The 131,581-nt window shown below is 33.9% G+C and overlaps 3 protein-coding genes and 2 pseudogenes across 7 annotated transcripts in view; 1 reads left to right on the forward strand and 4 right to left on the reverse strand.

Moving 5' to 3' along the window:
• Nucleotides 1–259, reverse strand: part of LOC120197514 (nuclear poly(A) polymerase 4-like) — an 8,600-nt gene extending 8,341 nt beyond the window's left edge. For all 5 annotated transcript variants that reach the window (XR_005523272.1, XR_005523273.1, XM_039199020.1 and 2 more), the window contains exon 1: nucleotides 1–259. This exon is cut by the window's left edge and continues 242 nt beyond it. The gene's annotated coding sequence lies outside the window, so the exon portion shown is untranslated.
• A 6,945-nt stretch (nucleotides 260–7,204) lies between these two features.
• LOC120197419 (early nodulin-93-like) lies at nucleotides 7,205–9,436 on the reverse strand. Its single transcript, XM_039198955.1, has 3 exons — nucleotides 9,172–9,436; nucleotides 8,675–8,736; nucleotides 7,205–7,357 (listed from the first exon to the last, which is right to left on the reverse strand). The coding sequence occupies exons 1-3, from the start codon at nucleotides 9,284–9,286 to the stop codon at nucleotides 7,205–7,207; spliced, it is 330 nt and encodes a 109-aa protein (XP_039054886.1). The 5' UTR covers nucleotides 9,287–9,436.
• A 14,134-nt stretch (nucleotides 9,437–23,570) lies between these two features.
• On the forward strand, nucleotides 23,571–63,481 carry LOC120197609 (annotated as a pseudogene).
• A 750-nt stretch (nucleotides 63,482–64,231) lies between these two features.
• Nucleotides 64,232–67,052, reverse strand: LOC120197456. Its single transcript, XM_039198981.1, has 5 exons — nucleotides 66,946–67,052; nucleotides 66,711–66,849; nucleotides 66,496–66,624; nucleotides 64,998–65,088; nucleotides 64,232–64,467 (listed from the first exon to the last, which is right to left on the reverse strand). Exons 1-5 carry the CDS (start codon nucleotides 67,032–67,034, stop codon nucleotides 64,322–64,324), a joined length of 594 nt encoding a protein of 197 aa, XP_039054912.1. The 5' UTR covers nucleotides 67,035–67,052; the 3' UTR covers nucleotides 64,232–64,321.
• A 24,224-nt stretch (nucleotides 67,053–91,276) lies between these two features.
• Nucleotides 91,277–97,172, reverse strand: LOC120197610 (annotated as a pseudogene).
• Nucleotides 97,173–131,581: the final 34,409 nt, after the last annotated feature.

The following is a 131,581-nucleotide window of genomic DNA, read 5'->3' on the forward strand; positions in this document are numbered from 1 at the left end:
AAGGAAATTAAATTCAGATTATAACATAAATCTGAAGCAAAGCCGAAAATAAAAAACAGATCGGAACCCTAATTTCTTCGAAGGTACGGAATATGCTCAGTGGAATCAACGAAGAAAGGTCAAACACGGAATCTGAAGAACAGTGAAAACAAAAGGGCGAGACGGCGAGGAAAGATCGAGAGAGGCGAAGGAAAAGAGAGGAGCTTTCGCCGTTACGGTGGCCAAAAGAAGCGTTTGGTATGATTTTTTTCTTTTGAAGGATGAATTTTTTTTCTATTTGATGGCTGACTAAAAATAATTAGTTCCAGATTTACGATATTTATTTTGATTATTTTAAGCTGTGGATCGGATCCGAATAAAAGATTGGGTAAATTACGTCCATTGTCATTAATAAGGGTGTACAAAATTCGATTAGATTAAAAAAATTGATTTTTTAGATTCGAATTGACTTCAAGTTTTAATTTCACAAATTAGACTAGACTAAAAAAAATTAAGTTCAAATTGAATTGTAAAATACAACTCGAATAATTCAAACAGTAACTCGAAACACTCGAAAATTTTAGTAATTAGTAGATCAATTTTTAAGTTTGAATCAAATCCCTTGATTATGTATGATATACTAATATCACATATAAAAAAAGTGTAAAAATGTAAAAATATATATGTATTGTATATGGTTATAAAAATCATTTAAATTAGAATCGAATAACTTCATAACAGGTATTATAAATGGCTAATGGATGTCCCTTTTTCCCATATATATATATATGAAGTAAGGGGGAGGTAAGATAATATGCTACCCCCAACACCAGGTTGAGAGCAGCTTCCATAAGAGACCTCCGAATTATGAAATGCCCTCCGTGGGACTCTATCCCACGACCTCAAGGTTAAGAACCTTGTGCTCTACCAAATCGAATTCTTTTGACTCAACTCGACTCAATCGAACGTTCACCCCCATTCACTAATTTATTATTATTTTGTGTTTGTTAAAAAATTTGTTCCTCGATAAAAATAAAAAAGAAGTAATAAATTAATGACTATTGGCGTAGTTATCCAAACAAATATACGGTGGCATGTAGCGATGACAATGGATCAGGGTTGGTTGAGTTTTTCGTTGATCCAACTCATCTTAACCCAAGAAACATACTCCCTCCACCCGAACTTGACCCGAATCGAGTTTAAGGAGGTTTCATATGATTCGAAACTCGACTTGAATTTTGAGTTAAAAATTACATCTGATCTAATTCGACCCAAATATATAAAAACTTATTTTTATTCAAAAAGACAGGGACATAATTGAAAAAAAATATAAAAATAATGACATTGTAGTATTTATCCTTCAATCTATAAAAAAAAATTATATTATTATTCGGATTGTATTAGGTCAAAAGTTTTTCGTTTTAAACTCGAACCCAATATTGCTTTTCACAAAACTTAACTCGAACTAAATATGATTTTTTTTTTAAAATTAAAACATATTTTACATATAAAACTGCTCAATTTTTATTATTAAAAAAACAACATTTTTATCCTCGAAATTACTCCTTAAATTATTATAAAAAAAATTATTGAAGAGGGGTGGGTGTGGTTGTCTGTTAATTGTTAGATTCTATCAAGTAACTCATCTGTCATATCTCGTTACTTTAAGCAGGAGGATTCTTCTCTTAATATTTTATTTAGGGACAATATCATAAATGTTTTATGTATTTTGTTTTTGGTTACAAATTTATATGTATTTTGATTGAAAATTTAATGCGATATTTTTAAATCATAATCATTTTATAAAATTTTAAAAGATCATAACTTGATATTTAAGTGTCTGATTGAGATAAAATTCATATAACATTTTTATATTAATGCGCTAACGAGCCATTGATGTTTTATCATTGTTTTCCGTCCCTAATTTCCCCCCCTTTTTGCCTCTCTCTCAGTCTCGCTTTCTCACTTCGACCGACCACTCATCCGATCCGTACTCCGTAATCACCTTGCCTCGTTCGTCTTCACTCTTCAATTACCTTTCCACCATCAGTCACAAACAGCCAACTCAGAGGTCCGTAATCAATCGTTCCATTTCCAGGCTCAATTTCTTCCGCCTTGCAGTTCGATCGGACCACCTTCCTCGTAGAGCAACGATTGCCTTCTTCAGCGGTTTAATTTCTGAATAAAAATTCTGGGTTTTCTCTTTTTCTTCTAATTTCATAAGATTTTGCATGCTAATTTCTTGATAGGTAAAGGTTTGATTTTGTGTTATAGCACGGTTTTTATCAGATTTTTATCTGAACAAAGGTTGTTAATTTCGCATCCACGAATTTTGATATATCCCTTTTAGCTGTCGTTGTTTTGCATATCCCTTGCATATTTTTGTACTTAATATTTCTTAATCTTGTTGTTGTTGGATCTGCTTTCTTTGACTTAGCTTCTTGCTGTTTTTCTCTTGTTTTTATACTGATCTTTTTTTTACCAGCTTTGGGTTTGATGTTTTTCAATTAGTTGAGTAGGATTTCATTACTCTTATATCTCGTGTTACAATTTTAATCCTTTTTTGCTTAGCTCGGATATTTATTAAACATTTTAAATTATAGTTTCTAGATATTGACCTATAGTTAAATAAGATAGTATTATTTTTTCTTAAAATCCTATTAAGTAACCAACTAGGATTTTTAGTACTCCTCAATTCTCTAGCGTTTTATTAGTGCATCTTCTGTCTTATTTGGATTCTTTTTTCATAGTTCCTCATAGCTTCGGTTACAGATGATTACTTGAGGTCATGTCATTCTTTTAGATCCCATGGGGCGTATAGGGGGAGGGCTCGACAGAGTGGTGACAAGGAGACTAGATTAAGAGTTTGCTCGCTGAATGTAGGCACATTAAATGCTAGGCTGCTGGAGCTGACCGACGTACTTAATAATAGAAAAATAGATTTTGCATGTATTCAGGAGACTAGGTGGAAAGGGTCTCGCGCAAGAGAGTGTAATGGGTACAAGTTGTGGTATTCAGGCGTAGATAACGCTAGAAATGGGTGGTATCTTGGCATCCTCTAGGCACAAGGAAAATGTAGTTGAAGTTTGCAGATACCGGGATAGGATCATGATGATTAAGGTTATTATAGAAGAGGAAGTAGTGAATGTCCTTTCAGTGTACGCCCCACACGTTGGCCTAGGGGAGGGGGAGAAACGTTGCTTCTGGGATCAGTTAGATGATATACTTAGGAGCATTCCGGAGGACCAAAGAGTTTCATAGGGGGAGACTTCAATGGCCATATAGGAAGTGCAACCGACGGGTATGACGTGTTCATGGGGGTTTCGGTTATGGTAGCAGGAACGATGGGGGCGTACGTTGCTTGATTTTGCTACTGCTCACGATTTGGTGATCACTAACTCCTTCTTTAATAAGAGATGCGAACTTGATTACGTTTCATAGCGGGGGACATTGTACCCAAATCGACTACATCTTGATTAGAAATCAGGAACGATGGGCTTGCATTGACTGTAAGGTGTTCCCTGAAGAGGCATGTGCATCACAACACAAATTGTTGGTTTTGGTGTATCGCGTACCCCACGGGCGGAGCACTCATAGGAGGGCTAAACTTGGTAAACCTAGGATCCTCTGGAAGAACTTACATGGAGCGACAACTGATGACTTTAGGAGTAAGGTTTTGTCTAATACAAGTTTTGAAACTACAAACTCAAAAATGCAGATATGTTATGGAAAAATATGGCAAATTCCATCAGAGATGTTGGCAAAATACCCTTGGGTTGTCGACGGGGAAGGCCAAGGAACATAAAGAATCGTGGTGGTGGAACGATGAAGTCCAAACTAAGGTGAAGACAAACAACTTGCTTCAAGGAGTTTCTACAATGCAATGACGACGAAGAAAGGTCGAGAGCTAAACAAAGATACCAGGAGGCAAAGCGGGAAGCCAAGAAAACGGTAGCTAAAGCAAAGGATAAGGCATACGAGGAAATGTACAAGAGATTAGACACCAAGGAAGGACAAAATGGCATCTTCAGACTTGCAAAATCTAGGGAGATTAGGAAAAATCTAGGTAACATTAGGTTTATTAAGGACAACAATGGTGTTCTTTTAGCGAAAGATCACGATATTAAGAGGTTTGGGGTAGTTACTTCTTTGGCTTATTTAATGACGGTGCCTCTCCATGTAGAGATAGTCGTTGATGGTTAGCCGACTATCATACTACGGCCAATGACTGCCCTACAAGTAGGATTGGGTTTGAGGAAGTCAAAATGGCTCTTAGAAAGATGGGAAGGGACAAAGCTGTCGGTCCTGATCAAATTCCTATCACTGTGTGGTTGGCCCTAGGAGAAGAGGGAGTTAAGTGGTTGACCAACATCTTTAATATTATTCTAGAGACTGCCAAGATGCCAGAGGAGTGGAGAGAGTCTACGGTGATACCAATCTATAAAAATAAAGGAGATCCCCATCGTTGTGGTAACTACAGAGGTATTAACTCCTCAGCCATACCATGAAGCTATGGGAAAGGGTGATAGAGGCTAGGTTGAGACAAGTTACTAGGGTTTCGGAAAACCAATTTGGCTTTATGCCAGGCAGTCTACCACGGAGGCGATTCATCTACTTCGACGGCTTATGGAGAAATATAGGGAAAAGTCTAGAGATCTTCACATGGCGTTCATTGACCTTGAGAAGGCTTATGATAGTGTTCCCCGCGATACGATCTGGAAGACTTTTGAAACGAGACGGATCCCAACTGCTTATATCCGGGCGATTCGTGATATGTACTGTAGATCTACTACTTACGTCAGGACTACAGTTGGCGACACCGAGGCATTCCCGGTGGAAATCGGACTCCACCAGGGGTCGGCTCTTAGCCCTTACATCTTCGCCTTGATCATGGACGACATCTATTGTGCGACACCAGACGGTGTACCATGGTGTATGCTTTCGCTGACGACATTGTCTTAGTTGCTGAAACAAAATCTGCGTGAATAGTAGACTGGCTACCTGGAAGACTGCTTTGGAAGAAAAAGGTTTAAGGATCAATATTGAAAAGACAGAGTATTTATGTTCAAACTTCAATGGGAACCAAAACGATGAAGATGTAGAAGTATGCATAGAAGGACATGTTCTCCCCTCAAAGGATTGTTTCAAGTACCTAGGGTCTATGATACATAAAGAGGGGGTGTAGATGATGACGTTACACACCGTATAAAGGCGGGATGGCTAAAGTGGAGCTACTGGAGTTCTGTGTGACAAGAAGGTCCCTCTAAAACTTAAGGGAAAATTTTATAGAATGGCAATAAGACCAGCGCTGTTGTATGGATCAGAATGTTGGGCAACCAAGAAGGATCACGTAAGGAGGATTGAGGCCGCAGAAATGAGAATGCTTCGATGGACATGTGGTAAGACTGAGGGATATGACGACAACTCTGCTATTATGATGTCCTTGGGGGTGGTGTTGTTTCTGAAAAATTGAGGGAGGGAAGACTACGGTGGTTTGGGCATGTCCTTAGGCGACTACCGTCGGATGCGGTAAGGAGGGTAGAGTCGATTACAGTCGACGGTGCCAGAAGAAAGGACGACCAAGGCGAAAGTGGGAAGACTGCTTGAGATCTGATTTGAGGGATTTAGCCCTTACCGAAGACATGACCTCTGATAGGAAAATATGGAGGCTAAAGACTAGTCGAGTAGTGTGGGTCACATCTATAGGGTGTATCATCTCTCTCTTTTAATGTCTTTGTAGTATTTCCATGACTTATACTTTTATACGTTTCTGTTATTGGTATTTATGAAGGATTAGAACTGGGCTTGCTAACGTTGCCTTCTGTGTGTCATTCTCTTCATGTTTCCTCTTTTAAATTTAGCCGGATCTTATCTTATGTTTATGTCTATATGCAGAGATTCTTTCGCAGGGATTATTATGCAGGGATTAATTCCCGTTACAGACGCACATATGATTTTAATGACTGCATAGAATACTGTTTAGCTATGTATTTATATTATTTATACATGCATTGCATTTTATCTAAATTTTTAATTTTCTGACTGCGGAGGTCTTCCACGGAAGTTACTCTCAACCTGGCGTTGGGGGTAGCCTACTACCCTACCTCCCCCTTACCCCATACATATGGGAATTGGGTTTTGTTGTTGTTGTTGTTGTGATGTTTTATCATTGTTTTCATCTCAAAAAATATCATTTTGACCTTTGGATTTTATTTTTTAGTTTTTTACTTCATTTTTTAATTGTTGGACTTAAAATTTCAAATTTTTATACATAAATATTCCATATCGTTATTTATAAGAGTTTAATATGTGTAATTTTAGGGTAAAAATGTGAAAATTTTATTATTAATCCTCATACTTTTAATTTAATTCCTGTGGTAGAAAACAAAATTACAACTAAATTAAACTTGTCAGCAAGGGTCATTCGAATTCCCACAATATCAACAGTAAGTTAAAAAGGGGCAGACATTAATTGTTATTATTTAAAGTAAAACCTATAATAATTAGTGGAATATTATTCCATTTATTAAACTAAGATGATTACAAAATAGTATCGGTTCTAAATATTCTTAGCCATTTGACAATGATCGTTCAATCATCCTGCTACAACTACTAGTGCTTAAACTCGTGACCTCTAGAAATAATAATGATTCCTTCGACAATTGAGATAAATTGGTTCGTGCATAATTGGTGAAATATTAAAAATTTCATTTTAGGCATTTGTAATTTTACTATTCCACTAATTATTATTATAGGTAAACGTCTAAATCATGGCACCAGCTATGCGGATGATTAAAAGAAAGGAAGTCAAAATTATAGCTTTTTTGTGTAATAGCATAAATGATAGAATAAATGTTGGAAGTTCTAACACATTTATTTATTTTAAATATCTCGTTGGAAGAAAATTGTAGATATTGTACTATGTGTATTATATATATATATATATATATATATATATATATTCCTATGACTGTCAATGTGCCTTTGGCATGACCGATGATGAGAATTAAAAGGCTTATTAAAAGATACGGAGTTTTGGCTAATAATAATAGAAAGTCCAACGAGAATAGATGGTCGAGTTATCGTTGCTTTGTGTCAATGTGATCGACGGTAACGGAGTTAATTTTTGGCCTTTTATCGTCGTCGTCGGCCGCTGCGACAAGTTCATTCGAAGACTAAATGAGGGGAGAGAAGAAAAACGGTATACAAATGAGCCAACACCGGATTAGCTGATTAATATATAGAAATCATGCCTTTCACAAGTTAAGACTGATAAATCTTGAGTATAGATTTCAAACATACCTCCACTTATGATAAGAGCTTGAGCAGTATGGTTGAGGTTTGCCTTCGCCCAAGGAACCTTCCGAACTGCAATCAACTGAAAACAAAACGGATGGTCGACAGTGGCAGTGATTCCGCATACTGATTAGAGGTTGATTATTAAATTATTCATACATGGGAAAGAACTGAGAACCAAAAGGCTTCATTAATGTAGATCATGAAACGGTAAGAACCGTTGTGATACATTATTCTCAACCACTTGTGCAGACAATCAGTTAATTGACTTTTAGTTCCATTACCACTTGTAACACCATATAACCTATGTTACCTAGATTTGCGTTTGAAGGATCATATTATGTTGGTGGATCTTTCCGGTTGCGTGGTCAAAACACTCAACAATTAGGTATGTATTTTCAGAATGTCACGGTCGTAGAATGCCTGAGATTTTGTCTCTCCTACCCTGTAACAGGTACAGGGGAGCACCTCGAAGGGGGAGAGCATGATCCGAAGATCATGTAGGGCATAGAGCACTTATTGTAACTTAGCTCTTGAATCTTGGCACTAAGACACCGCATGATAACCTAATTAAAGATGTAGGGAAGGCGGAGACTGAATTGAAGAGCCGGCGAAGCCTGGAGGTCCAATTGGTGTTGAATGGAACAATTGATGAAATGAGAAAGTAAAGTGGCCACGGGAGGAATAGAACCCGTGCCCTTTCAAAGGCAATGGCATATAAGCCATGGTACCAATAAAGGGATTGGTGTGAGTTCGATCCCCTTCAACGCCATATCGCTCTCCCATTTCGGCACTCTCCACCAAATGGTACTCCAAGCTTTTGTCAACTCTGCAATTCAGTCCCCATCACCAAGTCCTTTATCGGGTCATTGTGCAGTGTCTCGGCATCCAGAGATAAGTCACAATAAGTACACACTCTATGCCCTAGACAGTCTTCGGACTGTGCCCTTCCCGAGACCCATTACAGGGTAGGGAGACAAAATCCTGGACATTCTAAGACAATGTCGTCCCAAGAATATAATACCTAATTGTAGGGGGTTTGCAGGAATACTTAAAAAAAAAATGAGTCCACTTAACATAATAAATAACCGATACAAAGCCCGAAATTCAAGCTTTTAAATGATCACTCAATTGCTAATTCGGCAAAATGAAAATGATGAACCTGCATTAACACTATGGTCCTGGAAATTTCAGGATTCGTAACAGTTATCTCAGCACGCAGCACACAATTTCATTCAATGGAGGGGAATTGCAGGAAAATCGAAAGCATCAACCAGAGAGAAACATTAAAGTAGTTGCATATTTGAGAGGAAAACACGATACTTCTAAAGAATAAAACTTAGAAAGGAACATGACAAGGTATAAAAGAAAAAGCCATAGGAGAGCAAGGTTTACGTACTGTAGGCACAGCGCTAACAACGGCGGCAATGGCAGCAGCCTTGATACCGGCACGAATTCCCTCTGCAGTTCAAATAAGACATTAACAATTATATTGTTCCAACTTCTTATTTTGCAAAAATATTATCATATAATAAAGCCCCGGTCTTCTCTTCAAATGAAAAATCATTAAGCCTTTAGAAATCAAAGTCCAAATCATATATTGCATTAAATTTAACCATATGTTATCAACTACAGAGTTGTCAACAGGAACCAAAAGCAGGGCACCAGATCTCAAACTTTGAAGAATAGATGGATACAGTCATAATTAAACCTTCTCAAATTGAACAAAAAAATCGAATTGCAACCTAATTATATTGGAAGTCAGCTTTGATCACTGAGACAAACTGGGATTAAACTTAACGAGAAATTTCAAATTCTATTTATCTTAATTTTGCCCTTTTTTTGGTTAATTGCGTACGATTTTTTTAGGTGGAGAAGAAAGATAAAGAAGAAAACCTTGAGAGTAGTGGTCGGCCCTCAATTTCTTCTCGTCTTCAGCGGGAGAAGGAATTAGGAAGGAATCTGTTCTTCTCTGTACCCAAACATCCCTCATTTCCGACGTAATTCCCATGTTTCTAGCTCTGCAGTTTACACCAACAAAAGTGTGTTTTCAAAAATCTAGTATCCAAGCTTTGATTGAACAAAGATGATGATCCGAGAGACTTTTAATTAAGGTGAAGGGGGAGAGAACCGTGTTTTGATTGCCATCTATCCACCCCTTTTGACCTTTTAAATATATATATTCATACACCTCTTAGCAGCCGGACCTTAGGCGTTATTTTATATATATATATAACCCATTAATTAATTTTTTCTTTTGAAGATTTCCTCGTACCAGATTTATTAAAAAAAATATTTGTAAAATACACGTAGGATTAACTCGTTTCTTATTAAATACGAATTAATACTTTGCGTCCTAGCACGAGGTACATCCTACATGAAAAACTTTTTAGAGAGTTTAATTTAATATTAATATTAAATATTCGTGTTACTCAAAACGTAGAGTTCTCGAGATATCAACAAATTATCGTGATCGCAGAAGATTTAAAATTTAAAAAGATTCTTAATCTTCGTGCTTTATAAAACGCGATGTACTATTAACCTCATTTCGGGGTGATGCAATGACGGTTATAAATAGGACACAAAACCAAAATTCTCACACAATCCTTCAAAAAAATCTCTCACACATATTCTCTCTCTGATATTATTATGGCATGATTACTAAGGGTTGATCGTAGGCATGTATGCGATTATTAGAAAACAAATTCGGAGGTAATTTTTATTTACTTATTTATTTTGAATAAATTATTTATTTATTTAATTTGAATAATTTATTTATTTATTTGAGGTATGAACGTTCATTGACGTGTTATATCAACCGTTTCCCTAGCCCTCGTGCCGATATTATTCCATATTTGCACGAAGTCGGTTTCGGTTATGTTAGCAATATAATTGGTGGTACGAAGTTGGACCCTCAATTGATAAACACATTGCTAGAACAGTTGAGACTGGAGACACACACGTTTTATTTTCTTATTGGGAGGTGTTGAACTATATTTTGATATAACAATTTAAGGCAAAATGTTTTTGGACTTGAATTGAATTTATTCAAAGTTTTCAAAAATAATTCAAAGTCCTTAAAAGTTTGGAATTGAGCACAAAATAATTTTTTGTACAAGTAGTACCGATACGGTTCTTACAGTATCGATACCAATTGAACAAGTATTGATACTGTTTATATGGTACCGATACCAAAGATAAGGGAAGTATCGATACTCACTAGGTAGTAACGATATTACCAGCTTTGCTCAGATTCTAGAATGCAAAAATGGTACTGATACCCAAAGTGGTATCGATAATACTTTGTATAGTAGTATCGATACCAAAGGCATAGTATCGATACCATAAGGCCCCAACGACTAGTAACGGCTAGTTGATTTAAATATAACAAAGGTAGTACTGATACTCCCTTTAGGCAACTTTATTTTGCACGAAAATTGATCCCCAATGGCTCCAAGCAACCTCCAATGGCTAGAAACGGCCACAACAACATTTCAACACATTAATACAAGTTCAAGACACTTGAAGAAGGGTTAGAACAACTATCCAAACAATCAAACACAAGAGAAGAGTTTTTCATTCTTATTTTCAATTCTCTTGTAAATATTTGTGTTCTCGTGAGCTTTTAATTTGTAAACACCTTCTTTCTAGAGGTTTATTTGTTTACACTCTTTTTCCTTTGTAAAGGGTTTTGATTCTATCTTAGCCATTGAAAACATAGGGAGTTATAAAGGTTATCTCTTTGTCCTTGAAAAAGAAAGAACAAATTAGTGAATTTGTTAGAAAATCCTAAGTGAGGAGCTAAGGTAGTGGATGTAGACTTGTTTGATATATCGAACCACTTTAAATCATTGTGCCAAATTGTCTTATCTTTTTGTTCTCCTTACTCTCTAAATTCAATTAAATCAATTAAACCCCTTTGCACTTTTTCGGTTGTCAGTTTAAGCCTCTTCAATAATCCTAATAGGAGGTGACTATTATCCTTGAAGATGTCACATTCCATCTTGGGTTGCCTATTGACGGAAATCCTATTACCGGTATTTCCCATGGACATTGGAGCGGCTTGTGTACAGAACTACTCGTACATACTCCAACAAGTGACGATATGGATAAAGGGAAGATCTACATTAATGTAACACCCCCAACCCGTACCCGACCCGGATACGAATCCGAGGTGTCACATTAACTTTCCAAAACGTTTTTCTTTACAAATTAGCAAAAATTCAAATTCACATTTCAAGAAAAATGAATAATTTACATTAAAAGCAATTGGTTTTACAGAACATATCAGAGCATATTCAATTTAAATCTCTTAGTACATGACAACTACATTTAATATACCAAAATACATATGATTTAAAACTCCTTTCTGATCTAATCTTCGAAAAGGAGAGGCTGACCTGTCTTGCTCCTCTCTGCTCCTTAATCTTCTCGGAACCTATGTGTGAAACACTCACATGCTATGTCATTGGCTTAGTGAGGCATATAAAACATATAATGTAAATTCTAACTTATAAAAATGCATGAATAATTAATACTATCATATCATACAAAAGTATACATTCTTTCATGTAACAAATACCCATATGCACATATATCATCATCTACATTCTTAGCTTTATCAATCTTATTATAATTATCAATATTATTCTCATTAATTCCTCTTATCATCTAGTCTTGTACTTAACATTCATGCACATCATATAACACATAAATCATTTCACAAAGAAACATTTATAACATCATATCAAGTTTATTTATTTTATCTCTTTATTTGCCCATGTATACTTCTGAGAACTAAAGATATATGAGTACATAGAGGTTGTGCACATATGTTGTCACCACAGCTTGTATAAATTCCCACTAAGGGCATATAGAATTTGTCCCGAAGGACCGCGTAGAAATGTCCCGAATGACCACATATAACATAAATATCCTGAAGGACCACTCCTTAAGGACCACATACATATTCCAATGGACCAAATAGGTATACCGAAGTACCGCATATATGTTCCAAAGGATTACATCCCAAAGGACCACGTAGAACCCTCGAATCTTGGCATGCCAACTATACCCCTAGCTCTCACATCACATAACATGGGCATTATCATTTATGTTTGTCACACATTCACATATTCATATCACATAGGCATATAATCTCATAGATTCTTTCATATAGCTCATTGTCACATTTTCATATGATCACATAAGTCATATCTCATAGAGCTCATAACATTTATCGTGTAATCACTTATATCGTATCATATAACTTACAATTTGTTCTCCTATGTTCATATATATATCATATAATTCTTTAGGTAATAGCTTATATCACATGTTCATATCATTCCTTATGTCTATATTATATAACTTATATCATATTCTTATATAATCACATAGATCACTTATAATAGCTCACATGGCTTATCACACTAACATGTATTCACACAAATCATGTAACATATGCAATAACATATAACATATACACTCATATCAAAAACATGCTTACATTCATGAATTAATGTATTCTAATATAGGAAATAGACTCATCGCAAGTCTTATTTCCATTAAACATCATATACCAACTAATATGCACTCACCTGGGCCTCACTAACAATGCAACCACTTACGATTCTTGCACAACCTTATAGCTTCAACTCATCTTGGACTTATCTTCGATCGATATCTACACGAATATATAATCCAATAAATATCGGGATTCGAATTACTCGAAAAGATTCTTACGAATATAAACTAAACAAAGCACTACTTTCTTAATCCCAACTTAAGTAGTATCGGTACTACTGTTACAGTACTGATACCCCTCATGCTTGTAGTATCGATACCCTTCCACGGTATCAATACCCATTTTCGATTCTGTAATTTCATCTCAAGAATGGTACCGATACCTCCACATTGATATCTATACCCTTGGTACCGATACTATCACTTCAATATCGATACCCCATGAATATTTTACAGACGTTTGCCTTATGATATCGATACTGTTCATGCAACATCGATACCCAAACATAGATATCTGTAACACCCCAACCCGAATCCGAGTCCGAGGTATCACATCAATTTTCCAAAACTTTTACTTATGCAATATAATGAAAATTTCCCCTTAAAAGAAAACTTCATATTATTTCAAAATAAAAGTTTACAAACTTATCAGAGCATATACAATTCAAATCGTTTATCTTACATGCCAACAAACTTATCAGAGCATATACAATTCAAATCGTTTATCTTACATGCCAACTACATTTCAATAAAACAAAATACATATAATTCAAAATGCTTTTTTGATCTGATCTTTGGGAAGGAGAATATGACCTGTCTTGCTCCTCTTTGCTCCTTATTCTATCGAAATCTACGTGTGAAACATTCACAAGCTAAGTCTATGACTTAGTGAGGCATATAAAACATATAATATAAATTATAACTTCTAACAATAAATGCATGTTTCATGCTATCACATCATACAACCTCATATCCACTTCTATAAAATAAATACATATATACACATATATCATCATATCATTTATGAGTGTTTACTATTTCATATTCTTATAATCATTTATTTTACACCATTTACTTATACCACATTCTACTGTCATCATTTAAGTCGTTTTATTTACATATTTCCTACTCATATAATTCTTATCACAAATTCACATATCTTATCTCTTATTTCCATATGTTCTATTTAAAATTTAACCCATAAATTCTTGTTACATATTCTATATCATATTCTTGTATACTAATTTTTTATATTCTATTAATTCATTTGTCACATAATTTTGTTACGAAACATATATTTGCAAAACTTATTGTTATTTGATTCCCTTGATGTTTTCATATGCTTTCTTAGATCCTTATACTAAATTCCATATCACTTAAGAATTTAACAAGTTTAGATCACAATTCTATTTAAACGTATAAACCCTTCTATACAACTTATCTAATATACTCTTATACTTATTTATATACCTATTTCCTAGTTCATATATTATCTATTTTATCTCAATTCTCATTAATCATATAGTCCACCACCTCATTACATATATATATATACTTATAGAGTTCACTATATTTCTTATGTAATTACTTATAACATATCATATAAGTTTATTATATTCTCTTATATTCAAATATATCATACAAACATATTTCACATAGAAACTATAACATATGCAACAAATGCAACCCATATACTCATATCCAAGTGCTCAATCACATATAACAATCATATTAAGTTTATTTATATTATCTCTTTATTAGCCCATATACACTTTGGAGAACTAAAGATATATGAGTTCATTGAGGTTGTGCACTTATGCTGTCACCACAGCTCGTATAATTCCCACTAGGGGCACTTAACATTTGTCTCAAAGGACCACTATGTCCTGAAGGATCACATATCACATATGTCCCGAAGAACCACTCCTTAAGAACCATGTACATAATATAATGGACCAAATAAGTGTACCGAAGTACCACATATATGTTCCATGGAATTACATATATGTCCCAAAGAAACACGTAGAACCCTCGACTCTTGGCATGCCAACTATACGTCTAGCTCTCATAACATATAACATGGGCATTCTCTTTTATATCATTTCCCATATTCATATAGACATATGGTTCACTTTCACACATCACATATTCTTTTATTCTTGTATCTCATGGTTCTTTCACACAACTCATTATCACATTTTCATATCATATATCTTATAATAGATTCTTATATCATCACTTATATCATTTATACCCATTCACAATTACACTAATATGTACTCACACATATCATTTAACATATGCAATAATCAATAACACACATTTATCATGTCAAACATATGCTCATATTAATGAATTCATGCATTCTACTATAGGAAATAGACTTGTCACAAGTCTTCTTTCCATTACACATCATATAACTAATATGCACTCACTTGGCCTCACTAGTCAATACCGCTTTCTTATTTTATCTCGATGCCTATTTCTTGTCAACTTGTCCGGACGTTCCTCTCGATCGATATCTACACAATCATGTATAAATATCAACATTCCAAATACTATAATTCAATCCTTAATTTTTTAAGCTAGAAGAAAGAGTTAATCCAAATTTTCTCTTATAGTGGTATCAGTACCCCCCATAGGGTATCGATACTTTCCTAGCTGTGGTATCGATACCCATATTGAATTCAATAATTCTCGTTCAAAGATGGTATCGATACATTCCTAAAGGTATCGGTACCCTCGGTATCGATACTATTCTTCCCAGGTATCGATACCCTTTGAATGCCTTCTTATTTTTACTCTTGAGGTATCGGTACCTGATGAAGTAGTACCGATACCTATTGCTGAGATTTTCCTTTTTAAGCTCGAAAATCATACCAAACTCACTTAATTTTGCTTCTATAACCTCATTTTAACCCTTAAGACTTAACTATACTTATTCAAATAAACTTATATCAGTTTAATTCATCCTAATCTCCATTATCCTACATACACACTTGAATTCAATAATCAAGCCAATAAATCAACATGTTCTAAATTCATTTCTATCACTCTGAATTTCTTAGTTAGATCATTGACAAGTCAAATTTCACTTCAAAACTTATTTACTAACTCTATCTCAATAATTCATTTAAAAACTCTTTACCTTCAATCTTACATAACTTAATCCTCTTTGAGTTTTAAGCAATCTTAAGCTTTCCTTAAGCTTGTCTATCACTCTAAAAATTAAAACCAACTTTAAAACGAAAGAATTAACCACTTGAAACCAATTTACCTTAGCTATAGAGACACGAGAGAAGAAGAAAAAGCTTGCATTTCTCCAGACTTTTCCTTTTCATTTCCCATTTCCACGTGTTATATCCCTTAAAAAGAGAGAATAATAATATTCTCTTAGAAAAGACCATAATACCCTTATTACTTTCAAACTTTACTATTAAATCCAACATTAAAATTCTCTAATTAAGTCCCTAAACTTTTAACTTATTTCAAAATTGAACACAAAGCTTTCAAAATTCACATTTTAGTCACTAGCCCTGCTTTGGGATGTTACAATATCACTTAATATTGCCTTGTAGTATCGATACTTACTCAACCAGTATCGATACTACCAACCCATATTCTACTTCATTAACCTAAAAATTTTCATCACTTTGCCTAAACTCCACTTATAATACTCCCTTTATGCCATTAAACTCAATTACATATACTTAAACCATCTTTTAACACTATAACACATCATCATCTTCAATATCTCATTAAAATTCTTAAAACCAAGGATCTTACTAAATTTTTAATATGTTCTTAATTCACTTCTATTGCTTCCAACTTCTTAATTAGACCCTTGACAAGTCAAATTTCACTTCAAAACTTATTTACTAACTATTTCTCAATAATTCCCTTAAAAACTCTTTTTACTTAATTTCTCATAACTCGTCAATCTTTGAGTTTTAAGCCACATTAAGCATTCCTTAAGCTTTCTTAATCTTCCAAGAATCAAAACCCATCATAAAATTAAGGAATAATCAACTTGTAAGAAACTCACCTTTTTAACTGAGCTCACGGGAAGAAGAAGAAGCTAACTGAACCCAGCTCTCCAGACTTTTCTTTTCCTTTTCCCCCCATTCTCCACGTGGTTATATCCTTATAAAGGGAAGATAAAAATATTTCCTATCAAATGACCATTATACCCTTTCTACTTTCAAACTTTACTATTAACTCCAACACTAAAATTCTCCAATTAAGGCGCTGAACTTTTAATCTTTTTTGAAATTAATCACCAAATTTCAAAAAAATCTATTTTATTCACTAACTCGGTTTTTGGGATGTTACAGTTAAATTTTTGGACAATAATTTTTCGGAGCTACTTGTCAATGCTACTCGAGAAATTAAACAAGTCATTTTTGAAATATATGTTTATTTATTTTAATTTATTTATTTATAATATTAAAGTTTTATTTTTTTTAGTGTTATTGTATTTTTTATGATAAAATTTTAATTTATCCGCACCATTTTCATTTTACAATAATTTGCTCGTGCTTATATTTTACAAGTTATTGGAGGGATTTTGATGTCTGGTAAATCTCGAAGAAAAATAAATATGATGTGGTTGTATCGTTTAAATGCTTTTGTGAGACATTAAAAATATGAGTTGGGGATTGACAGTGTTGGCCTTTTTGTTCCCGGAGCTATGTAAAGTTGTTGACCCGACCAAACAAATAATTTGAGGCTGATTAATATTGTTACAATCGTGGGCTTGGTTTCGAATACCCTTTTTTACATCTGATTTTGACACAACCGTTCTCATTTGAATTTCCAGTGCTTCGGAGGTAATTAAAAATAAGCTATATTTATATATTTAAATTACTATATGTTTTTTAGTTTTACGAATAATTGTGTTTTATTATATAAATGATAGGTGAACTGTCACACTAACTCACACCCACCTACCAAGAACTCTACATGATTTTATATTGTCGATCGATAAGACGATGATGTATGGAAAGCTTCCCTTGATTGTGGATCTAGTGAATGAGCAAGTACATGCAAGAAGATAATAAGAAATGATATGAGTATAGCCGCGGAAGTAGCTTGGCGTGGTGATGGGCTTAATAATGAAATGGATAAGGTCTAGGATAGTATCTTGAACAACAAAGGAAGAAACTAGGCTATAAGAAGCCTAAAACCATACCTTAATAGTTAAACAATGGGTAATAAAAAAAGACTTTGACCTTTTTGATTTATGAAACCAAAATGACCAGAAATATCAATGAAATAGAGGTGTTGATGCCACAAGAACCAAAAGAACTTAATAAGTCAATAAAAGTTCAACATAACTTAAGATATATGAAACCCTCACAAATATATTTGATGTAATGAGAGTGATGCCTTACAAGAGCCAATGCTTAGCTTTATATAGAAAATGAAAGGGGATGGCCAAATAAACAAGTGATGATTCTTCTATGCTTGTGTCCCTATAAAGATACATAATTTAATTACAAATAATCATCCTATAGTGCTTGTGATGGTTCGTCTAACCCTTCATGTTGAAGTTGTCTCCCTTGGCTGAATAGTGTCGTTGGTTTAATTAACATAATTCAAATGAATAGTGTAGGATGCATAGGCCGAATAGGTGTGTTGCTCTTTATGCTTGGCGCCTAAACTTGTGGTGTAAGTTGCTTGCCGAATGGTTACAAACCCTTTGGAGTGGTGCCTTGTTTGAATTCAAAATGGAGGTACATACTTCTTTAATGAAAGTACAAGACCCTTGCTTGATGTGTTACTTCTCGCCTTGCCTTATGGTGTTCCCTCGATCACATGCTGCTCACATGGTTAGGTGCATGCTAGGATGTGACTTAGATAGTTAGCTAGGCTAGTAAGCTAACCAGAAGATTTGGTAGATAGCTAGGTAATATAGGTAGCTAGCTAGGTACCTAGTGTCACTCTAGCTGCCTTTAGTTGCTACAAGTCCTCAACTCAACTATTGTAGTCCTCCACTTTATTTATTTGATAAAACCAAAGGAATAACTAAACCAAATTACATTGCCTTCAGTTGCTCGATCTTGACATCAAAAGGTTATAATTTTTTAAATCAACATGTATAATTTATTTATTTGATATTCAGTTAATTTATATTTTGCCTCAATTGCTTTGACATCATTTTTTACACCAAACTTTTCAAGGCATTTTTCAAACAAGATATATTCTCTCAAAAATCTACTAAAGAGCTTGAAATGATATGGGGTATCTCTAGAATCCCTACTCTTCTCGCCTCCCGATGTACTTCCTAATCAAAGTCGAGCCTGAATAAGAAATGTCTCCATATTATGAAGATTGCCACCTGATAAGGTGCAAGGAGACCTTTCACTGAATATTGACATGTCAACTACGATGACGATACAACCAATTCTAATAGTTGATCGTCAATCAAAATACAAAAGAGCCTTAATCCCTTGAGTAAACTAAGGCCAAAAGAGCGCTTAAGAATCTCAAGAGTAAAGTTAATCCATGTAATCAAGAGTACAAGATCACTGGATTGAGTGAGCAAATATGCAAATATCATATATTTTCCATTAAACCGTCAGTGCTGGGATAAGATCAACACCAAGAAACATTAGAGAAGATCAAGACTGACAGGAGAAGATTGATACTTCTCTTTGAAAACAAGAATGCCAAAAATAATACATTTGAATTTTAGGAATATTTTAAGACTTTATATTTATGACATCATGCATACATATACATTTTTGCATGTTGTTTAAGTCAAGTTCAACTTCACGATGAAAGATATTGCACTCAAAGAATCTAGGATCGACTTAACTCGCGATGGAGGATTCGTCTACAACATAGTCCAAATCAATAATGAGGGGCTATTTTTCAACATAGGTCTTCAAGTCTAGAAAAATACCTCAATTTAACTACGATCTAACATAACTCAACGGTGATGAGCTAGTTTCCAATTGAAGTTTTCAAGTCCAATCTCTACTCCGCGACAGGGGATATCCAACGGATAGAATATCTCACTTGACTTTCCCGTGAAGGGGAGTCATCCAAAGCATCAAGACAGACTTAGACCCGCGAAGTGGAGTCATCTCGCTTGGCTTAAACCCATGAAGGGGAGCCACCCAAAGAATCTTTCACTTAGAGGAATCATTTATAGCATACCTTAAGTAGAGAAGATCTATCTGTTTCAGAGCGTATTGACCGCATAATAGTAGCGGGGAGTTATATTTCTATCAAAATTCAAACCAAGGTATTTTAGTCAAGAAGAAGACCCAAATTGGTTGTGATTTAGCAATAAAGAACTACTTTTCAACCCAGATTTCGATATAGCTCAAGTCGAGAAGAGCTATTTGTCAACCTAAAGCTTTCGAGTTCGATTCCACTCAACTCGAGAGCACATCGATCGCATTGTAGCAACAAGGAATTATCTTATGGTCAAAATTCAAACTAAGGTCTTCAAGTCTAGAAGAAGGCCAAAATCGACTGCGAATTAGCAATAAGGAACTACTTCCCAACTAAAATTTTGATATAGCTTAAGTCGAGAAGAGTTATCTGTCGCCAAAGCTTTCAGTTTTAGTTCCACTCAACTCGAGAGCGCATTAATTGTATGGTTGCAATGAGGAACTACCCTCTAGTCAAAATTCAAACTGAGGTCTTTAAGTCAATAAGGAGACCCCAAATGATTTATGATTTAGCAATGATGAACTACTTCCTAGCCCAGATTTTGACATAGCTTAAGTCGAGAAGAGCTATCTATCGACCAAAGCTTTCAAGTTCGATTCCACTCATCTCGAGATCGCATTGACCGCATGGTAGCAATGAGGAACTATATTCCAGTCAAAATTCAAATTAAGGTCTTCAAGTTTGGAAAAAAACCCAAATCGGATGTAATTTAGCAATAAAGAACTACTTCCCAGCCCAGTTTTCGACATAACTCAAGTCCATATCTGATTCCACTCAACTTGATAGTATATTGACCGTATGATGGCAACGAGGAACCACATGCTGGTCAAAATTCGAACCAAGGCCTTTAAGTTTAGAAGAAGGCCTAAGATTGGTTGTGATGTAGCAACAAGGAACTACTTCACAATCCAAAACCAACTCACGATAGAGAGGTCGCTGACAAGATAGCTTAAGTCGAGAAGGGTCATCTGTCAACCAAAGACAATTTTAACTCCGCGACAGACGATATCGAGTTCAAGGACTAAATCAATTGTAGTCTAGCAACTAGGAACTAGTCTCCAGTCATATATTCCCGAAGTTAGAAGATATCCAACCTAGAAAATGATCGTCCGATTCTTAAAGAAGAGAAAACGTCTCAACACTAGAAGATCGAGCTCGCCTTCAAAATCCATTTTACTTTGTGAATCGAACGAAAATCCGTGTCTTTTTTATCTTTGTCTTATTATCATTACACAAAAATAGACAAAGAGGGGCAGCTATAGACACCCATTTTCTTCCGGGATTTATGTTGTATTTTTCATATATATATATATATATAGTTTTGAAATAAATATTTTTTAAATATATATATATATAATTTTAAAAATATATGTTGTATATTTTTGAATATATATATATATATATATAGTTCTTAAATAAATACATATTATATATTTTGAAAACATATATTTCTTTGAAATATATATTAAATATATTTTAAAGTATATATGATTTTATTGAAAATATATATTATAAATTTTGAATATTTTATTATTATTATTTATTTTATTTATAGGTTTGGTTTAATCCAAATTAAATATTAGGGTTTGGTCCAGTTGATTTTAGTCTAGATGATGTCTAAAAGCCTAAACTGAGTAAACATGTCTGACCCAGCAAGCAAGCCTGGTTAGCAGTCCAGTAAGCCAAGTAAAAGTCTCAATTTGCCTGACCCAGAGAAGAGGCCCAGTCAAGCAAACCCAAGGTGCCTAACCCAGCACACTAGGGTTTCAATATTAGGATCAAGGGTCGCATCATGCGAGCGATTGGATTTGCATGACGATCCAACGACCGGGAAAGTCCTAGAACGTTTCAGAACACGGACGACCGTCAACAAACCAACGAACAATCCCATTTCTAGATTTCACGGCCGTAATTTTTGGGAAATTTTTGTAGAACACAAATGTCAAATTGAAACCAAATCAAGACAAAATCAACCAAGAATTCCACATATCGAACAAAATGGTAACCCAAAGAGAGAAAATGGCAAGAAATATCAGCAAGTCAACCCAAAACCGAAGAAGCATAAATATGCATGGCAGCAAATCAAGATGAAAAGTGGAAATGATTCAAAACAGAGCCAACGGAGGAAACAAATCCTCTGTCAAAGCAAGGAAAAGAATCAAATCCCCAAGTCACAGTGGTGCTGAGGTCTCAAATGAGAGGGTCATGAGCTTTATAAAAAGCCTTTCAAGAGAAGAGATAAGGGGATCGATTTTTTGAGTACATAAACCATAAAAAAAAGAGAAGTCAATGGGTCTCGTTGCTACTAGGAAGAGTTGAACACCATCGGGAGAACGAGAAGACGTGGGAAAACTGAACGGTCGTCGGAGAAAAGGTAAAGACAAGACCAGAACCGTGGCTGAGGCAGCGCGAACTACGCAACCGCGTAGGGCCCCCAAAAAAGTATATATATAGTGGCGTTTTTCCAATAAACGCCACTATAGATGGACTTATTATGACGTTTTTTCAAAAAAACACCACTATTATTGCGGCTTTATTGATAAAATGCCATTATAGATGGATCTATCGCGACGTTTGTAAAAGAAACGCCACTATTGTTGCCCCAAAATTGAATATATTTATAAAATAGGGGCCCCTTTATAAGAATTTATACAGGGCCCCCGAAAACCCAGCCATAGCCCTGGACAAGAATTTCAGTCTAAATCTACTCTAAGAGGGCTCGAATTCATGTTCATCGATAAAAGGGAAGATTTGGGGTAGTTTTAGGGTCTTTGATAACCGTGGGTAGTGGCCGGTACGACAGTGCGACAACGATTGCTCGTTGGGGAAGAGGGCCAGATTTCAGGATGGGTAGAGAGTTTGAGAGAGAATGGGGGAGAACTTTTTGGGTGGTTTGACACAAATAAAAGGGAAAATGAGCTTCTGAGGGATTTAAATACAAAGAAGGGTTTACAATTATGCAATAGTCTAATTACACGTGCCAACCCTCAACTTTTGAAGCATAATTCATTTTAGTCTTTTTATTTATTTATTTTGAATTTATTGTAATTTGGCTACTGGATTTTTAGTCAATGCAATTTGGTCTTTTGTTTATTTTTTTTTATTTTGATGCATTGACATTTTCTTTTGTGTTTTGCAGCATTTAAAAGGTTTTATTTCCTCAATTATTTATTTATTATTTTAATTTTTGGTTTTATTTCTAACATTGATTTAAACTTTCTTAAGGAGACTTATTGAATTCTCGACAGTCGTTAAAGATAAATAAATTTGAATCGATTTTTAAATTTTTATTTTAAAATTATTAATTTTTCGTGACTAAGACGTCACAGTAATCATGTGGTACCGAAAGGGCAACTTGGAGTGCTATCCTTCCCCGATTGTAATCGGCTCTTGAATCCGATAATTTTTCTGATAAGACTCAGACTCAGTAAATGGTAAATAGGTGTTCGATTTACCTAATTCGAAAAAAATTGATGACGAACTCATCGCGATTCCAAGTCGAAACGCAAACCTAGGGCCACTCGAAGGACAATTGCAACAATTACTTTCACCCAAAATCCAACACTTTCCGTTTTACTTTATCCATGGGAAATCCCACTGATACCCATTTCAAGTTAGTTCCTGTTAGAATATGTAGAGGGCGGTGCTTGCATGATGTGTTAAAAGCTCATGCACGTTGTTTGCTTGAAGGTGGGGCGTAGGCAATTTGTTATTTGTTTTGAAGGTTGTTTTTTCAGATGGCATGCTGTTAGGAGGGTGAGACGTCTTCTCATGCTTTATAAGTTGGTCTTTATTTGCTGAATAAAATATATGCTTTTCCTTGTATTTTGTGCTGTGCAGAAAACAAATAGAAAAACTTAAGGAAACAAACAGTTCCCGGAGCTGCCGGTTTCGTGCTCTAAGATATTCCTCACTTTGATTACCTTCATGATCTCCATGTACTCTTTCTTGCTTTATGATAGTAGCTTGATCAGCTTTGGGTTTCACTGTTTTGTTGAGTGCCGATGAACCCAGTTTTTTTGTGTGACAAAGATATCCCAACCCGTTACAAGATAACCCGGCTTATTCAGTTGTCAAGTGAGTAAACTAAACCAAAGTTTTCATCAGCTAATCAATGGTCTTGCATAATTATAGTTTTCTTTGACTTGTTTGAAGATGGTGATTTGGGTTTTTGTTTCACAGGCAATACTTTGTTGATGAGAATGACACTGTCCCTCAGAAGGTGAATCCTTGCCTTGGTGGCCGGTGGGGTTTATTATACTGGTACTCAACAGTGGTTGCGGTTGTGGTGTCATGCTTGCGGACCTTATGGCGTTATTTGTTTCCTAGAATAACAATGTTTTTAAATTTGCGGAAACGCTTGCTGCGATGTCGCCGTTACCTTGAAAAACGATAGGCGGCCACAATTTAGTACACGGGTTTATTGTTTTATGGGAAACTCATTTGAAGTTCGTATGGTACATATATATATATATATTTGATATAAACATAATCCTTGGTTTCCATTATATACTCTTGCTTTCTAAGGAAGCCACTGAATTTGATTGTTCTCATGTGATGGAATTGCAGTTATTAGATGCTCTGGTTTAACTGATGCTGTAATTTTATCATAGGTTGTTCACAAGGAAAGTCCGAGAGGGGTGCATTTTCGGCGTGCCGGACCTCACCAAAAGGTATACTTTTCATCTTATCTCGATGGTTTTCGGTTGAAGGTATGAACTGATAAGCTATGGATATTAGTTCACTGACTGGCATCTGTTATGCTCCTCGGGTACATTTTAAATCAGAAGATGTGAATGCATGCATTGTCACATGTGGTGGTCTATGCCCCAGGATCAACACGGTGATCAGGGAAATCGTGTGCGGCCTATATCACATGTACGGTGTCTGAAAAGTTCTCGGAATCAATGTAAGCAATTTCAATATTTAGGCATATTCAAATCCATAATAACTTGGTTTATTATCAGTAAGGGGAACACCATCATCTTGTAATCTCACCAGCACAGATACATGATCCAGTTTTAGGGAGAATATAGGGGTTTTTATGCCAAGAACACCGTTACCTTAACACCTAAGGCTGTCGATGATATTCATAAACGTGGTGATACGATTCTTGGGACGTTGAAAGGAGCTCACAATTCCTCAAAGACTGTTGACCGCATTCAGGATCGTGTAATCAATCAGGTGCTTTAAAAGGCACGAGAATAGAGGTGTAGACACCCGTTTTTATCCGGGTTTTAACTTATTATTATTATTATTATTTTATTAATAATATTTTTAATTTTTTTACAGATCCAACAAGGCCCAAACATGTCAAGACCCAGCTAATGGACCAATGACTAAGGCTTACAAACCCACAAACTCAGCCCAACCGAATTGAAACCTGCAAGGGAGCCCAAACCTGATTAGGGTTACACACTTTAGTCCAGCGTCGTCTCCTAATCTAAGCCGTCCGACCGGGTTGAAAATCAACGGTCCAAATCATCTAGAATCTAGGGTTTCACCCTAACAGATTTCACCAGCCGTCGCCGTCAGCAATGAGCAGACATCGACCGGCACCTGCGCTTCACCGTCCATCTCCCCAACCGCGTGAGCTACCACCGAAAGCTCCACGAGCCTCCGTCATTATCAACAGTGATAGAAAACTGCATCGAATCAGTCAAAAATCAAGTAAATCAGTCTAAAAACCCATAAAAAATAGGAACAAATCCAAATGAAATCCTGAGGAAAATCGGGGGTGTCAATCAAGCTAAAATAGGGCACTCAAACCCTATTTTCTTAGTAGCAGTAAAGCCATCATCAACTCTCACATGCAAGATAAAAGGAGAAAAGAAAAAGGACATTCGAGGAAGAAGATTAGAACATAGAAGAAAAAGAGAGAGAGAGAAAACCAGAGAGAAGAATTAGAAAAATAATAAGGGAAATAAACTAAAAAAGAGAGAGACAGAGAGAAAACCAAGAGGGAAGAGAGAAGTCTTACCTATCTCGACGCTCACCAGTCATCTTGAGGGTAACCGAAGTCAAGGAAACCGAAGAGATTTTCCTAGATCTATGTTTCTAGAGACCTTTTTTGGTTAGAAGAATCCTGAATTCGTAACCATGGTGAAGAGATGCTTCGAACCGTACTTTCTTCTCTCTTCCCCGACTCCAGCAGACAGTGGTTGTCGTCGGTCAACGGCGGTTGACGCGGCGGAGGTCAATCGGATTCTGGAATCCATGGCTTCAGGTTGAAACTCATGAGAGTTCTCTCTCTCTCTCTCTATCCTTCAGGCTAAGTGAAGAAGAAACAAAAGAGGATGGCTGATATTTTTGCCTGGTTTTTGGCCTTATATGGCATGCGTGAAACGACACCATTCCAAGGGGAGACTGCGCGCCTTGTCGAGGGTATAATCTCATCCGAAGTCCCTCGTAATGGTTGTAATCTGGTCACTTAATGAAATTTCATCCTTCCATTTTGAGCTTTTTATCTGTTTCATGTTTCATTTTAGTCCTATCTGTTTAAGTATTTAGATTTTGGTTGTTGATTTTGTGTAGTGTTCATTTTGGTCATCATTTAATGGTTTCTATTTGTTTCATTTTGGAATCAATATTTATTTCCATTTCGTTTTGATCACTATTTGTTCATTAATGTGTTTTGGGTAATTACTTTGTTTTGAGCCCTGATTTGTGATTTAGTTCATTATAGTCATTCTTTATATGCCTAAAAGATTATTATGTACTTTATGTTTAAGGTTTCAAATGTAGCTTTATGTCCATTTTAGTCATTATCTTAATGCTTAATGTTTGGGGCTTATTGTCCATTTAATCCTCACCATTCTATTTTTTTTTTAAAATTTTTTTAATCCTTGAGATTATTGCATGATATGTTTTGTGTTTTATTTTCTTTAGTACTATATATATATGCATGTGATTTATTTATTTGTGTACGAATGCTTTGTATCTTACATAGTTGTTTCCATACACAGTAGATATTAAGGTTACAATATATTAGTATATGTATATATTTAATGTCTTACAACCCTTATATATGTATATTTATATATATACACACATATATTTTGTTTCTTTAGATTTGATATTTTCCAAAGACTACAAGAGGCTCGTTTTATTTGCTATTTTTAGTGCCTTTTATACTCAAATTCACTTTCCAGAACACTTATTTTGTAGAATGGGCATGGAAAACATTGTTTGGTCGAAGTAGTGCGATCCGATACGACATTCGAACGAAATATGAACTTGAAATAAATCGAAGTTAGTTTTTTAAAGTACTAATTAATTATTTGTTATTCAAATGACGTAATACATGTTTTTTATAATTTATTTTATACAATTACCGATAGTCAATTTATTTTCGATTTGTGCTTTTGACAACACTGAGGAGGGGACATTTCTCATATAAAGGAGAAATAAATGGGATAGTCTTCCCATTAGAGGATGTGCAAATCTCGTGATATCTTCTTGAATTAAGGAATGTTCCCTAATAAATAATTCGAAACAAATTAATCAATGTTCAATAAATGGATCATAATTTAATTTTCTATTCGAATTTTAATTTCCACCATTAGGACAACGTGTAAGTAACTAAGTATCAATTTTGGGCGCTCTGGGGGTGCTAATCCTTCCCCACACGTAACCGACTCCCGGACCCGTTACGTCCAGTTTTTCTGGTAAACGCATACCAACTTTTGTCTAAAAACCGATTTTCCCCCCAAAATTTTTTAGATGATGTTTTTAGGTATTCGACCTACCTAGCCCAAAGGTCGATGGCGACTCAAATTCAAAATTTTCAAATTAATTCAAAATAGCCAATTTTTCAAATAAAGTCATAATTATTTTTTAACTTAATTGTTTTAAAAAAAATGGTTATGACAGCTTGTCGACTCCGTTGGAGACTTTTTTAAAGAGTCAGACTGTAAGTCGCTTACACATTGTCGTAGTGGTGGAAATTATAAGTTCGAGTCTATAATTAGCTTATGATCCATTTATTGAATTTTTTCTAATTTCTTTTTTTAAATTGTCATACTAATGCTTTAATTCATGTTTTCAGTTGTGTTAAAGTTTCTGGCAAGACTTTTCCATTTGTTTTTTTAGTTAAAGGTTTGTATGTTCCTCCTCACACACATCACGTGCATTTGCATGATATAAGCTATAGACCCGAGCTTTATTCCAATTAAGTAGGGGTGAATGCTTTACTCTTGTAAGAATTTATTCTTCGTATGAATTTTAGAAAAATAATCCTTGGGATACACATGCCTTATACATTCGTAGGGGTTTATTCCTCGTATGAGTATAAGGAATTGAATCCCCTCGAATTAAACTCAATCCGTTTACGCCTGTAATGGGTTATGATTAAGGGTTTGGTAGCCCAAGGGGGCACCGACATCAAGGACAATTCGAGTACCTTTTCCTCATAGTATCAAAACCATGCATATAGTGAACCGTAGAACCGTCACCCTAGGTATATCCATACCAAACCTTTGTTCGTCAATAGGTGCCAAAATAGGTGTACATGAAGGAGGAACAACTCTAAACCTTTACCTTTTACTTTAAGTTCGTAGAATATATTTATTATTTTCGAATAAAGGCATGCGAACTAGATACCATGCGGTTAGGATCAATTTCCTGAAAAATAAATCATTTTGCGTAGAAAGCATGTCCGGGTAGGATTGCTATCTAATGAAAGCATGATCGGGTAGATACAATAATTAGGTAAGTGTTATATTTAAATAACATCTTTTAATTATATCGACTATTTTACCTATACTAACTCATTTATTTTCTTTTTGTGTCATTTTTCATCTTGTTTTCACATTGCATCGTCATGACATAATGCAAAAGTGTTGATTCGCAAGGGGATATTCAAGTTAAAATTTTCACAAAGAGAGATAAAAGTTTTTTAATCAAGCAGTCGCGTACACAGACATGCACCGAGGGCTAAAAGAAGTTCATAGAGTAGAAGAATGAGACTTGCTCGAAAATCGTGCAACATTCAAGACTGGAAAGATGATCCATTGATCTGAGGAGTAATCCAACAATAGAGTCTTATCTACGATCATTTCATCGCTAGTCATCAAGGAGTGACATGTGACTTCAACACCACACGGGGCATTAACAGAGTTAGGTTACGGAGTGCTTGAGGGGCATCATTTTCAAGGATGAAGATCCGATACGAAGCGCTGACCCATTTTAGACTCAGCATCTAAGCGAAAGCATGTCTATAAAATGGACTATCTTGTTATGTGAAGGCTTTTATCTCTGATGAAAATTATTCTATGATATTCGTCATTGGGATCAATAATTTTTTGCATATGCATTTGCATATTTACATTCTGCATTGCATTTATTTAAACATTTTCATATGCATCATTCATGAAAACATGGGGATTATTTCATGGAGAATTCAATGGAAGTGGTCCAAATCACATGACACCACATTAAGAATAGAAGCAAGATTCAAATAAGTAAAAGAAGAAACTGAAATTAGTACGATGGAGCCTACTCATCTAGCCATAGGGCTGAGCCTTATAGGATGATCCGAGAAAAAAGTCAATTTGATCTAATTCTAGTGACCTATGAGGAATTACTTCCAATACATATTGAGAAGAATATTGTGACTCTCATTCAGTCCAAGCCAAAAGAGACCCCATATCCTGAGGCCTATGATATTGAGGCCGTATACATCTATCACATAGGAAGCTCATGACATTTCACTAAGAACCAGAATCTAATTGATTCGGGGGCATGGATATTTGAAGAATGATGGGCATTCTAATGCTAATCAAGAATAGATCTTTGCATCTACCATAAAACTTTCATGCAATTGCATTAAGAGCATTGTTTTGTTTGAACTCGTTTTAACGAGTTTTAATCTTGTAGTTCTTAGAATATCGAATGAATTACAAATTCTTTTAGTTCTTCAAGAATTATAGATTTTTGACATATGGTAAGATTAGACTTTCTTATCCCATCCAAAACCAAAAATAAAACATCCCAATTCTTTACCCGGAATAATTCATGGTCACTACCAAAGGACCAAATTTTGACATTACCTTTCTTTGAGACTTTGAAATATTGCCTTTTTCTTTTTCGAGACACAAAAAGTCATATTCATACCTTTTGTTGAGCCAATAAAGTCACACTATCATCTTCTTAGACGTAAAACTGACATTTTTTCTACCAGTAAAACCTGAAGGCATTGAGTACAAGATGTTCACTTGAACGGGAACGTTTTTACAAGAAGACACAATGTGGGGCATCTCGTATCAATTTTCTGGAGAGGAGCTTGAATAATTGAGACATGCTAGAAGCAAGAAGCAGAAAAAAGTAAATTAATTCAAAATAATTCTATAATACATTAATTACATTGTTTTCAGGGAAATAAAAGTTAATCCTGAAAATATATCCCCCCGGGATACCTCTTATGAAATAACTTATGTGTATGAAATGATGAACGACTTTCTTTCATTATCCTTTCACAAAAAGAGAAAATATATATCCCTTGTGTCCCCATTTGAGCCTGAATTATATTTTCTTCTGATTCAACCCTAACCAATGATCACCCTCCACACTGGGGGCAAGGTGAAGGAAATATTCTCGTATGAGTGAAGACCATCAATCCAGATAAGCTACCAAAAGTTAAACCAAATGTAGAGTGCAAAGATCAAAGCAAAGCAAAGAGAAAAAAGAAAAAAAATAGAGAGCAAAGAAAAACAAAGAGAAAAGAAAAACAAAGAGAAAAGAGAAAAAAAGAAAAGAAAAAAAAAGAGCAAAGATAAAAGAGAAAAGAAGTAAAGAAAAAAAAAACAAAGAGAAAAAAGAAGAAAGAAAAGAAAAAGAAGAAAGAAAATGTATCAAGTATTTCAAGATGAGTGAGTTTTTGAGCCTCAAGCCATAAGATTGATCAAGTACAACTGGTTCAAAAATCTAGAATCAATTCACCAGAAGTTCTTAGAACATCAAGAGAAAATAAAAGACACATACGAGCATACTCAAATCGAGCAAGGCAAGATTAAAGGCATCAGAATGAATTGATCATTGGTTCAATTATCCTTAAACACTTGTTTGAGCCAATTTATCCTTTTCTTTCGTAACTGTGAACCATAACCTACATTATGTGCCTTAAAATTTCCTTTTAATCATACATGGATTTCTAAACAAAAGAGATTATCTTCAGATTTCATCTCACCTATCAGAATTAATCTTTTATTTACAAAAGGTTTTCTAAAATTCTTAATGCATTATAGAGAAAAATAACAAAGGGGGGTTCAAGACGTAAATTTTGATTAACGTCTTGAAACCAAAGGAGGATTCGAGTTGAAAACCTAAAAATGCGGCTCGAATATAAAGATTGTTAAGCTGTTTTATATGAGGCGATCTAAAAAATCCCTTAATAAAGCATCGTACAACCCGAACGTGCTCAGAAGAGTTGAGAACCGGAGACCATTTTCAGTAGATGAGCATAAAATCTACTTCTACAGATCAGGGAACATCAAAGAAACTAAAATGACAAACCTTTGACCAAAGACAACAACCCAAGACACCTTATCCTTTCCTTATCTAACCCTACCTCAAAGTTAGCATTAATATTGACATTTGTCAAATAGCTATAAATTTTCTGAAGGATTAAAAGTGTAATTAATTCTTTGATATCAAATGAACTCTTGTTTTATGATTTGTTTTAATGGTGAAACATAGAAAGAGGTAATACTTTTTCAAAATTTTGATTAAACATTTTTTAAAATTCTTTTAATTAATATTTTTCAAAATTTTGAAAATAAGAAGAAGAAAAACATTTTGAAACAAGACAATCTCTTTGGAGTGAGTCTCAATAATTGACACTTGTCTCCCAAACACAGAAACTCATGCTTAGAATTAGTGCTGGAGCAAGAAAGGATAAATATAGAGGCATTTTTGAAGGATCATATCTTTCTGGAGTACAAGATCATTGAATTGAACAGAAAATCATTTTCAATGAGGCAGAAAGGCATGAAGACTGAAAAATAGCAAAGCAGAGATAGTGAAGCCAACTATATGATTATTTTGTTCATTGTCACAACATACAAGTTGGATTATTCTGGTGATTTACAATACATTAATTATGGCCAGCCAAAATGTCCCATTTATATTCCCAGTGAGCTTTGTTTTTTGATGCCCTTGAAACACTATACAAAATCTCTAAACTTCATACAAAGAGATTCCTTGGTTGAAAAATCTAGGCAGAAGCTACAAGAAAGGATGAATAAGTTGTCGAATGTTTTACGAACCAGTAACTATGGAACTGAACCAATGATTCAATCATATGGGGGTTTCTAGATCCCAATTTCACTCAAGTGGAAGGTCATGTTCTTCCTATCCCAAAGTTAAAAGGGACAAATTTTTCTTGCCGCAGAATAAGCAATGGAATTTTAACAGTAAGAAACTAGTGGATCCAATTAAACAATAAGTCGTTGTTAACTTATCAACATGATGTGATACAAATAACTCAGTTGGGATTCAATTCAGATAAATCCTCTATTCAAAAGAAGTCAAGAGCTCAATCAGAGCAAACTCTACTATCCTGTGGTAAGAATTTGAAAAGGTGATCAAAGAAACCCAACCTGAACTTCTTATAGTTTCGTAGTTTTTTTCTTGTCTTTTGCCTAAGAAAATTATGATTTTTGGGTTAATGAGAGAGTTAAGAACCCTACAGAGTTCGTCATAGTCACACAATGTATGGCTCTAACTAGGTTCAATGATCAACACCTTATGAATTTGATTTTAAAAATTAATGCAAAGCTTTGAGGACTGAATTCGATGTTAGCAATTGAGCAAACACCTTCAATTCCAATTGTTTCTAAGGTTTCAACTATCATCCTTGGCATAGATATGTCTCATGGTTTTCCGGGGTAGTCTGATATTCCATCAATTGCTGCGGTGGTTAGCTCCAGCAGTTGCCTTTGATTTCTCACTACAAGGCAACAACATGTACATAGTCTCCAAAGCTTGAAATGATGGATTCTCTTTTCAAAGCAAGACTGAAAGCTTTATCGAATTTCTGGACAAATTCAGGAAAATAAAGCCAATTTTTATCAGGGTCAAACTTTTCTAGGGCAAGAAGAAATTGACACGAGTTAAGAATTGAAAGAATGTACACTGGCACAAACAAAGTTTGAAGATAACCGAATCAGGGATAGAAGGAAGAGTGCACCAACATCCGTCCCTGACCATTGAATAAAAAAATATACAACAACATATACATATATGTTACATGAAATTTGCATCTTTGCATCATACATTCATTATCACATCGCAATAAAAAAGGTTCTCCGTTCTCATAAGGATGCCTTTATAATTGCTTTTGAGAAACTAATTTCATATTTCTCAAGATTGTTCGTCTACAAGACATCAATCTAGTCTTTCTTAAGATTGTTTTTCCTAAAATCCTTTTCATTTTCTCTCAAAGGCCATTTTTTATCCTCTCACGAGGACATCTTCTAATTTTCTCTTTATCATGATCATTTTCTCCTCTCACGAGGACAAATTCAAAAAGGTCATTTTTATCAAAATAAAAATCAAGTCAAATACATGAAATCAACTTCATCATAACATCCAAGATAGTCATTCATAAATGCATCATTTTTATATTGATCTTTAAGGAAATAAAATTTTGGTGATGACTAGATGTCCTCAACTGTTGGGACCGTCGGCGCACCCCATGGCGTAGTAGAAACAAAACTCGACGGTCTCACTAGCGATCCAAGTACGAAAAATTAAAATCAGGAGGAAGGGATGCGAATACTTACAGCGGGTTCCTTGAAAAACAACAAGGACAACAGTGAATATTGGTGGTGTAGATTGGTTCGAATCGTAAGCCTCCACGAAATCACGTCTCGGCCTCTACTCAGTTCACCTGATTGAGAGCAATATTTTTCTTCCCCAAAATAGTTTTGAGAGAAAAACGGCTGAAGGTTTTGTGTGTATGTTCTAAAACAGCTGCTAGACCTAACACACCATTTTATAGCCAAGTTACCCTAATCATATTAGGGTTTTATTATTTCAAATTAATTAAATCTATATTTAATTAATTGGAATTTAATAATCCTTTTATATCCAAGTTACCCTAATCATATTAGGGATTTTATTATTTCAAATTAATTAAATCGATATTTAACTCTAGATATATATTTTAGTAACGTACAACAAATTGTACATCTTTGCTCGTTTCAATCCTAGGGTGTGACCTTGTAGATTCTTGTAACGTTAGCAGTAATTATTAGAACAATTCTAATATTACATACAATTAGTGACATCTAGCAATATATCATTGTCACCTAAGTTACAAGAAAATATGATTCGACATATCATCTTGGTGATTAACTATTTTATGTATTACATCCTTATGTCCTTTATATCTAGAATAGGCACAAGTCTTGGAATAGCCACACTTGTATAACCCATCTATTGTTTCTTGATATCTAGAGTAGACTGTAATTAACGGATAGTTTATGATATCTCATATCAACTTATTCGAGCATGGCCATGCATTTCTAGTCTTACTCAATCAAGTGGCCTGTGATATATTTCCTATTATGTAGGAAGGACAAATACTATCTTAATCATACACACCCACTATATATATTGAGATATATTCAATAACAGTCTTTATAGAGCAACCAGTTACGAAGCTTGTTTAGCTGCATCAGAACATATAACAATATATGTTGATATAGTATTGATCTGAAGTCTGAGGATCATACATATAGTCATCACCATGAGCAATGTTATGACTGTCACATAATAATCCAAGACATATGCTCATGGTCGGTCAATCCAATACATTGTTCTCTAATAATATAATCATGTATCAATTCTGACATCTCTATGTCATTGACAACTCGTTGTCATCAATCAATAACATGTTAGTCTTAAGAGTATTATTATTGTCCATGCCCATAATAATACTTGACTAGGGATCTTTTAATAATAACAATTATGTCATTATATGGACTTTATTATCTTCCGGTTTATGTTAAACACATATATATAAATGAAAATAATAGCGGCAATGTCTTTATTCAATAAAATCGGTAAATAAAAGTATTATTACAATCATCATATGATTGGTCTTTGGGCATACTCTAACATCAACATGAAGGAACAATGTCATCCAAATATTTGCCATCATGAAGTGAACAATCAGATCTTCTAAAGGCAGCTAGATCTCCTCAACATGCAGGAGCAAACTGTTTGTCACCTTAGAGATTGTTTCTCTCGAAACAAATTTTGCCTCGCTTGAGACAATTTCTCTTGAAAAAAATTTTATCTCACTTGAGATTATTTTCTTAAAAACAAATTTTATCTCGCATGAGACAGTTTTTCTTAAAAACAAATTTCGTCTTGCCTGAGACAATTTTTCTTAAAAACAAATTTCGTCTCGCTTGAGACAATTTTTCTTAAAAATAAATTTCATCTCACTTGAGACAGTTTCCCCTAGAAATAAAACTTTTAAAATTGTTTCACTTGAAACAAAATTTATCTCACTTGAGATTATTCTCAAAACAAATTTCGTCTCACTTAAGACAATTTTCCCTGAAAACAAAAAAATTTGGAAATTGTTTCACTTGAAACAAAATTGATAAACCTTTGAGATTGTTTCTCTTGAAACAAATTTTGTCTCGCTTGAGACAGTTTCTCTTGAAACATAAACCTTTGAGATTGTTTCACTTGAAACAAACTTTGTCTCGCTTGAGACAGTTTCTCTTAAAACATAAACCTTTGAGATTGTTTCCCTTGAAAAAATTTTTGTCTCGCTTGAGACAGTTTCTCTTGAAACAAATTTTGCCTCACTTGAGACCGTTTCTCTTGAAAAATAAACCTTTGAGATTGTTTCTCTTGAAACAAATTTTATCTCACTTGAGACAGTTTCTCTTGAAATATAAACCTTTGAGATTGTTTCTCTTGAAACAAATTTTGTCTCGCTTGAGACAGTTTCTCTTGAAACATAAACCTTTGAGATTGTTTCCCTTGAAACATTTTTTCTCTTGCTTGAGACAGTTTCTTTTGAAACAAATTTTATCTCGCTTGAGACAGTTTCTCTTGAAACATAAACCTTTGAGATTGTTTCCCTTGAAACAATTTTTCTCTCGCTTGAGACAGTTTCTTTTGAAACAAATTTCATCTCACTTGAGATAATTTCTCTTGAAACAAAATTAACCTCACTTGAGATTGTTGTCTCCAAATTATCCCTAAATACGGCTAGATGTCCTCATCACATAGGAACAATGTCATCCACCAACCATATATTCTCAATGCGTAGGAGCTGCGTCATCCTCAGGTAATCATACTTCCTCATCACGTAGAAACCGTATTGTCTCCAAATTATCCCAAAAGAGGCTAGACGTCAACGTCACGTAGGAATAATGTCATCCACCGACCAGATCTCCTCAACACGTAGGAGCAATGTCATCCTCAGATAACCAGACTTCTTGATCACGTAGGAATCGTGTTGTCTCCAAAATCATCTACAGATTGACCTGATTTCCTCAACAAGAAGGAACAACGTCATCTTCAACAAATAATTTATCTGAAAAAGGCCATATATCTTCAACAAGGATGAGCAGTGTCATCCTTAACATCAAGCTTTAATGCGTAGAAGAAAATCGGATAAAAACTCGTTGTCTTATTGTCTTTGCCCTATTTTTGTTAACATAAGAATGTGCAAAGAGGGGCAGCTATAAATACCCGATTTTGTCTGGGGTTTAACTTATTATTATTATTTTATTAATAATATTTGTTTTATAGATCCAATAAGGCCCAAACAGGTCAGGACCCATCTAATAGCCCAATGACCAAGGCTTATAAACCCACTAACCCGACCCAACCGAATTGAAACTCGTATGGGATCCCAAACCCGGTTAGGGTTACATACTTTAGTCCAATGCCATCTCCTAATCTCAGCCGCCCGATCAGGTTGAAAATCAACAGTCCATATCGTCCAGAATCTAGGGTTTCACCCTAACAGATTTTACTAGCCGTCACCGTCAGCAATGAGCAGCCATCGACCGATGTGTACGCTTTACCGTCTATCACCCCAGCCACGTGAGCTACCACTGAAAGCTCCATGAGCCATCGTCATCATCAACAGTGATAGAAAATTGAACGAAATCAGTCAAAAATCAAGCAAATCAGTCTAAAAACCCATAAAAATATGAACAAATCCAAATGAAATCTTGAGGAAAATGAGGGTTTTTAATTAAGTTAAAATAGGGCACTCAAACCCTATATTATTGGTAACAGCAAAGCCATCATCAACTCTCACATGTAAGATAAAAGGAGAAAAGAAAAAAGAGATTCGAGGAAGAAGATTGGAACACATAAGAAAAAGATAGAGAGAGAAAACCAGAGAGAAGCATTCAAAAAAAATAATAAGGGAAATAAACTAAAAAAGAGAGAGAGAGAAAACCAAGAGGAAAGAGAGAAGGATTACCTATCTCGATGCTCACCGGTCATCTCGAAGGTAACCAGAGTCAAGAAAACCGAAGAGATTTTCCTAGATCTACGTTTCTAGGGACCTTTCTTTGGTTAAAAGAAGACTGAATTTGTAACCACGGTGAAGAGATGCTTTGAACCGTACTTTCTTCTCTCTTCTCCGACTCCGGAAAACGGTGGTTGTCGCAGATCAACAGCGTCCGACGCGGCAGAGGTCCATCGGATTCTGGAATCCCATGGCTTCCGGTTGAAACTCATGAGAGTTCTCTCTCTCTCTCTCTCTCTCTCTCTCTCTCTATCCTTCAGGCCAAGTGAAGAAGAAACAATGAGGATGACTGATATTTTTGCCTGTTTTCGGCCTTATATGGCACTCGTGAAATGACACCGTTCCAAGGGGAGACTACGCGCCTGGTTGAGGGTATAATCTCATCCGAAGTCCTTTGAGCTTTGTAATGGTTGGAATCTGGTCACTTAATGAAAATTTATCCTTCCATTTCGAGCTTTTTATCTGTTTCGTGTTTCATTTTAGTCCTATCTCTTAGTATTTTACTTGTTTAAGTATTTAAATTTTAGTTGTTGATTTTGTCTAGTGTTCATTTTGGTCATTATTTAATGGTTTCTGTTTGTTTCATTTTGGATTCAATATTTATTTCAATTTCATTTTGATCACTATTTGTTCATTAATGAGTTTTGGGAAAATACTTTGTTTTGAGCCATGATTTGTGATTTAGTTCATTCTAGTCATTCTTTATCTGCCTAAAAGATTATTATGTACTTTATGTTTTAGGTTTCAAATGTAGCTTTATGTCCATTTTAATCACTATCTTAATGCTTAATGTTTGGGGCTTATTATCCACTTAATCCTCACCGTTCTGTTTTTTCTTTATTTTTTTAATCCTTGAGATTATTGCATGATATGTTTTGTGTTTTATTTTCTTTAGTACTATATATATATATATATATATTATTTGTGTACAAATGCTTTGTATCTTACATAGTTGTTTCACAGTATATATTAAGGTTATAATATATTAGTATATGTATATATTTAATGTCTTACAACCCTTATATATATGTATATTTATATATATACACACGTATATTTTGTTTCCTTAGATTTGATATTTTCCAAAGATTACAAGAGGCTCGTTTTATTTGCTAATTTTTAGTTTTTTTATACTCGAATTCACTTTCAAGAACACTTATTTTGTATAATGGACGTGATAAACATTTCTTGGTCGAAGTAGTACGATCCGATATGATACGACATTCGAACGAAATGTGAACTTGAAATAAATCGAAGTTAATTTTTTAAAGTGCTAATTAATTCGTTTTTATTCAAATGACATAATACATGTTTTTTTTTTATAATTTATTTTATACATTTACCGATAGTGAATTTATTTTCGATTTGTGCTTTTGACAACACTGAGGAGGGGACATTTCTCGTATAAAGGAGAAATAAATGAGATAACATTCTCATTGAAAGATGTGCAAATCTCGTGATTTCTTCTTGAATTAAGGAGTGTTCCCTAATAAATAATTCGAAGCAAATTAATCAATATTCAACAAATGGATCATAATTTTATTTTCTATTCGGATTTTAATTTCCACTATTACGACAACGTGTAAGGGACTAAGTACCAATTTTAGGCACTCTGGGGTGCTAATCCTTCCCTACATATAACTGACTCTCGGACCCGTTACATCGAGTTTTTCTGGTAGACGCAGACCAACTTTTGTCTAAAAGATGATTTTTGCCTAAAATTGTTTTAAAAGACGTTTTAAGGTATTCGACCTACTGAGTCCAAAGGTCGATGGCTACTCCAATTCAAAATTTTCAAATTAATTAAAAATCTTCAATATTTCAAATAAAGTCATAATTATTTTTTTAACTTAATTGTTTAAAAAAAAATGGTTATGACAAGAGACTTTTGTCGAAGTCACCTCTGTCTGTTATTTGAATTTATACCTACACTTTCTTGGTTCTAATTGTATCCTTTATCGGTTCAGGTCTATATAATCGGAGGTGATGGGACACAAAAAGGATCAACAGAGATCTTTGAGGTATTTACAGTAGGTGTTTTTCTATAAATGTCAATCTATAATGTATCGTCTCTAATCATTGTCATTATGTTTTAGCATAAATGGTTCTGCTGTGGAAGGAAATTAGGCGACGTGGCCTCAAAATCTCTGTTGCTGGAATTCCCAAAACCATTGACAACGACATTCCGGTACTTCTCATCTCCGTGAACTGTCCTTGTTACTTGAAAGGCAAGTTAGTTAATCCGTGAATGGCATTGTGCTGGGTTGCTCATTTTGTTTTTAGGTTATTGAGAAATCATTTGGTTTCGATACTGCATTAGAGGAGACTCAACGTGCCACTAATGCAGCTCATGTTGAATCCAAAATTATCGAGAACGGCATTGGACTTGTAAAGCTAATAGGACGATACAGTGGTATGGAACCCTGACAAATTATTGTCGACATAACTTTTGTTTCCGATCATTCTTTATTTACCATGTTGAGCTTCTGCTGCAGGTTTCATCGCGATGCATGCTACTCTCGCTATTCATGACGTCGATTGTTGCTTGATTCCAGAGTCAGCATTCTATCTCAAAGGAAGAGGTGGATTTAATGAATATATAGAAAAACAACTCAGAGAAAATTTCGACTCGAGAAATTTTGTTTGCAGATCCTACATACATGATCCGGGCTATTCCTAGCATCGGTTCGGATAATTTCTATTGCAACCTACTTGCTCACGCAGCAGTTCATGGAGCAATGGTGGGGTATACAGGCTTTACCGTCGGTCCTGTCAATGGAATACATGCTTACATTCCATTTAGTGTACGTTCCATTGTACCTTTAATAACTTCTCTGTTTGCGAACACAGGTCGATGTTATAACTTGTAGTCCAAGTGTCCAATAGAAACCATTAACCTCAATCCGTGTCCGTTGAGCTTTTGTTCGGATTTACTTGAAATCGGATTACTTTTACTTACCAAATTTGCTTATCGGGACGATGTGTCTTGTAACACCCATATCTCACATATGATTCGTAATACGAGTCACAAATGTCACATTAATTAGATAAACATTTACTATGCATAAAAATTTAAAATCTCGTTTCTTTTTTAAAACTTTGACTGTTTTAACTTTTAAACTTTTATCTCATTTGTATAAAATCATAAAACAATATTTAATCACTGAAAAACAAATCAAATTTTAGTTTGTAAGTATGCAATTAAGAGTTTATCATAACTATATATATATATATATATATATATATATATATATATATATATATATATATATATCGCTGCCTAAATATTGTTGTAGTTACTCATTTTCGTTTGGGGTTCTATTTAATAAATACATAATATATAGTTTTGAAAACATTTCCAAAAATATATATAATATATAATTTTGAATTTTTTTTAAAAATATATATAATATATAATTTTGAAAACATTTTAAAAAATATATATAATATATAGTTTGAAAGCATTTTAAAAAATATAAATAATATATGGTTAAAAAAAGGTTTTTGAATATATATATATATATAATATAGTTTTGAAATCATTTTTTGAAAATATGTATAATATATAGTTTTAAGAGGTTTTTGGAAAATATATATAATATATTTTAGAAAACGTGTTTGGGTTTTGAAAATATTTTTTCGAAATATATATATACATTTTTGTTTATTTTATTTCTATTTATTTATTTATTTATTTCTATTTTTATTTTTATTTTTATTTCCATTTTAAGTTCAATAAAGTCCAGCAAGAAGCCCAATCGGGTAAGTCTGACCTAGTAGACTCGGATTAGGTGGGTCTGACTCAACCCAAAATCCTGAAATTAGGGTTTTATATTAAGCCAACGATGTCGCACGGGAGCACGTGTGGAATCATGCGCCCTAACATATCGAGCACCGACCGAATTTCTCGGCCCTTGAACAGGGAATTAGAACAGTAATCGACCGAAGATAAGGATTTAACCATCCCTAAAACCCCAGCCAACAACGCACAAAAAAATTGGAGCAAGTAACCCACGAACCCCTTCCCGATTGGGACTAAAAAACAACCCAAAATCAAGGCTATAAAAAGCCTCCGACGAGGCCAAGCAAAGGACAGGGAGCATACAAGAGAAATACCATCAAAAACCAACAGACAACAAGGAAATCGTTCCCAATCAACAACAACAGAAAAATCCACAACAACATCAAAGAAACCCGAGCAAAATACACCAAAAAGACCAAAACCCCAAAGCAAAAACACAGTTCAAAGTAGAAAAGCAAGGATATCATTGGTTGCAAGGGAAGAGTCATCGTCGAGGAAAGCAAACGGCAGCTTAAGAACCGAAGGGTCACCGGAGATAAAAGGTAAAACCGAATAGTTTCAGCTTAGATCTACGCCGAGGGGGTCTTATTTGATGATTTGATCGGTAGGGTTAGCTTGGGGTTAAAAGGGCTTTCGAACGGGCTAGGACAGGGTGCTTCGACCACAGGAGGTGGCGACCGGAGCGGCGGGTTTGGCACTGGCGAGTGGTCGTGTTTCGATCGGTTTAGGAAGAAGGGGAGAGAGTTAAAGATAAGGGAGAGAATGTTGAATGTGAGAAATGAGGAAAATGATAATTATTTTGGGTTTAAAGGGCTATTTATAGGGGACCTTTGTGTAATTACAAGATTTTTAAATTATTTTCGTCGTCCCTGAAGGTTTGATGTGTAATTCATTTTGGTCACTTACCTCAATTTTACCTCTGAATTTTTAATTAATTCGATTTAGTCATTGTTTATAATTTATATTTTTTTGCAATTTAACCCCTCTAACTCTTATTTTTTTTTATTGCAGCACGCCTTTAGCATTAATTAGGTCCCCAACTTTAATTTTGTTTCAATTTTATCCTTTCGTTTTATATTATTTTTTAAAAAAAACTTTTTATATTTATTTCACGATATAATAATTTGACTTTTTTAGGGGCACTTCTAATTGATCAAAGGTAAGTAATTTGAATTGAGTATTTAAATTTTAATTTTAATTTTCACAATTAAGACAACCGAGAAATTAAAATGGTACCGAAAGGGTGATTCAAAGGTGTTAATCCTTCATTGACTGTAACTGAGTCCCGAATCTGACGCATTTTCGGTAAAATGCAGATCAGGTAAGATGGTGTCCGATCAACCAAATTTTTCATAAAAAAATGATCAGTGGCGGCTCTAAAATTTTTATTCAAGTCGAAGCCTAATTTCGGACCCACTCGAAGGACGATTAAGACAGATTGGTGACTCTGTTGGGGGCAGGTAAGTGAGTCAGGCTAAAATTAATTTCCGGTTGTCTTCTTAAGCGAAAATTATAAGTTTAAATTTTAATTTATTTATTCGATCCTTATTATTTATCTTTGATTATTTTTTAAATAAATAGTTATACTGACATTTTTTCAATGATTTCATCTTTTTAAAAAAACTTATCTCAGGCTCTATACCCGAGCTACAAAGCCTTTTATAAGTGGAGGTGAAAGTGACGCCTTTGTGGGAATTTATTCTCCGTATAGGCCTAGCAAGTAACCTTTGGGATTCATATATCTTTTGTCTTCGTGTGAATTTATTCTCCGTATAGACATAAGGGAATGTGTCCTCTCGAGTTTAACTTAGTCCACATGAGCTTGCGATAGGCTTAGGACTGAGGGTCTGGCAAGCCCAAGGGGTCACCAGCAAGGAGAACTTAGGTACCTTTTTTTTTAGAACCTAAATCGGGAGACAAAGAATTAGAGCCCGCCCCAAAACTTCATTTCAAAACCTAGGATGCTTGAGTTATTTCCTACTTTATTTACTGTTCAAAGCATGCGAACAAGGAAAATATGCGGTTAGGACTTGCTCAAAATTAAATTAACATGCGGGATAGAAATCATGTATGGGTAAGAATTTAAGCATGCTAGTTAGATATCATGCGGGGTAGGATTGTTTTTTTACTTTCAGTATTATTTTGATTATTATTTTACTGACTTATTTTCCTTTCATCTTTTGTTTTCTTTTTATCTTATCATTTGCATCATAAAAAAAGGCGTTGACCAACAAAAAGTGTTTATTAAACACAAAGAATCCATATTAATGGAAAAAGGGGTTATAATGTAAGAGGTGAAAAATACAGAGGCCCGACTATGGTTAGAGAAGACTCAGAAAGAAAAGGGGGACAACTTGCAAGGCAGCTATGTGTCGGAATTTGTTGGTTATGCCTCTGTCAGCCTTAAGCAAAATGATGTTCAAGAATTACGAGGCATTTGGTACAGCTGGAAAGGTGACCAGAAACATAAATTCTGTCAGCGATATGGTGATATCACACTTCTACTCCATGTCAAGATTGATGAGCCCCTAATTTGAGCCTTAATGTAATTCTAGAATTCGGGGTACAATTATTTCTCATTTAAACAAGAGGACATGGTACCCACCATCGAAGAATATACTACTTTGCTGCATTGTGAAGGAACCGGGTCTACACCAAGTTCATCAAGAGTCAGCCTTTCAAGAATGGGTTAGTAAAGATTGTAGGGGTAGATGAAAAGTGGATAATTGACCAGATTCAACGCAAAGGTAAAGGAGAAGGAATTGCTTGGACCCACATCAAGTAATTAATGAAGAATCATCCTTTGATCTCTTCATACTGGGTATCTACGACTTAGTTATTTTCTCAAAAACTTTGGGATACATCGAGGCAATTGGGGTGTCAAGAACAAGTTCAAAACAATTCTAGTCTGAAAAGATCTTCCAAATACTGGAAAGGTGAAGCCAACAACTTGAAAAGGAAGTTCGAAAGATAAGATGGAAAAGAGACAATGAAAAAATAGCTAAAGACTTCTCAAAGGCGTTCGTTGGCCATCCAATACCAGAATAAACGACTGAAGACTAGGGTAGCTGATCTGGAGAGGTCTCTTCAAAGACAACAATAACAAGATGGCAAAATCATAACTGAGTTAGAGACCATTGTAGACGGTTTTAAAAACAAGCAAATAAGCTTCAGATAGTTACCTTTGATGGAGGATTTCAATGGCGTTTTCATTGGGAGGAGGCTCATGAAATGGTGAAAGCTAGAGATACAGTCATTTCTTGGAGCAAGTACAGAAAGTGACACATCACTTGCACGGTTTGGAAAGAGAAGCTGGAGTAGTCTGACAAGGTATTCAGCCGGTGGCAGATTAAGGAAAAAGACTCGTCAAGCTGTTAAAATCCGTTCGGGGCTAGAGGACTTAGTCAAAATGTACCTTTGAGATATTTTTAGTCTCCTAAGAAACACAAATTTTGTCCCAATAAAGATTATTTATAATAACAAGACACATTTTTGGATCAGTGCCTCAAACATTTCATGCATTTCTACATACTTTGCATTTGTTTTTTTTCTTCATTTCTTTACATTCACATTAACTAACAGAAAATGTCTCATCAAAAGGAACAAACACTGGACATACCACCCCAAGCATTGGACACACCTCATCCTCATAACACCCATTCAAAAAATAAGAAGATTGAAGTAAAGATAGCTCAACTCGAGGAGAACATGTTAAGGTTACAAAAGGAGCTGGAGGAGAAAATAAGTCAGAATAATCAAAACACTCTCGAGTCGATCACCAAAAGCCAAGAGTCCTTGGTTGACCAAATTATTGCAAAATTAGCTGGTCTGAATCAAGCAAGTACACTTGGGGCAGGGACATCTGAAGGGTAACTATGCCACCAACCCCACAAATGGTTGTTCTACCTGAAATCTTACCAGAACTTCAAAGGGACTCATCCGCTGCAAAACCAAAGGCCTCGTCTGCTGTAAAAGTATAGACTTCTATATCCCACCCTGAGAATAATCTGGGTGATTACCATATACCGGATTTTGATGAAGAAGACAGAGCAAAGAAAATGGAAGAGAAAATCAAGCAGTTGGAGGACCAAATGAAGGTGGTTAAAGGAGACCATGACTACTATGGAGTCGATTCCGTAGAACAAAGTTTAGTCCCAGATTTGGTTCTTCCTCCAAAATTCAAATCCCTAGAGTTTGAGAAGTTCGATGGGAACAGATGCCTGTCAGCCCATATTACCATGTTTTGTCGAAAGATGACAGGATACGTAGGAAACGACCAACTCTTGATTCATTGCTTCCAAGAGAGTTTGTCTGGTTCAGCCATCTGGTGGTACAACCAGCTGAACCGATCTCATATCAAGACTTTGAAGGATTTGTCCAAGTCATTCTTGAAACAATACAAACATGTAAATGATATAAGACCAGATCGAGTTATGCTACAAAGTATGAAGAAGAAGCACAACGAAAATTTCAGCCAATATTGAAGGCTCTTTACTTCGGGCACCTGGTTGCAATCACATCTGAAAATTTTTCTGACTTAGTTATAGTCGGGAAGATGATAGAAATGGCCATAAAACAAGGCAAGATTGAGGGAGGGGATACCAGTAAGAAACCTCCTATGAAGAAGAGGGATAGAGAGGTCAATAACATCAACAAAGGTGTTACATTCTCCAATCCAAAATCAACTACAGTTGTACCGTCAAGTACTTCTCGACAAGATTCAAGGAACCCATGAAAGAAAGAGAAAGGGAATATTTTGATACTATTCTCATGACTTACAAAGAACTTTACAAGCAACTCTTCGACACTCATATAGTGTCACCATATCCAGTGGAACCTATACCCAGGTGATATGATGAGAACGCACATTGCAAATATCATGGCGGTGTCCCAGGGCACACTATCGAGAACTGCCTCACATACAAGAGAATCGTACAGAGAATGTGAAACAATAATTGGATCCACTTCAACAACTCAGGGGCATCGAATGTTGCACAAAACCCTTTGCCTAACCACCAAGAAGACTGAGTTAATGCAATTGTTGAGGAAAGGAACAAGAGAGTCAAAACAAGTGTTGCTGAAATAATGTCTCCCCTAGCGTGGGTATGTAGACAGATGGTGAAAGCAAGGTTTCTTATACCGTATCCTAGCACATCAGATCGCAAAGGTGGAAGTCATTATTTTTATCACAACGAGGATTGACATGATGTACAAGAATGTGTTGAATTTAGAGCTTTGATCCATCTAAGGAATGACAGAAAAGAGTTGAAATTTTACGATAAGGATACTCCCAAAACGGATATTTTTGCAACTGGAGATGGATCTGAAAAGCCGCAATCAAGGAACATGATATCTTGGGATGAGGCAAGAAGATATCATCATTATTACCACATACTTGTGTTGTATGTGAAACAATGTCTTGTTTGAATTTATCTTTTATATGCTTGAACTTTTTAAAAAAAAAATGACATCTCTTTGAGTAATAGAGAATTGTTTGAAATTCAGTGAATATCAAGTATAATGAAATGCACATTTTGAGAAAGGTGGTTATAGCCTTTTGACATATGCCAAGATCAAACTCCTTTTGAAAAAAAACAATATCCCTATCTTTTACCCAAAAAAGAAAATGCTAGTTCACTCATACAAGTATGGAAGTAGACAAGATGGGACATCTTTGATGCATGACATTGCAAGACCAGTTTAGTTTGCATGTCTGCTAAGGACGTTCCGTGGCGATATACAATTTTCACAAATGGAATAGTGGAATAAACAAATTTGGCTTAGATCAGTTGCTTAGTAATTGAGCTATAAAGATGAAATTTTATGATTTTCACTAACAATCAGACTATAATAGATTCTTCTGGAAAAACTTAGGAAATCTTGAAATCAAAGAGTTAATGTGATATTAATGAACGATAATTTTAACAATGTTGGGGGCACTCTACTGAAAGTAGTAGGCTGTTAATCTTCGGAGGTAATGTCTGAAGCAGCTATGGTGGTAATGTCCAAGCTTTATGAAGTGAGTTTTGTTTGAGTTTGTCAAGTCGAAGACTTTCTGACACTTGAATCCTTTAACTAAGGGTATTCTGCTAAAGTAATGGGCAATGTTAAGTTCCCTAACTTTATGAATACGAGTACATTCAGATCATGACACTAGTCTCTATGTGTCGAGATTAATCTCCCAGCAAAATCTAAAGGAAGGGCATCAAGTTTAACAAAGTATAATTTAAAGGCGATAATTCCTGAAATAAATGTGGATTTGAAATTAAACTTCGATGAAAGATGGACTAAGAGAGTCAAGAAGCATCTGTTATAGTTGACTACATAAAAGCACTCAGGGGTTTTGCTTTTAGATCGATATTTCAACGCTATATCTGCTTAAGGAATCTGTAAACAAATGGAAGATTTCTGAGAACGGAAATAGAAATGCTCTCTAAAAGGGCCTTACAGGGGAATGCATCAGTTGCTCTATTTTGCTTACATCCTATTTAAAAATAATGAAAATCAAAACCAAATCGCATTGCTTTCCCATATCACCCATGGATCTATATACTTGTCAAAGGGCTATAACCTTTGAAAACAACTTGTGTGATTCATTTATTTGATATTTAGTGAACTAATACTTTGCTTCAATTGCTCTGACATCATTTTTATACCAAACCTTTTTTAAAAAGGGGAGATATATCTCAGACAAGACACTGTTCCTTGAAAAATTGGTTGAAGGATCTGAAATGATGTGGGGCATCTCCAGGTTTTCAATCTCTTCTCTTTCCACCACCTCCTGACGTGTTTCTTATCAAAACAGAGCTTGATTTTGCGAAGAAGAAGGTAGTGTTACAATCCACAGCCAGACGTGATACTGGATCACAAGGATAAAAATAATCATTCTAACCAATCATCTCAAAGTGAGTATGAGCAATACAGATGGTTGCTTCATCCAGCACAGTGTCTCTTTTTACTATGAAGATGGTCGCCCAGTAAGGTGCAAGCAACATATAACAATGAGTTGGTTGGAAAATGTTTAGCCCATGGTGATGAGAAATTCGGGCCCCTCCCGAAGCATGAGTTTATTGTTGCACTTGAGGATGCCATATCAAAGAGAAACAATGGGAACACAAGGCCTCATGATAATGACAGTCCAAATGAGCATGAAAGCGAGACTTTTATAACTCAATGTCATTTAGAGTAAAGATAAGCTTTGTTGCCAAGATTCACGTGCAAGAAATTCAAAGTACTCTACAAATACAAGAAGCTGAGAACTCACACGAAGCACTGAGGGTGTTTGATATAATTTCTAGACAACATGCCTTCTTGTTTGCCAGTCTTTTTCCATGACAATCAGAATAATTTTACAGATACTAGAAGAGACAACCTTGGCTGTAGAGGTTATTGTTTGAGCTTCAAAGCCATGTAAGGATGCCTTTCACTAAATATTGATGTGTCAACAACGATATTGATTCAACCAGTTCCAGTTATTGATTATCAACTGAAATGCAAAAGAGTCTTATTCCCTTGAGTAAACAAAGAGAAAACTTAAGAATCTCTTATCCATACAATCAGGAGTACAAGATCACTGGATTGAGCCAAAAAATGAGCAAATGTCAGAAATTTACCATGAAGCCATTAGTGCGGGAGCATGATCAATTCCAAGGACTGAACCAGTAGACAAAGAATGAGACTCTGTCCAAGAAATAAAGCAAGAACTAATTCATTGTGCATACATCTTAGACATACTTAAGAGCATCACATTTATCATTTTTCACATACATAATTTTTGCAGCTTTAGAGTCAAATTTCAACTTCCCAACGAAGGATACTCGATTCAAAGGTGTCTTCAAAAAATTGATGGTGGATGCTAAACTCAACAGCGAGGAGCTTCACCTCAACCAACTTGACCTATAGAAAGATCGATGGATCTTAGAATCAACTTCAAATCGGGTTCGACGAGTTCGGGAGCCAATTCAGAACAGATTCAGTTTAGCTTAACTCAATGGCGAGTGACTAGTTTCCAGTTAAAGTTTTCTCCACAACGGATTATATCCGGCTGACAGACTACCTCAATTGACTTTGTTGCAAAGAGGGGTCACCTGAAGAATATACTACATGGCTTTCCCTTTAAGGGGAGTCATTCATTTTTATGCGATTTAGTAGATATAGATAGTGATTCTTATATCGTATCAAAGGGTCTTTCCCTATTTTATTTCTTGTTTGTTTATCTTCTTTCATCACTATCGGAGACCTATATTTATATTTATTTGGTCCAATCAGAAAATATTTATCATTTCTGTATTCACAATTCAATATGGATGGGTATTCCATAACATATATATGCCACTCTGACTCTCAGTTTTCTCGATCAATTTGGTGGAATACTCGAACGGTCAATTCTTTTTTCATCTTAGCTTTTGCCTTTAAACTTTATGAATGAAATCAAAAGACAAAAGAAAGAAGTCTACCATTTTGAATGATCTGGATTTCATTTATATTTCAAATTCGAAGATAATTTAAATTTTTTAGTCTAAATATAGATAATTAGAATAAATATAACATATAATAAATTAATAGAATAAAATAGAATAGCAAAAAAAATATAACTAAGATATAAAAAAGATATTTAATATATAGATAAATAAGAAATATATAACTATTTTTATAATTATTTTCATTGTTTTTATTATTACAATTAGAATTCATTTTTATAACATCTCACCTGGTTCAAACCCGCGAAGGGGAACCACCCGAAGAATATACCACTTTCCTTTCCCGCTAAGGGGAGTCATCTAAGGAATTATGACTGGCATAGACCCGAGAAGGGGAGTCATCCTTCGCTTAGAGGAATCATTTTCAACATAGCTCAAGGCAAGAAGGTTTGTCTGTCAACAAAAACTTTTGAGTTCGATTCCATTCATCTCGAGGGTGTATCAACCGCATGGTAGTAGCGAGGAACTACTTATCGGTTGAACTTTAAACCGAGGTCTTTAAGTCAAGGAGAAGACCTAGGTTGGCTGCGACTTAGTAACAAAGAACTATCTCCTAGACTAATTTACATCATAGCTCAAGCCAAGAAGGGCTATCTGTCAACAAAAAACTTTCGAGTTCGATTCCATTTAGCTCGAAGGCATATCAAACGCATAGTAGCAACAAGGAACTACTTTCCGATCAAGTTTTCACACCGAGGTCTTTAAACCAAGAAGAAGACCAAGGTTAACTACGATTTGGCAACAAGAAGCCACTTTCGATTCAAATTTCGAACTACGATTTCAACTTCAAAACGAAGGATATCATGTTAAAAAACAACTCTAGAGTCACCCACAATATGGCTCAACAATAGGGAGTTATCATCTTCTTCGAATCTCAACTCCATAGCGGAGGGTAGTTGATAAAAATTCAATGAGAACCTTAAGTTGGATTTCAAGCTCAGAATTCAACAACTCTCATATGAGCATGCTTATTTCAAAACCCATATACACCGAACGAAAATTTGTGCCTTTGTGTCTTTTCCATATTTTCTTTACACGATAATGAGCAAAGAGGGGCAGTTGTAATCACTCATTTTCGTCAGGGGTTCTATTTAATATATATATATATATAATATAGTTTTGAAAACATTTTCAAATATATAAATATATATAATATAGTTTTGAAAACATTTTTGAAAATATATATAATATATAATTTTGAAAACATTTTAAAAAATATATATAATATATAGTTTTGAAAACGTTTTAAAAAATATAATATATGGTTAAAAAAACGTTTTTGAATATATATATATATATATATATATAATATAGTTTTGAAATCATTTTTTGAAAATATGTATAATATATAGTTTTAAGATATTTTTTTGAAAATATATATAATATATTTTAGAAAATGTGTTTGGGTTTTGAAAATATTTTTTTCGAAATATATATATACATTTTTATTTATTTTATTTCTATTTATTTATTTTTATTTTTATTTCCATTTTTAAGTCCAATGAAGTCCAGTAGGAAGCCCAATCGGGTAAGTCTGACCCAGTAGACCCAGATTAGGTGGGCTTGACCCAGTCTAGAATCCTGAAATTAGGGTTTCATATCAAGCCAACGACATCGCACGGGAGCACGCGTGGAGTCACGCGCCCAAACATATCGAGCACTGATTGAATTTCTCAGCCCTTGAATAGGGAATCAGAACAGTAATCGGTCGAAGCTAGGGACTAAACCATCCCTAAAACTCTGACCAACAACATACAAAAATATCGGAGAAAGTAACCCACAAATCCCCTCCCGATCGGGACTAAAAACAACCCAAAATTGAGGCTATAAAAATCCTCCTGTGAGGCCAAGCAAAGGACATGGAACATACAAGAGAAATACCATAAAACAAACCAGCAAACAACAAGGAAATCGTCCCCAATCAACAACAACAGAAAAATCCACAACAACATCGAAGGAACCCGAGCAAAATACACCACAAAGACTAAAACCCCAAAGTAAAAACATTATTCGAAGAAGAAAAGCAAGGATATCATCGGTTGCAAGGGAAGAGTCACCATCGAGGAAAGCAAACGGTCACTTAAGAAACAAAGGGGTGCCAGAGATAAAAGGTAAAACCGAATAGTTTCAGCTTTGATCTACGTCGAGGGGGATCTTATTTGATGATTTGATCGGTAGAATTAGCTTGGGGGTGAAAAGTGCTTTCGAATGGGCTAGGATAGGGTGATTCGGTCACCACGGTGGCAGTCGGAGCAGTAGTCCAAGCGATGAGTTTGGCACTGGCGGGTGGCCGGGTTTCAACCGGTTTAAAAAGGAGGGGAGAGAGTTAGAGAGAAGGGAGAGAATGTTGAATGTGAAAAATGAGGAAAATGATAATTATTTTGGGTTTAAAGGGCTATTTATAGGGGACCTTTGTGTAATTACAAGATCCCTGAAGGTTTGATACGTAATTCATTTTGGTCACTTACCTCAATTTTACCTCTAAATTTTCAATTAATTCGATTTAGTCATTGTTTATAATTTATATTTTTTTTTGCAATTTAACCCCTCTAACTCTTATTTTTTTTATTGTAGCACGTCTTTAGCATTAATTAGGTCCCTCAACTTTAATTTTATTTCAATTTTATCCTTTCATTTTATATTCTTTTTTTAAAAAAAACTTTTTATATTTATTTCATGATCTAATAATTTTTGACTTTTTAGGGGCACTTCTAATTGATCAGAGGTAAGTAATTCGAATCGAGTTTTAAATTTAAATTTTCACAATTAAGACAATCGAGAAATTAAAATGGTACCGAAAGGGCGGTTCAAGGGTGTTAATCCTTCCTTGACTGTAACCGACTCTCGAATCTGACGCATTTCCGGTAAAACGCAGATCATGTAAGATGGTGTCCGATCAACCAAATATTTCATAAAAAATGATCAGTGGAGGCTCTAACATTTTTATTCAAGTCGAAGCCCAATTCCAAACCCACCCGAAGGACGGTTAGACAACTACTTAATTTTTTAAAATATTTAAAATATAATATTTATATTATTCATTCATAAATATGATTAATACTAAAAATTAGCCAAAATTAAAGAAAATAATCCTAGTTACTAATACATGCATTTAAAAAAATGAATCTAATAAAGCAACTATACAAATATAATGTAAATGCCCACTAATAAGTCAAAGTTAGGATATCTTACTGAAATTGTCTATAGGTTTGATTTCCATAAGATGCTGGAAAGCTCTTTACTTTACGTCCTCTATTTTATTCGAACATATGCTTGAAAATCATCATGCGCTAAGTAAAACTTATTGAGGCAGAAATATAACTAAAGTGATATAAAACCATATATTTCATAAAATATAAGAAATAAATTGTAATTTAAATAAAAATATTAAACTTCAAACTCGGCTAGTCTAGCTGTTTTTCTTTCTGAAATCCTGAAAATCATCATCTCATGATTTTATCAAAAATCATGTAAGTCAACATCGAATATCATAAATAACTTTTGTTCTTTTCATTCGAACATATTTCAAAACTTTCTTTTCAATTATATGTTCCTTTCTTTCATATATTGTCATAACTTTCACATTTAATGTTATAGCCCAATGTATATGTAAGAGAATATAATGTACGTGAGTTTAAGGTGCGCACTAGGCACAACATGGTGCCGAATCATAACTGAAACTGCGATATGATGCACTTCAATGCAATCATAACCGAAACACCAATGGTCCTGAACATTGGTACACGAATGTACCAAAGTTGAACTAATAACTGAAAAGTAATCACTAAATGACATGCAAATGTACTTGTGACTCTCAATGCAACATACAATGGGCTTATATGTATCATCATAGAATCATTTATTAATATGTGTCTCATAATTGTAAAACATTTTCTATCTGTAAATATTTGATAACTGTAATCATCTGATATCTGTAAACATTTAGAATTCATCATCATAAATATCATACTTGGGCAGTTCATACCCAAAATCATTCATAAAACTTGATGAAAAATATTATAGAAATATTCCATACTAAAAATTTATAAATCCTACTGGAAAATAAATTGAGGTTGACTTACCGCAAGTCGTCATTAACAATAATAATGAAATAAATAGATTGCACTCACTTTAACACTTTATTTTTTAAATCAAAATATAATTCTTACTAAGCTTTAGATTTAAATCCTTTGCCTTCCACTACTTTCAATACACAATTTATCAAAATTCTATATTCTGGCAGTTTGCACTACCTTCAAACAATTATTATTTTGTACTAATTTATATACTGAAAAATTATTATGTTTGTATCAATAAAAACTATACTCGAATACGAATCTAACCATATAAGGAGATCCATCTATTTACACTAATACAATTTATAGTTGATTTTAAAAGTTAATTGACAGAAGTTGTTTCGGGCAGAATTTGCTGCCCTGTTTTCTTACCTATCACCGATTAAAAATTCATATATTTTTTTATACCCATCAAAATAAGTTTCCGTTTGTTCTAAACCAAACTAGACTAATATAAAAATCCAATGATATAATATTAATTCTTTAATTATTTCTTAGAATTTGTGGTGATTTTCTAAACTTTCTATTCAGAACATAATTTCTACGTAGATTTCACCAACTTGCATCCTTAACTTATTCACTATATCTATAAGGTTTCCAATTGAACATATAGGCTTCAAGTACACTTGTCATACACTAGTAGTCACTTCTTAACGTAACTCCGACACTGGCTCATCGCAAGTCAATGTTTATTTTGATAACATAAATACAAATTAAATACACTCACCTTTGCCTCATTATCGAACATTCTCAACGATAATCTTCTCAATCCCAAATCTTTTTCTTCCCCTTTGAGTTACTTGAATCACTAGATTTATATTGGTCTTTGGCTATTGGGGTTCGACAACTTGCTGGAAGAAAGAAGTTGGTTTCTTGAAAATTCTAAGCAATTGTCTCTAATTTTGACTTTTAAAAGCTAATTAAATTGAATTTTTAATTCAATTTAATCCAAAAGTCTAAATTACCCTTAATGAATCCTTATTTTTTACCTTCATGCCACTCCTTTAATTCTATTTTAATATTCTTAAATGGATGTAAAAATATCATCTCTCAATTTCCCTTTTTGACCATCAAAAGTTTCCAAAATTTTATTTTAGTCACTAAATTACACTATTCCACGTTATAATGCAATTTTCACCAAATTCCACCATTCCAACTTAAATTTCACTAATGAAAAATATCCATATAAATTTTCTAACCCAAAACTACATTCCTTCAAATTTTTGTAGACTTACGATTCTATCTGATTATCCGAATATAATTTCGATCTTTTTTCTTTAATAAACTTTTATACAAACTCCAAATCAAAATTCTGAAACCCACTAAAATAATTGTTTTGGGCTGAACTAATTATTTATAGACCCAAAATATAACTTTTAAAATTTACATTTTTGGTCCATGAACTGTTACACAATTTATACTTTAGTCACCAAACTTTTAAAATTTACATTTTAGTCACTAGTCAAAATTTACATTTTAGTATTACAATTCTTCCCCCTTAAAGAAAATTTGTTCTCAAATTTTCTATATGTATTTACATACCTGAAGTAAAGACATATGGAGACTATCTGTTCGTGTCTTTTCCTCATTCCCAATTAACTTCCTTAATTTTATGATTTCACTAAAGAACTTTTACCAATGTAATCGTCTTATTTCTCAGTTTTTTGTCTACATGTACCAAAATATTTACTATTTTCTCTTCATATAATAATTTTAAGTGAATCTCGATTTCCTCAGTATAATCACATGTAAAGTATTAAATCTATACTTTCAAAGCATCGATACATGAAATACATTATAAATCTTATTCATTTCTAGAGGTAATGCTAACTGATAAATTACCAGACCAACTCTCTTTACAATTTCATATAACTGAAAAAAATCCCAGACTTTATTTTCTTTTTTTTCTCGTTCCATCTCCTTTGCTTTAGATCCAATTCTTTTTGAATAAGAAAATACTTCAAACTTTTATGATCTATTCAAATATAACATCATTTACCATTGAGATAGTGGTGTCATATTTTCAAAGTAAACACCACAACCGCTAACTCTAAATTCTGAGTGGTATAATTATGTTCATGTATCTTTAGCTATCTCGATGTATAAATTACCACTTTACCTCCTTACATCAAGACACATTTTAAACTATTAAGGGACATATTACTGCAAATCACATAATTTATACCTGATTTTGGTTGCACTAAAATTGGTGCTTATGTCAAAATATTCTTAAGTATATCGAAATTTTCTTGTCATTTTTCATTCCAAACAATGGGTTCATCTTTTCTAAGCAGCTTTGTAAGAAAAGAAGAAATCATTGAGGAATTCTTCACAAAACTCTAATAATAACCAGCTAATCCCAAGAAATTACGAACTTTGAATTATTTTCAAAGCTTTCCAATCTACTATGATTTGTACTTTTTTTTTGGAATCTACTCCGATTCTTTCTACTGGAATCACATGGCTAGGAAAAGTAACTTACGAAAGCCAAAGTTCATATATTGATGACTTAGCATATAACTTTTTATTCTACACTTTTTAAAGTACAATGCGAAAATGTGTGTCGTGTTCCTTTTTGCTCTTAGAATAAACTGAATATTATCAATTAACACAACCACAAATTTATCCAAATAATATTGAAACGCACGATTCATCAAATCTATGAATGCTGAAGAGGTATTAATCAGTCCTTATGACATCACTGCATACTCATAGTGACCTTGTCGGGTTCTGAAAGTCGATTTTGAAACGTTTTCCTCTTTAATCATCAACTGATAATACTCAATTCAACGATCAATCTTCGATAATACTAAAATACCTTCAAGCTAATCAAATAGATCATCAGTCCTTAGAAAAAATATTTATTCTTCACCAACATTTTATTTAGCTGAGAGTAATCTATATGTAATTGTATAAATCTATCTTTCTTATTAACAAAGAGTATCGGTGCACCCTATGCAGATACGTTTGGTCTAATGAAATTCCAATCAAATAACTCATATAATTGTGCCTTTAACTTTTTGAGTTGGGTCAAAGCCATTGAGATAACCATTGCACCCAAAAAATATTCAATCATAAACTCTACTTCTTGATTAGGAGGTAATCCATGTAATTCATCAGGGATTACATCTAAAAATTCCCAAACTACCAGAATATTCTTCAATTTAACTTCAGATGTTCAACTGTCAATTACATTTACCAGAAAAATTGAATAACCTTTTTTACGTCAATTCTATTGCCATTACTACACATATCACATTAGACAATAATTTCACTTTTTCTCCGATTTCAATTATTTCGAAACCCTTCACATTTTTCTGAATTAATTTCTTCTTGCGAAAACCTACCTAACCATAATACAAAAATAACCAATCATTGTCCACAATAATCTCAGACTCATCAAATGGTAATTCCATAAGATTTGTCGAAAACATCACCTCTTGAACCTATATTAGACAATTTCTACTTATCTGTTTTACTCTAACACTAAAATCCAACAGTTTTGTTACTATAAATAAATTCTAAGAAAAATCCTATTTAAGGCAATTTTTTTATTAACACAACTTATTCATGAATTCTTCTCTTAACAATAAATTTCTACTTTACCACCTTAAATTATTCTATATATACTTTCACATTTTTATAACGTTACTCCAATTACCATAATCGTGAAACCCTTCATGTCCTTCGGATCAATAGCTACTCTATTTCAATCTCATTTTAAATTCTTTCAAAGGATAGCATAATTGCCATCTGATTCACTAAAACTTAACTTTCTTTAAACTTTAACATACACTTTATTTACCTATAAACATTCCAAAATCATCGATAAATTCAATAATATGTGGATCCTCATCAACCTTAACTTCTCTTTTAATCCTTTTAAACCTTCTGATAGATTCCTCTAATTCAGTAACCTCATTAAACGCTGAGGTTTTTCGTCCACATAATAGAAGAAAATCCCTTACAGCTCCCACTCTTCTAAGGTTAGATTCTAAAGTCCTAGATCCGTTTGGAACGATTTTAATAGCGATTCTCTTTCTAACATTATCTACTTTATTACCCTTGTTCTTAACTTCAGATATCTAATACATACATTTCAAAATTATGTTTTTAAGGAGCAGTATTATCAATAAAATCATCAAACAATATCATATCAGAAATTTTGACATCCTAGTGACATGTACATATTTCTAATATAACATAGGCTCAATTTAGACCAAGAATTGACAAAACATACAACTCTGATACCAATAAATATAACACTCATAGCCTATATATATCTCGTAATACGAGCCATATAAGTCACATCAATTAGATAAACATTTACTATGTATAAAGATTTAAAATCTCATTTTTTAAAAACTTTCAATGTTTTAACTTTTAAACTATTATCTTATTCGTATAAAATCATAAAATAATATTTAATCACTGAAAAACAAATCAAATTTTAGTCTGTAAGTAGGCAGTTCAGAGTAGGGGTGTAAATGAGCCGAGTCGAGTTCGAGTATTGCTGAACTCGACTCGAACTTGAAAACTGTAAAAGTAAGCTCGACTCGACTCGAAAACTCACGAGCTAAAAATTATCAAGCTCAGCTCAAACTCAAAATATATTATTGAAACTCGACTCAAACTCGAAAAGGCTCGAACTCAAAAAAATTTCAAGAGCTCGAGACTCAAGCTCGATTGAAGCTCGATTGAAGCTAGATTCAAGCTCGACTGATTAATTTTCATTTGCTGAAACCCATCCTCCTTTTATACACTCGACTTTACCCGTTATTCCCCAAGAACCACCGATGTGGGATATCAACTCACATGACCAACTTAAATTACAATGCATAATCTCTATATTCCAAGCTTCTTTTCACTCTCATCTTTGATCTCTGCTTCAAAAACAAAGCTTCCTCCCCTAGCTATGTTACTATATTTTTAATTCTTGTTGTTTTGGGTTTTACTCGGTAAACATGATGCTCTAATCTATTTTTTGTTGATTAATTTTATGATAGCAAAACTTGAAGAAAAATCTTAGTTTGGGTTTTGGTGCTTATGAGTTTGGGTACCTTTCACTAGTTTGGTAGTTTGAAGTTGGAGTTTGTAAATATGGATTTTAGGTGTATTACTGTGGAAGAGTGAAAAGAAGAAACAAAGGTCTGTGGGATACGTTTAGGCCTTTCTCGGTCGTCAGAGATGGTAGGTTAAGTGAATTACGCCACTGGTGGATGGTGGCCGACGTTTGTTTGGCCCTGTGGAGGGGCTCTCGGCTAGGAGAAAAAAGGGGGAGAGTTTGAGAACTCTAAAAATGGGGGTGGCTGTTTAGTTTTTAGGATTAGGCTGTCGACCGGGATAAAAACAATGGTAGATGGCTATCGGTGCCTAACACCAGCGGTGAGAGGTGAACGGCCACAGGGATCCTAGAGTGCACAACTGGTGAATATGGGTTTTTGGTTTTTAAACCCATGTGCAGAGGAAGAAGAAGATAAAGTGATGAAGAAATGAGATGAAAGAAAGAAGTGTACAACCAGTGAATATGGATTTTTTTATTATTTTAAAATTATCACCTCACGCATCTGTTAATGGATTAATTGAGGTTAACATTTGTGAGAGTTAAATATTGCATATCCTGCAACCATCTGTTATAGGTGTAGGATCATGATAGACGAAAATTGTATAAAATATTATTTTATCAATAATTAATATAATTTTTTTTAATTTTTTCCATCTAAATATATTAATTTTTACATTAAATATATTAATATTTTTATTAATATTCACATCGGTTGATTATTAATTCCATATAATATTTTTAAATTCATTTTTATCAAGTCATTGAAAAGATCATATGAAAATAATAGGGTAAATTATATAAATAGTCCCATGGCTATTAAAAGTTATAAAATAGTCCCACGACTATAGGATGTTATGTTGTTGAGTCCTTCAACCATTAAAAGTTATAAAATGGTCACTCGACTATTCATATGATTCGAACTCGCCATTTTTCATTAAAAAATTGGTGATTGTATGATATTGATGTTAACCTGTTGACTATGGTATGATAAAATATGATCCCATCGTTTTAGTTGTATTTGTACATCAAATCTCCGTTTACATTATTTCGTCGAGTCAGTTCTTGAAATATTATGTTGGTGAGTCAGTGCTTGAAAGCAATGATGGTGTCGATAGTCATCATTAAGATATGATAAAATCATGTCTCAATCAGCAAGTTGTGTATATTTATTTTGCATGTTGATATGTTTATGTATAAGTATGCGAATGATTTATTTAGGAGTCACATAACATCATTTTACATAATTTGTTTGTTACCTCCATGTGCATAACTTAACCCTTATCATATAATCAGATTAAGGGTTTAGGGCTTAGGGATTAGTGTTTAAGGTTTAGGGTTTAAAGTTTAAGATTCATTACAAATACATTAATTAATCAACTTGGTATTGATTTATGAGGTAAGTACAATATAGTATCTTGATATTAAATGCTGCTCACGACTTGATATTAATTAATCAATATAGTTTTTGAAATATTATGTTTTAGGGTTTAGGGCGTAGGGCTTAGGGTTCATTACAAAATTTTATAATTATCAATAATGTATTTTTAATAGTGTAATTTTAAAAAATCTAAAATTATAATATAACATTTTTCGAGTTGCTCATGAGCTTTTCAAGTTGAATATCAAGTAGCTCGTTTCGGCTCGTTAAGAACTCGAGTCGAGTCCATTCGATTCGAGTATTTATCGAACCTTGATCGAATCGATCTCGAGTAGCTCGCGATATGTCTCGTCTCATTTATAGCCCTAGTTCAGAGCTTATCATAACTATATATATATACACTACCTAAATACTGCTTAATTTTTAAAAACATTTAAAATATAATATTTACGCTATTTATTCATAAATACGATTAATACTAAAAATTAGCCAAAATTAAAAAAAATCCTAGTTACTAATACAGACCTTTAAAAATGAATCTAATAAAGCAACCTTACGTATATAATGTACATGCCACTAATAAGTTAAAGTTAGGATGTCTTACTGAAACTATCGGTAGATTTGATTTCCATAAGATGCTGGCAAGCTCCTCACTTTACGTCCTCTACTTTATTTGAACCTACGCATAAAAATCATCATGTGTTAAGTAAAAATTAGTGAGGCAGAAATATAACTAAAGTGATATAAAACCGTAAATTTCATAAAATATAAGAAATAAATTGTATAAATAAAAACATTAAACTTCAAACTCGGCTAGTCAAGCCATTTTTTTCTTCTAAAAACCTGAAAAATCATCATCTCATGATTTTATAAAAAATCATGTAAGTCAACATCAAATATCATAAATAACTTTTTTTCTTTTCATTCGACAATATTTCAAAACTTTCTTTTCAATTATATTGTCCTTTCTTTCATACAATGTCATAACTTTCACATTTACTGTTATACCCCAATATATATGTAAGATAATATAAGATACATGAATTTAAGGTGCGCACTAGGCACAACAATATGTCAAATCATAATTAAAACTGCGATATGATACACTTCAATGCAATCATAACCCGAGCACCAAGGGTGTTGAACATTGGTACACGAATGTACCAAAGCTGAACTGATAACATATAACTAAAAAGTACTCACTAAATGGCATGACAAATGTACCTATGACTCTCAATGCAACATAAAATGGGCTTATATGTATCATCATAGAATCATTTATTAATCTTTGTCTGATAAGTGTAAAACATTTGATATCTGTAAATATTTGATAATTGTAATCATCTGATATCTGCAAACATTTAAAATTAATCATCATAAATATCATACTTAGGCATTTCATATCCAAAATCATTCATAAAACTTGATGATTATAGAAATATTCCATATTGAAAATTTATAAATCATACTAGAAAATAAAATGAGGTTGACTTATCGCAAGTCGTCATCGACTATAATAATCAAATAAATAAATTGTACCCACTTTAACACTTTATTTTTTTAAATCAAAATATAAGTCTCACTAAGCTTTAAATTTAAATCCTTTGCCTTCCACTACTTTCAATACACAATTTATCAAAATTTCATATTCTGGCAGTTTGCACTACCTTCAAACAAATATTATTATGTATTAATTTATATACTGAAAAATTATTATGTTTGCACCAATGAAAACTAGACTCGAGTACGAGTCTAACCTATAAGGCAATCCGTCTAGTTCCACTTATACAATTTATAGCGAATTTTCAAAGTTGACTGACAGAAGTTGTTTCAATCAAAATCTGATGCCCTATTTTTTGACATATCACTGATTAAAAATTCATATCTTTTTGTATACCCATTGAAATCAGTTTTTATTTATTCTAAACAAAACTATACTGATATACGAATCCAATTATTAAGATTCATTCTTCAGTTATTTTTATATAATTTTCTGGTGATTTTTCAAAACATAATTTCTACGCAGATTTCACTAACTTGCATCCTTAACTTATTCACTAAATCTATAAGTTTACCAATTGAACATATAGTCTTGAAGTACACTTGTCATACACTAGGAGTCACTTCTTATCACTTCTTAATGTAATTCTGACACTGACTCATTACAAGCCAATGTTTGTTTTGATAACATAAATACAAGTTAAATGCACTCACCTTTGCCTCATTATCGAACTTTCTCCACGATAATTTTCTTAATCCTGCATCTTTTTCTTCCCCTTTGAGTTACTTGGATCATTAGATTTATCGTGGTCTTTGACTAAGAGGTTCGACAGCTTGCTGGAAGAAAGAATCTGATTTCTTGAAAATTCTAAGCAAATATCTCTTAACTTTAACTTTTAAAAGCTAATTAAATTAAATTTTTAATTTAATTTAATTTAATCCAAAATTCTAAATTGCCCTGAATGAATCTCTATTTTGACCTACATGCCACTCCTTTAATTTTATTTTAATATTATTAAATGGATGTAAAAATCTCATCTCTTAATTTCTTTTTTTGACCATCAAATTTTTCTAAAATTTTATTTTAGTCACTAAATTACACTATTCGACTTTATAGTACAATTTTCACCAAATTCCACCAATCCAACTTAAATTTCACTAATTAAAAATATCCATATAATTTTTCTAACACAAAAATACATTCCTTCAAATTTTTATAGACTTTCGATTCTATCCGATTATCCGAATATAATTTCTATTTTGTCCTTTAATAAACTTTTATACAAACTCCAAATCAAAATTATGAAATCCACTAAAATAATTATTTTGGGCTTAACTACTTATTTATAAACCCAAAAAATAACTTTTAAAAATTACATTTTCGAGTTATTGGACTTTTACAAAGTTATACTTTAACCACCAAACTTTCAAAACTTATATTTTAGTTGATTAGGTTATTACATGCCTCTCATTGTGGGCAAGGTTGTCATTACGGACAGGATTTGGGCAAGGCTGCTTTCTTCAACTAACCAACCAAGCTTCTTGAACCCCATAGATATTGCTGAAGCCAATAAAAAGAAACATCCTGCACCAAATTGCTTGTTGAATGGGGAAAACTGTAAAGACGGAAAGTCGGTGACCGAACCAATCCGGGCATGCCATTAAAGTTGCATCGCATAGTTTCATGTAGGGGTGAGCGTTCGATCGAGTGAGTTAAAAAATTTCAAGTTATTTGAGTTAATGAGTCTTATTTTACAACTAAGACTTGATTTGAAATTTTTTCGAGTCAAGTCAAGTCAAATTTTTCGAGTTTTTGTTTAAATTTAATTGTAAATATTTATAATATTATAATGTTATTTGATTCTAATTTAAGTAACTTTCTATAACCATATATATACATATATATATATATATATATATATATATATAATACACATATATTTCTTCATATTTTTTTTCATACGTGATATACATATATCATATAATATCTAAAGACTCGACTCAAACTTGAAAATAAATATAATAATTACTAAAAATTTCAAGTTATTTGAGTTATTCGAGTTATTTAAATTGTATTTTACAACTCGATTTGAACTTGAAATTTTTTCGAGTCGAGTTTTTTTGAGTCAAATCGAGTCAAAAAATTCGATTTTTCGACTCGAGTCTTGCTCACCCCTAGTTTCATCTACGAACCATTCATGTAAATAAGTAAATATTCGGCTAGCAGTAGTGCTGTTTAGTCTATGTTGTTGTATGAATAATTTATTGTTTAGAAACTTCTGTCTACGTGTATATTGAGTTGTTCGAACTGGGATTTCGAGATGTTATTTTTATAGAAAATTGATTAACCCATTGTTCATAGTGAAGCATAAACAACCACCAAAACAACGTTTAACATTTCCGACAATTTGGTTCAGCTACATTTCTGAAAACTTTGGTAACCCTTACATGGCAATTAACAAATGCTCCACTGTTAGAAAATAGTGGCGATGATACAAATGATTATCTTAAACGACAATATCTCAAGATTGTTTGGCAACATTCCGGTCACAAAGCAGGTACAGTGGAAGATATCTAGGAATAATCAATGCCAATACCAAACACAGGACGACAAAGACTACGACCCACCAAGCTTGGTAAGGGATGCCCAACAACAGTTCATCACAAACTGAAAAGTAAATGAAAAGAAAGTCTCATATCATACTGAACAATAAAGCCGGTGCTTCTGAATATGAAACTGGTTTTCAAATGAGCACGATGGATCATAGGGGATATAAATGAGCATCAGAAGTGATGGAAAACAAAAGGGATTGTCGAACAAGCAATGATCGGATCAGATCTCATTTGATGATGCAGATGACATTTTTAATAACGTGTGGAGACATTGCAAATCAGTAAATCAAAACATCAAAGCAGATCACAAGAATGGCTGAATATATATATAGTTACACACACACACCCCCTTGGCATGAAAAAAGTTACCATGCACATCGGTATCTGAATAAAATGCAATGTGTTCTAGAGAATCTAGCCTCTAGGAGTGTGATATTTCAGCGCATGGTATTTTCCAGTGGAGTGCAGCCCTTTTATACACTACGTGTACAACTGAAGCAGCTTATTATATCGACATATCGTAGCAACATAACTAGCAAGGTATGCCATTACATGAAAGGAGGTGCAACGCAATAGTTGGTTTACCTATATTGAAGATGATGAACTCTCTTTCCTTTGTGTTGGGTATCGCAACAAACCCTTCAGGCTCCAGAGTCACCAAAACGTACAGTCCACCCTGAGCAAAACCGAGCTTCTTTAGCAATACTATGTATGTGTGCGTGAAAATATTTTATATACATAGAGAGGGGTGAGTATTCAATTGAATCAAGTCGAATGATAAAAAATTGAATTAGTTGAGTTGACAAATCAAGTGTGATTCAAGATTTCATGAAATCAAGTCGAATGAGAAGAAATTCAAGTCCAATAAATCTAAATGAGTTAACATAAATTTTTCGCAACTTGAAACATAAGTTTCAGTCTAGTCAAGTGTGATTACAGCCTTGGCTTTTAAGGGTGCAAGGCGCAGACACTCCTTTCGTATGCGAGGCATACATTTTATGCTAAAAGGCTTATAAATCATTTCTAGACAATATCTACACCCGTTACCCACAAGTTCACTCATGAAGCACTTAAACTCTTCCTCACACTCCATTCCTTCACCATTGCTTGTCCCACCCTCAAGAGTTAAGAGCTATTTCTACAATTCACAAGACCCATTGCTAATATATTAACTCCAGCCATTTTATACAGTTTTACACCAGTCGACCTACTCTTTTTGTCTGTTAATATACACCTAGATTCATGCATTATACAGCCTAGATTTAATGCCTTAACTCCAGCCATTTTATGCAGTTTTACACTAGCCGACCCACTCTTTTTATCTGCTAATATACACCTAGATTCATGCATTATACGGCCTAGATTAATGCCTTAACTCCAGCCATTAATGTGGTCATGCATTATACAACCTAGATTAATGCCTTAACTCCAGCCATTAATGTGGCTCGTGTGTTCACACTCCACTGCTGGATTCATGCATTATACAGGAAAGAAATGTGTGAAATCTCCTCACCTGAATGCCATTAACGTGGCTCGTGTATTCACAGATCATTGCTGCTTAATAGATCTATCCGTTTATACTGCTTCGGCTTTCCTTTCTTCTCCTTCAACTATATTGTCTCCTTTTACTTTGTTTCTTTGGCTTTCTTTGCTTTATAGACTTCTACTGATCTTCAGTAGTACAGCATCATAATTTTTCATAACTAGAAACATAAGTTTCACTCTAGTCAAGTGTGATTACAGCATCATAATTTTTCATAACTTGAAACATAAGTTTCACTCTAGTCAAGTGGAATCACTCAAAATCTGCATCTATGAGTCATCTGGCCAGTCCAATCGGACCTTGGACGACCTTCTGATCATGGACTTGAATATTTGAGTTATCTGAATAACTGAGGTGCACAATTTAAAATCTGAGCTAAACTATCTAACTACCTATATATTCAAGTTAACCCAAAATCCGAATAACTGAATTATTTAATTTGAAATTTAAAAATTTAATCCATCTATCGAATCAAATCAAAATTTTCAAACATGATAGGATAAAAATGCATCAAAAAAATTCATCAGCAGAAACCAAAACCTGATCATTAATGGTGTCCAGATCGTCAGTCTTGAATATCAACTTCTCTGTATTCAACAATCTTCTGTTCCTGCTTAACCCAGAATCCAATTCGCCTTTCTTCAGTTGCAAAGAAAAACTCGCGGGAACCTTCCAATAACCAAAGCAAAGATCAGTTTCTTTTGAAATGAAATACCACAAGAAGGCAAAAAATCACTGCAAAGAAAATTACATACAGAAGCTGGATACGAGATCTTTACTTCGTACCAAGTTAATGATTTTAGCCTTTGCAGTTTATAGGCTCGAGAACCCATTTTAAGCGGTAAAGTTTCCGCCTTCAGTTCCTCCCCGACGTTCAAAACGCCGCCGTCTAGTCTGCAAAAAATTGGAACATGACGACATTCTTACGAAGGGGGAAAATCAAGAAGAAAATGAAAAAAAAAACACATCCTTTTCTTTGAGATTACTTGCATTTTTCCATGGCTGAAGATTGAGCTGCTAGCAATGAAGATCAAAATATAGATTGGGATGAACAAATTGAATTCATTTGAATGAAGCATTGTACATAAGATGACAGTTCGCTTCCCCAAGCTCTTGAATCTGACTCACTACAATTGAAAAACTATAATTGAATGACGCGATGAAGTAAAAGCTTTGAACTTTCATTCATGCCCGCCAAGTATTCGTCAAAATGCTTTAATTAAAAGAGCATGCTTTGATTTACCATTCCAACCGAATTGAAAGAACCCTAAAACACAATATTTTACGTGCAATTTTCAACAAGAAAATTATAACTTTCACAGTACTTACCGGAATCCGACGCTCTGATCGGTCTCAGTTTGAATCTCTCTGCTTTTCGTCACCGCAGTGAAAAACTCTTTGATATTTCAGGGCGAGTTGTTTTGGTCTGGCTTTTAAGCTTCTTTAAACGCCAGCGTTCTAGGAAAGACATGCATTCGCCATTTTTATTCAAATATACCGTTATTTTAAGGCTTAATACGTAAGTGTCTAAATTAGTAAAGTGCATTCTAAATTGATTTTTAGTGTCTAAAAATTCTTTTGTTAAAAATAGATGTTTAATGTTTTCAGCGTTATAATTTTAAGTCACACATATAAAATTTTAATTCTTTCATCGTAGATCGATCACCATAGGTCTGTGGTTGTCACCGTTGACACCATCAGGACCGTTTAGCAGTTGCGATCAAAATTCAGTCTCCCACCTATCAATTTTAGACGGCTCCAACTACTTGTGCCTTACACAGCTACCACCATTGAGTTCCTCGTCCTTCTCCGAACAAAACCCAGTCGGTGGTTACATTTCATCGTCGAAGATAAGGGGATGGGAAAGAAAGGGGACGGCGTGACGGTTGTTTTTTTAAAAAAATAATCATATTTTTATTTTAAAAATTAAAAAAAATATAACATTATGAACTAAAAGTGTAACGACGAAAACATTAGTCACCTATTTTTAACGAAAAATTCTTTAGGCACCAAATGTCAATTTAAAATATAGTTTAGACACTTATTTTTGTATTAAGCCTTCTTTTAAATAAATATCAAAATTATTATAAATATTTATATTTGTGGATATCTATCTTTATATATAAAAAAGTTATTAATATATATTATTATTAGATCTATAATATCCATTAATATTAGAGTTGTATGTTACATCTACTACTTATGGTTATATACATGGAGATTAGATTACATTGTACACAACTGATATTGAGATCATAATACAATTATCTCTCTTTGTTCTAATATCTTTTATTCTTCTTATTACTTCATTTCGTTTATTTACAACATTTTATTAACACGAGTTTATTTAAAGAATTTTGAATAATTATCAAATATGATCCCTATCTAATTTAAGGTACACATGTACTCTCCAAATCGTTAACATAGTATTGCATCAAGCGAAACCATTTTTTTACCTACATTATTTGCAACATCAAATGTTTTAAAAGTTTATTCTAAGATTTTGTTTGATGGTGTAGTGTAATACTGTACATTTACATGTTCACATATATTCCTTTTTGAGTGTCATGTCAATTATTTAGGGGCAGTTCGCATATACATTTACATATACTCCATTTAATTTATTTAATAAGAGTGTAATATTATAATGTTTGATTGAAGGATACAAGATAGAGAAAATGTATGTTTTACCAAATTATTTTTGAGATAATTTTCTTTTGGCAAAAGTGTCACTTTTGTTTCTGTAGTAGTCATAATTTATCATTTCACCCTTATTTTCGCATTAATTTAGCCCTTAAAGTTATTTAATTACATCATCATATATTCTAACCCTAAACCCTAAACCATAATTATATCTCCAAATCTTAAACCCTAAACCTTAACTTAAAACCCTAAATAATAGTAAATATTTTGAAAATTGATGCAATTGAGAAACTTCAATGGCTAAATTGATGCGAAAATACGATAGATACGAAAATGATAAATTGGGTCTACTATAGGGACAAAAGTGACCATTTTACCTTTTTCTTTTTTAATAAGTTGAATTCTCAATATGAAAGTCAAAATATTTAAATGAAACTTTATAAAAAAATATAATTTTATTATTATTTCTAATTCATACATTTTAAATAAAATTCATACACAAATAACTTTAAATATATATATATATATATATATAATTTTTTTAATTTTTTTCTTTGAAAATACATAAACATACTTCCATCAATATATTTATATGTTTATTTTTAAGTACTAAGATGTTGGGAGATGTACATACATACACCTATGTAAGTATGTGTTTATTTTAGGTACCAAGATATTGAAAGATGTACATACTTACTTCGGCGTATGTATTAATTGGTACACTATTTTATTTTATTCATGCTATATGTATGAGTTGTACAACGAAATATCATATCAAATTATTTGAATAAATAAATAGAAAATATAAAAATATAATATAGGAAATCTTTTATAAAAATTAATCCTAAAAATAAGCATAATAAAACACATATAAAAAATAAAATTTGAATCAAACACATAAATAACAAATAATCAAAATAAAATAAAAATTTAATATATTATTATTTTATTTTATATGCATCATATTATTTTATAATAACTATTAAACCAATCTAAAACCAAAATGAACCAAAGCTGTTTTTTTCTCTAAGAAGTGATTGAACTCGTTCTTTTGATTCTTGGGGCCTGCAGTGTATGGAGGCGGAAAAACCGGCCGGTTACCAAGGTGACCTAGGCAGAAGTAATGACAGATGGCGTAAGCGTAGAAAGCAAGAGATTCAGAACAACTGAGGGAGAATATGCTTAGGAGAATATGAACCGTGAAAGGTCGTGGAAAGATACAATCACAGATTCCCCCTTTTTTTTACAGGTATGTTTAATAGCTCGGCAAGATTTGAGGAAGAATAAGATGAAGAAGATAATATCACTACAATCAAGATTAATTCAGAGTTAAAGGATAAGATTAGGAAACCGTGGAGGAGAGCAGTAATAATCAAACTTCTAGGCAAAATTCCCTCTTACAAAATTCTCATTTCAAGAATCACATCAATGTGGAAACTGGTTGGTGTGTCTGACTGTATTGACTTGGGAAACAGGTTCTATGCCATCAAATTCCAGAATGCAAATGACAGGATCAAAGTGTTAACCGATGGGCCATGGAAAATCATGGATCATTATTTAACAGTTCAAAAATGAAGACCATGTTTCTTGGCAGAAAGGCTAATATTACTTCTACCGCAGTTTGGATACACATCCCAGGACTACCAATCAAGTACTTCGATGAAGGTATACTAATCAGTATTGGGAAGCTTGTGGGAAGACCGAATAAATTTGATTATAGGACTGCTTGGTCAACAAGAGGAAAGTTCGCAAGAATATGTATCGAGGTTGATCTCAATAAACCTCTACTTTCAGAGTAGGGAAATTGGTCCTTAATATCGAGTATGAGGGATTACATTTTATCTGTTTTTACTGTGGAATGGTGGGTCACAGAACGGAACAGTGCTCAGTGAAAATTATCGACAAAAACCAAGGAGGAACTGAGGAAAGTTCAAAAAAGAAATAAAATGAGCATCTGAATAATGAGACCCCCTACAGACATCACGTTTGATACTAAAACGTCGTGTGAGGACAAGTATGGCCCCTAGATGCTTGTTCAAAGAAGAAAAAAGGTTCAAAAGTTAACTTCAGGTCTCAAAGCAAGATCAATTAAGTTGAAAAAGATGGTAACAGATTCGCAGCCCTAAGTGAGGAAATGGCAAATGAAGCTTCCAACATGGAAAAAAGCAAAGAGCAAACAACTGAGGGTAACGAGGATACAACCAACAGGAATTCCAATGTCGAGGTAAAAACAGGGATGGTCAGACAACTTATCTAAGTAAGAAACGTAAAGGTAAAAAGCCAATAGTTGGACAATCAAGTTATAGAAAAATAACAAACTGCTCAAAGGATTATTTCAAAGATCCAAACAGAAATAAACTGAGACAGATGACTCCAAGCTTGGAGATAAATTCTAAGGACATCAGAAATAAGAATGATAATAACTCTGAAAAGATGCCGTCTTTGGGGAAAGCTGGTTGTAACACCCCAAATTTCAGGTTAGAAGTTTCAGGCTACACATGATGGGACTTTAATAAATCCCTTAGCTTTTAGGAAGTTTTGACGCAAGTTTGAGTGGATTTGGGCTTGAGTTGAGCCCATTTGGCCTTAAAAAGGATATTTTTTAATTGTGACCAAAGCTTGAAGGACCAAGGAGGTAATTATATCCTTTTTAATTTGAAACACTAAAATCCCCTTAATCAGAATGATCTCACATCTGACCCTCTCCCTCTTTTTCTCAACTCTTCTTTGTCTTTTCTTCTCCTTCATCCTCCTTCATTCTTCCACCATTCCAAGCAACAAAGGTGCCAACTTTACTAGACAATCATTTCTTTTTTCGAGATTTCAAGGTAAGAAATGAAACCACCATCTCCTTAGCTTTCAATCAAGCTCTCATTTGTAAGTTTTGGTTGAGAGAACCAAATATGGGTTTAATGGAGGTTTTAGAAACCTAAGTGAAATCAACTCATTTTTGGAAGATTCATACCTCTATAAATGTTCTAAAATTTCCCCTAAGCCTTTCAACAACATTAGTAACCTTTATGTTTGATTCTTTTTTAGTGAGAGAAGTTGGAGAAAGCTCCAAAGTTAGAGGAAATGAAGATCTTGTGTTTGGGTGGTTTTAAGGTGTTTTCCAGCATCTTAGAATCAATGTTTCAACTTCTAACTCAACTCTATCACATGCAAATCATTAGGTGTGTTTTAGTAGGTTGCATGAGTTATGAAGCATGTTAATGGTTGATGCATCCTTTGATTTTTTTAGTATGCAAAAACCCTTTTATGATCACTTTAATCTTACGTAAGACTTAAATAACAATTGGGAACCCCAGTAGGGCCTTTGGGGTAGAAAGATAACATTTATCGTGCCCAAAATAGGTTATTTTGGGGTAAAAATAAAAGAGTTTTAGGAAAGGGTATCGATATTGTAGGCCTGGTTTTGATACTCATAAGGTGGTATCAATACTAGACCACAAAACAGATTCCAATAATAATTTTTGGTATCGATACTCATTAGAGTATAGATACTGAGGGTAGAGTATCGATACTTCCAATAGGGGCATCAATACTGAGGTATTTTTTAAAATATCAAACCTAATTTTGGCATTGATACTCATGCCAATATCGATACCCCAACGCTAGATTATCGATACTTAGCCAGGAGTACCGATACTACCTTCCCATTTCAGTATAGTACAGTTAGTTAGTATCGATACCAAAATGAGGGTAACGATACTCAAGGGCCAGTATCGGTGCCAACAAACAATTTTGGATAAATAAACCAATGAGTAGGGGATCAAACTTGACAAGGCCAATAACATCAACATATTAGCAGATAAAACTACATGTGAGAAAAGTAATTAAATTTAGAACAGCTAGAAACAATATCAATTAGGAATTTTATATAAAACTAGATTTTTTGCAAACTCGAGAAACAGATAGAATAACCGAGACACTTTAGCAGACCATGATGTTAGTTGGAAATCCTAGTAAGAGCCAAGGCACTTCAGTTGTGGAATGAGCACAGATGCCCCAAGACTCAACGAAGTAAGTTGGCGGGTGTACGTTTTTGATGTAGCTTCGGATCTCACCCAAATATCTAAGGGTATTTTAGGAATGTTAGAGGGGTGTGTGAGCTTCGAGATGCATAACCCTAAGCCACACCATGATGCCTACTTCAATATATTATATCAGTATTTTCATGACTTCATACCTATGCCACTTGCATGCTCATTTAGTGAATGCTTGTAGTATAGTACAATTATTAGTGTGACACTGAGCTCGTAAGTTTAGCGTTTGAAATGTGTTTTCGTGTGCAGGTTCCTAGGTGACCAGTAACAAAGCATTATCATCAACAACAGTTTTAGATCAGCCGAGGTATTTAGAGTACGTCTTGAGTAATTCTTAGAGGGCATGTACTACTTATGGACCATTATGTATTCAGTCATAACTCTTTTGATTTATACTCATTATTTTATTATTTTGGATATTTTGGGAGCTCCCCATATTTTGTAAACTCAGATTATTATCATGTTTTATTTTATTTACTATGTATGGATTTTATTAGATGTTTTACAAACAATTTTTAAAGAAAATTTTATGGTTAGACACTTTTGTTGTCCAGTGTGACATGTTAATCCATCGGTCTTCGAGTCGTACTGGATTAGGATATTACACTGGTAATTCCATAAAGAAAATTATGGACACATATACTTTAACAATGAATAGAAATCGAAGCCGTCAAAAACCAACCAAGGAAATTGTGGTAGTCAGGAGTATAAACTTGAATACTACATAATTTGATGTCATGATGGCGGAAGAACATGAAGGTGATATTCCTTTGTGCCAGGAAACTACATCAGAAAACTCAATTACTCAATAAAGTTGGTCTCTTTGAACTGTAGAGGCATTAAAAATCAGAAGTTTAATAGAAATCGTAAATATATCTTTAGAAATGAGAGACCATGATCATCAACCTGTTGGAGACGAAAGATTCTACAGGAATTGGTAAAGCCATTCACAAAAAAAATTAATTTTGAGAACTCCTATGAGGTTTCAGCCCATGGGATGCGTGGAGGTGATGTGATAAAACTTATACACCAACTACTTTTTATTCTTCTTTTTCAAGCGTGGAATACTTCATGGACCATAGAGCTTTACTATACATTTTCTCATATTTCCATATGTTGAAGAATCGGGCAAAGATAACAAAAGAACACAAGAATTTTAACGAGGTTCAGCAATGTGCTTACGTCCTCGGTGCCTAGTCTCATAGGTTTAGGTTATATCTCTATTTATAATAAAAAACCTGTTACATAATTACATAATTAACCTTGTACCGTACCGCGGGGGCTGCGCACCCACACCCCCAACCCCACATAATCGTAACCCCCTCTACAAGACTTTTTTTGTAAGGACAATTGATGTTCGCTGCATTCGCTTACTCCACTCCATCCACTGTCCTCTTTACTGGTATATTTATGAGCCATACCTATCAAATCTCCACCTTGCCAAATATCCTGCCCCTTGGAAACTTCAATGTGGGTTGGGTTACCTTACTTCTTTAACAACTCGAACATTCAACAAGTCCAAGCAATGTTTGAACTTGTTTGCCGTAACTGGCTTGGTGAACATATCAGCGGCATTCTCATCAATATGTACCTTCTGAAACAAAACCTCTCCAGATGCAACCAACTCTCTGATCTTGTGGAACCGTACATCAATATGTTTAGTTCTAGCACGATACACCTGATTCTTAGCCAAGTGAATAGAACTTTGATTATCACAAAACAACGGAACTCCACCTTGTTGAACAGCTAACTCCTTCACTAAACCAGTAAGCCATAAAGCTTCTTTTGCAGTTTCAGCCACTGCCATGTATTCAGCTTCAGTTATAGATAGTGCCACAACAGATTAACAGTAGACTTCCAACAAATAGGCCCTCCACCAAGAGTAAACACATACCCTGTCGTAGATCTTCTATTATCCACGTCACCTGCATAGATTGAATCCACATACCCTACAACCAAAGGATTATCCCGTTGACTACAAAAAATAATTCCATGTCCCACAGTACCCTTTAAGTACCGAAAAATCCACTTGACTTCTTCCCAATTTTGCTTACCAGGTTTAGACATATACTTAAAAACTTGACTAACAACATGAGCTAAACCAGGATGAGTACATACCATTGCATACATCAAGCAGCCAACAACATTAGAATACGAAACCTTTGCCATATCTTCAGCTTCCTTATCTTTCTTCGGGCACTGTTCTGATGAGAGCTTAAAGTGATTCGCCAATGGAGTGCTAACTGGTTTTGCACTGGTCATCGCAAACCTTTCTAGCATTTTCTCAACATAACCCCGTTGAGATAGCCACAGTTTCCTTGAGTCTCTGTCCCTGCAAATTTCCATTCCAAGAATTTTCTTTGCAGCACCTAAATCTTTCATATCAAATTCCTGACTCAATAAGGTTTTCAAACCAATAACATCATCCATGTTCTTCGCAGCAATCAACATATCATCAACATACAATAACAGAAAAAAAAAAGAACCACCATCAAGGCTCTTAACATAGACACAACAATCATACTCACATCGGTTGTAGCCAATCTTGATCATATAAGAGTCAAACTGTTTATACCACTGTTTCAGAGATTGTTTCAACCCGTACAAAAATTTCTTCAATCTGTAAACTAAATGCTCATTTCCAAGTTGAGTGAAACCTTCAGGCTGTCGCATGTAGATCTGCTCCTCTAAATCACCATGCAAAAAAGCAGTTTTAACATCTATCTGCTCTAAATGCAAATCCCAACTAGCCACCAATGCAAGTACTGCTCGGATTAAAGTGTGCCTGACCACAGGAGAAAAGATTTCATCATAATCAACTCCTTTCTTCTGTGAAAACCCTTTGCTACCAAGCGAGCCTTGAACCTCTCCCCCTCTTTTTCTGTTACTGCTGGTTTCTTCTTATACACCCATTTGCAACCAATTGGCTTCTTACCCTCAGGAAGGGGAACTAACTCCCATGTACGATTGTGATTCAAAGACTCCATCTCCTCAACCATGGAAGCCATCCATTTGTCGTTTTCCTGACTAGTAATAGCATCATGAAAAGTAACCGGATCATCACTGCTAACAGTAAGTGCAAAAGAGACCAAGTCTTCAAAACCCAATCTACTCGGGGCTTTATATTCGTTAGTCTCACCCTGTCTCTGGCGAGACTATAATCCTGTAAATCATCTGTAGTGAAACCACCAGAAGTCGGTGGAGAAGTTTCTGGTTTATCAACTGGAAACTGCTCGAAATCCACCACTATCGTGTCTTTCTTCTGCTGCAACATTAATTGTTCATAAAAAACAACATCTCTATTGATCACAATTTTCTTCGCAACTGGATCTCAGAACTTGAATCCTTTGAAACCTTTCTTGTAACCCAGAAAAATGTACTCCTTCGATTTTGCATCAAGTTTGGATCTCTCATCAGTAGGTACATGCACATAAGCAAGACAACAAAAAATCTATAAGTTATCAAAACTAATATCATGACCAGTCCATACCTCTTCTGCAACTTTCCCAACCAATGATGCCCTTGGCGATCTGTTGATAAGATAACACACCATGTTAATAGCCTCGGCCCAGAAGTGTTTGGGAAGCCCCGCATTCAACCGTAAACATCTGGCTTTTTCATTCAACGACTTGTTCATCCGTTCCGCAACACCATTCTGTTGTGGTGTCTTGCGTACTGTAAAATGCCTCTTAATCCCATGCTCCTTGCAAAATTGTAGAAACTGTGAATTTGTGTACTCCGTACCATTTTCAGACCTCAAACACTTGATTTTTCGTCCTGTTTGGTTTTCTACCTCAGCTTTCCACAGCTTGAACTTCTCAAAAACGTCTGACTTCTGTTTTAAAAAATACACCCAAACTTTTTGTGAAAAATCATCAATAAAAGTAACATAAGACCTATATCCACCCAAAGACGATGCCGTGGAAGGCCCCCATACATCAGAATGCACATAATCAAGAATCCCTTCAGTTGTGTGCTTCGTAGTCTTGAAACGAACTTTAGTCTGTTTACCAAGAACACAATACTTGCAAAAGTTGAGCTTACAGCTTTTAACACCATGCAACATATTTCTTTTATGTAATTCAGCCATACCACGTTCACTAAGATGAGGAAGACGCATATGCCACAGTTTGGTTGTATCATCACAGGACTCAACAGAATGAACTCCACCTACAACGGTACTTCCTAATAATCTATAAATATTCCATGCAATCATCTTTCCTTTCATCACAGTCAAAGCTCCTTTAACAATCCAAATGGTTTCCCTATCCTCATTAGCCTTAGGGATAAAACCATTCTTTTACAAAGTGCCCAAAAAAATCAAATTCTCTTTCAAATCTGGGATATGCCAAACACCAATCAATGTCCGAACAGAGCCATCATACATCTTAATTCTGACCTCACCAATACCAACAATATTGCAACATAGATCATCACCCAAATAAACAAAACCAGAATTAACCGGCCTGTATGTCGAAAACCATTCCCTATTTGGCGTGATGTGATAAGAACAACCAGAATCAAGAATCCAAACATCCGTCAATTGAGTCGTTGAAATAGAGAGCATATCACCTTCACTGCAATCAGAATTGTCATCCTCGACCACATTCACAGACTTGGAAGAGTCTTCAAGCTTCTCATCAGTCTTCTTTTTCAACTTCAGACAGTCCCGCTTCATATGTCCCGCCTCCTTGCACTTGTAACAATGAATTGTCTTCTCATACCTAGATATGGATCTGTAATTCCTCTTGCCAGACCCTGCCTTCTCTGGCTTCCTTCCACGGTCTCGATTACCCTTGACATATAAGCAGCTATCGGCATGAGAGATTTCCCCTGCATTCTACTTCCGCTGGTTGTGAGCCAACAAGGCTGTAGTAATCACCTCAACGTTGATAATCTCTTTCCCATATGTAAGAGTAGTCACCATGTGCTCGTAAGAGGGAGGCAACAAACACAGCAAAATCATCGCTCTGTCTTCATCCTCAATTTTCACATCAAGCTGAGCCAAATCAGAAACGATTTGATTGAAGACATTCACGTGTTGTGCCAAATCATGATTGTCCTGCATCTTCAACCCATACAGCTGCTGCTTTAGATACAATTTTGTCGTTAAGGATTTGGACATAAACTAACTTTTCAACTTCCTCCAAATTTCGTTTGGAGATGACAGATGCATGACGTGATACATGACCTCGTCCGCCAAGCATAATTGTATGGTTCCTGTCGCTCACTGTTACAATTCTTCCCAATCTTCCTCCTCCATCGATGCCGATTTTGTAGGTCGCAAAGCCTTCAGAATCCCTTATTGCGCCAACAGATCCTTCACCCTCGTTTGCCATAATCTGAAGTTACCCTGACCATCGGATTTCGTAACTTCTAATTTTTCTCATGACATCTGATACCAATTGTTGAAGAATCGGGCAAAGATAACGAAAGAACACAAGAAATTTAACGAGGTTCGGTAATGTGCTTACGTCCTCGGTGCCTAGGTGGCGCTAGAAGTTTTATTCAATGTCTCATAGGTTTAGGTTACATCTCTATTTATAATAAAAAACCTGGTATATAATTACATAATTAACCTTGTACCGTACCGCGAGGGCTATGCCCCCGCACCCCCAACCCACATAATCGTGACCCCTATACAAGACGTTTTTTGTAAGGACAACTGATGTTCAGTGCATTCGCTCTGTCCCCTTTACTGGTATATTTATGAGCCATATCTATCACCATATTCATACATATGTTATTTCTATATATAATAACCATATGATATTTCTCATATTATTACATACCCTATGTTCCATGTTACAAGTCTAAACTTAATATTCATTATGATAAGCATTGCCATGATACATGTTAGTCCTTATACTTAAACTATTTCATGATGTTTGCATAGCATCCATGACACCACACATATTTACTTAGCACATTTCATGCATAAAACTTCATTACTAGCTTATCCTATGTATACATGTCATTTCTTAGCTTATGTTTAGCTCATTATAGGATGCATTATTCATTTATAATGTTTACCTAAGTTACACTGTAACACCCCCAACCCAGATCCGAGTCTGATGTATCACATTGACTTTTCAAACAATCACTTTTTACAAAAGAATGAAGAATTTCAAATTTATTAAAATAATTAATTACAAAACATATCAGAGCATAAACTATTCAAATCTCTTAATTAAATGCCAACTATTTCCAATAACCAAATACAGATAATTCCAAACTATTTTCTGATCTGATCATATGAAAGGAGAGACTGACCTGTCTTGCCTTGACTATCGCTGCTTCGCTTCTCTATTCGCTTCCAGAAACCTACGTGTGAAATACTCACACGTTAAGTCTATGACTTAGTGAGGCATAAAAACACATTTAATGAAATTTTTATCCACTATCCATGCATGAATATTTATACTATCAGATCATACAATTCATATGCTTTTTCCTATAACAACTACATATGTAGACACATACATGTCATCATTTATGTTTTATCATACTTCTATAGTATTATCCTTTATATCTCTTATCTCTCGTTCATATGATCTCTTACGTTCATATTCTATATCTTATAACATATTCTTATATCATCATACAAATCATTTATATTCGTTCATGCATACATTAACATATGTTCATGTATATTATATAACAGATGCACTGACCCATAACACACATATATTATGTCATACAATTCCTATCACATATTATATATATATTACATACATTGTATTCAAAGTTATCTCTTTGTTAGCCCATGTATATATGTGAGAACTAAAGATATGCGAGTACATTGAGGTTGTGCACTATACTGTCACCACAACTTGTATGAGGTCCCACTAGGGGCATGTGAAATTTGTCCCGAAGGACCTATGCATTTGTCCTGAAGGACCATTATCCATATGTTTCGAAGAACATAGGTAACACTATCCATTTGTCCCAAAGAACATAGGTAAACTATCCATATGTCTCGAAAGACATAGGTAACCCTTGACTCTTGGCATGCCAACTATACCTCTAGCTCTCCTAACACTTACATGGGCATTCTTTTTTATATCATTTCACATAGTCATATCTCATATTCTCATAGCTTTTATCATATCATTTCCTATATTCATGTAATCATATGATTCACTTTCAAGTATCACATATACTTTACTCTTTCATATATCTCATGTCATATATCACATAGCTCTTAGTCATATCTTCATATGTTCATATAGTCACATAGTTCATTTCTCATAACCTCTTATGTTTATAACATATAACATATAAACTCTATTAATCTATCCATGTATTCATGCATACATAATAGTCATATCAACCACATATACTAAGATTCATATATCACATTTCACATATACTTATACTCATAGAGTTCCATATTATTGAGCATAGTTCATTTTTCCATATTCTCACACATGTATATAAATCTTCCTTATATCTCTTATTTTATAGTTCGGTATCATCATTTATACTCAATTCTCTTCACTAATATATTATTCTCATATTACTTTATAGTCTAATCTTATTTAACTCATCATCCTTCTCATGTAGTCATATAAATCTATTATACTGATTCTTATAATTGATCAAATATACTATGTAACATGTATGGTCACCTATCATATAACCTATTTCACATTCCTATATAATCATATAGATCATTCATATTAGTTCCTATAACTTATCACACTACATGTATTTACCAAATCATTTAACATATACTGTAATATATACCACATATACTCAAATCAAACATATGCATATAATCAAAAATTCATGCATTATAATATAGGAAATAGACTCGTCGCAAGTCTTATTTCCATTAAATATTATAAACTAACTTGTATGCACTCACCTGGCCTCACTAGTCAATATCGTTCTCTTAACTTTCTTTGATGCTTATTTCTTGTCGACTTGTCTGGACGTTGTCCTCGATCGATATCTTCACAATCATGTATACATATAAATATTCCAAATACTATGATTCGATCATTGATTTCTTAAGCAATAAGAAAGTGTAATTCCCAATTTTCTATTACAAGGGTATCAGTACCTCCCCATAGGTATCGATACACTCCTCACATTCTGTAATTCTCATTCAAAGAAGGTATCGATACCTTCCTTAAGGTATCGGTACCCTTTTAATGTCTTCTCAAATTTTACTCTTGAGGTATCGGTACCTGATGAAGGGTATCGATACCCCCTTGCCCAGAAATCACTTTTAAGCCCAAAAATCATACCAAATCAACTTAAATCCTTCCTTACTTAGCTTATTTGATACTCTTAACTCAAGGATACATACTCAAACCAATTCATATACATTTAACACATCTTTATCCTCAAATTCTCATCTTCCGCATAGAATTCAGGAATCATACCAAAATTTCTATTTGTTCTAAATCCACTTCTAATACTTCATATATTTTAATTTAACCATTGATAAGTCAAATTCAACTTCAAAATCTATTAACTCTTTCTATTTCAATAATTCACTTATGAACCTCTTACATTCAATCCTCCATAATTTCCAATTCTTTGAGTTTTAAGCTTATACAAGCTTTCCCTAAGCTTATATAACAACCAAGGAATAAAACTCAACTTAAAATTCTAAGAATTAATCAGCTGAAATTAACTCACCTATTACTCTTGAAGTTCACGGCTGAAGAAGAAGAAGAAAGTTTCTGGAGAAATCTCTTTTTTCCTCTTAATCTCACGTTTTATAGCCAATAAAAGAAAGATAAAAATCTTTTTTGTCAAATGACCCTTTTACCCTTCTTTCTTTCAAACTTTATTATTAAATCCAACATCAAAATTTTCCAATTAATTTCCCAGGACTTTTAATCTTTTCTGAGGTTGGTCACTAAATTTTTAAAACTTCTATTTTGGTTACAGACCCGACTTTTGGGGATGTTACAAATCTCCCCTCCTTTTAAAGAAAATTCATCCTCGAATTTTCACTAGACATATCAATAGAAACATATCTACATATACCCTCAAATTTTCCATGTTACTTTCACTACTTTAATCTTTCGTAGTTGCACTTAATAACTTGTCTTTAATTCCCAAAGAACTTAATCATATTCCTGTCTTTTCACTCATTCAATTCTACACTTTCCTTTGACCATTATAAAATCCATATAATGTTACTCATCATGTAGTTAGTAACATCAATTCTTATCACTCAAAATCATAAATCAATTTATTTCCCCATCAATCTCTAATTACCTTATAATAATAACCAAACTTTTATTTCATCATTAATTTACTGTCTCTAAACTTCCTTAATACGCATAAATAAATTTTTATTTCTCTAATAACGTCCATTTGACCGAGAGACACAACCTTAAATCTTCATCGAATATAATTAAACATATACATTACGGAATCAAACAATCTTTTCACCTTACCTTATACAGTTCTCTTACTTCTATATCGAACTTATAACTTACACTTTCATATATCCTTTGTCATATCCGATCTTTAAACTTCATCCTTTTCATTTCCTTATAACACAAATTAAAGTCTCCTTATAGCATAAGTCATATCTTTTCCTTTATATTCCCAGACTCTTTTATACTCATCTTTGATTATCAATCTTTATCACAAATCCACTCCATACTTAATTAGCTTAACTTATCATCATCTTCAAATCCTTTAATTCTAATGCACTTACGATCATATAATTTTGCTAGTCGACGTCAATACTTCCAATCTAGAGCATAAACTTTTATCAAACCATTCATATACATTCTTTCCCTTCAGAATTAACCCATCAATAATTTACTCAACTTATCAAATCCACATCTTTCCTCATATTCTATGCAATTTCTTTTGCTCAACTCACATTCTAACTTCCTTTGTCTTGTAAACTAATCACCGATGTATACATATTCTTAAACTCTTCCAAAATAATATCCACATTACTTGATATATTTTAAAGATTTTTTCTTCTTCAATTAACATAATTTCTAACAGAACTCTTAATCCATTCTTCCACTTTCATAACTTTCTTCATATTCATCTTCAATTCCTTATTTAATTTTCCAGTACCAGACTTTACTGCTTAAATGGGTCTGACTTTTGTCAGATTTGATCCTTTGACATGGAATACAACTAATTCAAACCGAGTCTGTAGTTGAAAATCATAATCTTTGTCTCTCTTCGATAGTGTTGATTTTTGTGAGATACAAATTCTCTTAATCCTTCTGAGATCTCTCTAGATATTTAACACAATTCATCAATTCTTGAAAAGAATAATTTTAACACCAATAATATTCTTTTAGTCTAGGCACAAGCCATCCATACCCCACTTACATACATCATTTTCCTTTGAATAACTTAACAACAATTTCTTCGACTTATCAAACTAAATTCATATCCCTGCATGTTACGATTCCTCTGTTTCCAAACTCAAGCATTCTAACTTTCTCTGTCTTATAAACTGATTACTGATATATTGATTCTTAAACTTTTGTATTACTCTTTAAGTTTCCTTAAACATACGAATCCTTGTCTCCTTCACTACGTCACATTTACATGATTGAGATACACAACTATATCCATATCCGTTTCATATTTGGTTAACTTATCCTAACAATATCTTCAAAACTTTTAACTCCAATACACTTTTCATCACATAATCTTGTTAGCCAACGCTAACTTTTCCCATCTAGAATGCAAACCCTTATCGTATTCATATTCTTGCTTAAACATAGTACTATCCTTTTGTCTCAAATTCATAAACTCTATCTCCATATATCTTATACACTTGTAATTGATGCATCTATTCTTGAACTATTATATAAATACTCACCACATCCTTTGATCTTTTTAACGTTCTTATGGTGATACTTGTTTACCATATTCTATCTTATCCACGTAATAATAAAACCACTCCATGTCGCTTTTCTGATTCAAAACAGTGAAGACCTTCTATCACTATTCTGATATGATTTCAACTTACTGAAATCAATCTTTGATCTTATGAGGCACTTCCTGAGGTGTCCATTCTCCATTCTGCCTAGCTAGGACAGGTGAATTGCTATCACCATCAGGTTTCTCACCTCTCACTTTTCTTCAAAAATTCTCATAATCGAATTTCTACTATATTATACTAATCTTATTCTATTAGCAAGACAACATACTCCTTACACTATCATATCATAATTTTTTTTACTTCATGTTGGCATGTACACATTTTAAAAACTCTTTTATCATCGGTTTAAGCCTAGAATCGGCTAAACCTTAGCTCTGATACCATTAAATGTAATACCCCCAATCAATATCCAACCCGGATATGAGTCTGAGGTGTCATATTGACTTTTCAAACAATCACTTTTTACAAATGAATGAAGAATTTTAAATTTATTAAAATAATTAATTACAAAACATATCAGAGCGTAAACTACTCAAATCTCTTAATTACATGTCAACAATTTCCAATAATCAAATACAGATAATTCCAAACTCTTTTCTGATTTGATCATATGAAATGAGAGGCTGACCTGTCTTGCCTTGACTATCGCTGCTTTGCTTCTCTATTCGCTTCCAGAAACCTACGTGTGAAATACTTACACGCTAAGTCTATGACTTAGTGAGGCATAAAAAAACATCTAATGAAAATTTTATCCTTTATCCATGCATGAATATTTATACTATCAGATCATACAATTCATATGTTTTTTCCTATAACAACTACATACATATACGCATACATGTCATCATTTATGTTTTATCATACTTCTATAGTATTATCCTTCATGTCTCTTATCTCTCGTTCATATGATCTCTTACGTTCATATTCTATATCTTATAACAAATTCTTATATTATCATACAAATCATTTATATTCGTTCATGCATACATTAACATATGTTCATGTATATCATATAACAGATGCACTGACCCATAACACACATATATCATGTCATACAATTCCTATCACACATTATATATATATTACATACATTGTATTCAAAGTTATCTCTTTGTTAGCCCATGTACATATGTGAGAACTAAAGATATGTGAGTACATTGAGGTTGTGCACTATGTTATCACCACAACTCGTATGGGGTCCCACTAGGGGCATGTGAAATTTATCCCGATGGACCTATGCATTTGTCCCGAAGGACCAATATCCATATATTCCGAAGAACATAGGTAACACTGTCCATATGTCCCAAAGGACATAGGTAAACTATCCACATATCTCGAAAGATATAAGTAACCCTTGACTCTTGGCATCTCAACTATACCTCTAGCTCTCCTAACACTTACATGGGCATTCTCTTTTATATCGTTTCACATAGTCATATCTATGCTCATAGCTTTTATCATATCATTTCCCATATCCATATAATCATATGATTCACTTTCAAGTATCACATATACTTTACTCTTTCATATATCTCAAGTCATATATCACATAGCTCTTAGTCATATCTTCATATGTTCATATAATCACATAGTTCATTTCGCATAACCTCTTATGTTCATATCATATAACATATAAACTCTATTAATCTATCCATGTATTCAAGCATACATAATAGTCATATCAACCACATATACTAACATTCATATATCACATTTCACATATATTTATACTCATAGAGTTCCATATTATTGAACTTAGTTCATTTTTCCATATTATCACACATGTATATAAATCTTCCTTATATCTCTTATCTTATAGTTCAGTATCATCATTTATACTCAATTCCATTTACTAATATATTATTCTCATATTACTCTATAGTCTACTCTTATTGAACTCATCACCCTTCTCATGTATCATATAAATCTATTATACTGATTCTTATAATTGATCACATATACTATGTAACATGTATGGTCACCTATCATATAACCTATTTCACATTCCCATGTAGTCATATAGATCATTCATATTAGTTCCTATAACTTATCACACCACATTTATTCACACAAATCATTTAACACATACTATAATATATATCGCATATACTAAAATCAAACATATGCATATAATCATAAATTCATGCATTCTAATATAGGAAATAGACTCGTCGCAAGTCTTATTTCCATTAAACATCATAAATTAACTTATATCCACTCACCTGGCCTCACTAGTCAATATCGTTCTCTTAACTTTCTTTGATGCCTATTTCTTGTCGACTTGTCCAGACGTTGCCGTCAATCGATATCTACACAATCATGTATACATATCAATATTCCAAATAATATGATTTGATCCTTGATTTCTTAAGCTATAAGAAAGAGTAATTCCCAATTTTCTCTTGCAAGGGTATCGGTACCTCCCCATAGGTATCGATACCCTCCTCATATTCTGTAATTCTCGTTCAAAGATGGTATCGATACCTTCCTTAAGGTATCGATACCCTTTGAATGTCTTCCCAAATTTTACTCTTGAGGTATTGGTACCTGATGAATGGATACCGATACCCCCTTGCCCAGAAATCACTTTTAAGCCCGAAAATCATACCAAATCAACTTAAATCCTTCCTAACTTAGATCATTTGATACTCTTAACTCAAGTATACATACTCAAACCAATTCTTATACATTTAACACATCTTTATCCTCAAATTCTCATCTTCCACATAGAATTCAAGAATCATACCAAAATTTCTACTTGTTCTAAATCCACTTCTAATACTTCATATCTTTTAATTTAACCATTGACATGTCAAATTCAACTTCAAAATCTATTAACTCTTTCTATTTCAATAATTCACTTATGAACTTCTTACATTCAATCCTCTATAATTTCCAATTCTTTGAGTTTAAGCTTATACAAGCTTTCCTTAAGCTTATATAGCAACCAAGGAATAAAACTCAACTTAAAAATCTAAGAATTAATCAGTTGAAATTAACTCACCTATTACTCTTGAAGTTCACGGCTGAAGAAGAAGAAGAAAGTTTCTGGAGAAATCTATCTTTTTTTCTCTTAATCCAACGTTTTATAACCAATAAAAGAAAGATAAAAATCTTTCTTGTCAAATGATCCTTTTACCCTTCTTTCTTTCAAACTTTATTATTAAATCCAACATCAAAATTTTCCAATTAATTTCCCAAGACTTTTAATATTTTCTAAGATTGGTCATTAAATTTTCAAAACTTCTATTTTTGTCACAGACTTGACTTTTGGGGATGTTACATACACAACTCCATTCATTAATTTTATACATTATGCAGGTATTTATGACCTAAAAACACAACATAATAAGCTTTGAGAAGCTCACAAAATCTATGCCAGTTAAAAAAGCATTAGGAAGCTTTGCATAAGTAGAAAGTATCTACAGATTAGTTAAGGGAGCTGAAGAGTTATTGATAATAGCTGGAGTGCAGCTGAAGACTACAGTAGTGGAGTTGAGAGCCTGAGGCAGCTAAAGGTAACTGAGTGAAACTTGGTGCCTAGTTAAGCTCTTCACTCAATTATCTAGTTTACTAAGGTGCTAGCTTGCTTCTCGAGACACATATGTCATCATTTAGCCACCTATGTCATCATTTAGCCACAAAACTCTTTGTAATGCCTCAAATACTGATTTAGGAACTATATTGAAATAATTCAAAAATATTAGGATTTATTCTATTAAATAATGAAAGATGAGAATGATTAGGATTAATGGTTAAGACTAAATTGTGACTCTGGATTATTAAGAGGGCATTTTGGTCCTTATCATGAAAGTGAATTTAAAGTGTATTTTAAATTGGTATTAAAGATAAGGAAAAAGGGGATTTTGTTGGCATAAAGTCTTCTTTCTCTTTTCTTCCTCTTTTCCCTCGTAACCAAGCTTCTCCCTAGCTCAAAGGTAAGTTTTCAATTTAATGATTTATTCCTTCAATTTTTGTTGGTTATTGAAGCTTTTTATATGATGGAAGCTAAAGGAAAGTTTAGATGAGATTAAAACTAAGTTACGAATGAGTTATTAGAGATTAAAGAAAATGGGTTTTGAGTGATATATTGAAATAGGAGGGTTTATGGATGGTTATTGGTAAAATTGACTTGTCAATGAGGTAAATGAAATATTAGAAGCCTAGAATGAGTTTAAAAACAAGTTGAAAATTTTGGTATGATTATAAGAATCAAATTCATTTGAGGAATCATAGATTTTTAAGTATCTAAATGAAGCAAAGTTAGTAGGGTTAAGTAGAGAAGTGTTACATAGTATTGTTAGGGGTAAATGAGAGGAAAATTGGCCAAAGTTGGGTAAGTTTCAGCTTGAAAATTGGAAAATCTGGGCAGGGGTACCGATACTGATAGAACAATACCGATACTATACGCAAAAATTGGGCTGAATTATACAAGAAGTATCAATACTGATTCAATCATTATCGGTACTGATGAGGTAGTATCGATACCATGGTGAGGGTATCGATACCAGGTAACATCAAACCTAATTTTGGTATCGATACCAGAAAGGGGTATTGGTACCCTAACATAGTAGTATCGATATAATGGTGAGAGTATAAATACCAAGCCACATCAAAGCTAATTTTGTTATCGATACCGAAAGGGGGTATCGATACCATAGTAGGGTAGTATTGATACCATGGTAGAGATATCGATACTGAAGGGCCATAAATTTTAAGTTGGACTGATATTGTTGTAGAAAGGTTAATAATTAGTATTTTGATTAATGTTTAAGTTATAATTTTTAGGAAATGCACTAACAATTGATATTATGCATGCATTTAATAATTGTGGAATAGATCGAAATCAAGCTCCTGAGTCGAGTAAGGCGAAAGACAAGGGCCAAGTTCCGGAGTAATTTTCTTCCCATTTTGGATATCTAAGTAAGGCGAGCTAGGTGAGTGCATTTAATTAATACTTATATACTATAATAGTCATAATGGTATGATTTATTGATGTATGTATGGTGATTACCAAATGACACTAAGTTAGTTAAAATAATAAGGAAATCATACTAAGTGTATGAATTTTCAGATAGGGCACTTCGTGTACTAAAATGATAAGGAAATCATAATAAGTGTATGAATTTCTAGATAGGGCACTAAGTGTTTTAAAATGATAAAGAAATCATACTAAGTGTATGAATTTTCAAATAGGGAACTTCGTGTGCTAAAATGATAAGAAAATCATACTAAGTGTATGAATTTCTAGATAGGGCACTTCGTGTGCTAAAATGATAAGGAAATCATACTAAGTGTATGAATTTCCAGATAGGGCACTTCGTGTCCTAAAATGATAAGGAAATCATACTAAGTGTATAAATTTCCAGATACGGTACTTAGTGTACTAAAATGATAAGGAAACCATACTAAGTGTATGAATTTCCAGATAGGGCACTTTGTATGCTAAAATGATAAGGAAATCATACTAATTGTATGAATTTCCTATTGAATTTAAAGATTCCTTGGAACGTGAAGTATAATTAAAATAATTTGTGTTTAGAACTTTACTTGTGATTAAATTATGCCTCACTAAGTAATACTTAACTTGTGTTTATTTCACGCGCAGGTTGAATACAACTAAGTAAGGAGATCTTTGGACATCCAGTCAGAGTCGCCTCATCAGTAACCGTATGACATATCTGTCTACTTTTGTTATATTTTAGTGTGCATATAATAGGGTTTAGTAAAAATGCTCTAATCAGTATTTAGATTAAACTTTTGTAAAATGATGAGGTGTTTGAACATCTCTTTTAGTTGCCTATTTAAGTTAATGTATGTTTTCATTTAAGTGAATTAAATGTTTTATAAAATGAAACAAAAATTTTACGGGATTTTAAATTAAGAATAATAATATTAGTGATTTGATATCTATACCTAGTATACGTATGGGTATACGGGAGATGGGTGTTACATTTATTAGTATCAGAGCTAGGTTTAGCCGATTTTCGATCGAATCAAGAGTAAACTTTTTTAAAAAAAAGAGTTTACATGCCACTAAGATGTCAAAGTTACTAATAGGGTATAGAATGAATATGAAAGATGTCTCAACTTACTAACGTAATTATTATTTTATGAATGATATGATAGATGTCAGATTCTACAAACTCAAGAAGAGCGGATGGTTGAGAGAGTAGAGACGAATCGGGCAGTGAGAGCTATAAAGAGAATAGTGAACATATGATTCCTTCTGATAATGCCAGTACACCGGCACCTCAGGGCATGCTTGTTCCAGAGTTTGGAGCTTTTATGCATGCTCTAGATGCTATCCTGATGCAATTTCAACCTCCTTCACCTCCCCCTGCTCCTCCGGTACCATGAATGCTAATCCCAAATGAGTTAAGAAGTTTGGGAGCTCATGAGTTTAGGGGAGAAGAAAATGAAGGTCCGATGGACGCGGACTTATGGTTGAATGATGTAAAGGAAATGTTGGAAAGTTTACAGTGCTCTGATTATGAGAAAATGGGTGGAGTTGTATCATTACTCAAAGGATCAGCTCGGGTATGGTGGACAAACTCGACGATGTATGCGTCGCCCGAGCAGAGGACACTACTAGAAAAAACCCCTTTAATGACGCGCATTGCACGTCATCTATGGGTGCAAATGACACACAAATGCGTATCATTGAAGCCACCATCATAAATCTCAGATGACACACAATTGTGTGTCATAAATCTATGACACGCATTTATGACGCACTTTGTGCGTCATTGAAGGCCCCATCATAAATGAAGATGACACACATTTGTGTGTCATAAATTTATGACACGCATTTATGACTTACATTTATAACTTACATTGCGTGTCATTGAAGCACACGTCATTAAAAAAGATGACACACATTCGTGTGTCGTAAATTATATATATATATATATATATATATATTGTAGATTGACAAATAATCAAACTAAATCATATTTAATGCCTCATAATACTAAATATATATATCATATTATATATAAGCAATCCATTTGCATACAATATATTAACATTAAGTTATCAAAAATATTGTAATCATATATCGATACAAAATATCACGGCATAATAAAGTTTGCCACATAAGATACACATTCTTTGCGAATATCATCAATGTCATCATATGTGTATTCTTCATTCACATCGCCAACCTAAGTAAAAATATGAAATAAGTATATAATTTATACTTATTTAAAGTGAAGTATATAACTATCAAAGAGTACTAAAATGACCAATTTTACATATGCATTCTTTGAAGCATAAGTAAAAATAAATTTTACACATTTAATTAGTAAAACTTCCCATATAAATTATATACATTATCACGACACGAATTCACAGTTTTCAGTATTGCTAACAAGTACTTCAAGTCCATATGATAGTTGTATGACTAATGTGTATGTATGATATGACAGATGTGTATATATGTCCACCTAGCCAACTTTCCCCCTAGCGTTTGGGTGATATTTTCTTATGTCCACCTAAAATGGTAAAGAACTTAGATTGTATATATGTGTTTTTTGTGCGTCTGCGCCTGTAAATATGTTCTTATAGTTCAGTAGTTTGTTTTATAACCAAATCTAATATTGTATACAATTATGCAGAACGTTGATGATGCAGTTGAACTACAACACGAAGAATTGAAAGAAGAAGCAAGGAGGACGATTAAGGTAGACGTGGATGATGATTTACTGCACAAATTGGTTCTATTGATACGATCAAACGGTTAGGAGTGAGTTACCATTTCGAAAGAGAGATGGAGGAAGTATTGTATCAGTTCTAGACTTTGAAGAGTAGTCAATATATCCTCAGCCTTTATGGCTATCATATAACTAAGTTCCTGCAGCGAATAGGTTCATGCAGGAAATAGCCGACAATTGAGTGACCAATATTGAACCAAAATTTACCAATAATTTATGGTAGGTATAAACACTCAACTAAACAAGAATAATAATTTATCACACAAAACAAAAACATCATCAAACCAATCAATTCATGCATGTTTTTAGCATCATGTGCATACTTTTTTTTTTATATTTTCGATATGGGAAGATGATCTAAAATCACTAGTGTTTTCATATTATTCAAATCCAATATCTCAAAATTTCTCTTTTCATATATTATTGAATAGGAGATGAGGTCTTCCTAATCAAACTTGCAACTTAATTTTCTGATAGTTGGGTCTTATTAAGTTGAACTCAAGAATATTTACCGTGTACGCTTTAGTCTACTCAACCACTCATATCAGTAGCACATCCACTGCTAACCAAATTTTTGAAATCCACTAGCAAGTTTACTAGGCATACCCTTTTAGGATATATTAAAATAAATTTTTAAAAATTAGAAAAAAAAAAGAAAAAAGGAGACGTATGACAGTATTTTTAACTTTATTATGGAATTAAAGTTTTCACAGTGGAAAAAGTAGAAGAAATTGCATAAATCACAGCTCATTAGACTTGATATATGGCTTCGGTAGTGATACCTTGATGGAAATATTTCCTTTATGTTTCTTCAAGATGTCTAAAAGAACTCTTGTCCAGTAACCTCTGTAGCTCAACAGACCTAGGTCAGAAAGTGGTCTTTCAGGTGTGCCAACTTTACCTTCTTTCTTTGAGAGTTCATATATTGTGGTCCAAAACAAAGACAAATAAGCAATAAAGCTCTAGTTAATAACTGATAGGATGAAATTCCAAAGGACATATCACAAGGGAAAAAATCATAAAAGAAAATAGCAAGCATATAGCTTACAAAATGAAATCAAAAATTTTCCATAGCCTTTCCTTTGATATGGAGGAAGGGTGAGGATACATGCCAAATTATAGTATTCCTCTGAATGTTTTTCCTGCATGATTAGATGCAAAATGCTAATATATTTGTTTGTGTTAGGGTAACGCAGTCTAAATACTGTGAACAATGAAATACATACATATATATATTTATATTTAAGAAATAAGAAAGAATCACAACATCTTAAGCAAAGCCAGATATTAGAACTACAGAGTTTTTAACCAACACACTATCGGTAATGATGTTATAATTCACAGATCGACAATAAGTTCTATAAATCAAATCACCTATATGATTCTATTATAGTTAGTAGATCGCAACAAAAAAATATTAAAACAACCACAGAGTTATAAGGTTTATTTTAACTCCAGACCGCATCAAATCATATGCAACAAAAACATAGAAGCTGCCTTGGAGAAGTATCCAACCATATGGCAACCTCGATCATCACATTCACACAAAACATAGAATAAAAATAGGTCAACGTCGTAATAAAGGGCTTGTGGTCAAGGAATAACTTTTCTAAATAACAAAGATTCTGCCCATAAACCTTGTTATTTTTGCCATCAACCTGTCTCAAAATATTTGAACAAAGGAATACCAATGTCAGTAAAGATCTGCTGCATTCTATAACAAGACATGTTTAAGCAGGAAAACACAACAAAGGGATAGGAAAAAGAAAAACAAAAATGGTGAAAAACATTTATATGCTCGTAATAAAGTACCATGTCTCAAATTTATATCTTCCAAGTTCTATGGTCGAAATATTTTTCACCTTTGTGAATTCCTCATGCTCACGCAAGCTAGCAACATCTAGTTCTTCATGACCCTATAGAAAAGAAAGCAACATACAGTTACATATAACATAATTTCACAAAAGCAACAAGTAGAAATTTCAAATTAGCCTCTGATCTTTACACGTCATCGAGCAAAAGGTGTTCATTATTTACAACCTCGACGTGTGTCTCATCAATCTTACGTTTTTGGTGGCGAATCATTTTTAAGCTTATAACCTGAGAACCCCATGAGAAAAATCTTCACATAAATACACCCTTAGAATATAAATTGAGAAGAAGTTGATATGTAATGCTCGACATTGTAAAAGAAACTTTACCTTGTCTTCAACCTTAACATCAACAAGTGTTTCCACGGAATCAAGATCAAGTTGTTCAAGCTTCACCCATTCATCTAGCCTCCTATTAACTATCATCACCATAACAAAAAAAAAACATAACAATTTCCAAAGTTCCCAACATAAATAATTCTAAAATTTTCAATTCAATAATAAAGACCTAAAGTAATTAAATTTATTTAGAAACCCTAGGGAGAACAGAAATCTTACACTCTGTGTAATGAACGTAATATTCATAATCATTAGGCTCAAAAAAATGCATCTTGCGACGTTCGATGACTTTGATAGGATGATACTTGTCGTCCCTCCAGCGGCACATCATGCGAGTACCCACCTCTAGAGGGAGTATACTCGACCTCCTCTTTTTCGTTGCCTCAGGCTCCGGTGCTCCGTTAGATGAGGCCAGAGGCTTCTGGTCGTCACCGACCAGCTCTACAACGTCGTGGGATTATGTTGAATCATTCTTCGTTATCGTCGGCATGTCTATTGAACCCACACTATGTAATACCCCAAAAATTTGGATAATGACCAAAGTGAAAATTTTGAAAGTTTGATGGTTAAAGTAGAAATTGGGAAAAGTATGAGGAGTTAAGGGATAAATTTCCTAAAAAGAATTTTATTTCATAAATAGATAGTTTACTCTTGAGAGTGGGGTTTTATGGAAATTATATTTTGGATTTGGAATTTTAGTAAAGAAAATTAGAAATGGTTAAAATCGGTAAGGAATCGGTAATTTCAAATTGAATTGGAATTTTACAAAAATTTGAAGGATGTTATAAAATGTTGGAAATATTATTTTAATATTTTGGATCAGAGTAATTTGGTTTGGAAATGTGCAATTTTTCAGATTTAACTAAAACAGTGGAATTTAGTGACTAAAATGCAAGATTTGAAATTTCATGGGAAATTTCAGAAATCAAAGACAAAATAATTCATCTTTGACTTTGAAAGATGATAAGGATGAGGTGTATAGGTTTTATGGTGAATATGGAGATTCATTAATGGAAAAAATGGAATTTCATATTTATTTGAATAAAAAAAGGCCATTATGCAATATTATGCCATGTGATGGATTATAATATTAGACTATCAATAATGGTGGAGTATTTTCATCTTCTTCCTCATCCAAGCTTGTCGTGGGTTTTCTCCTAAGGTAAGAGAAAACTTCAACTCAATTTTCAAGTAATTTACTTAGGATTTTGAGTAAGTTGTAAATAGGAAATTGTTATATAGGAAAAACGCTATCTTTTGGTACCAATATTGCATGGTAGTCTTGTTGGTGTTCAAAGATCCCAAATTTAAGGGTTTGTGTTCATAAAAAGGGATCATGAAATTGATGATGCATTTTGATGTTTGTGAGGTAGTTGATTCATATTCAAGCATGTATGATGATTAGAACATGTTTAATTTTTCTAGAACTTGTTCTTTAAGTTTCGGCCATGGATGGTTTGATTTAGAAAAATTATGGAAAAATTATATATGGATTTGAAATGATGAAGGAAGTATTTTATAAGCCTTAGAAAATTGAGGAACATTTTGTAAGTTTTGGAAAGTTGGGGATCAATTTGAAAATTTTGGAAAATTGATGGGCTATTATCTAAGTGTTGTGTAATTGATGTACTATGCTGGAAATTGTTGTTTGGGAATTTAAATGAATGTAAGATGTGAAAAATGACTATTTTGGAAGTTTGAAAAGGTTTGTGATTTAAGTACAACATTTGTATAGTTGGGGTACTTAAATGTAATTATGCTTTTGTAAAAGCATTTGAAAGGTAATAATTTCAATGATGGAATTATTGGTATTAAGAATCTAGGTGGTAAAATGGTGAAGGACCATTTTGAGTAAATTGGAAAAGTTGGTTCCAAGTCTCAAAAGAATTAATAAGTGTTTAAATATTTGGTGGAAAATAAGTTTCAAGTATATCATGAAGTTGTTATGGGATATGTTCATGTTAATATAATACTAACATATGTATCATATGAATTTGTGATTTATTCAGATCGTGATTTATTCGGTGTTCAAAAGAATTCTAGTATAAAAGAAAAGAGTTATTGTGGACAATAGTGAGGCACATATGTTGGAAATTATAAAGTGTCAAGGTGAGTGCAATACATGCATGATATTATACATGAATGTTTTATACATCATCAGGAAGACTTGCGATAAGTCGACCTTGTTTTATCAGCATGATATTATATCATATTTTTATAAATTGACATGACATTGATATATAGAGATTGAAATTATAATGAATTGAGTTTGGAAAATGTGATATTTTACCATGAATGTTATTTCGGGTATGTATGCCCAAGTAAGTCATTGAGGGACAGGGTATAGTTGGCATGCCATAGAGTCCAGCAGCAGGTTGCATACGGGATACACTAAAGGATACCTAGTGTATATGGTGGGTACGACCTTATGTGACATAAGGGACTGTACTAAAGGATACCTAGTACAAATGGTGGACATGACCTTATGTATCATACGGGATAGCACTACGGTGCTTATAGTTGACTCGTGTACCCAGGGTCCTTGTGGTTTTATATTGGGCTATTGTCTATGGTTTATGGTTTATTAGTTAATAAATGGTAAGTTATGCAAATAAGCTTACAAGTTATTGGAATGAATGGCAAGTATTTTGGAAAGAATATTTTTATATTCAGTTATGATATTTTGATCATGGTAAAATATTGAATATGTTGTTAGCATGGTTTTATGGCATTGGATTTGAAATCTAAATTCATGCATGAATTGTATTCCACTGTTTATTGTTTTAATTGCCTCACTAAGTATATACTTAGCGTGTGATGATTTTCACGCGTAGGTAAAAAGCTAGTAATGGAATAAAGAGTTCAAAGTGAATCAAGCATCGAGGAGTATATTTCAATATCAGTAAGACATCCTATGATGGAATTTGATTTAGATAGTGGCATGTAATGTGATAATGTTTAATTTGTTTTGTTGAATTAATTTGGAAACAAAATGATAAATTGATAGTGATGAAAGATTAATTTTCATGAATTTTATATGTAATTTTCGGAAGTTACTGTAGCACTGAACAGTAACACGTTTTAAGCAAAATTTCCAGAATGCATTTAGGGAACCGATTCCCCTACAGAGGAATCGATACCCCCACTGTTCATTGTAACTATTTACTGTTCACGGGTACTGTTCACTATATAAAAAAAATATTTTGAATTAAATTGGTTACAATGAAACATGATTTATATGATATGAAATTTTTATAATATCATTTACCATTTTAAGAAAATAAATTTTAAATCGCTTTTGAAAAGGAAATGATTTTTGAGAATTCGGGTGACATCTATAATCTGTATAGGTATAATTATACGGGTTATGGGTGTTACACACTACAAGAAAATATACCTTTAATGACACACGAACGATGACACACGCTAATTTATGACTTGCAAAAAATGTGTGTCATAAAAAAATGTCATGTTTTTTAAAATCTGAACGATTTATGACTTACAATAATGTATGTCATATTTAATAGTCATAATCCAAAAAATTTACAAAAACACGGAGTACACTTTTAATTGTGTGTCACTGTAAAAGTCGTCTTTTAATTTCCCCCCATTATTTTCATCATTTCTCGTTTCTTCCCCCCTCGATTCATTGTTCACACCTTCCCAAATGCTCTGATTCATTGTTCGCACCTTCCCAAATGCTCTGATTCATTGTTCGCAATTCTTATGTTGGTAAGTAAAACCAAAACTCTTTGATTCTTTCAGCCTACTTGAACATAAGTTTATGCATCACATATTTTCATTGCAGCAATAACGATGTTCTTCGGGATTACTTTCCCGTTCTTCCGTGGTCTTCTCAGTTTCTTCAGAGGACTCGCATTTGCACCAACAACATACTTCGTAATCTTGGTTCTTTTAATTTTGACGCAATTTCAATTTGTTAGTTGTTTTCTTCTTTTGAATGCACAAAAAAGTCTGTGAAATCTGCATTTTTTGTTTGGGATTGAGGAAAAGTTTTAACTTGAATATCGATTAGCTTGAATCACAATATGTTGCTGATATAGTTGTGTTGTTTTCTGTTGCACGAGCAAAGTTATTGATTTATAAGTTTAAGTCCCATGCTTGTGTGTGTTGTTGGTTTTCAATTTGTTGGTTGTTTTCTTCTTTTGAATGCATGCAAAATTCTAGGGAATCTGCCTTTTTTTCTGTTTTGGATTGAGGGAAAGTCTTGACTATCAATTTTCTTGAACCATAATATATTGCTGATTTAGTTGTGTTGTTTTCTTTTACGTGAGCAAAGTTATTAGCTTATAGGTTTTAGTCTCATGCTTGTGTGTGTTTCTGATTTTCAATTTGTTTGTTGTTTTCTTCTTTTAAATGCATGAAAAATTCTAGGGAATCTGCATTTTTCTGTTTGAATTGAGGAAAAGTCTTAACTTGACTATCAATTAGCTTGAATCCAACTTATTTTGTTGTTTTTCTTACACGAGCATAGTTATGAACTTCCATGTATTGTTGATTTTCAATTTGCTAGTTTAGATTTAATGCTAGATGTTACATGTTTAACCATAATATATATGTATGTATGTATGTATATGATATTGTTTACATGCTTAGGTGCAGTGGCAACAAAAGTGTCACCTATGGCAAAAGAAACCCCTATGAAGAAATCAAAAGGCGACTTGTTGTCAGTTACATCATCAAAGGAATGAGATGAAAAAGCAGGTTTTGATATCAATGAAAACGAGTTGACTGTCAGTATCACGGTGGTCGGAGCTTCCGGGGATCTTGCGAAAAAGAAGATATTCCCTGGACTTTCTGTACTTTATTATGAAGGTTGTCTTCCTGAGGTCTGTTTCGCATTAGTATCTTCTTCTAAACTACTTGAAACTTTGATCCGAAGATTGATGTAACTTAGTTTGTGCTCAAAACAATGTGGGTTAATACAATATATGGATATTCGAGGAGTATGATGACTGATGCAGAACTAAAGAATATGGTGAGCAAGACCCTTACTTGTAGGATCGATAAAAGGTGAACTATTTTCCTATCTTTTGTTTGCAACTTCAAGTTCATAGGCATCCGATTGCATATTTCATTTTTTGTTTCTTTTAATTGATTATTGAACTTATAAATGGGTGAGATATGTAAATCCAGGGAAATTGCAGTGAAAAGATGGACAAATTTCTTAAAAGATGTTTCTACCACTCTGGTCAGTATGATTCCGGGGAAAATTGTGCACAGTTGGACAAGAAGCTCAATGAGCATGAGGTAATGAATTTTTGATCTGATTAACGGGAATAGTGAGCTAATGTCGACTTGTTGTTTATAATCTCTCTACAATTGAATGTATTTTTGGATATTGAGGGTTTCAAGTTTCGACCATTTTTTAGTTATGGGCCATGCAATGGTATTTTAAGTGCAAGTGTTCTTCAAAATCTAGTACCAAAGGGGATTCTGCACGCACCTTTTTTATAATGTGAAAATTCAGTTCTTTTTGGTCGTTCTTATCATAATGTGAAAATTTAATTCTTTTTGGCGACGATAAACTGCTTGTGCAGGGCGGGAGGGTTTCTAATCGCCTCTTTTATCTCTCTATCCCTCCAAACATTTTTATCGATGCCGTAAAATGTGCAAGCACGACAACTTCATTTGGTAATGGTTGGACTAGGGTCATTGTCGAGAAGCCTATCGGTCGAGATTCAGAATCTTTTGCCGCACTAACAAAAGCGCTAAAACGGTACCTAAATGAGGACCAGATATTCAGGTACAATTTTGCTGCCTTCATTTGGGTTTGATGTGCAGAGAACTTGTGGAAAATCTATCGGTTCTTCGGTTCGCCAATCTTATTTTCGAACCATTATGGTCGAGGCAGTTTATTAGAAGTGTACAATTGATGTTTTCTGAAGATTTTGGAACCGAAGGACGTGGAGGGTAAACTTTCATCTTTTCACGGTTTTTACTATTTAGCTAAAATGACGAAACATGGATTCACATTCTTGCTTATAATGCTGGTCAGTTATCGTTAGTAAGAAAGATTGCCATTATACTTCTCATTGTAGTCTTTAGTTTCAATGGCTATGCTTCTATTTTCTAAAATGTGTAGGTTTAAGATGATGAATTTGCACCAAGTTCTAAAAATTCATCCTTTTTTCTAGTTTAATTCTGAGTAATCGTATATTTTTCTGTTATAATTGGGACTGATTATTGACAATTTAACGAGCATATGAGAGGGTTTACATGAAAACATATTGTGTATATTATGACCGAAAGTGAAACTAAATTATCTTAAACCAAGTCATGCATTTCAGCTTAAAGAATATATGTCTTAACATGTCGGGCTCTTTCCCATTATATAGGATGTTTATTGTTGCTCAAACAATTAGCGCAAACTACTACTTCTTTGTTTTTCAATTATTTGCAAGGTTAAATTTCTCTATTACTTTCAAATATGTAGTAAATTTTGTCTGATATTGTTTGTTAAGATAACTTTTGTTTCACATGACCAGCTGAAATTGTAATATACAGAATATATTACTATATGAATAGATCTCAGAATGGTCACCTTACTCTTAGGGAGTTAAAACGTGGAAACTTGATTGACGCGATGCTACAAGCTGATGAGGAAGAGGACATTAATAAAGTTTTAAGGTAGGGACTTGGCTTGGAATAAGTAATTGCTTTTGGATGCATGCTTAATACATTATGTCTGATACTAATTATTTTCACTTTGCAATCTCTCTTCTTCTATACTATATATACAGGTACTTTTCATATGAGCACTTTTACGTGATATACTGCAATGCTCTTTCATATGAGCACTTTTCACTGAATGCTCCTTCTTATACACTGCAAATGAAGATAGACTATTTTACATGTTCAGCTATGTCACATTTGCAGGATGAGAGCTATGTCACATTGCGTGATCTGAAAGGCTCTAAACTTTCTGGAAGTGTTTTCAACATCATTTTTAATCTTAACAAATTCATGGCCTTTGAGACTCATGATCCATTCCTAATTCGTCAGGTAAATGTGTTACGTTAGCTCCTTTAATATTACCATTACCAGAAATTGTAAATCATCATACATCTATGTAAGTTTCAGATAACAGTATTGTTTGTATCGAAAAAACAAATACATGAGAACCCTACATTGACAGAGTGGGACCGATTTGCACATAGAGAATATATTAGACTTTCAATGGAAGATGATGTTGAAGATGCCTCTAATGGAAGTGCACATGTTTGGAATGAATCGGTTGAGACTCACTTCTAAGTTGAATAAGGTAAGCTTGTCCAATTCACATTGTGTTGTTTTGTTTTGTTCTGGCTTTTACCGAAACGAAAAAAGAAAAAACAATAGTCATTTTATATCATACATACACATTAGTCATACAACTATCATATCATATGTGGCAATAAGAATGTAAGTAAACTTTTCTGATTTACATCTGTGATATCATACATACACATTAGTCATACAACTATCATATGGACTTGAAGTAGGATGCTATTCTAAACAAATTAATGCAAGTACTTGTTAGCAAGACTGAAAACTGTGAACTCATGTCGTGATAATGTATATAATTTATATGGGAAGTTTTACTAATTAAATGTGTAAAAAAAAATTTACATATGCTTCAAATAATGCATATGTAAAATTGGTCATTTTAGTACTCATTGATAGTATATAATTCACTTTAAATAAGTATAAATCCAGAGAAACATTGTGGATTTTGTGCTATAATCCTCCTGATATACCCAAAAAAAGCTTATTTTTGGCTTTTTATTGGACTGTACATGGATGCTTAAGTTATCTCGATCTAACCTAGATATCAAGATATGTGCGTTATTTGTTAGAGATGGGAATTATCTAAATTCACTTAGACCATGAAAGTTTAGTTGAATGCCCTCTTTTCTTTGATTGATTAAGGATGTTCAGAGTTCAGACCCACTATGTTACTCCTTATAATCATTGGAATCTATAACTAATTTTGGTAAATGGATATGAATCACCTTTTCCTCTGAGCGAAATAGAATTCAGTAGCACGTTTGTTGCAAGTTTGAATGAAAATCATCATTATAACCGAGAAGGATGGGTGAATTACCCATATGTAAATAGAAGTATCCCCTTAAATAACAGTGTAATTGTGTGAAATGAAAAGTAAAGCTTTTAAAGATTAAGATACCTTTACCACAAATTTACTTGATTTTTCGTTCTTTTCATATTACTTAGTGATGAGTGATAAATTGATAACCATAAATGAAAATGTTTTCTCTTTACAAATGTTTGGACTACTTTATGTTCTCACCTGAAGATAGTTGATGCTTGATTAATATATTAAAAGTATTAATTCCTATATGCCATCAGTAGTTGGTTCAAATAAGGAGTGGAAACCAAAGGTGATCAACTCTAATTTTGGGAAGGGTTCGGGAACAGCTGGTGCATCTGATGTTCCTACTAGTTCAGTTGAAGCCAATGCTCATTCTCAGCCTATTTCAAGAGTTCTCGACTCTGAAGAAGCAACTTCAAAATTGCAGAAGAACCTAGAGGAGTTGCATCTCCCACAACGTCGACATGTTTGATATTCGCAAAGAATGAGTATCTTATGTGGAAAACTTTATTATGCCGTGATATTTTGTATCGACATATGATTACAATATTTTTTATAACAAATGGATTGCTTATATATAATATGATATATATATATATTTAGTATTATGAGGCATTAAATGTGATTTAGTTTTATTATTTGTCAATCTACAATATATATATATATATATATATATAATTTACGACATACAATCACGACACACGAATGTGTGTCATCTTTTCTAATGACTTGTGCTTCAATGACACGCAATGTAAGTTATAAATGTGTATCATAAATTTATGACACACAAATGTGTGTCGTCTTCATTTATGATGGGAGCTTCAATGACGCGCAATGAGTGTCATAAATGTGCGTCAGAAATGTGGGTCATAAATGCGTGTCATAAATGCGCGTCAAAAATTCATGACGCACAATTGCATGTCATCTGAGATTCATGTCGGTGGCTTCAACGACAGGCATTTGTGTGTATTCCGTACCCATAGATGACGCGCAATGCGTGTCATTAAAGGGGTTTTTTTTCTAGTAGTGCCATGGTGTCGGTTTGAGAGGGTTTCAGCCTTCGAGTAGGCTCGAAAATATAAAAAGGGTTGAAGAAACTCAAATAAATTAAAAGATGACTTTTAGAGATGACACACAATGAAAAGTGCACTATGTGTTTTTGCTAAATTTTTTAGATTATGACTATTAAATATGACACACATTATTGTAAGTCATAAATCGTTCAGATTTTAACAAACATGATATTTTTTATGACACATTTTTCCCAAGTCATAAATTAGCGTGTGTCATTAAAGGTATATTTTCTTGTAGTGGGATTGGCTCGGGTATGGTGGACAAACACGACGATGTATGCGTACCTCGAACAAGTGAATTGGCAGTTCTTCCAAGAGGAGTTCAAAAATAAGTATATTAGGGAGCAGTTCATGAGATCAATGTTACTAAAGTTTTTGAGCTTGAAACAAGGGGATCAAGTGGTGCATGAATACGAGGTGGAATATAATAAGCTCAGTCGTTATGCTATAGAAGTTGTTCCTAATGATAAAGCTCGTCGAGATTGGTTCATTGAGGGTTTGAGGCCTAAGCTAAAGAAAATAATGTTGGCATTAAATCTGTCTAGTCTGCAAGAAGTGATAAATAGAGCGAAGGCGATTAAAAGGGCTCTAGAGGAGACTCTAGCTATGGAAAAGAGTATACATACAAGAAAAAGAATCAGAACATCTTCAGTTGCACAGTATGGAAAAAGGGGCAAGGGCTCAGGGTCTCAATTCACAATTAGAATTGATCATTCTGCAGCTTCAAGGAAAACTAAGCAATCCCAATCCTATGTTGCTAGCTTGGGTAGAGCTCATGGAGAGAAACCTCGATATCTGACATGCGACAAGTTACACATAGGAGTATGTAGGTGGATTTCTGGTGCTTTCTTCAATTGTGATGAATATGGTCACATTTTCTCGAAATTGCCCAAAGAAATATAGTGATGAATTCGTACAATCTGAGAGATCAATAACAACACCTAATAGAAGTAGAGGGAGAGGAAGATCAGGAAGTCAAATTGAGGATGGCCAAAGACAAGATACTCGGGGTGTGGCCCGAGTATATAATATAAAGACTAATGTTGATCAAGATGATCCGGAGATCATAACAGGTACATTTCACCTTTTTGATGAGCCTGTTTTTGTTCTAGTTGATCCTAGTTCTACGCACTCATATATTAGTACCAAGTTGAGTAGAACTAGAGGAATTCCTTTATAACCAATTGTTAGTTAAATTATAGCGATAAATCCTATGGGTCAAAGTGCAAGGGTAACTAGGGTGTGTAGAAAATGTCCAACTAAGATTCAAGGGGTGATATTCTTGGCAAATTTGATGGAGTTGCCCTTTGATGAGTTTGAAATCATTTTGGGCACTGATGGGTTATCTCCACACCATGGATGGGTTGATTATCGTCGGAAGCGATTATTCTTAAAGGATGTGGAAGGCTCTGAAATTGTGGTGATAGGAGAGACGGTAAAATATATGTCAAATGTGATATCCGCTATGACCGCAAAGAAATTGACGTCAAAAGAATGTGTTGCTTTTCTTGCTAACATGATAGACACTCGATTATCAGGTGTGCGACTACATAATATTCCCACAGTTAGGGAGTTTCCAAAAAAATTTCCTGAAGAGTTACCAGGTTTACCTCTAGATCGCAAAGTTGAATTTAGAATAGAGGTTTATCCGGCTACCGAAACTATTTCCATGGCTTTGTATCAGATGGCTCGAACGGAGTTAAGGGAATTAAAGGCTCAGTTGCAAGAACTACTCGATAAAGGATTCATCTGACCTAGTGTTTCTCCATGGGGAGCACATGTGCTATCTGTGAAAAAGAAGGACGGGTCTATGTGGTTATGTATTGATTATCGTCAACTGAATATGGTAACAATAAAGAACAAGTATCTTCTTCCAAGGATTGATGATTTGTTTGATCAGTTGAAAGGAGCAGCCATGTTCTCTAAGATAGATATGAGGTCTGGGTACCATCAGTTAAAGATCAAAAGAGAGGATATCTCCAAGACGGCTTTTCAAACTTGGTACGGACATTACAAATTTATGGTAATTCCGTTTGGATTAACAAATGCTCCTGCAACATTTATGGATTTAATGAATAGATTATTTCAACCGTATTTGGATCAATTTGTGGTAGTGTTTATAGATGATATCCTGGTTTATTCCAAGTCAAAAGAGGATCATGATGCTCATATTCGAGTGGTCCTTCAGATACTTTATGACAATAAGTTATACGCTAAATTGTCCAAATACGAATTTTGGTTGTTTGAGAGTTCCTTTCTTAGTCATATAGTGCCGACAGAAGGCATTAGAGTGGACCCCAAGAAGATTCAAGCCATAGTAGATTGGCAGTCTCCAAATAATATTACAGAAGTTTGAAGTTTCTTGGGGCTTGTTGGTTATTATAGACAATTTGTGAAGAATTTTTCAATGTTATCTTTGCCTTTAACTAAACTGTTGCGAAAGAATGTGTCATTTCTTTGGACTGAGAAGTGCCAAGAAAGTTTTGATATGCTAAAGAGAATTGTAACTGAGGCTCCATTACTCGTGCAACCTGAGTCGGGTAAATAATATGTCATGTATAGTGATGCATCCCATAATGGGTTGGTTTTTGTGCTGATACAAGAAGGGAAAGTTGTGGCTTATGCCTCCATACAATTGAAGAATCACGAGTGAAATTACCCGACGCATGACTTAGAATTAGATACAGTGGTTTTCACTTTAAAAATATGGTGCCATTATTTGTACGGTGAGCGTTGTCGTGTTTACATATATCATAAAAGTTTAAAATATTTGTTGACTTAAAAAGAGCTGAACTTAAGGAAACAAAGATGGATTGAGCTCTTGAAAGATTATGATTTGATTATCGACTATTATCCAGGAAAGGCTAATATGGTAGCAAATGAACTCAGTCGAAAGACTTTTGTAGTTTTAAGGGCTTTAGACGCATGTATGTCTTTGAAAGAAGATGGTGTTCTAATTACCGAATAAAAATTAAAATTGTTGTTGGATCGTGTAAAAGAGATGCAATGGCAAGATAAGAAATGTTTGATAAAATTGGCACAGGTTGAAAAAGAAAAGATTAAAGATTTTGAAATAAGGGATGATGAATGCTTATATTATCAGGGAAGACTTTGCATTTCCAATGATGATGATTTGAGGAGAGATATTATTTGCAAAGCCCATTATAGCCCTTTGACTATGCACCCAGGCGGGAATAAGATATATCAAGACTTAAAGAGTCGTTATTGGTGGTCTGGCATGAAAAGAGCAGTAACAAAATTTATAGCTAAATGTTTAACATGTCAGCAAGTGAAGGCGGAACATCAGGTGCCATCCGGGTAATTACAGCCTATATCTATTCCTGAGTGGAAGTGGGAACGATTAACAATGGACTTTGTTTCGGGGCTATCGTTGTCACCAGGTAAAAAGGACTCGATATGGGTAATAGTGGACAGATTGACCAAGACAACTCATTTTATTCCGGTTCGAATAGACTATTCGATGAATAAGTTTACAGAGTTGTATATAAAAGAAATAGTGAGACTGCATGGAGTACCGATATCGATAGTTTCTGATCGAGACCCACGGTTTACTTCAAGATTCTAGAAGTCTTTGCATGAGTCGTTGGGTTCTCGATTGAACTTCAGTACATCTTTTCATCCGCAAACGAATAGGCAATCACAATGAACTATTCAGATATTAGAAGATATGTTGAGAGTATGTGTGATTGAATTTAAAGGATCATGAGATAATTATTTGCCGTTAGCGGAATTCGCATACAATAATAGTTATCAATCGAGTATTAAGATGGCCCAGTATGAAGCTCTATATGGGATAAAATGTAGAACACCATTAAATTGGTTTGAATTGAAATATTGAGATATGGTAGGGTCGGATTTGATGAAAGATATGGAAGATAAAGTGAAAATTATCAATAACAATCTAAAGATAGCCTCGGATCGCCAGAAGTCATGTGCGGATTTCAAAAGGAATGAAATAGAATATCAAGTGGGAGACAAAGTATTTTTGAAAGTATCGCCTTGGAAGAAGGTATTACGTTTTGGCCGTAAAGGAAAACTGAGTCCGAGAATTATTGGATCGTATGAGATATTGAAAAGGGTTGGACACCTGACTTATCAACTAGCTTTGCCTCCTGATATGGAAAATATCCACAATTTTTTCCATGTACCGATGCTTAGGAGGTATTGATAAGATCCCTCATATGTTATCACTCCTGAAGAGATAGAAATCCGACCAGATTTGACTTATTAGGAAGAACCAGTACGGGTCTTGGCTAAGGAAACCAAGGAATTGCGTAGCAAAAGGATTTTGTTGGTCAAAGTGCTTTGGAATAGGCTACCTGGGAAAGAGAATAGGATATGAAAAAGCAGTTTCCACATCTCTTTTCTTCAAGTACTTCTTTAAAATTCGAGGATGAATTTTATTAAGGGGGAGAATTGTAATGCCCCAAATATTGATTTAGAGACTATATTGAAATAATTCAAAAATATTAGGATTTATTCTATTAAATAATGAAAGATGAGAATGATTAGGATTAATGGTTAAGACTAAATTGTGACTATGGATTATTAAGAGGGTATTTTTGTCCTTAATATGAAAGAGAATTTAAAGTGTATTTTAAATTGATATTAAAGATAAGGGAAAAGGGGATTAGATTGGTATAAAGTCTTCTTTCTCTTTTCTTCCTCTTTTCCCCCATAACTAAGCTTCTCCCTAGCTAAAAGGTAAGTTTTCAATTTAATAATTTATTCCTTCAATTTTTGTTGGTTATTGAAGCTTTGTATATGATGGAGGCTTAAGGAAAGTTTAAATGAGATTAAAACTAAGTTATAAATGAGATATTAGAGATTAAAGAAAATGGGTTTTTGAGTGATATGTTGAAATAGGAGGGTTTATGGATGGTTATTGGTAAAATTGACTTGTCAATGAGGTAAATGAAATATTAGAAGCCTATAATGAGTTTGAAAACAAGTTGGAAATTTTGGTATGATTCTAAGAATCAAAAACATTTGAGGAATAATAGATGTTTTAAGTATCTAAATGAAGGAAAGTTAGTAGGGTTAAGTAGAGAAGTGTTACATAGTATTGTTAGGGGTAAATGAGAGGAAAATTGGCCAAAGTTGGGTAAGTTTTAGGTTGAAAACTAGAAAATCTAGGCAGAGGTATCGATACTGATAGAACAGTACTAATACTATAGGAAAAAATTGGGTTAAATTATAAAAGAAGTATCGATATTGATTCAATCAGTATCGGTACTGATTAGGTAGTATCGATACTATGGTGAGGGTATCGATACCAGGTAACATCGAACCTAATTTTGGTATCCATACCGGAAGGGGGTATCAGTACCCTAGCATAGTAGTATCGATACCATGGTGAGGGTATCGATACCAAGCCACATCGAAGCTAATTTTGGTATCGATACCCGAAGGGGGTATCAATACCATAGTAGAGTAGTATCGATACCATGGTAGGGGTATCGATACTGAAGGGCCATAAATTTTAAGTTGGGCTGATATTATTGTAGAAAGGTTAATAATAAGTATTTTGATTAATGTTTAAGTTATAAATTTTAGGAAATACACTAACAATTGATATTATGCATGTATTTAATAAATGTGGAATAGATCGAAATCAAGCTCTCGAGTCGAGTAAGGCGAAAGGTAAGGGCCAAGTTCCTGAGTAATTATCTTCCCATTTTAGATATCTAAGTAAGGCGAGCCAGGTGAGTGCATTTAATTATGTACGTATATACTATAATAGTCATAATGGTATGATTTATTGATGTATGTATGGTGATTACAAAATGGCACTAAGTGTGCTAAAATAATAAGGAAATCATACTACGTGTATGAATTTCTAGATAGGGAACTTCGTGTACTAAAATGATAAGGAAATCATACTGAGTGTATGAATTTCCAGATAGGGCACTAAGTGTGCTAAAATGATAAGGAAATAGATAGGGCACTTCGTGTGCTAAAATGATAAGGAAATCATACTAATTGTATGAATTTCCTATTGAATTTAAAGATTCATTGGAACGTGAAGTATAATTAAAATAATTTGTGTTTAGAACTTTACTTGTGATTAAATTATGCCTCACTAAGTAATACTTAACGTGTGTTTATTTCACGCGTAGGTTGAATACAACTGAGTAAGGAGATCTTTGGACATCCAGTCAGAGTTGCCTCATCAGTAACAGTATGACATATTTGTCTACTTTTGTTATATTTTAGTTGGCATGTAATAGGGTTTATTGAAAACACTCTGATGAGTATTTAGATTAAACTGTTGTAAAATGATGAGGTGTTTGAACATCTCTTTTTGTTGTCTATTTAAGTTAATGCATGTTTTCATTTAAATGAATTAAATGTTTTATAAAATGAAACAGAAATGTTATGAAATTTTGAATTAAGAAAAATAATATTAGAGATGTGATATTTGTACCTCGTATACGTATCGGTATACGGGAGATGGGTGTTACACTCTTCATGTGCAAGTCATGTGGCTGATGATACATGCTACAAGGCATGAAGAAGCACACTTGATCAAGGAGTCATGTGTTTTCATTAAAACAACATGTCACTTCCTTTGAATTCAAATGAAGGTACCAAGCGTATAAGAGACAACCATTTGACCAAGCCTTCTCCACCACACATTTGGGTTCCAAACTTGAATAACAACACACCCATTCGGCCAAGGCTTCATACACAACAAATTCAAACAATCTAAGAGGCAAAGTAACATAATTATTCAACCTAAGGAGGGGAGAGCATAGCCGAACCATTACTTTGATTATTTACCCTTATAACATCATATTTATTCATCAAAACGTTATAACATTCCATAGAAACCACCCTTGCCAAACGGACACATACTTACTCGGCCAAACCCCTTCAGAATGTATAAATAGCCAATGCCTTGTCTCTTGTAAGGCGTCACTCCTATTACTTGAAATATAATTGTGAGGTTTCCCTCTTTGCTTAAGTTCTTTGAACTTTTATTGACTTATCAACTCTTTAAGCTCTTGTGTCATCAACCCCCTTTCTATTGTTGCTTTTAGTTGCTTTGATTTAATATACCAAAGTGGTCAAAGTTCTTTGTTACCACCCATTGTTCAACTTATATTATCTGGTGTTAGGTTTCCTGTAACCTAATTTCTGCCTTCATTGTTCAAGATATTATCCTTCACCATATTCATTTTTTTTCATAATCCCATCACCACGCCAACATATTTCCTTAGCCATCTCTATTTTCATATTAACAGCCCACCATTTCACCCTTACATCACTACCAAGCCCTTAATTTGTGCCAATCTTCTTATAGGTACTTTCTCATTTCTAGATCCACAATCAAAGAGTAGATTACCCTACATCAAGAAGTATTCAGAGCCTTGGGTGAAGAGCCAACGTGAAACAAGAAGCTCAAAGAAAAAAAAGAAAATAGAAAAAAAACATCAAGTGGTACATCAAGGTGCAAGATTTGTCCAAGTGAAGAAACAACAAAAGAAATGAGTCCAAAACATCAAAAGGAGTTCAAATAAAACTGAAGACCAAAATACAAAGGAAGCGCCAATAGAAGAGAATGAAAAGAATGGGTGAGGCACTTCAACATCAAGCAAACATAAATTATTACAAGGAAAGTCTTCAAGACCTTTGATAGTGGTGAAAGTGAAGGTTGTAAGTGCTTGCTTGTAAGTAACTCCAATCCTTCTTTTTTTCCCTTTTATTTCTAACCACCTTTTCATCATTTTTCTTTGTTTATCTTAACGCATAACCCCTTTGAAGCTAACTTGTACTAAGACCAAGACTTGAGAACGTTTTGAGTAAAATTTCACATGACTTTTACAGAAGAGGACGAGTGGCAAAAGGCATTGAGTGGGAGAGATCATAAGAGGACAAATAAAAGCCAATTGTGACCTAAGAGCAAACACGAGAGAGTGAGTGCCATTCATATTTCCTTGTTGCGTATACTTAGGGTCTTTGTGAGAGTATTTTGGTAAGGTCCTTTAACATATTTCTTTCTTTCTTATTTCGAACCATGTCTGGAGGTTTAGGTCAATCACCCCAAGGAGCTTCCCCAAACTTACAAAATTGGGTCCGTCTTTCAAAAATGATACGACTGATGAGATTAAAACTAAAACCCCTTTATGAAAGATAGGATAGAACTGAAGGTTTCCAAGAAAACAAGATTTTGAAGATGACAAAATTGATGCAACTTCCTAGAATTCGAGGAGAACTGTGCGAAAAGAAGGGAAAATGTACTTTGATTACAACTTGAATAACATCAAATTAACCATTCCTACATTTCAATTGAGGAATAATCCATAGATTGGGAGGCCAAGGTTGATCACATTTTTTATTGCCATACTATTCGGAGCAAAAGGAAGTCAGACTTGAAGCCATGGAGTTTGTTGATTATGCTCTATTATGGTGGGATCAACTAAATTCAACTAAGAGGAGAAATGGAGAAAGACCAATTAACAATTGGTTAGTCATGTAGGCCATCATGGGTAGGAGGTTCATTCCTGTTCATTTCCACCAAGATTTATTCCAGAAACTGCATAATCTCAGGCAAGGTAATAGATGCGTGGAGGATTATTTCAAAGAGATGGAAGTAGCCATGATCCGTGCAAATATTGAAGAAGATCGGGAGACAACCATGGGGAAGTTTTTGGCAGGTTTGAATCCAGAAATCTCTAACATTCTTGACACTACATGGAGTTAGACGAGATGGTTCACATGGCCATAAAAATCAAAAGAAATAGTTCACTATGAGGCAATAATTCTACTTCAAACCGATGAATCAAGAAGGGAGTGAAACCAAGAAGTAAACTTTCTTGTAAATTCGAGAGAGTGCATATGCCCTGAAGCCTAAGCGAACCATGGTGTAAGGAAAGAGCAAAGACAAAAAAACAAACAAGTATCGAGTGATCTTAAGATATCAAATGCTTCAAATGCCTAGGAAAAGGCCATCCCAAACCGTAATACCATGTTGATACTCGAGAATAGAGAAGTAGAATCTGACCATAAAGATGACGGGAAATAAGAAGTCCTTGAAGAAAATGAAGAAGAAGTTGATGTTGTAGAAAGACAACTCTTGGCGATTAAAAGGATATTGAACACGCAAGTGACAACTGATGATCAACAATGGGAGAAAATCTTTCATACCGGTGCAAATTTTGAAGGGAATGTATATTTTATGATTATTTATAGTGGTAGTTGCACTAACGTTACTAGCACTATCATGGGGAACAAGCTAGGATTGAAGACATAAATGCATCTAGCACCTTACAAGTTGCAATGGCTAAATGATGGCAATGAATTTTGTGTCAAAAAGCAGGCAATCATTTCATTCTCAATTGGCAAGTAAAAAGATGAAGTTTTATGTGATGTGGTCCCTATGTACGCTAGCAATATCATGCTTGGAAGACTATGGTAGTACGATAAGAGGACCATTCACGATTTCTATACTAATCCATATACATTCAAGCATGATGAAAATAACATCACGCTCAAGCCATTGTCATCCCAACAAGTGCTTAGCGATCAAAATCACATGAAGGAAAACATGGAAGCCATCAAAAAGGTCGCATCTAGATCCAATAACCAAGAAGACAAGAAAAAAGGCAAGCTTGTTTGCGTACAAAAAGGTAGAACCGGGAAGGAACGAAGAAATAACCCTTTTCCCCAAGAGGCATGATGATTCGACACCTAAGTAATGCACCCTTTTGAAGCAACATATCGATTTAAATGAAAGGACATCTTGGTTTGTTAATAAAAATAGCCATCCATTTGAAGAGGTTCATGTTGTTTCAAGAAAAGGAACGAATTATTTCACCAAATGAGACTTTGTTCAAAAAAGTAGGACGAATCCATTCATCAAAGGACCCATTGTTTCAAGAAATGAGACTTTTTCTTTCACTAAGGGACATATGACGTTACAAGCACTAAGTATTCAAGAGGAGTCATGTCTTTCAGAAACAAAAGGATCCCAAGAAAAAATGACACAAAGGTAAGCAGTTTTCTACTACAGGTTAATGAAAAATATCAACTAATTGAATGTTTGGGAGAGAACTATTCATATAAGTTACTTTTGGTAACAATGATTTCAAATAAAGGCCTATAAAGAAGATAATATCTTCAAACCATCAATTAGATGATTTGTCCCTGAAAAAAGAAAACAAGGAGATTTATATGCTAAGGAGAAAGTATTTTTGGTCATTCCCATGACAAGCAAGTTCAAGTAGTCCAAGGATTTCGATTTGACGACAAATCGCTTCAAAAATTAGGGAATAATGTGATCATACTTCTACACCAACTACTTTTCATTCTTCTTTCTTCAAGCAGGGAATAATTAAGAGACCAGGGAGCTTTGTTATACATTTTCTCATATTTCCATATTCATACCTATGTTATTTCTATATATAATAGCCATATGATATTTGTCATATTATATGCATACCCTATGTTGTATGTTACAAGTATATACTTAATATTTATTATGTTAAGCATTGCCATGATATATGTTAGTCCTTATAGTTAAAGTATTTCATGATCTTTGTATAGCATGCATGACACCACACATATTTACTTAGCACATTTCATGCATAAACCTCCATTCCTAGCTTATCCTTTGTATACATGACATTTCCTAGCTTATGCTTAGCTCGTTATAGGGTACATTATTCATTTATAATGTTTACCTAAGTTACACAGGTCCACTCATTGATTTCATAAATTTTGTAGGTGTTTATGACCTAAGAACGAAACATACTAAGCTTTGGGAAGCTCACACGATCCACGTCAACTAAAAAACCAGTTTTAGGAAGTTATACACAAGTGGAAAGTAACTGTGGCTTAGATAAATGAGCTGAAGAGTAGCTGACATTAGCTAGAGGACAACTGAGGACTACAGTGGCTGAGCTGAGGACTTGAGGTAGCTGAAGGTAGCTGGGGTGACAACACTAGGTGCCTAGCTAAGCTCTACACTAAATTAGTTAGCTTACTAAGGTGCTAGTTTGCTTCCTTAGCCACCACATGCTTCATGTAAAAGTCATGAGGCCAAAGAAACATGCTACAAGGTGTAGAGAAACACACTTGATCAATGAGCCATGTGTTTTTATTAAAATAGTTTGTAACTTCCTTTGAATTCAAATGAATGCACCAAGAATCTAAGAGACACAACCATTCGGCCAAGCCTTCTACACCACACATTTGGGTGCCAAACTTGAAGAACAGCACACCTATTCGGCCAAGGCTTCATACACCACAAATTCAAACAATCCAAGAGGCAAAGCAACATAATTATTCAACCTAAGGAGGGGAGAGTTTAGCTGAACCATTACTTTGATTATTTACCCTTGTATCATATTTATTCATCAAAGCGTTATAACATTCCATAGGAACAACCCTTGCCGAATGGACACATATTTATTATACCAACCTCCTTCAAAATATCTAAATAGCCAATGCCTTATCTCTTGTAAGGTATCACTCCCATTACAAGAAATATAATCGTGAGGTTTCCCTCTTTGCTTAAGTTCTTTAAACTTTTATCGACTTATCAATCCCTTAGGCTCTTGTGGCATTAACCCTCTTTCCATTGAAGCTTCTTGTTGCTTTGGTTTAATATACCAAAGTTGTCAAAGTTCTTTGTTATCGCCCCTTTCCAACTTATAAGGTCTGGTGTTAGGTTTCCCATAACCTAGTTTCTACCTTCGTTGTTCAAGACATTATCATTCCCTATATCCATTCTTTTATAAGTCGATCACCACACCAACATACATCTACAGCCATCTCCATTTTTCATATTCTATAAACATTTCACGCTTACATCAACTACCAAGCCCTCGACTTATGTCAATCTTCTTGCAGGCACTTGATGTAACACCTACGACCCGTATACTTATACCAATATAAGTTATAAATGTCACATGAATTACTTAAAACATTTTCCAACTCAAAAGTAATTTAAAATTTATTTTCTTCAAATCATGACTGATAATATAAAAATATTAAATCACATAAAACTAGAGGTGTGCAAAACTATCCGACCCGGTTGACCTAACCCGCTGACCCACCGACCCAGACCTAAAAAAATATGGTAATTTTCTATAAAAAATTACCCGGCCAGGTTGGGCCCGGGTCACAAAATCTATTTTTCCGGGTACCCAGTTACCCACGTACCCGGTTAGTTATATATATATATATTTATATATATATATATATAATATAATGAATTATTTATATTATGGATTATTATATTTTTTATTTCGAACTTTTAAATTTTATGTTCGGATATTAGAGTATGTAATTCGAAGTTTCGAACATTTAAATTTGTGTATATTTTTTTAAATTAATAATTTGAAAATAAAAAATAAAAAAATCGTGTACCGGGTACCCAGCAAAATCCGGATACCCGATTATTGGGTATCCGTAACATCTGGATCGAGCGGGCTCAGAAATCACTGAACCGGATGTTGTAGGTACCCGGTAATCGGGTACCCGAAAATCCAGGTACCCTTATTTGCACACCTCTACATAAAACTATAGCATAATATTTAAGACCTATATTAATATAAAATACATCCATTTATAATAATAATACTGATTCATACTATCCATATTGAAATAGCGTAAAATGCTTTAGTTTAGCCATTACAAACCATTTCCAAAATAGTTCAACAGAGCAACTAGGAAATTCATAAGTACATGCCACTAACTAAGTAAAAATCATATCAAATGATGTGTCTTACTGATATTGTAATATACTCCTCGATGCTTGGTGTTACTCAGTACTCCTTACTCATGCTCTTGATCTTTACATACACATGAAAATCATCATACGCTAAGTATATATTTAGTGAGGTAATTAAAATAATGAACAGTGCAATACAACTCATGCATGAAATTAAATGTTATTTTCCAATGCAATAAGATCACCTTACCTGCATGACTAATATTTTATCATAATCACATGATAATAATAATATCATAGCCAAAATGTAAACCTATGAAGACCCTGCGTATTCGAGTGAAATATATATGTTGAAAACATTTTGATGTTTTGATATAACAAATAAAGTGTTAATGAATTTTAAGATTTTATATTCGATTTCAAAAATAATATTCAATCCAATTAATCGAATATCACATATATTACTCCAAGTTTTCAAATGTCAATTTTACTCCTTACTTAAGTGAAAATTTGTGTTTCAATCTTAAAACATTTTTGAAATAATTTTTACAAAGTATTTCGAACTAAAAACAAGCAAAAAATGTGTTTTAAATAGGGAGGTACTGATACCCTCTTAATAGGTATCGATACCCCTCATACTTCAAATGCAAAAAGGGTACGGATACCACATAGGGTATCGATACCCGTATGCAAAGAGGTATCGATACCTATCCTAAAGGTATCGATACCCTTTATGTTGATTTTGGCTCCGAAAAAACAGAATGCCCAATGGGTACTGATACCCCTTAGAGGTATCGATATCCCTAGTCTTATAACGGTCGAAATATTTGAATTTTACATAGGATGTATCGATACCCCTTGAAGGTGTAGCAATACCCCTACGCTCCCAACAGTTTTTGAAGTAGAATTCACACCACAACGGATTTATTGACTTCACCAATGATCTCCAACGTTCAGAACTCATCCAAGGTGTATTTAAACAAGTTCTGAAGCCTATGATCATCAAGAATTGAGAGAGAAACAAAATAGAAAGCCTTAAACATGAAGTTTGAGCAATTCAAGCCAAATTCCATTCAATATTCATTTTGCTTTCAAGAACACCATTTGTGCTCAATTTTATTTATTCTTGAGTGTTCTTTCTTTGTTCTAGAATTGTGCAAACATCTTGCCTTGTGAGGTTTTTTTGTAAGTTTGAAAAGTTTGTAATTTTCTCTTTGAGAAAGAGTGTTCTCAAGAATTTGGGGTATAATTCTTGAGGGTGTTGTAAGGTTACTCTTTATCCTAAAAAAGACAAATTAGTGAATTTGTGGAAAATCCTTAGTGAGGATAGCTAAGGTAGTGGACGTAGACTTTGGTTAAGAAAGTCGAACCACTCTAAATCGATGTGCAAATCTTTTCAATTTTCTATCAAAGCTTCCACCAAAATTTTAATTTCCAATTCACCCCCTCTTGGTCGATTCATCAAATTGATTAACTCAATAATTGGTATCAGAGCTACACTCATTTGAAGGTTTTACCACCTCTTGAGTAGATTCGGGAAGAGTTCAATCTATATTCATGTCATCATTGGCCTCTACATCAAACTTCGACTTCATTCTTGATTCTCAGCCCGTCAACAAGAATCATTTCTTCAATGGAGCTAACTATGTTTATTAGAAGAATAGGATGAGATACTTCATTCAAGCTAGTGACATGGGAGCATGGAAAATCGTGATGAACGGGTACTCTGAACCATCCACAGATCTGAATATGTGCAGTGAAGAAGAGACGAGATTATTCCAGCTCAACTCAAAGGCTATCCATATTCTTTTCTGTGCACTTGGACCAGATGAATATGGGAGAGTATCATCTTGTACAACTGCCAATGAGATATGGAACAAATTATAAGTCACACATGAAGGAACTAACGAGGTAAAAGAATCCAAAATTAATCTTTTTACTCGTAGCTATGAAAATTTCAGGATAAAATCGGATGAAGACATCAAAGCTATGATGGATAGATTCTCTGTGATTGTCAATGACCTCAAGGTATATGGAGAAAATATTCCAAACGAGAAGCTTGTAAGGAAGATAATTTATTCTCTTCCAAAAGCTTGGTAATCGAAGAAGACAACAATCATCGAAGCTAAAGACCTAAAGTCTTTAACTCTCGATGAGCTCATTGGTTCTCTCCTCACGCATGAAATGATGATTCAAGATGAGGTAGACCTTGAGAAGAAGGACGAGACAAAGAAGGAGACGAAGAAAAAGAAGAATATTGGAGTTGCTCTCAAATTAACAAAAGATGAGAGTGATTATGATGATGATGAAGACGATGAAGAAATGACATTGTTTGCTAAACGGTTCAGAAAATTAATGAAGCCCAACAGAGGAAGAAAATTCAAGCAAAATGAAGGTTTCAAAAATGAACCAAAGAAGAAGGACCCTATCATTTGCTATGAATGCAAAAAGGTCTGGATGTCAAATATGATTGCCCACAATTAAAGAATAAGAATGGTCCATCAAAGAAGAAGCACAAGGCACAAGTGGCTACTTGGAGTGATGATGAATCATCAAATGAAGAGGAACAAAAAGTAGTAAACATGTGCTTGATGGCCTTCGGGGAAGATTCTCATGTAACCACTAACTCATTTGATTTAGAAGATTATTTTTTTGATGAGTTATTAGAGGAATACAATGGGTTGGCTTTAGATTATGATAAATTGTTTTCAAAATACAAGAAAGATATTTCAAAACTGAAAATCGAAAAAGATCTCATATCCAAGACCAACATTGATCTTGAGAGTAAGGTTAAAAATTTACAAATTAAATTAGATGAGTTTGAAAAGAAAAATATATTGATTTGCATAATTTACTTTCAAGAGTAAATGACGATAATCAAAAGAAAATTGATGATCTTAAAGCTTCTTTTGATAAAGTTGGAACAAAATGTTTTGAAAAAGGAGAAAATTCAAAATCCAACTATATTAGAAAAAGCTTTAAAAATTACAATCATAGAGGTCCCCAAAGAACCTCTAATGGTAAAATCGTTAGAAGTATATGGGTCCCTAAAGGACTCAATACTACTAAGGATAAGGATATCCTAAACAAATGGATACCCAAGGGGACTAGGATTTTATGTACTAATGAATATGGACACAAAAGAATTTAGGTACCAAAAATCAAAATTAATTTATGTTTGTAGGAAGAGGAGCATTGCTTCAAGGCACGAAATGCAAGTTCAAACTCATGGTTTCTTGATAGTGGATGCTCAAGACACATGACCGGAGACAAGAGCCGGTTTATATGGCTTAACGACAAAAATGGAGGAGTGGTAACCTTTGGTGACAACTCAAAATGTTACATTGAAGGTATAGGTACAATAGGTAATACCTCTTCCATACAAATAGAAAAAGTATTATATGTGAATGGGTTGAAGTATAATCTATTGATTATTAGTCAATTATGTGATAAAGGATACAATGTCTTGTTTGAAACAAATGGTTGTAAAATCGTTGACATTGCATCTAATTGGATTATGCTCGTTGGTCATAGAATAGGAAACATTTACATGGTGTATTTAGATTCTATTAATATGACTAATTTATGCCTAGTTGCCTAGGATGAACATGATTGTTGGTTATGGCATAGGAGACTAGGACATACAAGCATGAGTGTTTTGCAAAGACTAATTCAAGGTGATTTAGTAAGAGGGTTGCCAAAGCTAAAATTTGATAAAGATAAAATCTGTGATGCATGCTCAAAAGAAAAAAAAAAGAAAGTTTCTTTTAAATCTATTAATAATGTATCAACTAGTAGAGTATTACAATTGATCCATATAGATCTTTTTGGGCCAATTAGGACTATTAGTTTGGGTGGAAAACAATATGGTTTTGTATTAATAGATGATTATTCTAGATATACTTGGGTTCTATTTTTAAGTAGTAAAGATGAAGAATTAGAAAATTTCATCACGTTTTCAAAAGTAATCCAAAATGAAAAAGGTTAATCCATTTCAAATGATAAGAGTGATCATGGTACTGAATTTGAAAATCTTGGATTTACTGCTTTTTGTAATTCTAATGGAATTAGCCATAATGTTTCAGAACCTATAACCCCTCAACAAAATGGAGTTGTTGAGAGGAAAAATCAAACTTTAGAAGAAATGGCTAGAACCATGCTTTGTGAAAACAATTTACCAAAATATTTTTGGGCGGAAGCCACAAATACCGCTTGTTATGTTATAAATCGAGTAATGATTAGGCCTATTTTAAAGAAAACTCCATATGAACTTTTCAAAAATAAAAAACCTAAAATTAGCTATTTTCATCCTTTTGGATGTAAATGTTTTATTTTAAACAACGGTAAAGAGAGTCTTGGCAAATTTTATGCTAAAAGTGATGAAGGAATTTTTCTGGGTTATTCCTTAAATTATAAAGCCTATCGGATATTTAATAAAAGAACTTTAGTGGTATAAGAGTCTATCCATGTTGTTTTCGATGATAATCCCCTTCCGATGAAGGATTCTTGTGTAAATAATGATATAGGTATTATAAATACACATGAAATTGGAGAACCATCATCAAAAGAATAAGTGAAGGATGAGGAAACTCAAGATGCCTTCGAGAATCTAACCATTGAATAAAGGGAAATCTCATACCCAAGAGAGTACAACTATGTCAAGGATGCTGAGATTTTAGGTGATCCATCCAAAGGGGTAACTACTCGATCTTCTCTTAGGGATATTTGTAATTATATTGCATTTATCTCATGCATAGAGCCTAAAAATATTAAAGAAGCATTAACCGATGAAAATTAGATCATGGCTATGCAAGAAAAGTTAAATCAATTTGAGAGAAGTCAAGTATGGACATTAGTTGAAAGGCTTAGTAATAAATCTACTATAGGTACTAAATGGGTATCTAGGAACAAACTAGATGAGAGTGGTAATATAGTGAGGAACAAGGCTAGACTTGTTACTCAAGGCTATACTCAAGAATAAGGTATAGATTATGATGAAACATATGATCCCGTAGCTAGGATAGAAGTTATTATAATGTTATAAGCATTTTCATGTTTCAATGAATTTAAGCTATATCAAATGGATGTTAAAAGTGCATTTTTAAATGGCTTTATAAAAGAAGAAGTGAATGTGGAACAACCTCCTGCATTTGAAGATTTAAAATTTCCAAATCACGTTTTTAAATTGACAAAGCTCTTTATGGTTTAAAACAAGCTCCTAGAGCTTGGTATGAAAGATTGTCAAACTTTTTAATTGAAAAAGGTTTTTCAAAAGGGAAGGTTGACACTACATTGTTTTTAAAGCGAAAAGGTAAATATTTATTAGTAGTTCAAATTTATGTTGATGATATAATATTTGGTTCTACTAATGATGCTCTTTGCCAAGCATTTTCTAAGCTAATGCAGAGTGAATTTGAGATGAGCATGATGGGGGAGCTTTCATTTTTCTTGGGTCTCCAAAACAAGCAAAAGATGGCATCTCTATCAATCAAGCAAAATACGTCAAGGATATGCTCAAGAAGTTTGGATTGGAAAATATTAAACCCCAAGCCACTCCAATGAGCTCATCTACAAAGCTTGACAAAGATGAAGGAGGTAAATGTGTAGATGTTAAACTTTATAGGTCTATGATTGGCTCTTTTCTTTATCTAACCGCAAGTAGACCAGATATTATGTTTAGTGTTTGCTTATGTGCTAGATTTCAATTATGCCCTAAGGAATCACATCTACAAGCCATTAAGAGAATCTTTAGATACCTTAAGAACACTCCTAGTTTAGGACTTTGGTATCCTAGAGACTCTAGCTTTAGCTTACATGCCTTCTCTGATACGGATTATGGATGATGCAAAATAGATAGGAAAAACACCTCCAGTACTTGTCAATTCCTAAGAAATATGTTGATTTATTGGTTTTCAAAGAAACAAAATAGTGTTTCATTATCTACCACTGAACCGGAATACATTTCAGCGGGTAGTTGTTGCGCACAAGTTTTATGGATGAAACAACAACTTTTAAACTATGGAATTGAAGTTGGTAACATACCTATAAAGTGTGAAAATACTAGTGCTAATTGTCTCACTAAAAATCCCATCCAGCACTCTAGAACTAAACACATTGAAATTAGACATCATTTTATTAGAGATCATGTCACAAAAGGAGATATAGTTCTAGAATTTGTTGATACTTTGCATTAAATAGCTGATATTTTTACAAAACCTTTAGGCAAAGAAAGATTTTGGATACTTAGGAGAGAATTAGGTTTAACTGACCTACCTTGACTTATTGTTTAAAATGATTTTAGTACTTTTAATTATCAAATGAAAAGTGCTTATAAAAATAACATTTTTGAATGCATTGTATGCTAATAGTTAGGGGGAGTTTATGATCTTTAGTAATATGCTCAAATAAAATTTTAATAATAATTTTGATTTATTGAACATAGTTAATTTTCGAAATATGAGTTGACAATACCACTAGAGCTCATTAATTTAGCATACCAAGTGTTTAAAAGAAGATTTTTGACATTTTTGTGCAATAGGTATCGATACCCCATAAACATATATCGATGCCCCCTTGCTAGGTATCGAGACTTCTTCATCTTATATTGATACCCTCTTTGAATGTGTATCAATACCCTTCAATGGGTACCGATACCCCTGTCGGGTTTAGGCTTTAAATCCCTAAAATTACAATATTTTTTCAAAACCCTTAAACATTCTCACTCACGCTGTTTGCCCCTCTCTCAACCCCTATCTCAAAATTACTCATTTTCAACGAAATCAAGTTGGAAATCATTTGTTTTTCATCTTCTAAACATGCTACAATCATCAAAATCATGCAAACAACATCACATTCCACTCAAATTCGAATTTTCAAGGTACTCTTATTCCGATTTCGTAAATCATGTAAAAACACCCTAGGTCATCTTCGAGTCGATCAAACAGACCTCTAAACCCACCTCCAAACCTACCTCCAAATCCACCTCCTAACCCTAATCCAAATGAACCTGAGATGATGATTCAAAATTCTTATTTTAATGAACCTGGCCGTAGTGTCTCCATACTAGGTTTGTTCACCGCTTCGAGTCTTATAAAATTCGGGAAGAGCGTATCCCATCTCTTCAAGCCATGTTAGATATGAAATTTAAATATATTTCTACCCTCCAAGCATGGAAATTTGATAAACTCTTTCAGCTCTAACCAGTTGTTTACCATCAACTTGTTCGTATTTTCTACTCCAATGCGGTATGAATCTAAAACGAGTCCCAAACCGCCACTATAAGTATTAGGTCTTATCTCCTAGGCCAATACATTTATATTCACTCAGACTACATAGCTAACACATTTGGTCTAGATAATAATGGCTTAGATAATGAGCGAGAAATAGTAGGTACTCCTTACAAAGCCAAGTCGAGTGCGAGTGTGTTAGATCACCACGAACGTTTTCTTCATCTGATCATCTCTTGGTGGTTTAGACCATCCGGAGGAAAATACTCCACTATTAGAGCTTTAGAACTATGGTGGATAGATTGTATCCAGAAAAATAGGAAAATAAACCTACCACAAATTATCTTTGTCGAACTCGTTGAAACCGTAAACAATGTCCCTTCTAAACGCGTAGAAACTTTAGTTTACGGTTGTTTTCTAAGTAATATGTTTATCAAAGTCAAGCTTAAGGTAGAGCTTGGTGTAGCCATCCATCTTACCACCCAAATAAATCACTTTGCGCAAATTGGGATGGAGTGGTGACAAGGATCAATGGGTTTGTTCAACCCAGAAAACTCCGGGTGCTAGCTCTTCACGAGCTGCTCCAGTTTCGGCTAATGATCCAGAGCTCGACGATCTTCTATGGGATGTCGATGATCCCATTAACCTAGTTGACGATGAGCCAGCCCAACAAGAGAGTTTGATGCCTCCATAATTTCGCTCATTCATGGAGACATTGGATTTGAGTTTTGCATCATTAGTGTCCCACTTGACTGCTATGGGGACTCAACAGTTGGAGAATTAACAAGAAATTTGAGCTAACCGCGAAGCAATGGATAATCGATTCAATGCTATGTATGAGAGACTCGATGCGCTTACACGAGATGTGGCTCATATATGGACACATCTATCTCCTCCTGATCCTCCGATGGATGATTGACCTCCACTTGCTAGTTTTCTTAGGTTGAATTTGAATTTAATTGTTAAAACATTTTGAATGATTTTGATGGTTGTTTGAATATTTGTTTGGATTTTGGATATTTGTGTGTTTGGTTGAATGATTATTAATTATTTGAACTTAATGTTTATGTTGGTTTCATTATTTTTTGCATCATTTACATCTTAGATCAAATATGACCAATTACCATTACACATTATTTATGAATATTGATTATGGACTAATGGCCAATATTCTCTTGACTTTGATCTTAGCAGCTATATCTATATAAATCAATTGGTTATTTTCTTTAATAACTTGTTTAAACGATTTAATAAAGTCTTTTAGATTTAATAAAAAGAGGGAGAATATAGTAAGGGGGAGTGGGAGTAAGAGTAAATTTTTCAAAAATGATTTTTCAAAAGAAAATCTTAAAATTTCTAAAATGTTTTGTTATATAAAAAATGGGGAGATTGTTGAAAACATTTTGATGTTTCGATATAACAAATAAAGTGTTAATGAATTTTAAGATTTTATATTCGATTTCAAAAATAATATTTGATCCATTAATCGAATATCACATATATTACTCCAAGTTTTCAAATGTCAATTTTAGTCCTTACTTAAGTGAAAAATTGTGTTTCAATCTTAAAACATTTTTGAAATAATTTTTACAAAGTATTTCAAACCAAAATCAAGTCAAAAATGAGTTTTAAATAGGGAAGTACCAATACCCTTTTAATAGGTATCGATACCCCTCATACTTCAAATGCAAAAAGGGTACGGATAACCTATAGGGTATCGATACCCCTATCCAAAGAGGTACCGATACCTATCCCAAAGGTACCGATACCCCTTATGTTTATTTTGGCTCCGAGAAAAGCAGAATGCCCAATGGGTACCGATACCCCTAGTCTTATAACGGTCGAAATACTTGAATTTTACATAGGATGTATCGATACCCCTTGAAGGTATACTGATACCCCTGCGCTCCCAACAGCTTTTTGAAGTAGAATTCACACCACAACGGCTCTATTGACTTCACCAATGATCCCCAACGTTCAAAACTCATCCAAGGTGTATTTAAACAAGTTCTGAATCCAATTGAGAGAGAAACAAAAGAGAAAGACTTAAACATCAAATTTGAGCAATTCAAGCCAAATTCCATTCAATATTCATTTTGCTTTCAAGAACACCATTTGTGCTCAATTGTATTTATTCTTGAGTGTTCTTTCTTTATTCAAGAATTGTGCAAACAACTTGCCTTGTGAGGTTTTTCTGTAAGTTTGCAAAGTTTGTAATTTTCTCTTTGAGAAATAGTGTTCTCAAGAATTTGGGGTATAATTCTTGAGGGTGTTGTAAGGTTACTTTTTATCCTCAAAAGAAAGACAAATTAGTGAATTTGTGGAAAATCCTTAGTGTCGATAGCTAAGGTAGTAGACGTAGACTTTGGTTGAGAAAGTCGAACCACTCTAAATCGTTGTGCAAATCTTTTGAATTTTCTATCAAAGCTTCCACCAAAACTTTAATTGTCAATTCACCCCCTCTTAGCCGATTCATCCAATCGATTAACTCAACAATATATGTACACCATAATGTTAAACCTGCACTAAGCTTATGCTCTAGTGCTAATTTGGATATGACACATAAGGTCGTGCCGACCACCTGCACTTAGTGTCCTTACACACTAGTGCTAATGTTAACGTACAGCTGTTATACTCTATGGCATGCCAACTATACCCTGTCCTTCAACGATTTACTTGGGAATATAATATAATTTATTTAACATTAGGGTAGTTCATACCCAAATTAACATTCATGGAAAAATATCATATTTGTCAATGATCAATGCATTATGATTTCACACTTTGACATATCAAAATCATGTCGATATTATGAATAATGGCATAATATCATGTTGATATAAACAAGGTACACTCATCACGAGTCTTCCTAATGATGTATAAAACATCTATGCATAATGTCACGCATGTATTGCACTCACCTAGAATATTATATATATTTCAAAAGATGTGCCTCACTATGCTCCACACTTAATCCATTTATACTTGATTTGTTTCGATCAAAAAATCAATCACGATCTGTACAAAATCACAAATTGATATCGTTAAATATGTTAGTATTGTACTAACATAAATACATTTCCAAAACAAAATCCATAATTGTACTTGAAACTTAGTCTCCACCAAAATACTTCAACACATATTAATTCTTTTAATATTGGCACAAAGTTATCCAATTTACACAAAATGGTCATTCTCCATTTTATCACTTAAATTTTAAATACTAAAATTCCAGCATTGAAATTATTACCAACCAAGTACTTTTACAAAGGCACTGTTACATTTAAGCACCCCAACTATACAAGTATTGCATTTAAATCACCAAACTTTCCAAACTTAAATAATTGTCAAATTTTACATCTTAACACTCATTTGAATTCTCAAACAGAAATTTCCAGAATAGTACATCAACTATTAAACAATTACACAACAATTCATAATTTTTCTAAAATTGTTGATTTGGTCCCCAACTTTTCAAAAATTATAGAATGGTCCCTAAATTTTTCTAAGGCTTGTAGAATACTTCTTACATCATTTGCATACCTTACATAATTTTCTACAATTGTTCTCATCCAAACAAGCCATGGTTGAATGCTCTAAAGCTCTAAAACTAGGGTTTTCATGATTTTGCTCAATTTTGATTCGATTAAAGCATGAAATTAACTTCCATCCAACCTTAAAAAATCTCTAAAATCAAATCCCTAAACAAAATTTCATCAAAACACAAAGTTCTAAAACTCCATCATTTGACCAAAAATCATATAAGCATTTGTAGAAAGATTGAACATGTTTTAATAATCAAACAAGCTTGAAAATGAATCTACAACCTCAAAAACATCAAGATTCAACATCTATTCATAAACCCTAATATGAAAACAAACCCTAGGATTTGGGATCTTTGAAATCAAACAAGATTAGTGAGCATAAATGGTACCAAAAGATAGCGTTTCTCGCGTAGAACAATTTTCTATTTCACGGCATAACCCGAAATCTAAAGGAAATTGCTCAAAAATGGAAAACAAAATTTTTTTCTTACCTTTGGAGGGTTCATGGAAATGGAGAAGAAGATGAATAAGTTGGCATGAAATTTTAGATTAATTTCATGTAAATTTACCTTTAATTTAAGCTTTAATGAATATTAAATTCATTTAATTAGAAAAAGACCAATTTACCATTAATGAAACTTCATCAAAAGACACCTAAACCAAGCCATCTTGATGCTCTATTGATAACTGTTGTTGTAGGAAAATATTTCTAGAGGAAAGTACTTTTCCCATGATCCCTTGAACTCAATCGCACATGCCCTCGACATATCTTCTAATATTTGAATAGTCCGCTCTGACTGACCATCCGTCTGCGGATGAAAGGTCGTACTAAAATTCAATCGAATACCCAAAGCTTTATGCAAAGAATTCCAAAATCTTGACGTGAACCTTGGATATCTTTAGGATATTATCGATACTCGCACTCCATGCAGTCGGACTATCTCTTTTATATACAACTCTTCATACTTATCTAATGAATAGTCCATTCGCACTGGAATGAAATGTGTCGACCTAGTTAACCGGTCAACTATCACCCAAATGGAATCCTTCTTATTTGGTATCAAAGGTAAGCCTGTAACAAAGTCTATAGTGACTCTTTCCCACTTCCACTCTGGAATATAAATTGGTTGCAATAATTCCTAAGGCAGTTGATGTTCAACTTTTACTTGTTGATATGTCAGACATGTAGCAACAAACTCAGTAATTGATCTTTTCATACCCTGTCACCAAAAATGACTCTTTAAATCCTGATACATCTTAATCTTTCCTGGATGCATAGTCAGCATACTATAATGTGCCTCAAAATGAATATCTTTCTTCAACTTATCATCATGCGAAATGTATATTCTTCCTCGGTAATATAAACATCCGTCAGACTTGACTTCAAAGTCTTTAGTCTCGCCTTTTTCAACTTGTGCAATCTTTTTCAAGAATTTCTCATCTTTCTTTTGTTGATCTTTTATCTGAACTAGAATCATCGAATTTATCTTTAATTCAGCCAACAATGCACCGTTTTCTTAAAAAAAATAGTCGTACATCAATAGCTTGCAAAGTTGCAAACGTTTTCCTACTAAGTGCATCTGTTACAACATTGCATTCCCTGGATGATAATCAATGATCAAGTCATTATCCTTTAAGAATTCTATCTTCTCTGTCTCAAGTTTAGCTCTTTTTGAGTCAACATGTACTTCAGACTCTTATGATTCGTGTATATGTAGCACCGCTCACCTTATAAATAATGACACCAAATCTTTAGAGCAAATACTACTGCTGCTAACTCAAGATCATGAGTGGGATAATTTCTATCTTGCTTCTTTAGTTGTCGAGAAGCATAAGCTACAACATTACCTTCTTGCATAAGTATAAACCCTAAACCATTATAAGATACATTGATATATACCACATACTCTTTACCAGATTTCGGTTGTACCAACACTGGTGCTTCCGTTAAAATCTTCTTTAGAGCTTCAAAACTCTCTTGACATTTCTCAGTGCAAATAAATGAAACATCATTTCTCAAGAGCTTGGTCAACGGAGAAGAAATCATCGAAACATTCTTCACAAACCTTCGATAATAACCAACAAGTCCCACGAAGCTTCGAACCTCTGTAACATTATTTGGGGGTTTCTACTCCACTATTGCATGAACCTTCTTAGGATCAACCCTTATGCCTTCTGCTGAGACCACATGACCAATAAAAGAAACTTTTCATAGCCAAAACTCACACTTCAACAGCTTAGCATATAACTTTTTCTCCTTAAGTATCTCGAGCACAGTACGAAGATGAGCATCATGCTCTATCTTTGTCTTCGAGTACACTAGAATGTCATCAATAAATACTACCACAAAGTGATCCAAGTAAGGCTGAAATGCTCAGTTCATCAAATCCATGAATGATGTCGGAGCATTTGTAAAACCAAACGGAGTTACCACAAACTTGTAGTGCCCATACCGTGTTCTGAAAGTTATCTTTGGAATATCTTCTTCTTTAATCTTTAACTAGTGATATCCCGATCGAAGATCAATCTTAGAGAAATTTGTTGCTCCTTTAAGTTGATCAAACAAGTCATCAATCCTCGAAAGATGATACTTTCTATTGATAGTCATTTTGTTTAATTGTTGATAATCAATGCATAATCGCATGGATCCATCTTTCTTTTTCACAAACAACATCGATGCACCCCAAGGTGAAATAACCGGTCTAATGAATCCTTAATCTATCAGCTCATGCAATTGAGCCTTTAATTCTCTTAACTCTGTCAGGGCCATTCGATAAGGAGTCATCGAAATAGGCGTTGTACTTGGAAATACGTTAATACTAAACTCCACCTCTCTGTCTGGAGGTAATCCAGGTAACTCATCTGGAAACAAAACTAGAGACTCTCGTACAGTTGGAATGTCTTCCAATTTAACTCAATAGCTCTTATATCCACCACATTCGCTAAAATTGCTTGACATCCTTGTGACAACAATTTCTTAGCAGTAAAGGCTGAAATCACATTACATAAGGGATTTACCCTTTCTCCAACAAATATTATCTTTGAACCTTTTGCATCCTTTAAAAACAATGTCTTTATACGACAATATACCCAACCATAGTAGGGAGATAACCAATCCATGCCAAAGATTATTCTGAACTCCTCAAAAGGTAATTCCAACAGATTTGCAAGAAACTCTACTCCCTGAATCTTTATTGGACAATCCTTACATATCTGAATAATCTTTGCATTATGGCCCAACGGATTGATTGCCACAATATCACTAGAAATAGGTTCTAAAGAGATTCCCTATCTCTAACCAGCTTTGCACTAATATAAGAATAAATAGAACCGTGATCTACTAACACAAAAATATGTTTATCAAAGAGATAAAAGGTACCTTCGATAATCTTAGGAACATCTTGATCATCATTAGTTTTAATGTGGTAAATTTGAGCAATAGTCTTTCCTTCACGGTTGGATACAACCTTAGATGTACTCGGTTTGCCTCCTTTCCCACCTCTTCCCTTTTGATGTCCCGCTATCGACTGATCTGGGTAGCGCTATGGACAATCCCTTTTATAATGCCCAACTTGCCCATAGTTAAAGCATTTTCCTTCATCGAAGCAACACCGAACCGGATGTTTTCTTCCTCAAATCTTATATTTTAGAATAGGATGAAATCTCGAACCTTGGGTACCTGTCGAAGCTGCCTGAGTCTGCTTGGACTTCCCTCCAAAAAATCCCTTTCTGCCTATGGATACTGAGGAAGCATAACTTTTCTGCTGCTGACCCTTGTTGTGTTTGGAAAATGGTGTAGTGTAGGAGTTTCCAAACCTTTTGCTTGTCTGAGCTTTCATCGCCTCCAGATCTTCAAGGTCAACTTTTTCCATAGCTTTAGCCTTGTTTACTGCTTCTTGAAAAGAAGTAAAATGGTGAGACACCAGGATTCTTTTGTACTGAGGATCCAACCCATAAATAAACCTATCAATTTTGGCTTTCTCCGTCAGAAGAAACTTCAATTCAAATCATCTCAACCTGTGGAACTCACATTCATACTCATGTACTGTTCTGCCAGACTGCTTCAAATTTAGAAATTGTTGCATCATTTCGTTGATAAACACATCCCCAATGTACATTTCCTTGAATTCTCTCAAAAAGAATTCCCATGTGACTTGCTCAGAGGAAACTCGTGCGGCGTCTGTATTCCACCACACACTGGCTTGCTCCATCACTAGAGACACAACACCTTCTAATTTTCCTTGATCGTCACTAGGAATCCTGTTCAATATGTTCTTAACATCATTCAACTAGTAATCGACAACCATTAGATCAGCTTCTGTATCGCCTCAAAATTCAGGTTCTCTCATTTCCTCAGTTATTTCAAAACTGACACATGGTTTCAGCGATTGATTATATTGTCCAATGCCTGAAGGAAAAGTCCTCATTCTTGCACAGACATATTGTGTTGATTCAAATTAGACGATACCACATTCGGCTGAGCATTAGGTGGATTCTTGTTCACCCTCATTACTCTCACTTTGTGCAGGAGTAACATGCTCACCTGTCCTACTAGATTCCTGATGATCTGACATTTGAACACAGTCAAAATCATGTAACATTAGTAAGGAGTAACTTTGCTCACTAATAAGCATCATAGTATAAATACAACTATCAGTAAACTTTTGACATCCTAGTGGCATGTATACATTCTTAACTTAATATAAACTCATTTCATGTCTGGAAACAGTTAAACATGTAGCTCTAATATTAATAAATGTAACACCTACGACTCGTATATGTATGCCAATACATGTTATAGATGTCACATGAATTACTTAAAACATTTTCCAACTCAAAAGTAATTTAAAATTTATTTTCTTCAAATTGTGACTGATAATATAAAAATATTAAATTACATAAAAGTGTCGTCTAATATTTAGGTATAATGAAAACAAATACCCCTAATGTTTGACAGTATATGTAAATTTTCCCCTAATGCTATTTTTAGAACATTTGACCCCACAACTTTTTATTTTGATTCAAAAGTGACCCCCGTTAGATGGAAACCGTTAGTCAACTGTCAGTCAACGCCTCCAGCTAATTAAGCAAGCACATGTGGACACAAATGATGACGTGACGTATCCACGTCACTAATGTATGCTGACGTGGAATTGACACGTCATATTTTTTTTGTTAAAAATTAATTTTTATAAGAATTTTGTACCAATGAGAGAGCTGCATTTGTCACTCTCTTATTGGTGTGGATTAAAAATAATGATAAAAACCTACTTGCATGGAAGGGGACTCGAACTTGGGGCAAAGGTGTGAAATAGGATGCCTCTTGCCACCAAGCCAAGCATACTACTCGATTTTGTAATGAAAAAAAACTTTATTTAACCCATAATAAATGTTCAGTTTAATTAAACAAAATAAAATACACTAAACTTAGTCATTTTTTCTTAATAAGTAACAGTCAAACACT

This window comes from Hibiscus syriacus, unplaced genomic scaffold (genome assembly GCF_006381635.1).
Source record: "Hibiscus syriacus cultivar Baekdansim isolate YM2019G1 unplaced genomic scaffold, ASM638163v2 tig00117048_pilon, whole genome shotgun sequence".
Classification (NCBI taxonomy): domain Eukaryota; kingdom Viridiplantae; phylum Streptophyta; class Magnoliopsida; order Malvales; family Malvaceae; genus Hibiscus; species Hibiscus syriacus.

Coding starts and splice junctions, on each gene's coding strand:
- LOC120197419 (XM_039198955.1), bottom strand. CDS start 9,286: ATGGGAATTACGTCGGAAATGAGGGATGTTTGGGTACAGAGAAGAACA. Junction 8,737..9,171: donor GGCCGACCACTACTCTCAAG/GTTTTCTTCTTT, acceptor TTTGAACTGCAG/AGGGAATTCGTGCCGGTATC. Junction 7,358..8,674: donor TTGTTAGCGCTGTGCCTACA/GTACGTAAACCT, acceptor TTTTGTTTTCAG/TTGATTGCAGTTCGGAAGGT.
- LOC120197456 (XM_039198981.1), bottom strand. CDS start 67,034: ATGCTTCATTCAAATGAATTCAATTTGTTCATCCCAATCTATATTTTG. Junction 66,625..66,710: donor AGATCTCGTATCCAGCTTCT/GTATGTAATTTT, acceptor GGTTATTGGAAG/GTTCCCGCGAGTTTTTCTTT. Junction 64,468..64,997: donor GTTCATCATCTTCAATATAG/GTAAACCAACTA, acceptor TTTACTTTTCAG/TTTGTGATGAACTGTTGTTG.